At 37.1% G+C, this 144,179-nt stretch overlaps 1 long non-coding RNA gene across 1 annotated transcript; it reads right to left on the minus strand.

Moving 5' to 3' along the window:
* Positions 1-1,455: 1,455 nt before the first annotated feature.
* On the minus strand, positions 1,456-119,697 carry LOC114678234 (uncharacterized). The gene is made up of 5 exons (XR_003729523.2): positions 119,548-119,697; positions 88,893-89,012; positions 85,091-85,138; positions 3,586-3,676; positions 1,456-1,673 (listed from the first exon to the last, which is right to left on the minus strand). It is a non-coding gene; the product is annotated as an uncharacterized LOC114678234 (long non-coding RNA).
* Between the last annotated feature and the right edge of the window lie 24,482 nt (positions 119,698-144,179).

Below are 144,179 nucleotides of genomic sequence, written 5' to 3' on the forward strand. Positions count from 1 at the left end.
TTCTGGTATTGAAATTTCCTAACTAGTAATAGACTCACAAATCATGGGAGCCAAAACGTGTTCTACCCCTTTGAGTGAACAGCACACAGCAGAGATCCTAGATTGATGGAGCTCTGAATGGTCAAGAAAGGGAATTCTTGCAGATCTTCCTAAACTATAAGTTTAATAAGCCGCTTATCTCTACCTCCAAAGTCCAGTCTCACTGTGCTCCAGATTATTGATACTGTGGAAAGGATGACCAGAAATTGAGAGAAGTAAGCAGGCTTACAGTGGGAAGAAGGGCTCTGGTCCACTTACTGCTCCAGGTGCATGACAGGAAAAAGCAGAAAAGAGAACCCACCATGACCATGCCCACGACCTAATGTGGCTGGTCATCATGCTGTGTCTGACCAATCAGATAAATGACACTCTTCCCTCAAGAATAATGAGAAAGGAGGCAGGACAATGAAGCCATCCCTGGGATTGGGAGAGTAGAGTAAGCTTTCTTTCCCTCTAAAGACCCATCCCAGGTGCTAGAGTTGATGAAAGACATGAAGAGAAACAAAATATAACATTTGTCATCAGAGAGCTTAATGACTAGTAGATAAATCAGGAAGGTAATCCAGACAAATAGAAACATAATGGAAGTTTGTTCAAGATGATATGTGACCCAGAGAAGAGTATCATAAAATCTACTAGATAGGCTTTATAGTTATGTCCCCGAGCAGGTAATGTCAAAGTAAACATTCAAGGTCATCTTGAAAGATTAGGAGTTTACCAGGTGCCAAAAATTTACCTTATGCATAGAAGCAAGCTGTGCTAAAGAATCAAGATATAAAATAGCATAAGAACTCCTTATGTAACTAGAGTTCCAGATCCAGGTTGTACAGAACTGAGAGATTAGGCTGAATAAGCAACAGGAATCAGAAAATGAATGTCCTAAGAAGTCTTCTATATCATGCTAAGGAGGTTTGAGTTTTGTCCTACAGGTGATAAGGCAAGTTCGCCACTTTTAATTTATATTGGCCAGTCTTCCCCAATAGGTTTTAAGAGAGAATAATAATATTAGGAAGTAAGAGGCTTCTGAAAAAGGAAAAATAAGAAAAGTTTATTAGACTCTATTATAAAATGCCAAAAATATGATAGTACCACCTACTCACCACCTACTCCATCCATACAGCTCCTGGGATTACTGACACAGTAATTAGCAATCAAGGTTACAAGGCCAAATCAAAGTTTCTAAATTCCTATTACAGATCTGATTTCAAACACACAAAGCAGCATAAAAATGTAAAAAAAAAAAAAAAAAAAGATTCGGGCTGCACAATTGGCTAATTATTTCCTGCTATTAACAAAAACTCAGTATCAAAATAATAGTGCCAGTTTGGAAAGCACAACAAGAAAGATAAAAAATGTTGGTAATTGAAGCATCAAACCATTTAAGGTGAAAAACCAAAGGAAAATTACTTTGTGTCCTTAATTTCAATAACAATGCAACTTGATTTTTTTTATTCCAAATTGCATATATAATAATAGTCAAAGAATTATTTTCCTTTGAGATGATGGCTATGATAACCATAGGCATTCTCAAAGGCATGGTAAGAATGACTTTCAAGTCTGTGATGTTCAGAATGAATTTATCCAGTTTTCTTGAAACAATAATAAAAAGTATTGAAGACTGTGGGGCATGTACCCTGTGAGGAGGAAAAATTCAATCTATTAGCATTTGATTTGAGTGTTATTTTCTATGGCTATGTTTTGTTTTGTTATTTCTACCATATGTTTATTATATTATAAATAAATTGTCTTTAGTAAAATTTAATTAGCTGGTATTTGTAAAGCTGTCTAAAGATGGGCTTTGTATAATTGCTAAGCACTTGTTTTATTACCAAGTTTCAATATTTTCTTTGTATGCTGGCTGCATATAAGTAACATTAATTTTTAAAACTGCAATAGAAATCTCTCATTCTCCATAGCTGTGCAGAAAAAAATAAGGGTGCTGCAGAGGTGTCTGAAGCAACACTCATAAGGAGTTAATTTCTAGCTTACACAATTATGTTCAGAATTGAGATACTTATCCAGAGCATTTTAAGGCCCTGCAAAAATCATGCCCCAGTCACTGAGTCAGTGTCCTCAATATTAGCACACAGGTAAACTCAGATTTCAGAGAACAGCATTCAGGAAGAAATGCTGCACAGTGTTGAGAAGATACATAGTGTGATTGAGAACTGACCTAGGATAATCTGGTCATAGATAAAAGTAGCCACCAGAAAAATCTAAGGGGGCTAGTGTTTGCTAAGCTCCATAACTTAGCTGTCAGGTTGTAAATAAAACACACCATATATTGTTCCTAAATTCTGCTCCTCACACAGACATTTATTAGATTACTATCTATTAGCAATGCTGGCACAGAATGGGTTCATGCCACGTTGCCTACATTGGAAAAAATTCCAAATCTATGCCCTTTGGGTATTCCAACCACTTAAATTCATTTTGAAGAAGATACAGAAAAATTCCTGAGACAAGGGCTCCATCCGGCATTATGCAATCCAGAAATCCTCCCCAAACTAATAAGTAGAGGTGGAACCAGTTGGGGTATCAAGATCACAGGTCCCATCCCAGAAGAGTCCACAGAACCAGCAAGCAAGTAGTCAAATTGCATGTCTTGAATATCTTCACTTTTATAAATAAGATCCCTTTTAAAAATAAATTATGATATTTAATAAGATTAATTTTATTAATACAATAAGGTTTTATTCAGTAAAGTATCAGTTATTAATTATGTATTAATAGCAGGAATGGCAGAAGCCTGGCATTTTATCACATTGCTAGCAGACTACCCTTTGAACCTAAAGTCCTGATAGTATCACCTAATCACATCTAGAGCTAAAATGTAAATAACCGTCACACACCTACTACCACAATAACAGGAGTGAAGTGTTTTAAAGCAAATTTTAGGCATTATAGCAGGCATGCTGGGAAGCACATAGGATTTTGAACAAAGGTCCCCTTAGCAAATAGTTGCTAAGGTATTTAATGTTTCAAAAGTTATTTAACTTTTGTAGTCTCAATATATTCATCCATAAAGAAACTAAAGTAGTAATACATATTGCATAAGATTGTAATGAGAATTAATTGAATTTTTAAAAAGTGCTTTATAAATGGTAAAGCCTTACTTTAGGTTTTATAAAGGTTAAATGATCCTTAAAGGCAGCTGGAAGTACAATTGCAGGCAGAGATGAGGGATTTTCTTAGTCTTATTTTATGCCAGGTATTTCGTTAGTTGCTTTATTGAGAAGATAAAAATACATAATCCTTATAATCTTTAATGTCAAAATAGAAAACCTCTAAGTTCCATATTCCTTAATTCAGTCCTATCTAATAAAAATTATGCTTATACCAGAGATCTTAATAAGGGATCTCATTAGCAAACGTTAATGAAAAATGGTGGAATATTGTGGACTCAGATACATTGCAGGAAGCAAAATTCTGGACTGCTCACTGATAAAGACAAAATTTAGGAATGTTTAGAAGGCATTTGACCTAGAGTTATTATGAAAATACACTCTGTTTCTTGTTAGATTAAGATTTGTATCAGATTTATACCTGTTCTGTAGCTCCTCATCATAAAATATCTTGGCTTTTTTGAAGAATTTCCTTGAAGGCACATAGACTTCAAAAGCTGAAAAATCTCCTTCTATGGAAATTAACTATTAATTATAAGGTTAAACATTGTACTTGTTTTTTCATGGAAAAAGTCTATTATAATTAACAATTGTTTTCTGCCCTCCCTAGGGGAGGATTATAATTTTATAACCTACTCATGACAGAATAGACCAATGAAATGAGAATTAAAATGACCACATTCCAGCTCAAACAGAAGCTTTTTGAGCAAGTATGTAGTTTCCCTTTGTTATGAATTTGTCAATGTTTTATATATGAATGTTTCACCAGTCTGAGGCCCAAAGAAAAGACAATATGAAGAAGAGCCATAAGCACCCTATGATGTCTCCACGGCATCAGTGAGAAAAATCTTTGCTTTTGTAGAACACTGAGATTTTAGAATCATTTGTCACTGTGGCCTATCCTGACCTGTCCTTACCCATAATCTATAATTTCATTTGTATATAAAAGGTTTAAAATTCCATTGCCACTTTGTTAATCAGAAAGCATCATATTCTGTATCTGGTTTTCTTCCTTTAGGCCACATAGTGACTAAAACATTACACTGGAAAAGTAATATGATGATTTATTTTCTTCAACAGCAGCTCTACCTGCATCCAAATCAAATTGGAAGCTAGAAAAGTAGATTTCTTTTACCCTATATGAGAAAGGAGAAGAAATATCCCTGGCAGTAGGAAAGTACTAATACTTCCCAGGAAAATCCCAGGCATGCAGTAGTCACTCAATACATATTTGTGAAATAAGTGGATAAAAGGTGACACCAATGAATTCAAGGAGCAGTGACATGAAAATTGTGTTTTTTTCCCCTAAAATATTAGGCAGCTCTTGTAAAATTATTGTGTAAGAAACAGCTCCCAAAGGTTAATGATTTTTTAAAAAATAATGAATTTTCTTATTCATATGTCTGTGGATCAGAGTCTAACGGGGCTCTACTTCAAACTATAGGTTCAGTTTAGCTCTTCTCTGCATACTTCTCATTCTGAAACAGAGACTATTCACAGCATTCTCTCCTAATACCAAACAAGGGGAGCATAAGAGGGTAAACCAAATCATACAACTGTAGCTTCTGGCTGCAAACCAGTGCACATTCCATCACCCGAAGCAAGGCACATCTCCCAGCTCAGTGTCAATGAAGAGACATATTCTCTATGTACTCTACCACAAAGCACATGGCTAAGTGTCTGGACATAAAGTTCTATTATAAGGAAAGTATAAAGAGTTAGGACAAAAATACTATCTAACACATCTATCCCAAATGACTTTTTTTTCATCGAAATTTAAAAGCAACAATAAACAGCAGAAATCTCCCCTATGGTATTAGTTATATCTGTTGAGAATTCTACAATCCATCCAATTGACTGGAATCTTGACAAGCTAAGCCAGAAACCTTGAGACTAGTCCATTAAGAATTGCCTAAATTCAATAGTTGTAATCGGTTGAAATTTTGAAATTGACTAATACATGACACAGGAGTTTCTGTCGGGAATAAATAATCTTCTTAAAATAATTTAAAACTCAAGAAATATTTGGGAACTTTTAAAATATATTTTGAACAAGGCTTTGAAATCATACATATGTATTATAATTTATATATTAGTGAATGTGTATGACTTATGACTTAATGGTTAATTCTATGTGTCAACTTGGCTAAGCCATGGAATACGGATATCCAATCAAATGCCAGTCTAGATGTTCTTCTGGAGGTACTTTTTAGGTAAGACTATCACTTAAGTCAATAGCTTTTGAGTAAAGCAGGTTACTTTCCATAATGTAAATGGACCTTATCCAATCTTTTGCAGGCCTCAAGAGAAAAAGACTGAGATCCTCAGAGGAAGAGGGAACTCTGCCTCCAGGGTGTCTTTGAACTCTAGCTGCAACATTACATCTTTCTGGGGCCTGAGCCTGAGAGCCTGCCCTGCAGATTTGATACTTACCAGGCCCCCACAATCACGTGAACCAATTCCTTAAAATGAGGAATTCCTAAAGTAAGCCTTTCTCTTTGTATATTCACATATCTTATTGGTTCTATTCCTCTGGAGAGCCCTTAATAACCCAGTGGCCAACATTATTTATGAATGTCAGAAAAATTATGAAATAGAAGTTAACTACAAATGTAACAAAGTTACAGAATGGTTAATGCTTATAAAAGATTTTTCATTTTAAACATAAAGAAGTAAAGTATCCACTTTTAATTAATTGACAATCAAAAAGAAGTAGATGAAAAATGCAGACACAGCATAATCATCAATTCTACTTTCTTCATAAAATTCTTTGAATTATAGAAAAATATTTTAAATAGATTAAATACAGAATATCAATGGAATAAAATTATAGGATATCACTAATAGAACAGAAAATTTGAGGACCACCTGAAAAGTGAAATAAAAATATAATAGACTGTGACTAGAAACCAAATAATGTCACAAAGATGAGGAAAATTAGAATCTAAGTTCAAACAGTTATAAATGATTCTCAAGACTCAGAGTCAGGTTGCTCAAAAAGCCAGAGAGGATCCTAGAGAAATCACTTAAAAACAACTATATACTTTTTAAAACTTAGCATTTCTTCTTTCTTCCTAGTGTGGGCATAGGACTCAGAAAGAAGAGCAGAGCAGAGCTTCAGTCAACTTCAGATTCTGACATGAGTTACAGTGAAGGTGGAGGGTGGGGATAGGGTTGGAAAACAAAGAAAGGTGGCCCTGACAGAAAGAAAATAATCTAAAGTGCTTCAGAGCCAAGGCAAACCTCCTTATTCTGGCAACTGGTGGAAGTGCAGGGTAAGGTTCTCAGTCTTTCCATGACTATTTTCCCCAACATACATTAAAGTGAAGCTTGCCTGTTGCTCTTCCCACAAAAATAGAAATGCCACAGCCAGCCCAAGCAATTAGAAGAGAGGAATGTTGGTGACAGACAGACTTACATATCTGGAAATAAAATGCCTTTCATTGCCTTTATTAATCTACCTAGTCCTTCATTCCTAAATCAGATTGGCAGACAAGTGCCACTAGACTTTTAAAGAAAAGCAATAGGCTGGGTGTGGTGGCTCGCACCTGTAATCCCAGCACTTTGGGAGGCCAAGGTGGGTGGATCACCTGAGGTCAAGAGTTCGAGATCAGCCTGGCCTACCTGGCAAAACCCCGTCTCTACTAAAAATATAAAAATTAGCTGAGCGTGGTGGTGCATGCTAGTAGTCCCAGCTACTTGAGAGACTGAGGCAGGAGAATCGCTTGAATCCAGGAAGCGGAGGTTGCAGTGAGCTGAGATCACACTACTGCACTCCAGCCTAGGCGACAGAGCAAGACTCCATCTCAAACAAACAAACAAAAAGAATAAAAAGAAAAGCAATAAACTAAAATAGAATGATCAAGATAAACAAATAAGAAGAGTTGATTTTGGAAAAAAAAATTTCAAGGAAAACAGAAATTTTCATAATAATTTAATTAACAGCTTCAGAGAAAAACTAAATATGATTAACAATTTTCATTGCAATTGCAATGATAAATATAAAGTGTCTGTACTGTAGAATAAATTGCTAAAATAAAAAAGGCAACTAAAATTAGAAATAAAAATTAGAAGAAAGATTAAATAGAAAAAGGAAATGGCTAAATAACAAATTAAGGATCTGAAAAATAAAATAAATCCTAGTAAGTCACAATTAATAAAGAGCAACATGACAACAAAATTTAAAGTGTAAATAAATGAAGCTTCATAGAGAGCAATCCAAGATACCCATTTTCCATCTAAAGGGAGTTTCAAATGAAAGAATTCAGAAAACCAAAGAAAGGAAATAATAGAAAACCTTTCCACTGAGCTAAAAAGGACATCAAATATTATATTTAAATTGTCACTAGGTGCCAAATAACAGGAATCTTAAAAAAAATAGACATATTCTGATTTACCTAAGAACTCAAGGAATAAAGAAAAAAAATCTAAAATCCACCCTTAAAATAATCAAATTACAAAAACTTTTAAAGAGATTTGTGTTAGATTTCTCAGAGGTGCCTATATTCTAGAATGAATGGAGTAATATCTTCAATCTTTTGGAAAAAAAACCCTAGAATATACTTTTGAAACAAGAATTCTGTACTGAGCCAACATTTTGGTCAAATAGATGAGCAAATTATTACATATTAAGACATAATTGAAGAATTTCTGCAGCAAAGTGAAATATAATCAAGAAAAATAATATGTGAAATTTAAGAGAGGATGCAAAGTGAGAACTCCAATAAAAACAGTGAAGTTGTAATAAATTTTGATGTGTAATACCAATGATAATACATGAACCTAAAGTCCAAGATGATTATTACATAGAAAATTGTGCAGAGGCAGATGGAAGAGAAGTTCCCCATTAAGTAAAACTTTGCAAAGACTCTCAGATTGGATTTTGATCAGATAGAGAACACAAATGTTAATTAACCCTAGACATTGTTGAAAAAAAGATTAAGCTTCAAAATCAAAAGTAATTATTGGAAACCTAGAAATATAATGTATAATTTTTAAAAGTTGACTCAACAACATTTCAAAAACATGAATTAAATAATAACCATAGAAAAATATGAAAAGATATCCTACGATCTGCCTATACAAATATTAGGCTCAGAAATTTTACGAGCAATTTGTAGCAAACATTTAGGGTCAGATAAGGTTTCTTTTACAATATTTAAATCCCTGCCCCTAATTTCTTTGTGGTATTTAATTAACAACTTCTATGACAGTAAGAAATGAAACTATAAAGACCTAAGAGTAAATTAATGTGGAGTGAAGGGATTTCCAAGAGATTAAATGGTAGAATTCTAGAAATTGAGATCACTGCAATATGGACATAAGGGAAAGGTAGAAGTTACATATGATTCCCAATTCTAATGATAATTGTTGGATGCCATTTACTTCGAAAACACAGGAAAGGAGTGTTTTGGGTAGATAGAGGGGAGATGTTAAATTCTAGTTAAATATGATAAATACTAGAATCAAGGAGTATGACATTTGAAGGCTCTGATCATTAACATCAAATCTCATATTACCAAGGCTATTGCTAAGTTACTCCATTTGTAATGCACAGCCCTCCTGAGTAAGAAGTCAGTTAATGTGGCAGCAATAACTTTCATGTTTATTTTCACTCCTGTGCCTAGCACAGAAGGAGCTATGGTTCAACAGAGACACACTGATGTGTTACTGACTAACCTTAGATTTTACAACTCACTGTCAGAGTCATTTAATACTTGAATATTTTGTGTGTACACAGCCTAATTGGTCATGTCTGTTCTTAGAAAAGTATTTCCTTTTGCACACATACATTTTTACAGACAGATATATGCTACAAATAAATATATTCCAATACTCCACAACTGTTATAATTGAAAAAGAGACAAAATGCCAACATGTCTCAACATCATTAACTTATCAGAGTATACAAAAGATTGGAAAGTTTCTCAAGTAATATCACAAAACAAGCATAAGTATTAAAAACAAAAATGGACAGCAGAAATAATGTATTCTGCTCAAGAAGGGCTTCTTTCCAAGGAATACAAAGAGAGTTCTAAATTAAGAAAATTTATTTATATATATATATACACACACACACACACAAAATATATACAAATTATATATATAATATATATAAATTATATATATATCACTGCATTCATGAATTTTAAAAACTAATAGATGAAAAAAATTGATGTAATTAAAAAATATATACCAGCAAATAGCAGCAGAAGAAAACTTTTTTTATTTGATAATATCTGTATATCAGAATCTCCCAGCAAAACTTAAGGGTAAATAGTTTTTAAAATTACATTGAACTCAGGAACAAATTATAGATGTTAACTGTCTTAGTTCAGGATACTATAACAAGAAAACAAGAGACTGGGTGGTTTAAACAAGAAATATTTCTTTTCTCACAATTCTGGAGGATTGGATATGCATGATCAGAGTTTTGTGAGGGCCCACTTCCTTGTTTCCTCAAATGGTGGAGAAAAAGAGAAAAAAAGAAGCTCTCCTGTGTCTCTTCTTATAAGGACACTAATCTCATTCCCAAGAGCTTCAAGTTCATGACCTAATTACCCCCCAAAGGCCCCACTTTCAAATATCATTTCATGAGGAATCTGGCTTCAACTTACAAATTTTGGGGGGAACACAAACATTTAGTTTTCTAGTACCAATTATCACTGTCATTTATTATCTTTCTGGATATCCCAGACAATGAAGTAAATCAGAAAAAATAAATAAAAAGCACATATATTTGAGAAGACTAAATAAAGTATAAGGATTTACAAATGATATGCGTCTCTAAAAAAAAAAGAATCTGGGAGAACTCACTTGAAAATTTCTCAACATTAGTAACTGGCTTTTGTTATCATTGCTGGATATAAAAGATCTATACAAAAAATCAATACAAAAGATTAATGCAAGAAACCCCCACTACTTTAACTATACAACAGAAATAAACAATAAGAAAAAGTAAAGGGAAAATATCACTTGAATTAGCAATAAAAATATAAAATGTCTAGTAATGTGCCTAGCATATTTAATACACCAAAGAACATAAAAGAAGACTAAAGTAAATAGACATACAAAATTCATGAATGGAAAAAGTAAATATCATGCCACATCTATAAATGTTCTTATGTTAATAAACAAATTTACTGTTGTCCCAAACATGATACTAACCAAATTCTTAGTTAACTCTGACAAGCTAATTCTACAATTTATAAAAAAAAGAAAGAAAGGAAACGGAAAAAGAAAGAAAGAAAAGAAACGTAAATAGAGCTAGTAAATATATTTTTTGGAAAAGAGAATAAAAGAAACTTTTTAAAATCTGTACTTAACCTTTCATGTTAACAAGGAGATCCAACTATAATGTTTGAGAGCACAGTTCCCACACAAAACCATCCTCACTTTTGACATCAATTACAAGTTTACAAATGTTTCCACGACCACCCTTAAGTTTGATAATTAGCTTAAAGGACTCACAGAATTTATTTAAAGTAATTATACACACAATACAATCTATTACAGAAAAAGGATACAGATTACAGTCAGCTAAGGGGAAGAGACACACAGGCTAGAATCCGGGAAGGATCCAAAAAGGGAGCTTTCAATTGTCTTCTTTCTGTGGTGTCAGAGATGGCACTGCCTCCTCCTGGTCACCTTATATGACAATATGCACAGAGTATTGTCAACCAAGGAACCTCACCCAAGTCTTGGTGTCCAGAGTTTTTAATTGGAGCTCAATCACATACTACCTGCATGACTCACCTTAAATCTCAAGCCCTTCCTGGAAATTTGGCTAATACCTTTGGTCATCAGTTCCTCTGGAGTTTGGACTTCATGTCACAGCCCAAAGTCCCCATCATAAATCACATTGTTAGACTGTCCAGTGGCCAAAGCCCCCAAAGGCGAACAAAGACACTCCTATTAGTCATGACATTCTAGGGCCTAGAGATCTTTTACCAAAAGCCAAGGGTGAAGTTCAGATTCCTCCTTGGTAAGGATAATTTTTTACTATACAATGTAAAAGTGTGTAGCAGTTTATCCAAATAAAGAATGATGTACTAATGTTCATATAAAAGCATAGACAAAATTTCTGGGAAAACATATAGCAAGCAATAAACTGTAATATAATCAAAGCTATGAAGATACAGAGGAATATCAGAGGCAAGGAATGTAAGGAGACACTCATTTTCTGCTCTTTGTTCTTTTAAAATATTCAGGTATTCTTTAACAGTAAGAATCAGGGAAAAAGGCAGAATGGGAAGCACCAGGATTCTCTCTCCCCACCTAGACAACAATTGCACTGGTAAAATCTTTCAGATACAACCATCTGGGAACTCTGGAGAGTACTGAAGGCTTGCAACTTCCAGGGGAAGGACTGTATAGTAAATTGTGGTTAATTGTGGTCATTTTTAGCTCTTAACGTAGCAGTAGCTATACATCCCCCTCTAGGATATATTAAGAGACTAATACATTTTAAATATGGCAATTATTAGTATAAAAGTTAGTATTGTTGTAACAACAGTTTGTAAATGCACATTTTGCTTTCTGCACAATTTAAAAGACAAATGCATTTTGAAAAATTATGAGTTTACGTTTTTGAACACACAATATATAAAGATATAATTTTGTGACATCAAAAACTGAAAGGAGTGGGGAGAAAGATGTAAAGGAGCAATTTTTATATGGTATTATAGTTAAGCTGGTATAAATCCAAATTAGAATGTTATAACTTTAGGATGTTAAATGTAATCCCCATGGTAACCACAAAGAAAATAGCTGTAGAATATACACAAAAGGAAATGAGAAAGGAGTTTAAATATTTCACTACAAAAAATCAACTAAGCACAAAAGAAGACAGTAATACAAGAAATAAAGGGCAAAACAGCCATAAGGCATATAGAAAAAAAATAGCAAAATGACAGAAGTAAGTTCCTCCTTATCAGTCAGCCTTAAAAAGAATGGAACTTCTTACATATGCTACATGGATGAAATTTGAGGTTATTTTGCTAAGTAAAATAAGCCAGTCAAAAAAAAGGGGTACATGCTATATGATTTCACTTATATGAGGTCCTTAGAGTAGTCAAAATCATAAAGACAGAAACTATAATACTGGTTGCCAGGACCTGGGGGAGGGAGGAATGGGGAGTTAGTCTTTAATGGGTATAAAGTTTCATTATTGCAAGATCTGGAAATGGAAGATGGTGGTGGTTGCACAATATGACATGCTTAATGCCACTGAAATGCAAACTTAAAGCTGCTTAAAATGGTAAGTTCTATTTTATGTCTATTTTATTGCAATAAAAAATTGGAAAAAAATTAGTTAATATTTATCTTACGTGATTTGTCTTAGTGCATTTGGACTGCTATAACATGATACCTTAGACGAGGTAATATATAAACAACAGAAATTCACTGTTGACAGTTCCAGAGGCTGGGAAGTTCAAGATCAAGTTGCCAGCAGATTTGGTGTCTTGTGAGGGTTTGCTGTCTGCGTCACAGATGATGCTTTCTTGCTGTGCCCTCATATGACAGAAAGGCACCAGGGAGCTCTGTTGAGCCTCTGTTATAAGGGCACTAATCGCTTTCCTGAGGGCTCCACTGTCACTACTTAGTCATTTTCCAAACACTCCATCTCTTATTACCATGATTTGAGAGGTTAGATTTCAATATATAAATTTTAGGGAGGCACATGTGTTCAGACCATAGCATGATTTAAATAACGATTTAATGAAATCAACTTCTCCCCACTTCCACTAAATAATGTGAACAATTATCTAAACAATACTAGGTTTAAAGGGACCCAAATTATTGGGTTGCCAGAAGTACTCTTGGAGCTCAGAAACCAATACCTCAAAATATGGTATTTTGACAGACTGGACTGAAGAAGGCTTAAAGTCCCTCTGACACCCCCCTCTGCCTCTCCAACACGCATATCTCTCCCAAAGCATAGGATAAAAGGATAAAATATAGGATAAAAAGGAGAAAGAAAGGTCAAAGTTGTTTTCTGAATTTTCTCTATAACCAATGGGAACAACTGTTTTTCTCCCCTCCCTGTTGTCTAATTATCTATTGCAGAAAAACAGACCAAGAACGTAACCACATCTAAGCACACATGAGATCATGGCTGTCTCTCAGACTCATTCAAATTCCAAAGAGATCTACTTACCAGTTAATCTCTGTTCCCTGTCCATTCATTCTCCCTAGCAATCTTTATTGTCTCTCAATAAAGATTGAGAGAATCTTTATTGAGAATCCCTCTTCTCCCACCTCCCAGAACCTATTTTGCCAAGATGGGAAATAAGCTTCTGAATCTCAGTGGGTGGTTGGCTCTTCATTCTGAAGTCTCCCTCATAAACACATAAAATAAATTTATATGCCTTTTTTTTTCCTATTAATCTGCCTCATATCAGTAATCTTTGAGCTTCCAGGGGGTCAAGGGCCTTGGCTCTGCGTAGTACCATGCATTAATTTGGCCATGATGGGCTCTCCTATTTACTTTCGAGGAAGTGGAATTTAAAATGAGCTGAGTGTAACTCTCTGACTCTAAGGACATTTTTAGTGTATGTGAGACATTTTCCCCCCATTTCTTTCTCTTAATCATGATTCACAGTCAAATGTCATTCAAGAAGGGCAGACATAGGCAGAGATTGCACACTAGCCCACCCTCAAGGTCTTTTTATGAACTACTCTTCCTAACTACATTCTTTTAAGTCAATGTTTCTCAAACTGTCACCCTTGCACTGCTTCTCTTACCAGGCTGCAAAGCCACAGAGGGTGAACTCATCTACCTTAAGATCATCTTTTGTAATTCACAGTGACTCAAATTATATTCCTTGGCACCAGCTCCCCGATTTCAACTTCTGTATTCTATCTTTTTAATCTCTGTCTAGTCTCTTTGCTCTGAATTATTTCTACAGTCGTTCTTGGTTTAAGTTATTTTATTCCTTAATGTCTTAATCGTCAATTGAGGGACTAGGATAGTAACAAAATAAGTGAAGCAGACAGCTGTAAGAAAATTAGGAGTAGTGAGGACTACAAGAAGCAATAATTCTTGACCCTTTTAAAAGCATTCACAAGCAAACTTTTGTTTGTTATTTATATATCCTGTTTTGCATCATGGTGACTAAATACTTCTGTAGCTGTATTAGTCAAAATTATCCAGAAAAACAGAACCAATAGAATATATATACATATGAGATTTATAATTAGGTATTGGATCACATGATTATGGAGGCTGAGAAGCCCCACACTCTGCCATCTGCAAGCTGGAGACCCAGGAAACTGGTGGTGTAGATCCCAGTCTAAGTCTGAATGCCCAAGAACAAGGAGAACTGAGGGCAAGTGAAGGTCAAAGTATCAGTTTAAGCAGCCAGTCAAAAAGCAAATTCAGCCTTCCTTCATCTTCTTTTTCTATTCAGGCTCTTAATGGATTGGATAATACCCACCCACATTTAAAGATTCATCTACTTAGCCTACTAATTCAAATGCTAATCTCTTCTAGAAACATCCCTATAGACACACCCAGAAATAATGTTTAGCCAGATATCTCATCATTCTGTGGGCCTGTGGCAGGGGAGCCCCAGATCACCTCTCTATTAGTCTGTTTTTACACTGCCGATAAAGACATACCCAAGACTGGGAAGAAAAAGAGGTTTAATTACAGTTCCACATGGCTGGTGAATTACAGTTCACCATGTGGTGAATTCCACATTCATGTGGAATTACAGTTCCACATGGCTGGGTGAATGCCTCAGAATAATGGCAGGAGGTGAAAGGCACTTCTTGTGTGGTGGTGGTAAAAGAAAATGAGAGAGATGCAAAGCCTGATAAAACCATCAGATCTCATGAGACTTATTCACTACCATGAGAACAGTATGAGGGAAACTGCCCCCATGATTCAAATTATCTCCCACCAGGTCCCTCCCACAACACATGGGAATTGTGGGAGTACAATTCAAGATGAGATTTATGTGGGGACACAGAGTCAAACCATATCATTCTTCCACTACCCATTCCAAATCTCATGTCCTTACATTTCAAAACCAATCATGCCTTCCCAACAGTCCCTCAAAGCCTTAACTCATTTCATCATTAACTCAAAAGTTTACAGTCCAAAGTCTCATCTGAGACAAGGCAAGTCTCTTCTGCCTATGAGCCTGTAAAATCAAAAGCAAGTTAGTTACTTTCTAGATACAATGGAGGTACAGGCATTGGGTAAATACAGCCATTCCAAATGGGAGAAATTGGCCAAAACAGAGGTGTTACAGGTCCCATGCAAGTCCAAAATCCAGGGGGACAGTCAAATCTTAAGCTCCAAAATGATCTCCTCGGATGCCATGTCTCACATTCAGGTCATGTTAAGGCAAGAAGTGGGCTCCCACCGCCTTGGGAAGTTCCACCTCTGTGGCTTTGCAGAATATAGCCCTTTTTCTGGCTGCTTTCATGGGCTGGTATTGAGTATCTGTGACTTTTCCAGGCACATGGTGCAAGCTCTTGGTGGATCCACTATTCTGGAGTCTGGAAGATGGTGGCCCTCTTCTCACAGCTCCAGTAGGCAGTGCACCAGTAGAGATTCTGTGTGGGAGCTCCAACCCCAGATTTTCCTTCCTGCCCTAGCAGAGGCTCTCCATGAGACCCAAACCTGTATAGCAAACTTCTTCCTGGACATCCAGGTGATTCCATACATCATTTGAAATCTAGGGGGAGGTTCCCAAACTTCAGTTCTTGACTTCTGTGCATTCACTTTCTCAATACCACATGAAAGCTGCCAAGGCTTGGGACTTGCATCCTGTGAAGCCATGGCCCGAGCTCTACCTTGGTCTCTTTCAGCCACAGTTGGAGTGCCTGGAATGCAGGGCACCAAGTCCCTAGGCTGCACACAGCAAGGGGACCCTCAGCTCTGCCCACGAAACCACTTTTTCCTCCTGGGCCTCCAGGCCTGTGATGGAGGGGCTGCCATGAAGACCTCTGACATGCCCTGGAGACATTTTCTCCACTGCCTTGGGGATTAACATTCGACTCCTCATTACTTATGCAAGTTTATCCAGATTGCTTGAATTTCTCCTCAGAAAATGGGATTTTCTTTTCTATCACATTGTCAGTCTACAAATTTTCCAATGATCTGTTTCCCTTTTAAAGTCGAATGCCTTTAACAGCACCCAAGTCACCTTCTGAATGCTTTGCTGCTTAGAAATTTCTTCCACCAGATATCCTAAATCATCTCTCTCAAGTTCAAAGTTCCGCAAATTTCTAATGCCACTAGTCTGTTTGCTAAAACATAACAAGAGTCACCTTTACTCCAGTTCCCAAAAGTTCCTCATCTCCATCTGAGACCACTTCAGCCTGGATTTCATTGCCCATATCATTATCAGCATTTTGGTCAAAGCCATTCAACAAGTCTCTAAGAGATTCCAAATGTTCACACATTTTCCTGTCTTCTGAGTCCTCCAGACTGTTCAAACCGCTGCCTGTTACCCAGTTACAAAGTCGCTTCCACATTTTCAGGTATCAGCAATGTGCCACTCTATTGGTACCAATTTACTGAATTAGTTTGTTTTCACATTGCTGATAAAGACATACTGAAAACTGGGAAGAAAAAGAGGTTTAATTGGACTCGAGTTGCGTATGACTGGAGAAGCCTCAGAACCATGGTGGGAGGCAAAATTCACTTCATACATGGCAGTGTCAAGAGAAAAGATTTAAAAGCGGAAACACCTGATAAAACCGTCAGCTCTCGTGAGACTTATTTACTACCATGAGAAGAGTAGAGGGGAAACTGCCTGCATGATTCAAATTATCTCTCACTGTGCCCCTTCCACAATACATGGGAATTATGGGAGTACAATTCAAGATAAGATTTGAGTGGGGACACAAAGCCAAACCATATCAACCTTCAACTCCTCTTTGGCTTTGAGTGGGCTCTTCAGCTGCATCTAAAAATCAGATGGACACCAGGCAGATTAACAGGAGAAAAGAATACTAATTGTATTAGTTTTACACGTACATGAGGATCTTCACAAGACAGTGAAGTCTAAAAAAGTAGCCAAAGCAAAATGCTTCTATATTTTTTAGACAAAAATAATAAATTTAGAAGAAATGATAGGACAAAAAAAATCTGGCTAAGAGCAGTAAATTTTTAGGGAAGTCACTAGAAGATATAGGAGGTGGGGTGTAAAACTAATGGAAGATAAGGGTTACTTCGGTAAGCATACTTATTCAGGTCCATTGCAGCCCCCAATTCTCAGTCGCTGGTGATAGGGCTATTTTCTCACCCTGGTACAGGGAGGCTACCACTTTCAGATAAATTTTTATGGTTTGCTGTATGCAGGAATAGACAAGTGGGTTAGCCCTTTGTGAAACTACAATTTCTCCAATGTTTTCAACTAGAAATAGTCAGAATACAATCTGGTATATGTGGGAATGTCACATCTTTCACTCCACAGTAAGTTGACACATAAAATTATTCATAACAAATATATCCCTTGGTCTCTGCTGCTGGTACATAGGGCACTCAGCAGCAGCCACAGCCAGGCTTACCTTGGTGAGTAGAAGACCATGTTGCTGAGCCCATATATAACCTCTGTTCTTGCCACCATGGCCACTTTGTCTATGAGTCCATTAGGCAATGGCAGGAGTGAGTGGAGAAAGAAGTGGACTGGTATCCACTGAATGTGCCTTCCTAACAACTTCATTTTAAAAATTGTCCTCTTCTTAGGTCACACTGTGGTAAGCATTCATTTGACACACAGATATCTTCATGGTTTTTTTTTTTTTTGGGTTTTTTTTGGTTTTATTTTTTGTTTGTTTGTTTGTTTGTTTTGCCTATTTAGAGAGTTCTATCTGCATACCTTTCCCAAAATTTCCTTGTCATCAATTTGCCAATCATCTTCCAAGTCCCTGACCATCCAGCCATTGGCCTCACACCTGGCCATTTCTCCTTCTAAGTAAAGTGAAATCTGATGCACTACTTGGAGTTTGTACTACTGAAAAGATTAAAATTTACCACACAGCGTCCAAATTCCCTACTGGTTTATGAATTCTATGGACACGGTCTCTGTGACTTAATTCTTGTTCTTTCTGAGTCTTCTATTTGGCTGCTGAAATTACCTGCCTTAAGATGTAAATCTAATGACGTAATTCCTCTACACAAAATTTTTCCAAAGATTTAACTCTAGGTTGAAATCAAAACACTTTACCATGACATCCAATACTTTAATTATCTGACTTCTGATAGTTTTCAGCTGTATCATTTACCATTCTCATATTACACTGTGGCCCAGTTATTCTGAATTTTTTTTCATCATTTAGTGTCCTGTCCTTTATGTTGCATCTATGACTTTCATGACTTTTTTAAGGTTGTCCTTGACTTCTCTACTTTGAGTTAAGCCTCTTTAAGCCTCTTTATTGTTTCCTCAATGCCACTGGCCTGCTCCCCTTAAAGAAATTCTCACAGATTGCATTGCAATCGTGTATGTTTGCTTCTCTCTTTCACTGAAGTGTGTGCTCTTCGTGGGTGGGCTTGATGCACTTATGTCTGTAGAAATGGTATTTGGAACTTAAGAGAGAGAAATTGATGGTTTTTTTTTCCTTCTAACTTCCAAGTGAACTGCTAGTTTCAATATCCCATATCAATTGATAACACAGAGGTCAGCAACAGACCATATTCAATTCCTTCCTCTGCCATATATTATCTATATGACATTAGATAGTTTACATAACCTCAGTAAGCCTCAGTTTTCCCAGTGTCTACCTGACCTAATAACAACAATAATTTAAACAATATAATTCATTTGTACCAAGCCTAATACTTTGAAGCTGTTTAATAAATGCTAGGTGATGGTCGTGGTAATAGTAGTAGTAGAAATGCAAGTAATGTTAGTAAAACTTGAGAAGAAAAAAAAGCTAAACTGTAATTCAAGTGTACTGTATGTACAGTAACAAGGGCCTTCGAATGTTCTAACTTCTATACTAACAATCGAACCACTCTAAGTGAAAATGGGAAAAACATCAGATCATACAGTAAAGCATATTATCTTTTACTCTAGCAGCTCTCCGTATACACGTGCAAATCTTTTCTTGCCTCAAACTGAACTCATTGCATCACCCTTCTCTAATTCTCCCTAAACCCATCTTGAATTTTCTATCTACTGAAAAGCACCACCACCCATACTCTCAGCCAATCTAGTAACTTTGGAGACCCTTTTTATTCCTTCCCACCCTCAGCTCCTTTAGCCAACTAATCATCAAACTCTGTTGCTTCTATAATGCAATGGCTATCATACTAGTCTCACTGCATCATGTCTCGCCAACTCTAATTGATTTTCTAAACAGCTGCCAGAATAATCTGAACATTTCTATTCCCTTCAGCGCTTCCTATTCAGCAAACTCCTTCCCATTGCCCAAATGAGATTCATAAGACTCACAAAACTCTATTCTGGCCTAATACTCCACCATCATCCCTCACCACTTCTACCCTTACACCCTGTACTCTGTCTGGTGATAATCTGTTCCATTATTTCAATTTATCTTGCTCTTTCTCAGAATTATGTCTCCACCCAATCCATTTCCTTATCTAAAATAGGCTCCCAAAGTCTTCTTACCCTGGTCATCTATCGTTATTCCGTTTTTACCATATGTGTGGTTGATTTCCTCCAAAAAGTCTTACCTGATATGCACTATCCTCATACACACACTCCAACTAACTAAGGGAGTGTCTCCTATGGCTCGTTTAACACAGCACTTGACCTATTTCACTGTATTACAAATACCTGTTTTCTTGTCCTTCTTTCCCACTGCATTATGCTGTAAGCTTTATGAGAGCAGAAAACAGAGGTGTCTTACTTATCTCAATCCCACTGCACATAGTAGGAATTGCAGTATTTATACATGATAAAATAAATGAGTGAATGAGGAAAATTTTAAGCCTATTTTGAAGCCAATCTGAGTGAAACTGATGGGTCTCAAATTCTTTCTTCTGTAGCCCAGCTTCTGAGGTGACCCTAGAAAAATGGCTGCATTCCTGAGTTTTCATAGCTGTCTGTAGCCACTCTGTTCAAAGTTTAGCATTTCTATAAAGTTCTGTGGTGTGACGTATAGCAACTCTCTTCTGCTCAGCAGTAAGAAACTTTTTCACTTTATTTATGAGACTAGACACACTCATTCTTTCATTGAAAATGTCTTCTTCAGCTGATTGATTTTATTTTTCATAAACATTACTTTTAAAAACTCTATTTATTTGATTCTTCCTTTCTGCTCTCTGTGTTTAGAATGCCACTGGGTTTTATTACCATTACAACTGGTAAAACCTGCCAGTTATGCTGACTGGGTCAAGATCTTATTTTGCTTATTCAAACTTTTCTTTTTAACTTAATAAACAAACAAAAACTACATTTCTAGACATCAGTGATTTGTTGTATTTGAAATGATACTGTCTATTATATACAACCTTCATTCTTTGAAGAAAACTCTGGACAATCCTTGCCTCTGTCTATTATTATTTCTAATGAGAGGAATGCTTAGGTTTCAGTGGTGCAAATCAAATGCTTCCCAGAAAGTTTTGGCATCACCTACTTGTGAAGATAAATAAAAGAGCAATTCGGCATAATGCATACAACATGGGCTTTGGAAATCTGATGGCAGTGAATGAAGTTGGAGTCAAGGCTTCATTAATTCCTAGCTGTGCAAACTTTGGCATTTTAATAAACCCTCTCAGACTCACTTTTCTCATTTGTTTTTTAAAAAGTTTACAACAATACGTACAACAAGGTTGAGTGTTAATTGAGTAGTGGACATTAAGTGTTATATACATTATTATCATAGTTTATATATGTGCATTACTGTTTACAATGAAGCAACATCTGCAGCAGAGTATATAAAAACATTATACTGTTATATAATCCCAACCTGAATGATGCATGCTGATCCTGGCAATCTTGACAAATAGCTCTTTGAGGGGAGCTAACCTGGGAGCTACCTTTCCAGTTAGGGAGTCAGCATGATCTGATGTTTTTCCCATTTTCACTTAGGGTGGTTCGATTGTTAGTATAGAAGTTAGAACATTGACGGCCCTTGTTACTGTACATACACATCACAACTCTTGATCTACAGCTTTCAAGATTATATGATGTCAGGCAATATGGATTATTGCAATGTTTTCTGAACTTTATTCTTGAGCTTTAAAATGGCATATTCACCCAATGTGACCCTATCTCTAAAGGAATTTGCTTGAATGTTAAATATAAAAGCAAACTGTGGATAGAATACTGCTCGGCTTGAGCTCAATGTTTGAAATAGGCTAAAGATTTTCTAGAATTGGTACTTCTTCTCACCTACAGACTCAAATGGAAAGCAGTCTCTACCTAAGTACTACGTCCAACATTAATACTGAAAAGATGCTTCTTTAATTTTGTAAACATTAATGAAGTGGCTTCTCCGAATAGATTTCTTATTTGAATGACTAAAGATTACAGATTTTACTCAGCTAAAGAGTTGCTGATGGAAGAAAGATGTTTTCTAGTTATCTATAGGTGCTTGAGAAACCATCTAAAACTTAGGTGGCTGTGGGAGACTCGCTCTAAGGTGACCACCCATGAGTCATGCTCTTGCATAAGTGGAATCTGTGCAAATGCCCTTAAGTTCAAGTGGAATCTGTGGCTTGCTTCTAACCATCAGAATATGACAAAGGTGTTGAGATGTGTCTTGCGTGATTAGATTATGTTGTGTGGTGAAGGTGATGGCATGTCATCTTTGATTATGCTGTATTACACAAGACCCTGTCTCAGCTGATTGGAGCAAGGAGCAAACACCACGTTGTACATGGCCTATGGAGAAGGCCATGAGGCAGGGTCTGCTAATGGCCTCTAGGACCTGAGAGAGGCCTTCTGCTGACAGCCAGAAAGAAGACAGGCCATGAAGTATATAGCTGCAAGGAAATGGATTCTGCCAACAACCTGTATAAGCCTGGAAGTGGATTCTTCTCTAGACAACACTTAGATGAGATGGCAGGGTTTGTTTTGTTTTGTTTGTTGTTTTTGAGATAGAGTCTTGCTCTGTTGCCCAGGCTGGAGTGCAGTGGCATGATCTCGACTCACTGCAAGCTCTGCCTCCCAGGTTCACACCATTCTCCTGCCTCAGCCTCCTGAGTAGCTGGGACTACAGGTGCCCACTACCACACCCAGCTAATTTTTTTTTTTTTTTTGTATTTTTAGTAGAGACAGGGTTTCACCGTGTTAGCCAGAATGGTCTTGATCTCCTGACCTTGTGATCTGCCTGCCTCGGCCTCCCAAAGTGCTGGGATTACAGACGTGAGCCACTACATCCGGCCGGAGATGGCAGTTTTGTGTAACATCTTAATTACAATCTTGTGAGATCCTGAACAGCGGACCCAGTTAGGTTAAGACCTGACTTTTGACCCAGGGAACCTCTAAGATGATAAACGTGTATTGTTTTATGCTACTAAATTTGTGGTAATTTCTTATATATCATCAGAAAAATAATACAGTGGCTGAAGCAAAAATGATTTATTATTTCTGATGCTTCTTTGGGTTGACTTGGTCTCATGTGGGATCAGCTGGAATTATCACATGGTTACCTTCAGCTGGGAGCTCAGAGGAAATGTCTAAGATAGTATCACATCCCACCCACACCACCCACCAAAACAGGAAAACTGAACTTCTTACATGATGGCTCAGAACTCCAAAAGAGAGAAAAAGTGGAAGTTGTCAATTTTCATAAGGCTTAGACTCAGTACTCCCAGACCTTCCTTCTCCCTTATTTAATTAGTCTAAGCAGAGTACATGGCATCTTAGGTTCAAGAGTAGAGAAAATAGACTGCACTTCTTAGTGCTGGAGCATCATGAGCATATTTGAATGGAATTAATTGTTAATGCAATGTTTTCAGGTAATTTACCACAATAAACTGTCTGGCTTTAACAATTCACATCTATCCCACGTGCAAAAGGCACTCACTCCCACTCAAGACACAAAAGTCTTATCTAATTATGGAATTGAGTTTGAAGCCTAGTATCATGTGATCTACGTTCATATCAGATAAATCTCTTCCCATGTGGATATTGTCAATTGGAGACTTGTAATCCAAAGAAGACAAATGTATGTATACAATGGCAAGGCATATATTCCCAGAGCATGCTACTCTGGGGCAGAAAATATTCCTTGATTCTAGTCTGTTTCCTGGAAGTGCTTCTCCATGACTCTAAGCTCCATCCTCAACCTTTGGCTCTGTCCTCAGAATGATCCTTCCTTTTCGTAAGGAATGTCCTATACTTATAGCTGAGTAACTTTCTCGGCCTTCATGCTGCCCATAGAAAGCTGGGAATTTAAATATCTCTTTTCATTTTAAACTTTCTTTGTTCCAATGTAATTCAACTACCTTAAAAAACACTGAGTTTTCAAGATATCAAATTGTAATCAATACATTAGAAAAACGGCACAATCACACATCTCTTTAAGGCAGGCCTCTCTCCACTTTAAGTTGAGATTCAGGATGTCCCAAGATAATATCTTTAAAATCCCTAAAAGGCTTTTGTCTGGTTGCATTTTCTACCAAGCACTACCCTTCAATCCTTCAGTTTTTAACATTCTATACCATTAATTTGTTCTTAATGCTGAGGACACACATTATTGTCAGAGCCTCAATTTGATCTTGGAAGCCTTTTGTTCATTTGAAAAATTAAGAATGAGAAATAGTGTTCTTTTCCATTCCAGCAATACCTGGGTTGAAAACATTTCTTCTCAATTCTGCTTGAAAATTGAAAATTTTCTTCTTTAGTTCATCTGTCTTTTGCATTAGTTTCTCATAGGTAGCTTAAAAATTTCAAAAATTTGCCTAGAAACTTACCCAGCCAGATCCAGAGTTCTTTAGATACTTTTATCTGTCTTCCAAGTAACTTTAGGCAACAATCTCACAAATTTTTCTGCTGATACATGACATAATCTTCATGTATTATGAAGATTTACGCTTTCTTCACTTTTCCATAGCAATTTTTCCAGTGTCCATTTTCCTCCATTAACAATCACTTCACTTACCATTCAGGTCTCTGCCAGCTACCCAGTCACATGCCAAGTAAGGCCTTATATTTTATGTTGCAAACTCTACCCAGGTTTATCCTTTAGATCCTGAGGATCTTTATTCATATCTGGGCTTGACTGAAGTGACAGAATCCTGGACTTGGAGCTGGTTCCATAATGGGATGTCGCTTTTGGAGGAGGTATGAATGTATTTTCAGGTGAAGGGAGCTGTGAATTTTTGTGGCAGAGTACAGAGATAGACGGTCTCTAAATATGGCTGTCAACACTTCTCTCCATCCTTGTCCATGTCTGCCACTCACTCCATCAAGAAATGGAGTCTATTCCTTCTCTGCTTGAGAGTGACTTCCTTTAAATGCAGCTAGGCTACCATTCTGAGAATAAGTGTTAGGAAGACTGCATGTTCTGCTTTCTACCTTTTGGAACCGAGTCACAAGACTAATGTCTGTCAACAGGCTATTTGTACAGGCACCCTAGAGGATAAGATGACATTTTGGTCACTTCAGCCCCAGCTGACTTTCCAGTCAAATGTGTTCTCATGGCCACATGGAAAAACTACCCAAAAAAGTCCAATCAATGCATAGAACTATGAGAAACAATAAATCACGTTTTGTATCACTAAGTTTTATAGTATTTTTTTGAGGCAGCAGCAGAAACCTGAAATAGAAATCTTGATTATAAAATCACATGCAACACAAATATGTTACATCTCAGTTAAAACTGTGGTTCCCTGATACACAACTCCCACTTATTTGCCACTACTCTGACACAAAGACAGTTGCTTGTGTCCACCAAAATGTATCTGAATAATACGACAGAGTCTAGTTCTCTAATTATTTAGTGATTTCTTCAAGTATACTTGATTATGATGAGTCAGAAATATAAAAGGCTTAAGAAATAAGTTTGACCTTCACAAATACATAGGAATTGATTATTTGATATTATGTTTGTTATAAGGTAGTTCTGGGTTTCTCACAAATGCATACCAAAGGTCATGGTGACTAATATGGAACACCAACAATGTGCCTACTAGTTGCCCTTTTATTCACATAATTTACTCACATATGGAGGCTGGATTAATTTGCTTAGGAGAAATTGAAATTAAATTGCCTTTCTTGATATTTAGTTTTCCTTTTCACACTAGGATCCTAATCTCATTAGCTGAAAATACGGTGTCTGGTGTTTAGTAATAACTTAGTAAAGGTTATGTTTTAGACATAGAACTAATCAAGCTCTATACACTTTAGCTTAGGAAAATAAAAACCGCAAGCCAAAGTAAATACAAACATACTCAGATAATCATTGCTTTTTCTAGGAGGAAACTGAGTTTCAGGGAGATCAAGTATCTTGCCCAGGATTGCATAGCTTTCAGAGATGAAATTTTGAGTCCAAGTCTGTCTGTGCTAAAAGTTCATGCTTGTCTCTTCTTCTTTTCCTCTTTGTCACAGTGCCTTCTAGAAACTGAGGTACCCTGTAAAGTGTAAAACCTGGGAATTGAACATTGAACAAACACCTTTGGAAGGAATGTCCCCTGTGTTTTTTTAGTGGCCATGGTAGACTACAATGCTAGAAGGTGCTAGTCTCTTACAGAATAGGACATTGTTGCTTATTAATCAGTTACTATGGCTGCCTTCATTTTATGTACTATGAAGTTCCATTATACTTTTTCAATTCTTAATTATTCTGTGTCAATGTATTCAACTCTCAGAAAAAAAAAACATACAAAGGAGAATGAAAAAAGGCATCTAATGCAATTGCTATCTTTTACTGAGTACATACTATGTGCCCCCAATAATTATATACCTAGAAAATTCTATTTAATAATTTCTATATCTAAGGTATCACTTATTTTTGTTACTCAGGGTCTCATGGGAAGAGAGATTTTCCCTAAAAATCAGGAAAGTAACTAAGGTTGTGTGATTGCAAAAGGCTAATATAATAAAGTCATTGTACCTGGGCAGTTAATATATCTGAATATACCACCAGTAAACAATGCATGGAGAGAGCCATGGACCAGTGTTTACTAAATCTAGCCTAAGGATCTGTCAAAAAAAATCTTTCTAGTTTAAAACTTCAGAGATTCTGATTAATTAGTTGTATCAGGCATGATTTCAGCATGAGTCAAAAGAAGTAATTGAAAGAGAATATGAAGAGAGTATTGTTAAAACCAAATTAATGCAAAAAAAAGTATGATCAAGAAAATGCCATAATTTTAAATAAAGTGTCAGGCACAGCCATACTGGAACCTGAAGGAAAAGAAAAAATCATTAATAATGATCCTATTTTTGTTCAAAATTTTGATATTGTATTCAACATAGATTTTTTTTTGCATTAGTTTTAAATTTAATAAATTAGTGCATTAAAATATTACCAATCTTGATTTCTGAGATTTATGGCAAATTTTGTTCCTTTAAATTTTGTGCTTGTGGCAAGAGCCTGAGGTTCTTCATTCCACCCTGTCCCATAGAACATATGACATCAAACATGAGCCACTTAACTAACTGCTTGGCTCCAGAATTTATGCCACAACTTTACCGCTTATCAACCTCATGGCCCTCAATTTTTTTTTATTTATTTCATAATTTATCGTAAAAATCTATAATGAGAATTAAATGAAATAAACGTCATGAAACAGTACGATGTTCGACACAAAGTAAGTTCTTAACAATTATAAGTTAGTGTCTATGTCTAGAGTTCTAAATTTGTTTGATTAATTGAGGAAATAAAATTCTTCATTTTATAATATTATATACTAATAAAGTGTTTGTTAAGAATTGTAAATAGTAACAGTGGCATCAGGAAAAATATCTGTTTGAAAATCTCTGTTTGAAAACCCCTGCCTTCTAAGAAGTCTAATTCCAAAGTAGTTCTATCCAACAGTAACAGAAATAAAATGATAGGAATATTTTAAAATATATACTGTCTGATATGGTAATCACTAGCCATGTGACTTAACATGTAGCTAGCATAATCAAGGAACCAACAATTTTAATATAATTTAATTTTAATTCACTTAAATTTAAATAGCCACAAGTGGATAGTAGCTACTTTATTGGATACCACAGATACAGGTCCCCGAGAATATGAATTTCCTATTTTTCTTCCATGCAGAAAAGGAGAATCAGTGTGAAAGTACTTACTGAAAGACTTGTCACAAAAACAGGTGTCCAGTCAAGGCTGTTTCCCCTCACTCAAACTTAAAGAACTCAGCTTTACTCATCACTCCAGTTTTTGATAATTTTTCCACATACATTACATCAAAGGTTGCAGTTTTTACAGTGGTCTACAAAGTGGGAGGTGCATAACCAGGAATGGGCAAGATGATCCACTGAGGGCAGGAAGAAAATATAGTTATAGTACCTGATATTTATTTTTAATATAAACATGAGGAGGAAATTAAGGTTTATAATATTCAATGAATGGGCTAACCGTGACACCCTTACTCTTTCAATTCTTCCCCGCAAAGCAGAAGAACTCCACAAGTTGGAGATGTTGATAATGGTGTTCTCACTGGATGGCTTCAATATTGTAGCATATCATAGTTGGAATTTATGAGATGTTATCATATTGTTAATTACATTAAAAATAAAGAATTTAAAAACATCTTTTTCGGGTAAAAGTGATGTTTTAAGAATAAATTCGAGATTTTTTTCAAGATGGCTGACTAGACAATTGCGTGCTGAATACAGTATCCAAAAGGAAACATGGGAGCTCAACAGATAAGTGATGGGAAACAGCAAAAACTAGGAAGGAGAAGAAAAGCAGCTGTTTTACCAGGATAGACCAGGAATTGTGAGTGACTTCCCAGAACGAGAGAGCACGAGTAACAGTATTTCGGATCTCCACTTTCCCCCTGCAGAATTTTACAATTCAGGTCTTGGGAGAGTGCCTTGACCTCCAAAGCTCTAAATATAACTTAAGTAGTGAGAGACTGAGAAGAAATTGCTCCAGGAAGGGGACACATCCTGGGTCTCACATACTTTCTGAAGCCTAAGCAGCTACAGCAAGATGTCATTCTTGATCCTAGTTTTGAATAGACTATGCAAAGTCCTGGGAACCAGTGACAGCAGTCCTAGGAGTTAGGGAAACTTGGGCTGCTGCTTGCTGAATTAGTGCAAAAGTAGGGGGTGGGATCATGCAACCAAGACTGAGAAGCAAGCATGGTATGGGATTTAGCTACTGTTACTGGATGTTGGAACCACCCCCAAAATTGAGCAGGACAAGATACTGTGGAGGCTTGGCCTTGGGTTGGGTGAGGGATCCTATGGCAATCCTATGAGTTGTGGGCTAGGAGTGAATTGCTGCATGTGAAGGAATAGCTAGGTCAGCTGTGACAGTTAGGATTGGGAAGCAAGCCCTGCTGGGATTGAGGCATGAGAAGGATGTAAGTCCCCTACCTGCCAGTAAAGGATGTTGCTTCTGGGCTTGATCCCACCCACTATGGGAGAACATAAGTGCAGTGGCATCTGCCTCTCACCCAAGCATTCTATCAGAAGCCTTAGGCCACCATACCCCTACTTGTCGTGGATGGTGCATGCACTTGCCACTGGGGGGGGCCTGAGTGCAAGCCTGCTCAGTCAGACTCTACCCAGCTTCACCTCCATGTGGAACAGAAAACAGAATGTGGGATCCAGAGTCCTGGAGGATGCACAACCCAACTCACCACATGAAACACCTGAACACTCCTTCCAGGGTACTAGGGTTGGGCATAAACATCCTACCACTATGGCCTCTGCTGCCTCCTACCTGCAAGCACTACCTGCTGGTCTGGAGGCCAGCCTGCAAAATCCATTGCAACCACTGCCAAGCACATAGCATTTGAAACCAAGAAAAGCCTCTCAACACCACTACCACTATTGCCATACTATGCCAGCCACCCAGGGGCTTGAGATCCTGCTCATCCACCTGGTACATTGCTACTATAACTCACATTTGAGAAAGCCACCCAGAGGCACAAGAATTAGCCTGTATGGCATACTATCTGGCATACCAATCTCCAGGACAACTTCACCACAGCCTCCACAAATAACTGCACTCTATCACACTGAGGAAACTACAGATACCAATAATGCTGTTTATAGTCAAAGAAATCATACAGAAACTTCACTACTACATGCACACAGAAGCAAATTCTACCTAACCAACATTATAGTAGCATCTTCAGGAAAAAGCTTTCACCACAGTGAAAGGATATTTTAAAAGTGGAAGAAGCAATATTTACACCAGATGTGCAGAAATCAAGTTAAAGACATGGGAAACATAAAAAAGCAAGGTAATACAGTACCCTCAAAGAAACACAATAATTATCAAGCAATAAATATTAACCCAAAAGAAATTATCTAAATCCTAAAGTATTTAAAAATTGATTTTGAAAGAAGCTAAATGAGATGCAAGATAAATCCGAAAACCAATATAAAAATCTCAGAAAAATAATCCAAAATATGACTGAGAAATTCATGAAGGATATAGATATCTTAAAAAATAAAATAAGACAACAAAAAAGTCAGAAATTCTATATAACTAAAGATTTTATTGAAGGAAATACAAAACATATTCAAAAGCTTCAACAATAGGCTAGAATAAACAGAAGGAAGAATTTCAGAATTTGAATACAGGTCTTTTGAAATAATTCAATTAGATAAAAACAAAGAAGAAAGAATTAAAAGAATAAATAACGCATTTGAGATGTTTGGGACAATATAGAGTGACAGAATTTATGGATTATTTGTATCCTTGAGATTGAAAAGACATTGAATGGTTTAGAAAACCTATTTAATGAAGTAACAGATGAAAATTTCCCAAATCTAGCAAGAGATCTAGGTATCTAGATATAGAAGGCTCAATAATCTCCAGGAAAATACAATGCATAAAGGATTTTGCTATGTCACATTATAATCAGACTGTCTAAAGGCAAAGTGTAAGAGAAAATTCTGAAAACATCATAGGAAATCCATCTAGTTACAAGTAAAGGAAATCTCATCAGACTAATAGTAGATTTTTCAAAAGAAGCCTTACAGGCCAGGAAAAAATACAATACTATATTCAAAGTGCTGGAAAACAAAAAGAAAAACAAAAAAACCTGGCAGCCAAGAATTCTATATCCAGCAAAATTAACCTACATAAATGAAGGAGAAATAAAGCCTTTTCCAGACAAGCAAATGCTAAGGAAATTTGTCTCCAGTAAACCAGTCCTACAGGAATAGCTTAAGGGATTCCTTAACGTGGAAACAAAAGCACAATTTTTACCATCATGAAAACACACAAAAGTATCAGTCTCACTGGTGAATCAATTAAACAATAGAGAAAAAGAAAGGAATCAAATGGCATCACCACAGAATCCCACCAACCACAATGAAAAACAATCAGAGGAAAAGAAAAAAATATATATGAAACAACTAGAAAACAATTAACAATATGACAGAAACAAAACCTTACATATATACATTTACCTGGAACACAAATGGATTAGATGTGCCAGTTAAAAAGACAGATTGACTGAATGGGTTAAAAAACCACCCAATTATATTCTCCTTACAAGAAACTCACCTTACCAGTAAAGACACATATCAGCTGAAAGTAAGGTAATGACAAAGGATACTCCATACAAACTGAAACCAAAAGCAAGCAGGAGCTATGCTTTTACTGGGTAAAACAGACTTAAAAACAGTAACAAAGAAAAAGAAGGAAATTATATAATGATAAAGGAGTAAATTTGGCAAAAGGAAATGAAATCACAATTCTAAATACATATGTACCCAATTGTGGAGCACCCAGATTCATAAAACAAATATTACTAGACCTAAAAAGAGAGATAGAAATACAGTAATAATGAGAGCCTTCAACACCCCACTCACAGCATTAGACATATCATCTAGACAAAAAAATCAACCAAAAATGTTGAATTTAAGTTGGGCTTTACACAAAATGGACATTATAGACATTTACAGAATATTCTACCCAATGACTGCAGAATATACATTCTTTCCAACAGCACATGGAACCTTCTCCAAAACAGACTATAGATTAGGTCACAAAACAGGTCTCAGCACATTTTCTAAAAATCAAAATTATATCAAGTGTCTTCTCAGGCCATAGTGGAACCAAACTAGAAATCAATACCAAGGAAAACTTTGGACCCTATAAAAGTATGTGAATTAAGCACCATTACATTGAGTGATCACTGGGTCAGTGAAGAAATTAAGACAGGAATCAAAGTGAAAATAAAATGACAACATACCAAAATTTGTAGGAGACAACAAAAACAGTGTTAAGGAAGTTTATAGCATTAAATGCCTACCTTGAAAAAATAGAAAGACTACAAATTAATCTAATGATGTAGCTCAAGAAATTAGAAAAGCAAGAACCAATAAAATCCCAATTTATCAGAACAAGAGAAACAAAGCTCAAAGCAGAACTAAATGAAATACAGACTAAGAAAACAATGCAAAGAATCAAGGAAACAAAAAGTTGGTCCTATGAAAGAAAAACAAAATTGATAAACTGCTAGCTAAACTAACTAAGATAAGAAGAGAGAACATCCAAACAAGTTCAGAATGAAAAAGGAGACATTACAACTGATACCACAGAAATACAAAAGATTATCACAAATTATTATGAATATTTGTATGCTTACAAACTAGAAAACCTAGAGAAAATGAATAAATTCATGAGCACAAAATCTACCAAGATTGAGCCATGAAGAGATATAAAACCTGAACAGCCCAATAATGAGGAGTAGCAAGATTGAAACTGTAATAATAGTTTTTAAAAACTCCCAAGGAAAAAAATCCCAGAACCAATAAAATCACTGACAGGTACTATCAAATATACAAAGAAGAACGAATTTCAATTCTCCAGAAACTGCTCCAAAAAATCAGGAGGGAAATTTTTCTTAACTCTTTCTACAAAGCCAATATTATTCTGATACCAAAACCAGACAAAGACACAACAAAAATCAAAACTACAGACCAATATGCCTGATGAACATTGATGCAAAACTTCATAACAAAGTACCAGCAAACTGAATCCAACAGCACATCAAAAAGATAGCACACTATGATCAAATGGTATTTATCTCAGGGACATAAGAATGGTTTACATATGCAAATCAATAAATGTGCCACATCACACAAACAGAATCAAAGGCAAAATACCATGTGATCATCTTAACAGACACACAAAAAACATTTGATAAAATTCATCATTCCTTCATGATAAAAACCCTCAATATAACTGACAGAGAAGGAACATATCTCAAAATAACAAAGGCTATATAAGCTGAGGAAAGGTTGCAAGCATTTCTCCTAAGACCTGGAACAAGACAAGGATGCCCACTTTCACCATGCCTATTCAACATATTACTGGAAGTCCTAACCAGAGCAATCAGGTGAGAAAAAGAAATAAAAGACATACAAATTGGAAAAGAAGATGACAAACTGTTCTTCATTGCTGATGATATTTTCTTATATCTATAAAAACCTAGTCTCCTCCAAAAACCTCTTAGATGTGATAAATTAATTCAGTAAATTTGCCGGATACAAAGGTAAAGCACAAAAATCAGTAGCATTTCTATACACCAATAATGATGTAACTGAGCAAGAAATCAAGACGGCAATTCTACTTATAAAGCAACAACAACAAAAATAACTGAGAATAAATTTAACCAAGGAGGTGAAAGATCTCTACAATAAAAATTACAACATGCTGTTCAAAGAAATTGTAGGTGACACAAACAAATGGAAAAAAGTTTCATACTCATGAAACACAAAAATAAATATTGTTAAAAGGACCGTACTTCCCAATCTACAGATTCAATGCCATCCTTATCAAAGTACCAATGTCATTTTTCACATGTTGATCAATTGCACATAACAGAGAGCTTAGAAACAAAGTTATATATTGAAAGCCAACTGGTCCTTGACAAAGTCAACAAGAAAAGACATTAGGGAAAAGATACTGTTTTCAATAAATGGTTCTGGGAAAATTGAATTGTTATACGCAGAATAATAAAACCATAGCCCATCTCACCACATACAAAATTCAAATCAAGATGGATTAAAAACTTGAATGTAAGTCTCAAAATTATAGAAATACTAGAAGAAAACCTAGGGAAAACTCTTCTGGACATTGGTCCAGACAAAGAAGTTATGAATAAGGCCTCAAAAGCACAGGCATGATAAACAAAAATATACAAATGAGACGTAAACTACAAAACTTCTGCACAGCAAAAGAAACAATCAACAGAATAAAGAGACAACAAGCAGAATGACAGAAAATATTTGCAAACTGTGGATCTGACAGTGGACTAATATCCAGAATATATAAGGAACTCAAACAATTCCACATTAAGAAAACAAATGATCTCATTAAAAAATGGGCAAATGATATGAACAGACATTTCTCAAAAGAAGACATACAAATAGCCAAAAGGTATATAAAAATATGCTCAACATCACTAATTACTAGGGAAATGCAAATCAAAACCACAATGAGACCTTATCTTACCTGAGTCAGAATGGCTATTATTAAAAGGACAAAAAATAACAGATGTCATTGAGGAGGTGAAGAAAAGGAAACTCTCACACATTGTTGGAATGTAAATTAGTACAGTGTCATGGAAAACAGTATGGATATTTCTCAAAGAAATAAAAATAGAACTACCATGTATTTCTTCCAGCAATCCCACTACTGGATGTTTATCCAAAAGAAAAGAAATCAATATATCAAAAAGATAGCTTCACTCATATGTTTATCACAGCACTATTCATAATAGCAAAGATATAAAATCATCATAAGTATCCATCACTGGATGAATGGGTAAATACAATGTAGACTATATACACAATAGAACACTCTTCAGTCATTAAAAAAAATAAAAAAGAAAGAATGGGCTGGGAGCGGTGGCTCAAGCCTGTAATCCCAGCACTTTGGGAGGCCAAGACGGGCGGATCACGAGGTCAGGAGATCGAGACCATCCTGGCTAACACGGTGAAACCCCGTCTCTACTAAAAAATACAAAAAACTAGCTGGGCGAGGTGGCGGGCGCCTGTAGTCCCAGCTACTCGGGAGGCTGAGGCAGGAGAATGGCGTAAACCCGGGAGGCAGAGCTTGCAGTGAGCTGAGATCCGGCCACTGCACTCCAGCTGGGGTGACAGAGCAAGACTCCGTCTCAAAAAAAAAAAAAAAAGAAGAAATTATGTCCTTTGCAGCAACACAAGTGGAACTGGAAGTCATTGTTTTAAGTGAAACAGACCAGTCACAGAAAATCAAACATCACATCTTCTCACTCATAATTGGGTGGTAAAAAAATGTATACTCATAAATGTAGAGAATGGAACTGTAGACAATATAGACTCAGAAGGCAGAGCACATGGGAAGGAGGTAGATGATGAAAAATTAGTTAATGCATACAATGGGTATCCATTAGTATTATCATTTGGGTAATGTATACCCTAAAAGCCCTGACTTGACAAGTACACAGTCTATGCATGTAACAAAATTGCACATGTACCTATAAATTTGTACAAATTTTAAAAAGTTAGAAAATAATCACATTTTGAAAGAAACTCTTACTGTGAAGAGATAAAAAAAAAATAGATGCTTAGAATTGTTTCCATTCCTATGAGTATTACTGCCAAAAATGCTGTATATCATCCCTAAAAACATTCATATCTGAAGTCTATATCATCTCAGAAACATACATTTTTTTTATCTTCCTAAAATCTTTGGAGTGGTTTGAATCCTATATTTAAAATGTAAAAATGGAATATTTTGCAGTTAGGTTGATAAACAATCAATTGAATCAGAGAAGAATAAATTTTATGAGATGAAATTTAACATAAATTTGGCATAATTGGTAAATTTAAATTTTTGTGTAATGTTTTAAGTACAATCAATAATACCTTTTTACAATTTAGTTTTTTTTTCAGTTATGACAGTCAAAAATCAGGAATTTAAAAAAGAAGCCAAAATTAGACCTTTATATTGCTATGCCACAAAATGCTAAAGCAAGATTAAAAATAAAGGAGGCATATTTAATTACATTGCTTTTCCAAAAGAATAATATACGTATATATTGTTAATATTGTTTTAGCAAGAGTAAAAATGATTTTACGTTTTTTTGTTTGTTTGTTCGTTTTGAGCCTGTCACCCAGGCTGGAGTGCAGTGGCTCAATCTCGGCTCACTTCAACCTCCGCCTCCCGGATTCAAGCAATTCGCCTGCCTCAGCCTCCGGAGTAGCTGGGATTACAGGCGCGCGCCATCATGCCCGGCTAAATTTTGTATTTTTAGTAGTGACGGGTTTCACCATGTTGGCCAGGCTGACCTGGTGAACCGTCCGCCTCAGCCTCCCAAAGTGCTGGGATTACAGGGGTGAGCCACCGCGCCAGGTCAGATTTTACATTTTTAATAGCATGTTATGTCATTGTTTTAGTCTGTTTGTATATATAATACACATGGTAGTTTGCTTTAGATATAAATAAATATTCATATATTGGCAAAGTGCAATTGATTTAATGTGAGCTAAAAAAAATTGTAAATGTTTGGATGATTCATTTCCTAGTGTACTCTGTATGTCTTTACTTCCTAATTATATTTAGAAAGAGATTTGGAACATATATTTTTTAACTTCCCAATATTTGCCTTTAAAATGTTAACATCGAAAAAAATAGATGATAATAATTACTATTGCCTATTGAATGCTATGCCAGAAACTATATGGGTGCTTTGCAGTATAGTTTAAAATTCTCAGAAAGACTTTGTTTAAACCTCATGGCATATCTATAAGGCAGACAATATTATCCTTTTATGACATAGAAACAGAGTCCAAGGAGCTAAACAAGTTTTTCAAGTTTACAAAGCTAGTATGTGACAAAATTGTGATCTAAATACATTTCTTTCTGGCTCTCAGTAATAATATTTCTGATAAATAATTATAGTAATAATAATGTCTATGACTGAGTTTTTATTATATGACAGTATTCTAAGTGTTTTATCATATATGATAATCTTTATAAGGCTGGGCATGGTGGCTCATGCCTGTAATCCTAGTACTTTAGGGTGACCAAGGTAGGTGGATTGCTTGAACCCTGGAGTTCAAGAACAGCCTGGACAACATGGCAAAACCATGTCTCTACAATAAAATTTTAAAAATTAGCCAGGCATAGTGGTGAGTGCCTATAGTCCTAGCTACTTGGGAGGCTGAGGTGGGAGGATTGCTTGAGCACTGGAGGTTGAGGCTGCAGTGAGCCAAGATCGTGCCACTGCACTCAAGCCTGGGTGATAGGTCTCAAAAAAAAAAAAAAAAAATCCTCATAAGAATTCTATGAAGTAAATACTATTATAATTCTCCTATACAGAGTATAATAAGTACAGTTTAAAATATAATTGATGTTACGAGTAAAAGCTGGTAATTAGTGAAGTCAGTATTTAAATCCTGGTGTCCATGCTCTTCAGTACCCCATGCTGTCTCTTTACAATATGACATCCTTCTAACATTCACCACAATAATAGTATCATTGCTGCCTTCATCATCTTAAGACCATTTCTAGGTTTTTATACTTACACATTATGTTTCCAAATAGTTAAGATTAATAAATATCATAATGTTAGAGGTAAAAGTCAGACAAGATAAATTTGAAAGTTGAAAAATTTATCTACATAAGTTCTGGACTCCTTCACATATTTTAAGCGTAAGTATTTTGTTTACTTACATTACTTAGCTTTAGAATTGTCTGACTTCTCCCCTTCTCTGAGAATGTCTGCTGGGTAGGAATGATGTGAAGGAGAATTTGTCTCATAATTAGATGATAGTGCTTAAGATATTCACTGCAAAATCTGTAACAAAATGATGAGCCCTTGTTGAAAGCAAAATTATTAAAATGTCACTTGTGAATTTTATGTCCCAGGCTTTCTACCTTGTGGCAACCTGGAATTCAAGCCACTATCAGAATATTTTGATTTGAACACTGTAGTTTATCTATTACAAAGTGCCCTAAAAATCTACCCTATGTAGCTATTATTAGCTATTGATGGAAATGTCTTCATAGTAAATGGGATATAAGATTCAGTACCAGAAAAACATATATTCGGCTTGCCATGATGAAAATCCTTTTGTTAGGTCCTGAGGAATCCTAAGTTTAAACTGGCTTGTGCTTTTCCCCATAGTTTGTGGAAGACTCACCAGGACTATAGTTTCAATTCTATTGAAAGAAAATTTAGTCTCAATTCACTGATTATGATGCTATGTTGTATTAAGTCTCCTATTATGCTAAACCAGCTGGACACACTTGACTAACTCTAGAAGACAGTGGATGAATACGTTAGCTGTCTGGCCCAAATTCTAACTTTCCATCTGTGAGTTGGCTCCATTTTCTGATGCTCTACACAGGAGATTAATTTTTAAAAAGTTAAAAGAGTATTTATAAGGACAGTGGAAAGAGGAGCCTAGAAAATAAAGATAGAGAAAGCATTTGGAAATAAAATTGTTATTATTCACTGGGACCTTTTTTTCTTTCCCTGAGAAATAACTCAGGAGCTCTAGATAAAAGAGTTACAGGAAACAGATTTTAAATGCACTTCAATTCAATTCAACAAATATCGATCCACCACTCTCCACTTGGAGTAAATCAAAATGGAATATTTTTCTTGAGTAATAGGGTATTTTTTAACAAAGTTACAGATTTAGTAACCTTGGCTATGACCTTTCAAACAAATCTCTGAAGAGAACCAAACATTAGGCATGTCCAGCACTTTCCCCACAGGTTCTCTCTCCATCCATTTAGCTACCAATCTATAATCTTATTTATAAAGGACAATGAAACATAGATCATGAAGATAAGTATTCAAGTAGTTTGATGTTTTCTTCAAAGACAAAAATGTTTCTTGAGGAGAATTACATCATTGAGCAAAGGTAAAAATTATAACTTTAATCATATACTGAAATACTTCATGTACTTTACAAACAATATTATTTTTAATTAATACTCTGACATAGGACAATGCTCTGTCATATATTAGATAACAGAAACACTATAAATAAACTTGCTGCAGAGACCATTATGTGAAATTCTGATACAGGCAAAAGAGAATACAGATGTTCTTATTTCTAGAAATTTTCAATGTGAGCAAAAGCTTCATCACGCTTCCTTAAGATAATATTTCATAAAAATTTCAATAAGCGTCTATTGAGGACTACCTATACATCAACTGCAGCTTTTAACATTTAGCAAGAGGAGAAAATGCAAAAGCGTATGATTACAATATTATGTGGTGAGTGTGATAATAAAGGTAAGACTAGAAAAGGTGTTACCATGGCTGCCTACGGAGAGTGTGTAGGGATAGCTGTGAGACAAGTCTTCAAAGAAGAGTGGACTTAATTGTGCTTTTTAAAGAACGTACTTAGTTAATTTTTAAAATCAGATAAGAAAGAATACACCTTACTATAAGTATGTCCCTAACATTGCATTGGATATACTTATGTTAAAAATACTTGTGACGTATCTGAATTTTAAATTTAACCAGGCACTCTTTTATTTGCTACTGACCACCATACTGTTAAGTCAAGCTTAGAACTGGAATGTCATTGCTTCTACACAAATTTCATTGGCCACAAAAATCTACATGGCAGAGCCCAAAGTGTCAGGTACATTCAAGTCATGAAAAGGAGGGAATAAGTATTTTGAATAACAATCAAATCTACCATAACTTCTCAAGCCTGTAAAAAGGATCAATATAACATAAATTAGATGTTTTACATGTTTTTTTCTGGAAAAAAAAATGGTTGCTTTATTTTTCTCAATTTTGAAAAATCTGTTTTTGTGAGCAATATAAAATGGTATTATAATAAGGTTCATAGGCCATAATGCAAAGTCAGTCTCAGTGGCTTTGTTCATATCTGTTACAGAAAAAGTAACATACAAATATTTCCAAATAATATGTCAGTTAAATTTAAATACCCATTTCCTAAAGTAATAGCACTTTTAATTTGTCCATGCATAATTTTATGCCAATTTGCATTAAAACAATTCTATGTTATCTGAATGTTTCTTTTTATTATTCCTAACTACAGTGTTTCATCTCTGAGTTAGGAGATTCACTCTAAGTACAGCTCCAAACATCTTTACACATTGGAAGTTTCTTAATAGCATATTTATTCTATGGACTATTTTATAAAATCAGATTGCACTCAACCATCTCTAGTAATTCTGATCCGGTAACAGTGTTGTTGCATTCTGGATAAACGGATTATTTTCTCTTGCCCTAGTTTGGATATGATTTGTGCTTACTCAGTTCCAGCTATATCCTCTGGCATTGCATGCTTTTAAAATACAAGGTGAAGCATTATTGATATTACCTCACAGCAAAAATCATTCAGAAGCAAGTAAACAGTAAGCAAGAATACTGACAATGTAGGTGTATATCTTGACTATTTCAGTGAGGAACTCATATTGTGAGAGGTCTGCAACCTTTGGAGGCACTGTATACATTGTTTACTCATTTATTCATTATTCATTCTACAGGCATTTCTTAAGTGTCTGTAACATAGTAGACAGTATACTAAATGCTGAGATGCAGGGTGAAAAGGACAGCAATCTTCTAAAATAATATAATAAATACTTTTTATAAGACAACATATCACACACTTTGCATACACTGCTTCATGTAATCTTCATTACAAACCAGATAAATTGAAAGTTTATTAGTCATTATACTGGTTAAGAAACTGAGGCTCATGACATCAGACCCATCAATGATCATAAAATTAGAGATCATGGAACCAGATTTTAAACTCCAATTTCTTTTTTGCTCTATAAGCCAGGCTTTATATACTAATTTTACTACATGGAAAGAAAGACTTCTAGGAATATAGAAGTCAGCATTATGTAGTGTTTTAGAACACGTACTTTGGAGTCAAATAAACGCAGGTTCAATTTTTTAACTAACACAGGTGAAATCCTGGGCAAGTGACTTAAAGTTCTAATGTTAAATCTATTTACAAAGGGAGAGAAGGACAAAATAGCACTGATACCGCAGGTTTCTTTACTAGCATTATGCTTGGAACACAACACACAGACTCTAAGTACTAAGTAAATCCTTGTGGAATAAATGTAGTAAAACATATTAAGCATTTTGCACACTCCTCCTAGCACACCATCAGTACTTAACAAATATTAAATTCCTGAAACTCCCCTGACTATTGGAGCTCTGATTTCTAGGTAAGTTCCTAATTCTTTTTCAAACATAGTTTTTTTCTTATGTTACCTATTTCTCTATTCTCTAATAAAGGCAATTTTCCAACCAGTAGTGGTTAGTACTCTTGAATTAACTTATCTAAATCAATGAAAATAATAGTGAACCCCTGCTTTATTGTGTTGTATGGGAAACATTGTTATCACTGATTTCATCATATCAGATTTAATCCACACAGCGATTCCAGGAGGACACTAGGTTTCATAGAGTTTAATGAGAGACAAGAAATACGAGCTTGGTTTTACACTCTCCTTATCATAATCATCAAACTCAGCGATATTTCACAGACCTATGAGTTTTATAAAATACCTGAATCTGTTTGTGTATATACAAGATATATAAAGATAATGAAAAGTAGATGATTGGTTTGGGTCAATTTCTTGTATCTGTATAATCATTCTGAATTGCCATAGTTGTATTGTGGGCATCTGTACTAATTGTTAAGTATGCTCTGGCCTGAGAGAGTGATCAGTTTTAGAATAATTTTGTCTAGTATTCTGCTTCATCAAACCACTGCTTTATTCCCCAAGAAATCAGGCTACAGTTTGCTTAAGGAAAATATCCAGACACAGCTTTTGTAAACAGGTTGGTATGGTTTACCACCATGGGCTTGGAGGAAAGCAGAGAATAAAGCTGACATTTTTGTTTGACCAAAAGGATGCTGTGCTATCTATCAATATAGAGAGTACAGGAGGGTGAAGGTATTTTTAATTTTAAACGCATGATTTTAAATAACAGGAATCTGTCTAGGAGCTCAATTTTAAGTCAAATTAATTCCAAGATGTAATATAAGGTACAAGACAGTATAAAATGGCCTAGGACTCAGAGTAATTTGATTTGAATTCTACATCCTCCTTCTACCAGCTATGTGAAGTTGGGAATTTACTTGTAATCTCTTTTTTTCTCGTGTGTAAATAAGGATGATATTATCTCCTTTAAACGGCTGTAATAAGGTTGACACAATGTATGGAAAGTGCTCAGCACAGAGCATAGCATAGTACAGGATACCCAGCTAAAGATGTCTAGTATGCAATTTAATACATGACTCTGGAGCTCAGGGGCAAAGTTGGAGCTAGAGAAAGAGATTTGAGAGAGTCCCCACTACACAGATAATAGCATATAAAAATGACATCACATTTGACAAAGGGGTAGTTTGAAGAAGCCATTCAAATGAAAGCCTCGTTGCTAGTTATAACCTTAACGTTGAGTGTAGTTAATCATGATTTGAGTCCAGGTCCTATAACCAGAAAGAAAGTGAGAGCTCTGGAAACCCAGAATGACAAGCCAGTGATTGCGACTGTTCAATGGTGTGTCCATGCTGATTTAAAACTAAATAATCATCACTCCATTGGTGAGTCCGATGATGCTTTTATCACAGCAGGATAAATTCCTCTTGTCAAAATTGGCACCCATTATGCAAATGAAATTTGAAGGGTTCATTAGCTAAATGGTAATTGGAATAACTTGCATTAAAGAAATGATATACAAAATTTCTATCAAGCAAAATTACTTTATTTCCACAATAACCTTTAAAATGTTTCTCAGTGAATAATACATCAAAATTCTAAAATTATAGATATTTAATGGCTTCATACCTGACATTCTGTTCATGATGCATTTTTAAATTTGTTTATTTCCTGGCTATTTCTTTGGTTACTGCCTCCGGTACTAACAGGAAAGATATTGGCCATTATCTCAAGGTACAGCATTGTAATGACAGCTTATGGACATGTACAATCAACAAGGTTTGGAAGAAAATTCAAAGCTTTCCTAATCATCTCAGGTAGATCTATAAATACCTCATATGTGCTGTAATAATAACATCTATCACTGGCCTTGTTCATGCAATAAGTTTTAAAGTATTTCTTCTTCAATTTTTCTGGAAAAATGTTTGTATTGAATCGGCATTATTTTCCTAAAATGTTTGGTAGAATTTAACAGTGCAACCATCTGAGCTTTATCTGCGGAACATTTTAATTTGAAGTGAGGCAGCATATGGTTAAGTCTGGCTTTTAAAATCTAATATAACAATCTCTATCTTTAAATTGATGCATTTAGATCATTTATATTGATCTTAACTATTGACATAGTTAAGTTTAAAGCTATCATCTTGCTATTTATTTTTTATTTATTTTCTCTTGTTTCCTTTTTTGCCTTTGGTTGAGTTCACAGAATATGTTTATGATTCTATTTTATTTCTGTTACTGTCTTATTAGTTATAAATCATTTTAGTTGTTGCATTAGAATTTATAGCATTCATCTTTAACTCATTTAGTAAACCTCCAAGTGATATTATTTTACTTCATGCATAGTATGAGTCTTAGAATAGTATACTTTTAAAAATAGACTTTATTTTTTAGCAAAGTTTTATGTTCATAGCATAATTGAGCAGAAATTACAAAGATTCCCCATATACCTCCTGTCCCCATGCATGCATAGCCTTCCCCATTATCAACATCCCCCACCAGAGAGGTTCATTTGTTAGAATTGATGAACCTATATTGACACCTCATTATCACTGAAAGCCCATAGTTTACATTAAGTTTTACTCTTGGTGTTGTAAATTCTATGGGTCTGGACAATTGTATAATGACATATGTCCATTTTTATAGTATCATACAGAGTAGCCTTCCTACACTGAAAGTTCTTGGCTGGGGATGTGGCTCACACCTGTAATCCCAGCACTTTGGGAGGCTGAGGCAGGTGGAGCACCTGAGGTCAGGAGTTTGACACCAGTCTGGCCAACATGACAAAACCTCGTCTCTACTAAGAATACAAAAATTAGTCAAGCGTGGTGGCACATGCCTATAGTCTCAGCTACTTGAGAGGCTGAGGCAGGAGAATTATTTGAACCTGGGAGGGAGAAACTCGGTTGCAGTGAGCCATGATCATGCCACTGTGCTCCAGACTGGGCAACAGAGTGAGACTCTGTCTCAAAAAAATAAAAATAAATAAATTCTCTGTACTCCACTTGTTCATCCTTGTTTTCCTCAACCTCTAGACAACCATGACTTGTTTTAATGTCTCCATCATTTTCCCTCTCCTCAAATGTCATATACTTAGACTCATACAGTATGTTGCTTTTTCAAATTGTCTTCTGTCACTTAATAATATGCATATAAGTTTTCTCTCTTTTTTCATGGCTTGATAACCATTTCCTTTGAGTGATGAATAATATTTTATTATATGCACCACAATTTATTTCTCTATTCACCTATTGAAGAATATCTTTGTTGCTTCCAAGTTTGGGCAATTATGAATAAAGTTGCTATAAACATTTATATGTTAATTTTTGTGTGGATGTAAGTTTTCAGCTTCTTTGGGTAAATACCAAGGAGGGTGATTGGTGGATCATATATAGTAAGAGTATGTTTAGTTTTGTTAAAAACTGCCAGTCAAACTGTCTTTCATAGTGGCTATACCATTTTGCATTCCTACCAGCAATGAATGAGAGTTCCTGTTGCTCCATGTCCTTGTCAGCATTTGGTATACCTTTGTTTTTCCCCTGTTGACCTTAATGCCATACATTTTACCATTATATCTGTAATAAAATCTATAAGGTACTGTTATTTGTTTTGATTTTATAGGTAATATCTTTTTATTATTATACTTTAAGTTCTGGGATACATGTGCAGAATGTGTAGGTTTGTTACATAGGTATACACGTGCCATGGTGGTTTGCTGCAACCATCAACCCATCATCTACATTAAGTATTTCTCATAATATATCCCTCCCCTAGACCCCCACCCTGGACAGGCCCTGACATGTGATGTTCCCCTCCCTGTGTCCATGTGTTCTCACTGTTCAACTCCCACTCATGAGTGAGAACATGTGGTGTTTGGTCTTCTATTCCTGTGTTAGTTTGCTGAGAATGATGGTTTCCAGCTTCATCCATGTCCCTGCAAAAGACATGAATCATTCTTTTTTATGGCTATATAGTGTTCCATGGTGTATATGTGCCACATTTTCTTTATCCAGTCTATCATTGATGGCATTTGGGTTGGTTCCAAGTCTTTGCTGTTGTGAACAGTGCCACAATAAACATACGTGTGCATGTGCCTTTATAGTAGAATGAATTATAATCCTTTGGGTATACACCCAGTAATGGGATTGCTGGGTCGAATGGTATTTCTGGTTCTAGATCTTTGGGGAATCACCACACTGTCTTCCACAATGGTTGAACTAATTTACACTCCCACCAACAGTGTAAAAGTATTTCTATTTTTCCACATCCTCTACAACATCTGTTGTTTCCTGACTTTTTAATAATCACCATTCTAATTGGCGTGAGATGGTATCTCACTGTGGTTTTGATTTGCATTTCTCTAATGACCAGTGATGATGATGAGCCTTTTTCATATGTTTGGTGGCTGTATAAATGTCTTCTTTTGAGAAGTGTCTGTTCATATCCTTCACCCACTTTTTGATGGGGTTGGTTGTTTTTTTCTTGTAAATTTGTTTAAGTTCTTTGTAGATTCTGGATATCAGCCTTTTGTCAGATGCACAGATTGCAAAAATTTTCTCCCATTCTGTAGGTTGCCTGTTCACTCTGATGATAGTTTCTTTTGCTGTGTAAAAGAAGCTCTTAATATCTTTTAAAGAGGAGTAATAATAAATAATATTATATTTACCCACATGATTATCATTTCTAGACCTCTTATGAGTGAGAACATGAGGTGTTTGTGTAGAGCCATATTTCCATCTCCATTTTGTGTAGAGTCATATTTCCATCTCCATTTTATTTTGTTCTGCCTGGAAGACGTTTTATTTATTTATTTTTGTAGTGTGAATGAACTGGTAATACATTATTTAAGCTTTTGTATGTATGTCTGACAGTGAGTTTATGTTATTTAGCCTTCACTTTTGAAATATATTTGTGCTGGGTATAGAATTCTAGGTTGACAGATTATTTTTTCTTTCCATACTTTAAAGACTTAGCTATATTTTCTTCTCGTTTGTATTGTTGTCAAAAAGAAATCTGCTGTTATCCTTAAATTTGTGCTTCTGCATGAAATTCATCTTGTTTACCTTCTGGTTGGCGTTAAAATTTTTTACTTCATCACAAACATTGAGTATTTTAATCATGATGTGCCTTGTTTTAGTTTTCCTCACAGTTTTTATGTTTGGGGTTCATACAGTTTCTTGTATTCACAGATTTACTTCTCCTCCCTCTACCTTGGGGACTCTGATAATCCATATATTATGTTTCTTAAAGTTATTTCACAGCTTACTGATGTTGTTTTATTTATTTTGTCTCCTTTTTTTGCTTCAGTTTGGATACTTTCTAATTATGTCTTCAAATTCACATTTTTTTTCTTCTGCTATATCTAATATGTCTTTAATCTTCTCTAGGTTATCATCTAGTACATTTTTAATCACAGTCATTATAGTTTTAATCCTCATAATTCAGATTCTGATCTTTCTTACATCTTATGTGTCTTTTCTTAACTTTTTGAACATATAGGATATGGTTATAGTAACTAATTAAACATCTTTGTCTACTAATTCTACCATCTATTTCCATTCTGGATCCACCTCAACTTACTAATTATTCTCATTGTGAGTCATGTTTTTCTGCTTTTTCGGTATACCTGAAAATATTTGATTGGATGCTATACATTTTGAATTTTACCTTGTTGAATGGTGAATATTTTTGTATTCCCAATTTAAGCTTTGTTGTGTTTAATTTAGTAATTTAGTTTTAAGTTGTTTAATACTTGAAAACAGTTTGATTCTTTCAGGTATGGATATTACGCTTTGCTAGGTGGGTTTTCAGCAGTGCTCCCACTAGGGCTAATTATTTTTCACTCCTGAGAAAAGACCTTCTTGATTACTCCACCTAATACCCTGTAAATTAGTTTCTCCATTTAGGATGGTGGGAAGAGGCACTGCTCCCAACCCTGCATGAGTACAAAGACAGTAATCCCTTTTTTCCCTAGCCTCAAGTTGTTTCTTCACATGCACACAGATTACTCCACAAGTGAATAGTTGAGTGGTATCCTCTGCAAATCTCAAGGTTTTTTCTTTCTTTCTTTTTTTTTCTTCATGTAGCTCTCTGGTATTCTGTCATGTCACTTTGGTTTTCCTGATCTTGCTTCTCATCTTCTCAACTAAGGAAGTTGGTTGGTTTCTGCCTGAGTCTTCTCTCGGTGAGCTACAGCCTAGAAACTCTCTCAAGCTGCTAAGTTTGGGTAATTATAAGGCTTACCTCATTTGTTTCCTGTCTTTTACAGTTTATCATCTTTTGTACCTAATTCTAGTGTCTTGAAAACAAGTGTTTCATATATTTGTCTGTCTTCTTTTTTGCATTTTTCTGCATTATCTTGGCATTGAGTGAAAATCAAAATTCTGAGATTGCATCATATTATATTTTAATTTAGCTATAAATACAGCATGTGAATTCATATTTTCCCCAAAATAGCCTGTGCTCTTAACTATTATGCTATACCACAATATTACAGATGCTGCTGTGCTACTTTTAGAGAAAAAGAGAGTATCATCTTTTCTTCTACAGGGAATAGTAAAGATAAACACGGAGGTACTAAGCGGGAGGATGGAGAATTCACACCTCACTGAAGGAATAGAAAAAGTTGTCATCTGTAAGGAGAGGTGGGTGAAAGAAAAGGAATGGAAGGCCAAAGCCTAGATCTGCCACTGAAGGGAGGGAGCCAGAAATCCAATGACGGATGAACAAGAGCATTGCCAAGCAAGTGTCCTCAGCCAAGTTGTGGTTGGAGAGCACAAGCGTCTAGTAAGCCAAGCTTGATGGCTACATCTAACATTGTAGCCCAGAAGTAGGAACAGAGTAGAGAAAGCGAAATGTGAGGATAATGCAGGGCTTGCTACTGAAATGCCAAGAGATGGGTGTGTCAAAGCAAGGGTGTATATCAGCAATTGAGGTAACAGAATTCAGGTGTCTGGACTGGAAAAAAAAATCACATTCAACCATGAAAAGACTCATTTAATAATTTAAGAGAATAATATTTTAAAAATGTAAATATGATGGAAAAGAATTTTTGTCCCTAAAAAGAAGGATGGCAAGAGATGGCAAATCAGGTTAATTTTGTTTTTGGATAGTACTGAAGGAACTCAGGGACAGTATTTTATTCTGTTATTTGTGACAAATGGCCAATATGAAGTAGAAATTAAGATTAACAGAAAAAGAGGGTAATTGACCATTAGACCAAGTATCTGAAAGATAGTGAGTGCTTACAAAGAAATAATATTCTTGAGTCAAATGCTGGAGAACTCTAGTCAGGATGACACTAACAGAAGAGGGTTGATGTAGATGCATTAATATAATCTCCAGTGCTGAAGAGCTGAGGGATGATGGTCAATCAGTTCATTGTGGTTCCACGCTAATATCACTACATGTGATATTTCCAGCTCAATTATAGGTAACCATAAAGTCTTGCCTGGTAGGACTCATGGAAGGAAATTGCCCATCCTACACAAGTCTTGATGCACTGAAATTTTCTGAAAGGAGTTTCAGTCAAGGACTCAAGCCACTCCCACTTTCCCAGGTCAGCCATGCTCATGTACATATCTGCATTCTAGCCTAAGTGGCTTCATTCAAAATCTCTGCTCTGGGGGCCTTGGCTGAGGTATTTTTCTCCACTTTAACTCAGTGCTTTTCCACTCCTCCTCTCCATCCCTGGACCACTGGTCCATAAAAAAGGCAGGATCCTTTTATTCAGATCTCTTGGGCAGTAAGACAACTCTCCCCAACCACCATCCCCTTACCACCTCTTTGTTCGCATTGATCCATCTGACCCTTACCTGCTGCTGTTCCACAGAGAAAAAAAGAAATGCTGGTGAGCCAGTGCCAATGTTTGCCTCTTGATTGCTATGCCACAGTCAGTGAATAAAGGCTTGATTGTTACTTTAAGTTTGGCTCATTGTCCTGATTGACCATCTCAACACCTGGTCCTTCAATGGCCAGGGACTAAAAAATTGATCATTTTCAAACTAAAATGAAATTCCTTCAAGCTTCATATAAAACTTAAAATTATAAAGGCTTCTCTAGTTTCAGTGAATGACTGCTATATCTTCCTGGCACAAAATGTTACACATGAAGACTCTTTCCTCTGAGCTTCTGCAAAATGGACAAAAGGCCAGAAAACTAATTAGTAAGAATAATCATGGAATTCTTAATATCAATATATAATGTCACAATTATGTCAATTAAACAAAGCTTGATGCTGATTACTTAAAAACACCATGACAGAATATGTGACTGATATTAAAACTGTTCTTTGAAGATCAGATGCTTATTAATTTCCTATAATTTACAGCATTGAATTCAGTGTGTTAACTATAGCAGTCATGCAGTAAACATTTGTGATTTTCAACTAAATTAGATACTCAGGCTGGGGTATTGTTTTATTTTGTTTTGTTTTAAATTTGACCTTTCTCATTTTACACAATATTTAATCATCTATATATATTTTTGGTCAAATACTTTATGATGTGTCTACTACATTTCAGCCACTTTACTAAGCATTAAGATATAAAGACGAAAAATACTGGTACCTGTCCTCAATGAAGGATCAGTGTTTATGCAATGCTAGCTCTCTTAGGAACAGCATCATTCAGTGTTGGTAAGAATAGTTTTTATAAAACTCTACTAAAATATTAAGAGGAAAATAAACTTTTAAACATCAAATGCAATAGAGAGAAATGATGTTCAATGTTGTATAATAAAAAAACATAGATTCATTTCTTAAAGTTTCCCAGAACATGGCAGAAAAGCAAATATATCCTCCTTAGTTTTTCTGTGTTTGTACAAGATTTTCTCCACTCTATTTTTCTCCCAGCATTGAAGCCTTGCCTTTAAAACATTACCTATTTGCGGCTTTAAGAATCAAAGTAAAAGGTCCTTTCCCTCCTTTCCTTTCTCTCTCTCTTCCTTTTCCTATATCTACTTCCTTCCGTTTTACTTCTATAATCATAGAGGATTTAGAAAGCAACTACCTGGGGAGAAAAAATAAATGTTACATTTTTATCTCAATAAAAAAGGTGTATTAAGAAATTTGTTAGGTAAACCTTAGACCTAGATCTGCTTTTTTATGTGTGATGTAGCAAATTAACAACAGAAAAAGTGAAGTAAAAATATAAATTATTTAAATTCACATAGGATTTCCTCTTAGAAATGCTTAATGATTTGCTTGATTCTAATTGCAGTACAAGAATAAGATGAGTGCCCAGATCTCAAATCAAAAGCAAAATTATCTAGATTTTTAAAGAATGCATTATGTTTCTTTTCTTTTGGCATTTTGGAGCTGAAAACAAAAATAATCCCATAGACAAGTAAAAAAAAACTGACTAAAGCATTTTGAGATTGCCATGTATATATGCTTGCCATATCATATAGACAGTACTTACTTCAGAGATAATTCTTTTTTTTTAACCAAAAGAAAAATCTGTAGTTAAAATGGATACTAAGGAAGAAACAACTTTTGACCAACAGTTACTGCAGTTATCTTACAATCTAAGAAAAGAATATATTCATGTTAAATATTTTTGGGCTAAAATCTAGGTTAAATTCACAGCTCTACATTCAGGGATAATAAAAGCAAAGCCATCCTTTCTAGATAATAGAATTTGCTCATTCTTTTTTCATTCTTCCTTCCCATCCCGCTTTCCTCCCTCCTTCCCTTCCCCTCTCCCTTCCTCTCTTTCATTCTTTCTTATCTATATTTTCTCCTAGCACCCCACCAAAATGATGTTTAAGGAAAAACACATTTGAGGCAGACGTGGCTCTCAATTATTTCTTTTTAAAAAGTTTTGTCTTATTATATAAATCTTATCCCTATCACTTATATCTCATTTTTAAAATAGCACAGGCTTCAAGGATGCTGATGATCTTTGTCTTCATATTACCAGTAGTATAAAACAGAGCACAAAACACTACTCAGGAACAGAAGTTTGCCCCATGCAAAATAACCCAAATGGTGGTTCTCAAGAGCAAAGAATGCAACCGTCCAGTGGTTACCAACTTTATGCATTGTGTAACAATCCACAGGTTTGCCATATTGGAGTGTCACTTGTATTATTAATATTCTTTCAACTTAAACTATTTGCTTATTGGTTTAAATACATTTATTCTAAAGAAAAATGATATCTTAGCTCTAATTAAAGAGAAATCTTAAAATAAAATGACAAAAATAGAAATCATAATATAAAATTCTAATGATATTGTTGTGTACCTCAAATATTTAGAATGATGCCTCTCCCTTTTGTAAACATACTTGCATTAGAGAGGAGCTTAAGGTATAGGAGAATCAAGCTGAAGTATTCTCCTTGATAATACTTAGGGGGTTTCGAAGAGAAGTGAAAAGAGCTTGCCCATCGTATGATGCTCTGCCATTTAATACCATCTCAATCTACTACCTAAAACTATTATCTAAACCACAGCTAACACTTTGCGATGCACTAACTTAGTAATTTTCTTCCTGCACATACTAGCAAATGCTTGATACACAAGTGTTAAATATCTGCTGAGTTGAACTTGGACTGATTATCTCTTTAGTTTCTTTATTTGGCCAGATTACCTTTATAACCTTAATTGATGGCATCAGACTTTGTGCGTTGTCCCTAGCACAAAATAAATACTTGGTAATAACTTCTCAGTCAATATTTAGACCCATATGGACAGAACAAGCCACGCATCTCTACCATCAATCTAAATGATACGGATGAAGTTCCTATATACTTTGTGCTGTAAAGAGTCAAATGAGTTACATACTATTTATATTTTCCCACCAGTGCATTCAGTAAGATATCGAACTACAAGGTTTCACATAGAACTCAAAGAAAAAAATAATTTACATATATTGGCTATAATATCAATATTATGGAAGAAGCTAGTGCTTCTTTATTGACTTATCTGCTTGGGAAAGCTAGCTTTTTTCTCACTACAATTTCTACTTTAGACTGTGCCCTAAAATGACAATAGCATATATTTGGTGTTAAAATTCAATTTTATTCTAGTTGACTTTAAAAAATACATATATAGTCCTAATTGCATCCAGAAGCATAAAGTTGCACCATGTTTTAAAAGTAAAGAGGGTTCTGTACCGCAATAAAAATAACATGTTTGCCCTGGCATGGAGGCTCACGCCTGTAATCCCAGCACTTTGGGAGGCCAAGGCGGGTGGATCTCCTAAGGTCAAGAGATCAAGAACAGCCTGGTTAACATGGTGAAACCCCATCTCTACCAAAAGTACACAAAATTACCTGGGCATGGTGGCACACATCTTTAGTCCCAGTTACTCGGGGCTGAGACAGGAGAATCACTTGAACCTGGGAGATGGAGGTTGCAGTGAGCTGAGATTGCACCACTGCACTCCAGCCTGGGTGACAGAGCAAGACTCCATGTCAAAAAAATAAAAAAATAAAAATAACATGCTTATATATTAATACCAAGATTTAGTAAACTCAGAGAGGTTGAATATATGAAAACATGTCTTTGAGAATAATAAACATCATCCTAATTCAGAAGCATTGCAAAGCCATTGAAGACTTAACGAAAAAAGTTTAAAATTTAAAATGTGAATGCACTGTTCATATAGAATAATATCATGAAAAAAGTTGAATAAACAGTAATACAAAAGTAAGAAAAATGAAAACAATTTTAAAATGATACATACAGGTTAATATTAGGAAATATTGTGCACATATGCTTCAAGTTCTATCTAAAAGCAAGCTTTTAGATAATAATAAACCTTTTAAACCTTTTAAAACCTTTTAAACCTTTTAAAAAATAATAAAGCTAGATAGGTTAGGAGAAAGGTCTTAGAATAAATCAAACACATGTTCCTGTGTACTTCACACTTCTAAATATAAAACTTATGAATTATGAAAATAACATGCCTTGAAATTGTTATGATGACAATTTTTATGACTTCATTAGTCCAAAATTATCTAATTGTTATTCTGCCTGAATCCAGGGAGATGGATTAATCAATGATCTTTCTGGCCACTTTCAGTTCTGTAATTATACATGATAGCACAATGGTAAAGCAGAAACTGAAATGAAAACAGAACAAAATCTTAAAATTTTAAGGAAACTAACGATGTTCAAAATAAAGATATTGGTCAAGTATTAGTTCTGTGCAAATGTCTTATTGGGTTTTTAGGTTATGTTTGACTGAGTAGGCTCAAACACATTCAGGTACACCCTTCTCTCTGAGAAAGGTGATAAGTTAGTTTTATGCAGCTATCTCAGGGAAATCTTATCTTCACATGAGCTCTTATGTTTAATGGTCTCAAAAAATGGACCAGAGAATTACTCAGTGTAAAATCATAGAGTCATAAGACTGGACAGAAATCAATGTTAGGGGGCATTTTAAAGAGCTTCTCATTAAATATTTTGTCATTTACAACTCTCAGAAAAATGACCAGTCTTATTCACTTAACAAATGTTTATTGTGTGCCTCGTGTATGTCAGACATAGCTTTAGTGTCTGGAAATTTGCTTCTGCCTGACCAAATTATCTTATTTGGCACAGTTCAGTTTATTAGAAAGTCCTTTCTTATTTAATTGCTCTTGATTATGCCTTTGAAACTATATAGGCTAAATCTACTTCCTCTTTCAGAAGACATCCTCCAAGATTAAGGAAAAGTTTTCTACTTTACTAGAAAAGAGTTCAGAACAGAATATTTCTTTTTCTGTGCTCCAAAGTATTTTATATATGAATATATGTGTATATATGTATATTTTAAAATACATTAAATATATTTAAACATAATTAAATATATTAAGATACATATCTATATATTTTAGTACTATATTTAGTGCTTTAAAATGCCAATAGCAGAGTTGTTATTAAATTACATGTGGCATTTCCAAGATTCAATCTATAGGTCTCTTTCTACTTGTAGTAGTCTTTCCAGTTGACTGATATCTCCATAACCTGGATACTGTAAGTATCTCTCCTTAGACATCCTGATTGAGCTCCATGTGTGATTTTTCCATTGACTGCTAGTCATCTTAAATATCCCATAACCACTTCATAGCAAAATTTCCCAATCTCAACATTTTCTCAACAGATTTGTGCGTCCTCTATCCTGGTAAATTGAGCCACTGTCTACCCAAATTTCTAAGACTTAAGTCTCATATTTACTGTTAATTTCACCACTTCCTTATCCCTCAAATGTGGCCCCTTCTTTTGACCATGTAAGTATATTAGTTTAGGCATGCATTATTTCATATCTACATTTCTGTAAAACCACCAAATTGGCTTTTTGACTCCTGTTTTTTCTCCTCTAATTACTGCCATGCTGTTTTAAGAATATGCAATTAATGTCATTCCCCTTCTCAAATTTCTTAAAATACTATATCTTGTATAGCATATGTAGTCATATAAAAGATTTTCCCAATTTTCCCTTCTATATTTTGCACAAATTCTACTCTGTCCTAGCTCTATTCTAATTAAGAGTTCCACTTACCAACACTTGGTACAATCTATAAAGTCTTATTTATTTCTTTGTGTTAAAACCAGAGCTTTACATTATTCTTTACCCACATTCTGGATTGAACAGAAATTTCTGAAAACATTGGTAGAATTTTCAGTTTCCTTGTCACATAGGAATATTCTGAATTACTGCGAAATTTCATCATATCCATTTCCTTTCAACTTTATATCCAGTGTCTTTCACTTTAGGGATCTTACGTGTAGTCAGGAACCAAGAGTATATTAATGTCAATAGTTAGCACATATATACCAAGACAGTGTGCAAGTTCAACCCTTAGTATTTTTCCTGAAGCTATTCAACACATCATAGTCATTATACGCATACAAACCTATGCTAGAGGTGAATGGGGTTTGGAAAACATAGGAATTAAAGATAATTAGCTCTTAAAGGTATTATATTAGAAAGCAAACTTAGTGGGCAAATGGATACTCATTTTTCCTTTTATTTGTCGTATTTTGATTTCATTGTTACTTTAAATGCTTTGGTTTAAAAATTTTCAAACATTCACAAAAGTAGAGGGAATAACATTGTCTACACTGGCAATAGTGGTCTGTATATGTCCTGTGATGAGTCATTTAACCTTTGCACTACCTTTTCACCTGAGCTCTCAAGACAGAATTCTAATAACCTCCCCTCAGAACTCTTAAACATGCTATAAAAATTAAAGCTTCTGCTGGAGAAGCTAAATACAATTTAGATTTAAATACAAATACAATTTAGATTTAATGGGAGAATTGGGGCATGTAAATACAGCAATCAGAGCAAGAGAGCAGGGTGTTTACTGCATTTTATTGATGAGAACAGGGACCTAGGAATCAGACTGTGAATTATATTCCCAATTCTGTTACTTTCACTGTTACCAGGAGAAACACATTTTACCTGTCTCAGTTTATCTAACTGCAAAGAAAAACTGCTTTTATTTTCTGATGTGGTCTTCACTCAGATTTTAGATTATTAAAACTGTCTGAACGCATTTTTTAAATGTAAAAAAATACGATTTCAAAATAAATATTACATCATTCAGTAGAGTGTTGTTTATTACAACACTCAGTTTCTACAGCTGAGATGAATGAAATAAAGGCACCTGTATGAGTTGTCAGGTGGAGTATCATGTCCTAATGGTTAATGACTTAGGAGTATGAATGTTCACACTTCATAGGTCAAAGTTAAGAAACACAGTCATTTCAGAAGAAAAGATGGTGCCATGACAAGTCTACCACCTTCCACTGACCAAGACACTGTCCTCTGTGAGATTTTAGACAGGCTCTTCTGAGCCCTGTTTTCTAGTAAGCCTCATTCTTGGGCCTTGTCTTTGGCTTACTTAGTCCAGTTTTAGCAAGAATCCTTGTAAGTCACTTTAGAGCAATTTCCCTACCTTTTGAATCTGATCATCCTCAACATTTAATCAAATTCCTCATCCTCAAACCTTGGTTTCATTAAGTTGGTTTAGCAAAAATTCTCCAGAGCACTGATATCTTCTCTTAGTAATTATTTATTCACTGTCCCCTGCTCCTTGCTTCTTGGCTATAAATCCCCAGTTCTCCAGTTATCTTTGAAGTATGAAGGATTGAGCCTTTTCTCTCTCTGTATTGAGATAGTTTGGCACCTACTGAAGTAGTCCTAAATAAAGTGTTCCTTGTTGAAATAAAGTGTTCCTTATGACAGGAACACTGAATAATTTTTTTCTTTAACATGACCTACACACACACACACACACACACACACACACACGCACACACACACGGACAAGTCCCACTGTGTGAGAGGAATCAAGTGTACAGAAAGCCTAGATGCTGGGAAGCCTGTAGAAAACTGAATGAACAGGTCGGGCGCGGTGGCTCACGCCTGTAATCCCAGCACTTTGGGAGGCCGAGGCAGGCGGATCACGAGGTCAGGAGATCGAGACCATCCTGGCTAATACGGTGAAACCCCATCTCCGCTAAAAATACAAAAAATTAGCCAGGCGCAGTGGCAGGTGCCTGTAGTCCCAGCTGATGTAGTCCCAGCTACTCGGGAGGCTGAGGCAGGAGAATGGCGTGAACCCAGGAGGCGGAACCTTGCAGTGAGTGGAGATAGCGCCACTGCACTCCAGCCTGGGCGACAGAGCGAGACTCCGTCTCAAACAACAACAACAACAAAAACAAACAAACAAAACAAAAAAGGAATGAACAGAAAACTGTGGAAAAATGCCAATTAGCTATAGAAAGCTTAACAGAGTAACAGGTACTTCTCCCAGACTCCCAACCTATGTCACCGGTCAAGTCACGATTCTTTCCCCGGAACTTTTTGATTCATATTTATTCAAAATGAGGGCCTTAGAAGAGGGGATTTCTGGATGTGTCACAATTGTCATTTGTCTTTATTCTTTCCGGTGAGGCTGAATTCCCCTGATTGGCTATTATATATCAGAGAGTTTTGTTCCACCATTACCAATGATACTGCTCTGGTGTCTGTAAGGTGGTGCTGCCCCTAGACATGCACAGGGAGCCAAAATTAAATTGGAGAGTGTTCTGAGACTACTCTGTCTGGTGGAGCTGCCTCTGAACTAAACACTTTGCTCTCACTCAACTCTTGCACCTGTACCTGGCAGTCCCCTCCTTACCCTGTTTCATTATTTTATCTTCAAATTTCTGCAGCCAGGGAAGACTTACAGTCAGGTCAGTGCTTCTCTGCCCTTGCATGAGGATCGAGTTAGTAATCTACAAGCTGCTTTTCTCCACCGTGCCCTTACCTAAACTGAGAAGCCATTCCCTCTGCCTTTCTCTGAGATGTTATCAACCACTTTGCTTTGTATATTCCTCCCAGTGCCCCTCACCCCTCTTTTAATAAAAGCCCAGACCCTTCCCTTCCCTTCAGCAGAACCACATCGTTGTTTGATTAGTTTTCGATTTAGCTGTGGGATTACGGACCAAAAGAGGATTGGGAAGACATCATAGAGATTATCTAGCTCATATTCCTCCTCTGGTATCTAATCACTCCAATGTACCAGCGGCCAGTCTCTGTCTGCCTCTAAACCTCCACTTACGTGAACTGCATCTATGCCTGGGCAGCTTTTCTCATTTAGGGACAATTAGACATCCTTACACCACAGAGCTGCTATTGCTTAGACAAAGAAATAATAGAAAAGATCCAGGTTAAGATAAGTAGAAATGTATCTGATTCCCTAGTTTAACTAAATAATTATTAATAATTGTTTAAAAAAATTTTTTAAATCAACTACCTTGTACTTTAGTTTCTAATATATTAAATGGAACAAACAATGACTTTCCCCAACTGTCTCAAAAGGTTGTCAGGAAAACCTCCCACTTGAGCCTAAACTGGGACCAGTGCTAGGGTTTTTCTGAGCGTGCCTTGTGAGTTGATGGGGGACCTGCTCAAAAAATCTGTACTTGGTGATAAGTATCCAATTATGCGGAAGAAGAAAGGAGGAAAATGTAGCATAAAATTGGTTAAAGTGGGCCGGGCGCGGTGGCTCAAGCCTGTAATCCCAGCACTTTGGGAGGCCGAGACGGGTGGATCACGAGGTCAGGAGATCGAGACCATCCTGGCTAACACGGTGAAACCCCATCTCTACTAAAAAATACAAAAAACTAGCCGGGCGAGGTGGCGGGCGCCTGTAGTCCCAGCTACTCAGGAGGCTGAGGCAGGAGAATGGCGTAAACCCGGGAGGTGGAGCTTGCAGTGAGCTGAGATCCGGCCACTGCACCCCAGCCTGGGCGACAGAGCAAGACTCCGTCTCAAAAAAAAAAAAAAAAAAAAAAATTGGTTAAAGTGAAGCGTTCTGTCCACTTCCCTGGGGAACACAGCACCTCTCTGGCACAAGGGTCAGCGTGGACATTAGCACTGTCTTTTTAGCACTGTCACCATCCCTATGAGGCATTTTCAAAGTAGTTTAGAGGACAGAGAACATGAAGAAGACAAACCAGAACAGAAGAGAAAGAAAACAATGAACATCTTGAGATAACAGTACCTAACACACAGTGTTTTGAGACAAGATCAAACATCACCTCCAAGCTTTATAAAACACAAAGATGAGAGGCACTGCCAGTGTATGCACAAAAGGGGAGAAGATGCCACCATGATTGATTTTAAGGTTAATATTGCCTATTTGTATCCAGAAAAGAAAAGTTGCATTATTTTTATTAATGTGCTCTGCAAGCTAGAAAGTCCTATGCAAAATTAATGTAATACTATGCTTTTAAAATGAATAAAACCTCTAGGTATGTATTTTCTATTATAGATGCACAATTAAAAAAAAATGTTATAAACCTATCAGCTTCATGACACTAATGTGCAACTCTGAACCACTATTGAAATAAAGAGAAAACAAGGTTGCTTTACTTTTTTCCTGACCAGGCTTCTGTCTATTTTTAGACATGTGCAGGAGTGCTGTTCTTGAATAGCTAATTAAAGAGCTAAGAAGGAAAGTCAATGCGAGGGAAATTCTTTTGATTAACTTATACGCTGCATTTGTTTCCTCTGGAATAATCTGCATCATCTATAAAGCACCCACTTAGCCAAATTTTTTTTTCTTATCAAGCACCGTTTCTGAGAAAGGGTGGGGAGGGACACGCATAAAAAACATTAAGGAATCCTTCCTCTCCTCTTAAGCAAACCTCTTTTGTCACCTGGGCTCAGTTTTAGAATCTCACATACCACCTGTCTGAAAGATGAATTTCCCTTCAAGTCCAGTATGCCGAACTTTGCCCAAAGTTAAAGCAAATATGTTTTATGCATGATCTTGAAGGAAAATGAATACAGGGAGCAAAACTACATAGACAGCACCTTTCCTACTTCTGCAGACTAATTATGGTCAGCTTTGCTTGCCTCCCAGAATACCAACTCAGCTCTTGAACAAAATCTGTGGTGGGGTGTCTCTGGTACACAAACCCTTGCTTCCAGGATGGGCGTGACACCAGGCCCTGTCTTCTATATATACCAGACATTTTATGGATACTGTTAACAACAAATTGCTCAAAGGAGACTGATACATGAAAGGCACTAAACAAATATTGATGGCTGTTATTTAATTTATTTAACCCAAACCTGTACCAAGTTTGGAGTAAAACAGTGAAGGCAAAATCCCTCCCATCATGGAAATTACATGCAAAATAAATGCATAAACAAGTAAAGTTAGTATTTTTAAATAGGGTCAAATTCTATTAAAAAAATAATGTAGATTAATTGAGGTACTCCGTGAATATGAGAAGGTGCCTTACTGAGTATGAGAAAGTATGAATCATGTAAAAATCTGGGGGTAGAGCAACCCAGGCAGAGAGAAAATAGCAAATGTGAAGGCCTTGAAGAGAGAAATGAGTAACAGCAAGACAGAATAGTTGGAGAAAAGGAGGGCAGAGACAGTGAAGTCTGAGGGACAGCTGGAGTTGGCTTTGTAGGAGCTCATCAAAATTTGGGTTGTATCATCAGGGTGGGAGAAGAAACCAGTGCAAAGAGAGATTTTAGTAGGAAAAAGATATAAACTGATTTGTGTGTAGAGCTCACTCTGATAGCAATGTGAAGAATGAACAATACCAGGCAGGTCAAGATATCAAAGGGTTGTTGAATAAACAAATGAGAGGGAAGTCAATATAAGTTGTTATGAGAGGTGTTTTTTTTTTTTTTTTTCCCCACCAATTTTTAGTACAATTGCAAGGAATATGGTCCTGTGCAACTTTTTTTGAGATTCCTTTCTAAAGAAATCTGTTGCTAAGGAGGTTGCTAAGGAGACTGAGCAAAGCCTGGAAGATAAGTGACTTAAGTATTTTATGCAGACTAATTTAAATACCAGAGAGGTGGAGCCAAGAGTAGTTTAATCCCCCAAAGGAGAAAAATGCATGAGTTCGAAAAGGTCAGTGAAGGAGTTTGCAAGTCTATGTGTGAGTGTATGTGTCTATGTGTATGTATATGTTTCAACCAGAAAAATGATTGGTGGCATGCCTCAGGGGACTAACCAAAGAATTTGTTTAGAAAAAACATGTAATTCTTGATTCAAGAAAGTTAGAACTAGCTAAGATACCACTGGCTGATATAAAAAAGCCAGTAAAAATAGGAAGATTGACCTCATTTGGGGAAAAGAGCACAAAGAAAGAACAGAAAGGACTGTTGCTCACTGAAGATGGTTTAGTGTAGTGTAGCACACCTAGGCTTTAAAATCAGATAAAAATTGAGCAGCCATTTAAAGGTCATGAATCCTAAAGTTCTTTGAATCTTCATGACCTTTGTTATTCTTAATTGTAAAATAATGAAAGAGAAATGCACCTTTCTTTTCGTTGCTGAGAAAGTTTAGTGATGTGGTTTGGCTCTGTGTCCCCATCCAAATTTCATCTTGAATTGTAATCCCCAAAATTCCCATATATTGAGGGCAGGACCTGGTAGAAGGTGATTGGATAATGGAAGTCACTTACCCCATGCCATTCTCATGATAGTGAATGAGTTCTCATGAGATCTGATGGTTTTAAAAGGGGTTCTTCCCCCTTTTGCTTTTTTCACACACTCTCTCTCTCTCTCGCCTGCCACCATGTAAGACATGCCTCTTCCACTTCCACCATGGCTGTAAGTTTCCTGAGGCCTCCCCAGCCCTGCCGAACTGTGAATTCATTAAACCTCTTTTTTTAATATGTTAACCAGTCTTGGGTATGTCTTTATAGCAGTGTTAAAATGGACTAATACAGTTAGTCATCCACTCCCAAAGTTATTCTGTCTTTCCTAGCCAGGACTCTGTGAGACAACCACCCACTTGGGACCTATATCTCTCAGGGCCTTTCTGACTTGGTCTCTCCTTTCTCCCCACCACCTCCCTTGCTTTGAAGTTTGGTCTTGTGAGTTATTCTGGCTAATGGAAGAAGAAGAACTCATTTTCTAGATGGCTGTTAAGACGGAGTTGTGCTACTATATACACTTTAGGTGACAAAAGACCCACAAGATGCAGGAAGCCTGGGTTCTAGAATCATCACAGTTAATAAAGCATATCATTTAACAGAATCAAAGACTGGGTAGTTAAATGTATGGGATAAACTTTTATTGTGTTAAGCTACTAAAATTAATTTATAGCAGTTTATATTACTACAACCAATGCGTGTGCTAATTGTGAACATTGCAAATGACGTATAGTCTCACCCTGGCAATGACTATTTCATAAATTAAATGCCAATCAGTGTTAGTTTTGATACCTTGGACAAGTTATTCAACCTCTCTGAGTCTCAATTCACTCACATATATACTATGTCTTCCCCAAATATTTTCTTCTCCACTCAACATCCCCAATTTTGTCCTTCATTTTTCAAGTTAGATCTTTATCATCCTTGTATTTTCTAAAAGCCCTCAGATTGATAAATGCTCCTCTTAAAGTAGAGCACTCAGAATTAAGGGCATTACCATAGACAGGTCTAATACAAGAGTGCCATATCTTTGCCTGTTTTGAATATTAGACATCTATTGTAGCTAAAGATTACAAGGACATAGGTGAAACCAGTGTCACTTTACTTATTAAGATAGTAATTAGGTACTGTGTATAAGTGAGCCTATGTCTTTATTCTATATTGATGCAATCATATTCTAAGACCTGAGTTTGAATTTCATCATATTTGTTTTAACTTGTTTTATGATGGGTGTGACACATCAAATTAATTATTCTTCTCAACATTGTTTTATTTCTATATCTGATAAGCATGACCCCTATATCTTTTTCTAAACCATTATGAAAATGCTGAACTGAAAGGGTCACTTCCATCATATTCTCTTCTAAAAGATGGTTTTAAATATCCTAATAAATATCCAAGTTTTTAAACCCATATTTTTCAAGCATCAATCTTTATAGTCAGGAGGTGATTTTTAATACATTGGTTAATTTCTACTTTTTATATTCCTAGACTATTTGAATCTCTTGAAATTTTACTTATTCACAACTAACCCAATACTGAGGGCCTATTTTCTCAAGAAGCAGATGCACTTAACAAACATTGAACACAGCAGTTCTCAATGGAACAGTATCACTTTCAAAGAGGTGTTTTTGAATTTTAGGTATGTTTTGGTTGTCACAATGATTAGGGATCGTCTAGGTGATGAACAGGGTTGCTATCCATCCTGCAATGCCCAGGCCTATCCTATATATCAGAGAACTGTTCTATATCTGGAAACTATCAAATATCCTGTGGGAGATTTATGTTGATGAATAAACTCTATATAACTGACCCTAGATTCTAGCTCTCTACATAGTTACAAATAAAGATAAATATAAACATATTTTGTTCCATTTTAATTACAAAGAACTTTTCAGAAATGTCATAATGTTAATTAATGAAAAAAGTAATTTCACTGTGAATTAACATTTCATTTCTTAATGAAATTAAATCTTTCATTTTATTTCTTCACAGAAGCATGTTGATTGTGAATATTGCGAAAGATGTATAGTCTCACCCTGGCAATGACTATTTGATAAATTAAATGACAATCAGTATTAGTTTTGATACCTTGGACAAGTTATTCAACCTCTCTGAGTCTCAATTCACTCACATATATACTATGTCTTCCCTAAATATTTTCTTCTCCACTCAACATCCCCAGTTCTGTCCTCCATTTTTCAAGTAGATCTTTATCATCTTTGTATTTTCTAAAAGCCTTCAGGTTGATAAAAGCATGCAGTAAGTCACAATCTCATGAAATTTAACTTGTAAATATAGCACTGCCTGTTATTCTACATAATTTTTATTGTATTCACACTGAGTCTATTTATATATACATTGAGTCTATGTATTAGCCCATATTTCATTAACAAAGACTTTTTAAATGGCAACAATATTCAGATGAGTGTTTTCTGTTTTCTTTTAAAACTAAATATATTTTTATAAGTAGGTGCAAGTACTTTATCTTATTATGCCTTCTAGTGCACTCATGCCTGATCTTTTATGTAATGAAATTCATATTATTTTATTATATATTAGTTGCTTATTATTCCTTCTTTTTATTAGAATTAAGACATACCCACATTAATCATGTAGGTAAGTAAGCTGCCATAACAAAATACCATAGTCTGTGTGGTATAACAACAGAAGCTTGTTTTCTAACAGTTCCCGGAGGCTTAGTATCTGAGATCAAAGTGCCAGCATTGTCCAGTTCTGGTGAGGGCTGTCTTCCTGACTGCCAACTTCTCATTGTGTTCTTATATGGCAGAGAGAAAGAGAGAGAGAGAGAGAGGAGAAAAAAGAGAGAGGAGAAGGAGATCTCTTTTTCTTATAAGGTCAAAGTTCTATCACATTAGGGCCACACCTTATAAGCTCATTTAACATAATTACTTCCTGAAGGCCCTATCTCCCAATACAGTCACATTGGCAGTTAGGGTTGCACCATATGAATATTGGGAGAATTTAGCCCATCACAGTAGGTTATATTATATCTTAATTTCAGGGTGGTAAATAGAATATATCAAATTATTGTTAATAAAAAGGGAAGAACTTGGGTCTGACGGGGTTAATAAATATCAATTTAATATCTTTCATTTATTAAGGATTTCTGTGGCCTATTAATGGAGATTAAAGAATAGGAAATAGCTTCTGCCTTAAGGAGCAAAAGCTTGCATTAGAAACAGATAGGTAATAAATGTAGTGATAGACATATAAAGAAGGTACTAAAGATACACAGAAAACAAGCACCTAATTCAGTCTGTGAATACAGCAGATAATGCCATAACCCCTTGTCACTCACCATTCCTGCACATGCTGACAGGATCTTACTGCAAGCGCTTGTGATTCTTTGCCTGTGGACTTTCTGTGACCATAGGAACATGTTAACCCCAAGCCCAAGGCAGGCTGGAAGTGCCACCCAGGTATTGGCCCATCTCCTCCCAAGAGCAGTTTTCAACCAAAGATGGAGGACAGTTGGTGCATACATATGTAGACTTCCTCACCCCTCAGATAGAATATCTGAGGCATTTTCTTTGTAATGTCTCCAGTGTCCCCAGCATGACTGAGCTCTACCCAGTTGCCCACCGTGGCAATCTGCTTATTAATGCATTGACTTCCTTATTTTCTGTGTATCATTTTTCTACTTCTTTTCCTACATACCTTGGATTCACCTCCTATGTAAACTACTTGAAATCAAGTCCTGGTTTCAGAGCGCTTCTGGGTAGGCCAAATCTAAGACAGATTGTGGAATTTATTGGCATGTTTGCTGTAAGATTCGCTCTCCTCTCCTTGCTGCTTTGCTTTGTATCTCAGGGAACGACATCCCCTGAGCTCCCTTGCCAACTGACCTGTAACTAGTTTAGGCAATGGAAGTCACTGGTGGAAGAATGAAGGGCCGGAAGAGAAACCAGAATATTTACATGTCTCTCACTCTGTATGGTGGAATTTCTAGCAGTTGCTGTGTTTTTTTGATTTACCTCCCAAGGGAAAACCCATTTCTTTGTAGTCTCAGGTCCCACCAGACAGCTCATACCATGGTTCTAGCTCTTTCAGGACAATTCCAGCTTCCAGAATCAGAAAAACCACCTGTTTCTTGTTTCCCTACAGTGTGGTGTATACGAAAAAATTTAAACACTTCTGTGTTGTTGAAATATTCAGTGTTAGCTGATGAGTGACAGGACGGGCCAAAAGGTAGGAAGCACGTAAATGAAAGAGGACCTCAGACACATATTGAGGAGCATGGAATTTATCCTGTTAAGTAAAATTTATTGAATTCAAATACTATCTTTTATGTTTCCTTTTTAAGATAACCCATCATAGTGTTAAATTATTCAACACAATCTGAATCCTTATTTCTAAATTACAAGAAAGTTTCTCCATTTATTTTAGAAGCATTTCCTTTTTGGGCAACAAAAATCTTCTCTCCCTTGGGATTTAAAGATTTCACAGAAGGCATGATTCATATCTATGGAATCTAAGCCCAAAAAGGCAAAGAAATATGCAAGAGGATAACACTAGAGTGTAATGTAATGACCATCAGACTCAGTATTAGATGTGAATTCTATACTCTCTCCTCTCATTTTGGGATGGTGATGACAAAAACAAACAAATCAATTAAGTTAGAACAAAAGCCACTGGAGATCACACCAACATCCAGATAACCAGCAGCCCTCAAAATGCTTCTTGACTCTTGCTACTTTAGAGAAACTGCAGACCAAAATTTAGATATATGTGGGGCCAGACACTACACTAAATGTATTACTACATCTTACCCTTTCAATAAATACAAAATCTAAAGTTGTGACCAAACACTGTACAAAAATAAATTGCATCAGAACAATTGAGGAAATTATAAAGTAATTGTTTTTCCTCCTGGTTTCTTCTCCCCAACACTAAAAAAAGGATACTTCATGAAATGGTGGCCAAAACCTAAACTGATAAAGCATAGAATACTAAAGACCAGAAGCTGAATACATGCACATAGCAGCAATTTCATATGCCCTCATGTTTTCAGAGGTCTGATGAATTTATTGCAAGGGATGTTAAACTGACTGAAGCTTAATTCGTTTTAATCAAGATATATTTAAAATAAAACAAAAATCTCTAAAACCACAGTTGTTCTTTTATTCCTAAGCCCTGTCCACATGATGAAATTTCGGCAGAAGTCATGATTAGAAAGATGCTAAATCAAAGCAACTTTGGAAAAAACTGCGTTTGATTGATGTGGACATGGTAGTGGTAAGCGTGGTTCAGGCATTTCCATAGAAGATTCAAGTGCTTTCAAGTCTTCACATTCCAGTGCACCCTAAACCTCCTTAGTTACCAAAAAAAAAAGTGCTTTTCTTTGTAGGAGATTGGCAATTTCCCTGGTATTGCAGCATGACATTTTCCCAGATAGGCTGTCAAAAACTAGGGCATTGAGCTGCATGCTTTGCCAAGTAGTTTCCCTTCTGATTTATAAAACCAAGTGATATTTTATCCTTCTTTACTGGATTCATTCGAATGTAACATAAACACATATCTACAGGCTTTCATCAAAATGATACAAAATCGAGAAACTCAAAGGATGCTTATTATTTTGCCTCTACCCTAAACAAAGACTTTGCTAATGAAGGCAGATTTTTGTTTTACTCTTCCAGTCTGTCCTCAAAGTATCTCTTGTTGGAAATCTCTCTGTCAATAATTTTTAAAATATAATATGCATAAATATCATCTAGGAAACATGTTAAATACAGAAACCCCATAAATTACTGAGACTGCATAAACAAGGATTCTAATCTGGGGTTAGGCCTAGAAAGCTGCACTTGCAACAAGAACACCAGGTATTACTGATGCAGGTAGTTTGGAGATAGTGCTTTAAGAAACACAGTTACAGATATTTGAGAAATGGTATAGTATAGTTGACTTCTGGGAATGCAACCTTTTCACATTTTCAAGAGTGAGCCATTCTAGAACATGTGGCCAAAGTATGGTAGTTCTCAACCTGGCATGTGCAGCAGAATCCCCTGTGTGGCGTGTAAAGAGTATGTATTATTGGGCTCCTCATCTGATCCCTAGCCCAGAAGGCTTGTAAGTCAGGGTCAGAGTCAGCTTGAGGCATGCAGGTTTTTAGAAAGTTCATCAACTGTTCCTATGAACAGTCATGACTGAGAATCACTGGAAAGAATTAAAGACAACAAGCTGTTATAAGCATTAAATAACAACAGAATATTGAATAACCCTCCACCAGGATGGGGATCCAAGATGAAGTACATTGGCTGGGACATATTAGATGATTAGTCTTTGTCTAATGATTACTTGATTTCCATTCCTTTGCCAAAGTTAACTACAGAAGGAAGATGGACACAGTGGATTGAAATACAGCTGTGTACGGTACTATACTTATACATTTACATTATTAGAACAATCTTATGAAGAGTCACTATCCCCATTTTAAGAATGAGAAAAAAATGGAGGTTCATAGTGGTTAGATAACTTTCCAAGATCACACATTTCACTCACTTTCTACTCTGTCTCAATATGTATACCCCTCACTAGTTAGGCTAGAAAGTATATGCAATGCCAGGAAAAAGGATAAAGTCCCAGTCTAGCAGAAACATTCAAAGAAAAGTATTGAGAACTAATTTCTTCAACTTAAAAATAATTAAGTTGAAAATCTCCCCAATCATCAGGGTGTAGATTTGGAGAACGCTTTAGAGAACATCTGTGTGGCGATCATTTCTGATAACCAAGAGACTTGCAAACACATGTGGTCTGGTTGACTCTGGCCTGAATTTGTAAGTCTAAAGACTTAGGTTTCCAATATTTAATTAATTTTGGCAAATCTCTTAAATTTCCAATGATTTGTTTATCTCTGTAAAACAGAAATCTATCTCAAAGAGATGTGAAGTGATGAAGTTGAATAATGTCACCAAGAAAGAGATTAGTATAATATATGTCCTCAATAAATGTTAGTTCATTCTCTCCACTCTGCTAATAAGAAAAATGTGAAAAGAAACTCTACCCAGAGTGAGCTCTAAGAACTAGGAGCAGAGCCTGGCTCCTCTCCCACTGTTGTTTTTTTCCTACTCAAAAGAGAATACACAATCCTGGGAATGTAAATATTTGGTCTCACAAGCCTCAGACGTATCTCTCTGCTCATCTAATCTACAGCATTTCTGAAATAGGATAAAATATTCAAAGCTTATCAGTCACTCCTTCTCCTAATTCTACCCCTTGAATCACTGCATCCCTCAGGTAAACTGAAAGGGTCAGCTCAGGCCTTTCACAGACCAATTCCTTATAGTGACCTTTCTCCCTCAGGGAGTAATAATTCAGCAGCTAATGCCAGGCAGCCATTTTCTGTCCTGGGTTTTGTGTCGTATTTTCTGGCTGAGCAAACGGCACCATCTTCTGCATTGGAGTTTGGCAGACGTTGGCCCCCTCTGACTTTCCTCCTCTTCTCAAAAGAAAAAGAAGTTAAAACCTAGTTTGATTTTTTAAATCATAATCATGAAGTTATTTCTAGTTCTTTTCTTTCAGTGAGTAATTACATTTTTTATTAATTCCAGTAACTATTTTCTGTGATATTTCATTATATAACTTCCTAGCTTCATAAGAAATTATCAGTTTTTAGCCATATAGAACTACTTGAGGGACATGATGTTACACAGATCCCATGCATGTTGTAATTTGGAAGTATCTAAGATTCTAAAACTAAAGTATAGTGGCTGAAACTCAAACAGTCAAAGATATAGGTCAAGACTTCTAAATACCACATTATTAAACAGTCTCATTGCTTTCTGGGTGATAGCAGTTTAGCCATCATATTTATAACTTTCATTAAATTAAAATCCAATAAGCTTTCCAATCAATCAAAATGAAAGTATCGATTTCCTGTGTCATGTAGCTTGTGTCTGACAGACCTGGCTATATATCCTGGCTTTAGTTATGATCTTTAAAATGTTTTTAAAAAAGCACTAAATTATCCTGAGTCTCAATGTCCCTCAGATGGAAAAAACTGAAATACTGACCCTTCCTTAAAGTGATATTGTGAGGACAACATTAGATAATATGGTGGAGTCATATCCTAGGCATATTTATTTTTCTTATGTGATTTCAAAAGTATATATACTTGGCAGAGAGAGAGAGAGAGAATTTTAAATAATGTCTGTGGTATTACCTGACAATCTCTCAATAAGTAAACGTCCTAGAGCAAGAACAAGAATCTGTAATATTTATTGAAATAAACTCAGTTGCCATTTGCCTTACACATTTTGTGCATATCACTACACAGGGTATTATTAGAGAGTTTTAAAAGTATATTTTTCCTAACCTGGCCCTTAATAAAAACGAAGCATGGCAGGGCACGGTGGCTCACGCCTATAATCCCAGCACTTTGGTAGGCTGAGGCAGGCAGATCACGAGGTCAGGAGATCAAGACCATCCTGACCAACATGGTGAAACCCCATCTTTACTGAAATACAAAGAAGTAGCCGGGTGTGGTGGTGCATGCCTGTAGTCCCAGCTACTCGGGAGGCTGAGGCAAGGGAGTCACCTGAACCCAGGAAGTGGAGACTGCAGTGAGCCGAGATCGCGCCACTGCCCTCTAGCCTGGTAACAGAGTGAGACTCCATCTCCAAAAAAAACAAAACAAAAACAAAACAAACAAAACAAACAAAAAACAAGCTCCTGTTCAATTCAAAAAGCAACGATCTGTTTCAATAATAAAGAAAAAGCACTTGTTGTATTGGTCTTACTATGAGATTTTGTGACTATCTCTAACATAATGACATGAGACTTTTTACTTTCCCTGGATAATCAGGTAGCATTTGTGGTTGTGAGGAATAGAAAAACAACTCAAACTATCCTACACAATAACAAAAATCTATTAGTTCCTAGTCTTGGGTTAGGAGTGACTTGGGACTCAAACAATATTCTTGAGACCCAGGTCTTATTCACCATTTTATAGCTCAGGATTTTCTTCTTGGTCCTCATAAAGGACTTGACTTGAAGCTGTGGAAAAAAGGAAATGACCTTTTCTTATACCTCAAGCCAAAACCCAGAAATTATGTCTCAACTGGTTTTGCTGGAGTCATGTGACATCCTTGAATCAATAACTGTAGCTGAGGATGAATGACATGGAATTCATTGACTGATATGAGTCAATCAGGGCCCATCCTAAAGCTGTGATGGACCAATCTCATCCAAATTCCACATGGCTAGGAAGTGAGCCTATGCCTTTCCAGGCAACTTGATGCTCGGGAAAGTAATCACCATATGTGCTGACTTTAGAATCTAATCCTCACATAAAATGTGATTCCATAGGAACCTGTGTTGAGCATACATATGATAATATCTTGTCTGCTCCCTTGTCTTTGCTGTAGCTGGATTTCTTATCTTATGTGAGGCCCAGAGGAGGATACAAAGAATAGTTTAAAAAAAGTAAAAAATAAACCGAGCTGCCCTCAAGGATTGATCTTCATAAAAGAAACAGAACAATTTGTGAGAATATAAAATTACGTGCTAAATTAAGTGGTGCAGATATTGAAACATCTTCAATTTCTGGCTTTGTCATACATTATGAATAAAATATTCAATTTCACTGTCTTAAATTTCATAGGAATGTTTTTAAACGTTGGTGGGTTTCACAGTGCAATTGCAAAATCAGATTGGAAAAGATATAAAATAGCACAAATTTTAGAGATAAAGACCTAAGGTTAAGCTGACTCATTTAAACTCTCAGATTATTATAGTAGACATTATAAATATCTACTTCTATGGAATATGGGGTAGGATTAAAAGAGAAGATGCATACAGCATACTGCCAAGCTCAAAACATATAATAAATAACCATTATTGTTATTACCATGATCTGTCCCTGGCAGTTTGATTTGGCATTCATATAGTCTCTTTCATAAAGTCAATAAAGATCATATAAATAATAGTTTGACAATCACGATGAACCAGAGTTCTGGTACACACATACACACACACACACACACACACACACACACACACATTCTACTTCTCCGCAGCGTTGGTTGCAGACCTCACAGCTTGTGGATTAACATGCTGGGAGTTGCAGCCTGCGAAGTCAACATGCAAGCAGAGGAAGGAGGATTGTTACCCCATGGCATTCTGCTTCGTGTTTCCTTGGCCACACACATAATTTGTATGAGTAGGTATTATCAACCCCTTAAATCAAGTGTGACTCATTTCCTCCCCAATATATGAATCAAAAGAGAACAGAACATGACCAGACCCCCCAAGAACTAGTTGGGCAATGCCATTCTTCCAAAATTTAAGGAAATTCATGTTAAATATTCAAGTGAATTGTAGGGAAGAAATTCTGCTTGAAGGAGTCACTCTGTCATTCTTTCAGAAACGGTTATGGAAGCTGCTAGTGGCCAAAATTGAGAAAAAATTTAAATACTGAAGTAAAACAAGTCAATCAAAAGGGAAAAACCAAATGTAACCTGCAGGTCTCTTTCCTTATGAAGGGTCCTCCTGTCAACTCAGTTGTTCACAGATGTGATTTGCTTTCTTAGCAGTGTCTTCTCCTAGCATTTTTATGTCTGAATGTGATTTCTTTCTCTGCAAGCATTCCCAAAATAGACTCTCCTCTTCAATGTGTGCATGTACTTGTGGGGGTAGAGAGAGAAAGAGATGGAGAGAGTGAAAAGTAAATGGAGGCAGATGAGGGAAGGTCGCCCCCACAATTCTTCAGGCATACAAGGGTACACCAGGCTCACTAAATCCTGAGATGCCCATGCTTGTCTATCCACTTCTGGCCATTCCTCTATGAGTCATGGCCAGAATCTCCACCCTCTCTGCAGGCAAGTAGGAGACTGTTTTGGCTAGAATCAAATAGACACAGTCACTGCTGCAAAGTACAACACCTACTATGAGTTCTTTTGTGCTTGCTATCCCCAGAACAGCTCTTGAAATTTTATCAATTTGTTCACAGAGGGAGGAGATGTATCATCAAGAAAACACATGGGATCTTGACAAATGTCTTTCTCGGTTGCGTGTCAGTGCTGAAAGAGCCATCCTTTTTAAAGTGTTTGCTTTTCTTTCTTTCCTATTTTTAAATATTTAAAGGTGCTCATCTGTACCTTCTCCTGGGCATTTTCCTTCTCATTTCCCTTCTATTTTAAGTAAATGTATTCTTCTGGAGGTTGGTATTACTCATGGAACAGTATTTGCAAAGGTGAGTTTCACTGGAGTTAACCATACCCCACTTAGCCCAGGGCCAGTTTGAACATGGGTCAAAGAGTCTGTGGGTGCCTCTGGATAGGAAACAAGAACATATCAAATGACTTATGAAGAGATTTCCTTGAGACAACTTTCTCCCCATCACTAATGTCTGTATCAGCTGCTGATTTTGAATTAGATTTCACTCAAAATGTTCCACCTAATGGGAGTGGGGAAAGGGATTGGGCAGCCAAAAGTATTTGAATGATTCTGCTACAGCCACCAAACTGTGCTAGGTGTTTACCAAGAAACTATCTCAAAAACTTCCTGGCAGTTCTCCTTACGCGCTCACTCTTCTTTCCAGCCAGTTCTTCTTTGCTCAGTCTGTCCTTTCTCCCTGCATTTCTGTTCTTTCTCAATTTCTATTCATTCTTTATGCCCTTCTCAGTACCATCTCCTCTCTGAAACTTTTCCCTACCCTGTCACAGTCCATGGCAGAATGAATTGTTTCTTCCTATGAATTCCCATAGCTTTGTCCACATAGGTCCATCACAAAAACTTATCACACTATACCATAATCATCGTTTTATTTGCCTGTCGATCTCCCTGGAATCATTACTGGGATTTTCAAGGGCATTTATTTACTTATTCATTTGATACATCACTTATAACTTGTATAATCTCTGGCACACAAGTGCTAAATACATATTAAGTTTGAACTGCCTTTGGAGGCTTTGCTTTATTACTTTGGATGTAGCCACATTATGTCTGAAATAAAAGAGCCTGCAACAAAAAATTCAGTGCTCTGCAACCTGCCTTCTCATACCATCAGTTGAATCTCTGCTGTTGCCATCCATCCCACCACCATTAAAACATTTCCTGGAATTTCCTACCTGATCATTCTTCCAATCCATCACTCCTTTGAGCAAAACACCAACAAATGCATTGTGTCTAACCATTTTATTTTCCAAATTATAAAATGCACACCATATCACTGAGCAATGTATCAACTTGTGTTGGGAAGAAAGGCTTTTTTTTTCCTAATGAGCAACAATCATAGAACAGCTAGAGTAGGGTCTATATATGGCTTTCTTCAGAAACTCTTGCTGGCAATCAGTTAGTCCTCCGTATGTAGTTACATTTACTAAGACTTTTGATTTATTCTTTGAAGCAAATATTTAGAACAAGTCTTGAAGGTGAATGTTTCTCTTTTTTACTTCCCATCCCTGCATGTGAAGTAGCAAGGGTATGAAATAGTTCAAATGTCTGTCCCACTGACAATGCCTCTGTGACATCACTATTTCAGCCAGAGTTCTTTAGTTTGCAAAGAACAAAGGCCCATAAATCTAGTTCAATTAACCTGGAACCTGTGGTATTATAAGGCTGCTCAGTAGGTTCTCATACCGATCCAAGAATAGGAATTGAGTACAGCTGACCCCATGGGGACTAACTGGGAATTGTACTCCTCCTCTCTGCCCATCTAAATCATTCCATTTCTCTTTACTGATTATCTTCCTATTTACCAATAGTTCATAGAGCTCATATTGCCATCCTCTGTGCCTTAACTCTACTTAAACTTTGTGTGCCATTGTAAACTGGCAACTTTTTCTGGGTCCCTAAGTAAAAACTCCCAAGACAGAGAGAGAGAGAGATGACGAGAGAATGATAGGAATGGTTCTGATTGTCCCATATCATCTTTTTGAGCCACACAAGTACACAAGTCATATATCTATAGCCTCTCTTTCACTTTGGTTTATGTGTCTACCATTTTCTTGACTAAGCCAGGGCCGAAATGATGGGATCAATGTTAAATAAAGCATAGGTATTTAGGGCAATTGATTCTGTTTCATAAAGGATGAAACATGTCTAGTAGAAAAGGCAATTCAGAATATCTTCCCTCTAACAGTTCTTAAGCCTGTGCTCTATTTCCAGAGCCAAGCTGTCTCTTGGTAGGCCTTTAAAAAAGATAAAAGTTTCAATTCAAGGTATTTTACAGAGAAATATATGACTAAAATTAATTAATTAATTAACAATCGAAATGAGTGAAAAGTTAGAATTTGTCTATGTACTATCACTTCTAATGAAAAATATTTCTGCCGGGCATGGTGGCTCATACCTGTAATCCCAGCACTTTGGGAGGCCAAGGCAGGTGGATCACTTGAGGCCAGGAGTTCAAGACCGACCTGGCCAACATGGCAAAATCCCATCTCTGCTAAAAATACAATAATTAGTCAGGTGTGGTGGCAGGCGCCTGTCATCCCAGCTACTTGGGAGGCTGAGACACGAGAATTGCTTGAACCAGGAGGCAGAGGTTGCAGTGAGCCCAGATTGCACCACTGCACTCCAATCTGGGCAACAGAGTGAGATTTTGTCTCGAAAAAAAAAAAAAATCTATTTGAGTTTCACTTTGTACCTGTTCAGGGAGTTTTAACACACATTTGTTAGTTTTAGTGGGCACAGAATGATCTCTGGAATCCAAAGGAGTAGGTTTCACTCCATTTTTACTATTATTCACTGTAAAGCTTTGGCAGAACTTTCTGATCATTTAAAACTTTCCTTATTTGTAAAATTGGAATATGAATAATAATTGTTCATTAAAAATTATTATGTATTAACTATTATGCTATAAGATTTACATATGCTACCTTATTTAATCTTCATAAATATCATAGTAGCTTAACCCCAGTCTATACAAAGAGAAGATAATAATAATTGCATTTATCCCAAGCATCTACTGAAGGGCTCTTTATGCTTGAGGGAGATACTACTACCTTCATCTAACAGATTAGGTGGCTGAGGAACTAAGCGGGTAATTGTCTGCCCAAGCACACACAGCTCATAAGTGACAGAATAAATTCCTATTCCAATCTCTTTCCAAAGCTTCTGTTCTTAACCAGAATACATCACTATCCTAAAATAACCTGCTGCTGCACTTCCTCACATTTGTTGAGCAGAACCAGTGAGACTGTAAAAGTGAAAATGTTTGGATGCAGTAAGTGTCTATATTAGGGATGAGACATGTATGGCATCTGTGTCACCAATCCCTCTCTGTCCACTGACGGCACTGCTAATTGCAGGGGTCAACAAACTCCGGCCCAGTAGTGGGCCAAAGCCTGCAGACTGTTTTTGTAAAGGAAGGTTTTTTGGGACACAGCCACACCATTTCATTTATGTATTGTCTTGGCTGCTTTTGGACCAAAAACAGCAAAATCGAGCAGTTGCAACAGAGATCATATGGCTTGCAAAGCCTAAAATATTTACTATCTGGCCCTATACAGAAAAAGTTTGCCAACCTCTGGATTAGAGCATAATTATCTGGTAACTAAGACACAGTTTCAGATTTGTTATCAACAAATCTGGAGCAATTTTGCTCCTGGTACCCACTACCGGTTGACTGAAATTGACAAGGAAATAAACCTATTGAATATTCCTGTGATCTAAAAATGTTTATTATTACTACTAAATCAAATAGAGAAATGAATGGAATCATTGATAAATCAATGGACTCAAGTAAGGTAATAGGAATACCTAGTCACATTTGGAAATTCAGATTTCCTTTTGCCTGGATTTCTCCTTCTAAACCTTGAAGTGAAAAGACAGTGGGAATCACTCAAAGTGTTTCTGACTCAGGGGCAGAAAAGGGGCAGAGGGGGGAGAATACTGGCAAACCACATTCTTATCCCATTGTTTCTGGAGATCTTATCCTATGTGGCCTTAGCAGGCTTCCATATCACAGTATGACTAACTGCCACCTAAATGAACGAAATCTGATTCACCACATACTTGAATACGGGAGGAAAAATGTGGATGAAAAAGAGCTATCTGAAAACCTTCAGGAGAAAGTAGAGTATAGAGAGTGAAGGGGGTGGAGTGGGCTGTGTTGCCTATTCTGGTACATTCAGAAATTCTATTCCAAGTCAATTTTAAATTTCAGTATCTTGTTCTTAAATGCCAGGCACAAAATGGCCACAGCACAGCTATCTTAACCTTGGGGGGGACAACTTCTTTAAACGTATGCCTTCAGCCATGTACAGAGTGAGCTGAAGGGCCACAGTGCAGCCTATGTAGAACAATGTCTAGTAGCTTATCCGAAAGGAATATTGTGCATGCAGTTTTCCAAGACACCCACTCCTCAGAGCTAATGCCAGTGAGTTAATCAACTACTTTTCTGCCTGCACAACTGTGATACCTAAAGCTGCTAGGAACATCATTTTTAGACATTCGTAGGAGGGATTCTTTTTTGTAATTCTACATTTCTTTAACTCCTACCACATGTCTAGGCTTGCCTTCCAGAGACACACATTGCTACCTTTTCAGAGCACTTTTTTTTTTTTTTTTTTTTTTAAATCATGGACTAAGGAGCCCTCCTACAGCTGATTGCAGTAAATGCTAAAACAGCAAACAATTTCACTGGAAGGACATAAAATGACCTGCATGCAGGTCCTGTTAGGCGCCCTAGAATGAAGCCTATCATGCTCCTTTCCTTCAAACCTCCTTTTGCTCTTGCCTCCCCAGGAACCTTGACTCCCCACAAGCACCCAAACTAAAACAAAAGGGGTAGTCAGCTCTTGACACCCTTTGATTGAATGTATGCTATATGCCAAAGCCTAGAACAATGGTAGTAAACAAGGAAGGAATTCAGTGATCAAGAATACAATATTCTGACGGCTTAGTGAGATAGATAAATAAAACATTCAAAAGAATGGATCATGTGCTGATAGAGGCAAAGAATCATACAGAGAAGAAGGGATGTCAGGGAAGGCTTCCAAGAATAAGATATATTTAAATTGAAGTATAAAAACATGAACAAGACTTAGCCAAGAAAAGACAGTGGGGAAAAAAACTGTTCCAGGCCCAAGGAACAGCATATACAAAGACCTGGAAAAGACAGAAAGCATTTTGCAACTGCAGGAACACAGGTAGGATTAGTTATGAGATTAGGCACATAAGCTTGGTGGTCAGAATGATCTAGATCTGGATCTCAAGTCTGTGACTTTGAGCAAGTTATGTAACCTTTCTATGGCTCATACTTTTCATCTGTAAAGTAGAGACCATAACAGTACTTTTTCTGTGGAGTTACTGTAAGGATTAAACACACATAATTCAAGTGGCAAAAAAATTAGGTCAGCTTATTATATTACTATTGTATTATATTTTATTATTTATATTATTGTTACCATTATTTTTAATATCAAAAAGCTTACTTTTAAACTTTTTAATACCAACTTTTAAAAAATCTCAACTGAGAAGAAAAAACTACCCACTCTCCTGGAATTTTATAAAAATTAAATAAAGCAATGCTTGTCTCAAAGTAAAAATAAAAAATAGGTAAGTATTAGGAATGCTTTCGGCTACAAAGAAAGGAAGACCTTCTGGCAGAATCAATATAGAAACAAAAAATGGGGGTATTTTTCTTACATAAAAATAAACAGAGATAGGTGCTTGCTGGTATTGATTTAGAAGGTTGATGTTGTTTGGGCTGACATTCTGAAATTTTCTTGAAATTTCCATTCTTATTCCTTCTTTAAGGGCAGAAAGGTATGATATATTTTCTCACCCATTATAAGGATCATGGCCTACATACCTTCTACATGAAAGATGGGTTAACAAGAGAAAAGCATAACAAACTTAATCAAAGCTTTATGTGACATGGGAGCCTTCAGAAACGAACACCCAAAGACCCAGGGACAGCTATCTATTTTTATGCTTACGTTCAATGAAGAATAAACGGCTGTATAGAAATGTGATTGGACAAAGGGTATAATATAATGATAATAGACTAGTAAGGGAGGGGAGACCCAGTAAGGCTTGCCTGTTCAGATTGTTCTTGGTTTCTGTGTAGCATTCTTTCCTCCCAGGTATGGGGCAAGAGCCCTCTGAAATCAGAGTCTTCAAGAGAAAAATTAAAAGAATGACTTTCTAGGTTTTATGGCTTGCTTTGGAGGAGAAATTTGGTTGGTGTGTTGCTCCTCTGCCATTAAACCAGACTCCCAGTCTCAAGAATAGATCAGTCCAGTTAAACAGTTAACAGTTGTATCTCATTTCAGGAGGCAATGTTATAGGTGAGCTTTCACCAACGTTAGGCTTTTATGTAGTGTAAGCAATCAAGTATTTAATGCATTTTTATAGAAACAAAGTAAAAACAAAGGTTAGTAGAACAAACTAAACTCAATTTTTGAGTCCAGAGGGCACCCGGTCAAGATTTCTAGATGTTAGTCTCAGAGTAGCTGCAGCTGAAGTAAGGGCAGGCAGTGGTAATTTGAACAAATTTTCCTGGTTTACTGTTTGCATGGGGTGGCCCAGTGAACTTCCTGAATAGTCCATACAGCAACAGGCGTGAAGGTTTTTCATATACAAGTTGTTGTGGTAATTTCTCTGAAGTCTATATAAAGTGATCCAGCTTCAGTTTGCTAGGCTTCAGGAAAAGAACAGTTTTTTGTTTTTGTATTTTTTTCAATGATTCCAAGCCAGAAAGTGGGAGAAAAATTAGTGTTAATTATTTGAAGACTTGCAGCCAGAAATGGGAGGAAACTAGAAAATTCAAGAATGCAGTCCAGATTTTAGGTAACTGACAAACCTTCAGAAACAATGAGCTAGAATCTAATAACAGGTACACTATAATTTTCTTCTGAAACAGAATTTTTTCGTACAGTCACTCCCATTTCTACCAAAAATAAATCAGAGTAAGACTGATTTGTTTGCAAAATTGGTTTAGTTTCATTAAACTTGACCTGCTTGTTTTAAAAAGTGCAGCAAGAATAGTGATTGACCAATAAGCTCTCTTTACATTTGCTTTGCTGGTGCTTCTTATAAGAAATCTCATTGAGGAAGCCAAAGTCAAGAACTCACCATCAAAATTAACCTGTAGGACCTATAAATTTGGATAAATTTATTTCTGCTTGAGGTCCCCAAAATATCCTGAGGTTTCTTGGTCTGTTAGGAAGTGAAATTCTTTACCTACTTGAAGGGTAACTGTGTGGACCATATATTTAAGGTAGCAAGCTAGTTTTTCCAACGAGTTCTTTACTGGCTCTCTAAAATCAACCCTAGTTTCTTAAAGTTGTCTGATCACAAATGAAAATAAGGCATTCCAACAAAGTTTTGGTAAGAAGACCAATATTTCTATTTGTATCCTGTTATAAGGATAACAGATTTGTATTGAATTTATGCAAATAACTATATCGCCATAAAAATAAGAATAATCAGGCCAGGTGCAGTGGCTCACGCCTGTAATCCCAGCACTTCAAAAGGACAAGGTGGGCAGATCACTTGAAGCCAGGCAAAATCCCACCTCTACTAAAAGTACAAAAATTAGCCAGGTGTGGTGGCAGGTGCCTGTAATCCCAGCTACTTGGGAAGTTGAGGCACGAGAATCACTGGAACCCAGGAGGCAGAGGTTGTAGTAGGCCAAGATAATGCACTGAACTCCAGCCTGGGCAACAGAGAGTGAGACTCTGTCTCAAAAAAAGAAAAAAAAAGAAAAAAGAGTAAGAATACTCATAAATAATATTTTTAAATTCTGAAGGAATCAGACAAGGGAAAAATATAAATTTTTGTATTTTTGGTCATAAAATTATAGTTTACCAAATGACTGTAAGCTATAGATATTTTAAACAAAAATAAATTTCTTAAATCTGAATAACAAAACTTGTATTAAAACAACAAAATTTCAAAGAAAATGCCATAAAAACATTTTTTTTCTTTTTTGAGACAGGGTCTCACCTTGTCAGCCAGGCTGCAGTGGCACGATCCCAGTTCACTGCAACTTTCACCTGCTGGGTTCAAGGGATTCTCGTGCCTCAGTCACTCGAGTAGCTGTGATTACAGGTGCATGTCACCACACCTGACTAATTTTTGTATTTTTCATAGAGATAGGTTTTCACCATGTTGGTCAGGCTGGTCTTGGACTCCTGGCCTCAAACGACCCGTCTGCATCAGCCTCCCAAAGTGCTGGGATTACAGGCATGAGCCACTGTGCCCTGCCAAAAACATTCTTATCAGTTAATTTAGTTCCATGTAATTAATTATTGTTCTGTTTGATTTTGGTTAGCAGTTTCATGAAGCCATCAGTTTCTTCATTAGAGTACTGAAAATTCTTACCCAGTCCAATTCTCTAAGTTATCAGAAACCTATATTCAAGAGTACTTTAGAGTCTTTTTCATGAATCTTCCTGAAGAAGCAAGTTTGGACTGTAGCTGACTAAAAGTGCTTTTAGAGAAGAAGGAAAACAATAACCATCTATGAATGACAAAGAATGACCATGTATAAAATCACGTGAGAGACTTGATTATAAAAATGATGCAACTTACAAAAAATTTTGGTTATTTCTGTGGTATACAATATTTTAAAATAATAATCAAAATTACGACTAACAGATTTCTAGGAATCCTATATAATTTTTGGGACACTCTATCAAAAATATACTTAGATGTTGTTGATATTAACATATATATAAGTTTAAAAGGTTTAGCAACACTTATCATATTATTTGACAGTGCATCCCATATAATTTAACATATCAGATAAGACTTATTAGTTTAATATCTCTTTTTTATAAAGTAAGAGACACATCCTTTTAGCTTTCCAGGGACCCAATTGAAAAATTCCAAAGTTAATTCAAAGTCAAACAGAGTTAATTTAGAATTTGACTTTGGGAAGTTTGTCAAAAATGTCAAATGGTTTAAAACATGTGATTAAATATGAGCTTGGCTATCTATTCAAAAAGACAATAACATATTTTAAAGGCAAATGCAAGAGGTTACATATTGTGAACAACAACCTAGCTCTTTTAATACTGAGAAGACTCACTTTTTACTAATAAAAATAAAAATAATCAAGGCCTGGTGTGGTGACTCATGCCTCTAATTCCAACATTTTGGGAGGCTGAGGTGTGCAAATCACTTGATCCCAGGAGTTCAAGACTAGCCTGGGCAACATGGTAAAACTCCATTTCTACAAAAACTACAAAAAATTAGTCGGACATGGTGGCATGCACTTGTGGTCCCACGTTGGGACTTGGAGGCTGAGATGAAAGGATTAATTAAGCCCAGAAGGCGGAGGTTGCAGTGAGCTGAGATCACACCACTGCACCCCAGGCTGGGTGACAAAGTGAAATCCTGCCTCAAAAAAAAAAACAAAAAAATTATCAAAGACCTGATAACATAAAGATAAAACATAAGAAATTATCTCTTTTTTTTTTTTTTTTTTTTTTGAGACAAAGTTTTGCTCTTGCTGACCAGGCTGGAGTGCAATGGGGAGATCTCGGCTCACCACAACCTCCACCTCCAGGTTCAAGTGATTCTCCTGCCTCACCCTCCCGAGTAGCTGGGATTACAGGCATGCGCCACCACATCCAGCTAATTTTGTATTTTTAGGAGAGACAGGGTTTCTCCATGTTGGTCAGGCTGGTGTCAAACTCCTGACCTCAGGTGATCCGCCCACCTGGACCTCCCAAAGTGCTGGGATTACAGGCGTGAGCCACCATGCCCGGCCTAGAAATTATCTTGATAAAACACAAAATATTTGTTTCCTAACAAGTTATTTAAAAGGAGAAAAAACTTCACATTCTCAGACCAATACTCCAAGAAACTTCATGATTTTAAACTAAGAAAAAGAAATTCTAGTTAGATCAGTGTAAAATAGTTAACTTTAAGAAAACCTTGGCCGGGCGCGGTGGCTCAAGCCTGTAATCCCAGCACTTTGGGAGGCCATGACGGGCGGATCACGAGGTCAGGAGATCGAGACCATCCTGGCTAACACAATGAAACCCCTTCTCCACTAAAAATACAAAAAAATTAGCCGGGCGTGGTGGCGGCGCCTGTAGTCCCAGCTACTCGGGAGGCTGAGGCAGGAGAATGGCGGGAACCCGGGAGGCGGAGCTTGCAGTGAGCCGAGATCGCGCCACTGCACTCCAGCCTGGGCGACAGAGCGAGACTCCGCCTCAAAAAAAAAAAAAAAAAAAAAGAAAACCTTATATATAAATTTATCCAATCTCAGTCATCTTTGGTAACACAAGGTAAAATTTTTACAAACCTTTCATAACTTTTTGTTATATTCATAAGTTTAAAAAAAATATTTTTGTGCCTTTCTTTATCAAAAACATCTTATTTTCCTCAGAGTTGGTTCTCTATACAGTCATATCTCATTTTGTTGCTCTTCATTTTATTGTGCTTTGCAGATATTGCATTTGTAAATAAATTGACAGTTTGTGGCACCTCTAAGTTGAGTGAGTCTATTTGCATCATTTTTTCAATAGCATGTGCTCACTTTGTTTTTGTTAGCATTTTTTTTAGCAATGAAGTATTTTTGAACTAAGGTATGTACAATTTTTTTTTCAACATAATGCTATTGAACACTTAATGGACTACAGTAGAGTATAAACATGACTTTTATATGCACTAGTGATACGATTCCGATGACAGGAGGAACACCAGCGTCCTTAGTCTCATACCGATTTTGATAAAATGACACAGATGCACATGGAGTGGTTTTAAGGAGCGGGAAGTTTAATAGACAAGAAAGAAGGAAGAAAATCGCCCATACAGAGACAGTGGGAGGGGGGCTCCCAAGCCAAGAGAGGAAACTTCCGTGTGCAGCAGCAAAGTGGCTGCTTGTATGAGGAGGCTGGAGGAGGTGGTGTCTGATTTGCATAGGGCTCAGGGGCTGCTTCAACCAGGCAGGTTATTCACATTCACGGAGCTGTGAAAAACTTAGCCCTCCCATCCTAGTCTTTCAACATGCAAATGCAGGGCACCCTGACATCCTACACACGTCGGGATATGTGGGGGCAGCCATGTTGCCTGGCACATGTTGGGGCAAGGAAGAAGATGGCAGGAATTGCCATGTTTTGGTGGACCCAGTTTCTAAGGGGCTCATTTGCATATCAAAGCTTGCTGACCAGAACATTAAGAACCAGGGCTTTCCTGCTAGGCAAAAAATGTTTCTGGAGCTGCTTAAAAGAAACAAAAACTTCCCAAAGACCCCCTTTCCTCTTTGTTTGCTTAAAATAATTTCTTAATAACTCCTATTACCCTGGGAAATCAAAAGTATGTATGACTCACTTTATTGCAATGATCTGGAAACAAACCTGCAACATCTCCAAGGTATGCCTGTAATTTCTAGTAGCTTAATAACATATTTTAATTATAATCTTTAACTCTAGTAACCTTAATTTCTAATGAAAACTAGCAAGTATTGTAAATGGGCTTACATCAGCATTTACCATTTTATAATTTCCAGAAAGATGTTTCCTCAATTTTTCATGCTTATTACCAGGCTCAGATATATGTAGCTCTCTATGCCATATAAAAACAGGATGCTAAAATATTTAAACCTAAACTTATTCTTAGTACTTAATGTTTCAGTATTTTACCTTACTGAGGCATGTAGTAAGTACATATTACTTAATCGCACATTAAGGTTTTAAGTTACTAAAAAAGATTTTTGAAGCTATTCTTAAGGAGACATATGTTATAAAGCATAATTATATTGAAAATTTTACTTATAGACTTTTATCTCACATTCATCTAATTCATTCGTCTTTAAGAATTATGCTTGAACTGTTTATGAAAATTTTACGACACATTAAATAATGCTAACCATTATCTTATCTTTTTTGCTGACAAATCAGAGAAGTATCAAAAAATCACAGACACAAAGAAACTAAAAAGTTAAACATGTTCTTTCCTCTTATTTATTTATTTTTTGCAACTGACATGCATTAAGCAATTAATTCATTTTTTACTGTGCATTCTGCTTTTAGGCTAGATTTCTAGTTTTATAACCTTAAACATCTAACAGAGACAATATAAACCTGTCTGTACAGAAAACCCAGGCAAAAATGTATGTCTGTATTAGATGTAATGATATAAACATACAGACAGAAGCATATTTTACAGTTTCTATTCTATAACTTTTAGCCACATGCCAGGTTCGATAATTTAAAGCTCACTAGCTGGATCTGTAAATTGGGTTAGGTAAGGTTATCTACTGAGATGGCTACAGCTTTTTATCAATTCTTCTGGAGAAGGCTTTTAAAATTTTTCATTTGACCAGTTTCCAAATAGTTTTTTTTTCCCTCTTTTCTATGAAAGTCATCTCCCTGAAGTTTGTATTGCAAAAGGTAACTATCAAGTTCTAGAGAAAAGTGTAGAAAATTTACATATCAAAGGCACAGAGAAAGCCTACTATCAGAGACCAATCTTATGGAGGCTACAAACTAGATTGTAAGCTGGTGACTGAGGAGTCATCTTACAGCTGTTTGAATGTCTCCAAAGACCCATCTGAGTGGACGAGTTATCCATTTCTGTTACAACTGAATGTGTTACATTTTTCTCTAATTTTGTCTGAGTTATCACTGGAGAGTGTTTATAGACATTCTCTAGTGAGAGAGATGGGCTTATCAAGATAGCCACTCTATGGTAGAGCCCTGACTGGGAGGATAATTAGGCTCAGGCATGTCCATTAAGTGAGACACAGAGGAAGATTCAAAATGAATGCTGAGGTAACTTAAAATTATGGGAATTTACTACAGGATTTTACAAGGACATACACAGATGGACCTAGGAGAAGGTTTAGGAGCCTAACAAAAGTCTGGCCACAAAAACCAGAGTCCTTCTAAGAAAGGGTTTTAGAGGAGCCAGTTTAAGAAGATTTTAAGTCCCCTTCCCCACCCCCCTAAAAAACCAATGATATTCTACATTTTCCTCAGCAAAAAATCATGCCAGCAAGAAAGAAAACAGAAGGACTGAGCATATAGTTAGCAGGGATTCAACAAGAGGAGTTTCAGTCAACTAAGTCCCCATGGAAGAAGCAATATCCAATAGCAAGAACAGAGAGGCCTTAAAAAAAAGTAAAGCTTAAATACCAGCTTTCAATTAATCAGACTTCTGACCACAGAGCTCTTTGAAGAAAAAAAAACTTTTCGAATCTTTTATTTTCAGATTTCAGCCAGAACAAACAGCTACTGCTTGAACTACTTGTGGCTTTTTTTTTTTTTTTATGCTTTTAAACTGAGGCCCCTACCAAGTGACTCAGAACCAAAATCAGTAAGTCTTTTATGACTTAACCAAGGATGAAAGAGATGTCCTGAAAAGAGGGTGCAAAAAGATGTAGTCCTCCCAAGATCCAGAATCATCCCCCAAAGATAGTCGAAAGAAAGAAAGACTTTTGTTGCCACAGAACTAAGCAATGAAGGCTGAGACCAAAAGAAAAACAAACAAACAAACAAACAAACAAACACGCCCCTTACGAATTGAAACCTCTAATAAGACAAATTCCCCCGAGAGCTGGCACGACATGCAAAAAAACATTCAGGCTCTCAGTCTATTTGGACTGGCTGCCTGATGTAAACTGATACTTGCACCCTCCAGCTGGCGGAGACCGGAGAGAATATTCTCACTGATCATAAAACCAAATCTTCAGGACACAGAACAAGACAAACGGGAAAGAAATGGCTGTCTCTGGAAAGGAAAAGACCAATAACAAATATGTATTTCCAAACCAAATTTACACAAAAGACACAATCTAAACAAATGATTTCTTCCTGCTAATCTGAATTTGGGAAGGAAGGGATAAACAGAAATGCTTACCTTCCATTCTTAACTGGGCACTACAGGCAGAGATCCAGGAGAGGTGACCTTAGCTAAAAAAAAAAAAAAAAGTGTTCTGTTGCTGCTGTGGTTGATTTTTTGTCAGTTGTCCCAAGCTCTGCTGTGAGTCAGGTGTTTCAAGGACCCCACATTGGGTACCAGAAACTGTAGGGGCAGGAGAGGGGTGTGATAACTTGATGTTGTAGGAGGATCAAACGTAGCACCTACTCACCCATCGTAAGTGCTGCGTTTGATCCTCCTATAATAAAAGATAGGTTAGCAAGAGAAAAGCATGACAAATTTGTTTAATCAAAGTTTTATGTGACACAGGAGCCTTCAGAAATGAAGACCAAAAGACCCAAGGAAAACTATTTTTTTTTTTTTTTTTTTTTTTTTTTCTGAAATAGAGTTTCTCTCCTGTTGCCCAGGCTGGAGTGCAGTGGCGCGATCTCAGCTCACTGCAACCTCTGCCTCCCAGGTTTAAGCGATTCTCCTGCCTCAGCCTCCCGAGTTGCTGGGATTACAGGCATGGGCCACCACGCCCGGTTAATTTTGTATTTTTAATGGAGACAAAGTTTCTCCATGTTAGTCAGGCTGGTCTCGAACTCCCGACCTCAGGTGATCCACCCGTCTCTGCCTCCCAAAGTGCTGGGATTACAAGCGTGAGCCACTGAGCCCGGCGAAAACTGTCTATTTTTATGCTTAGGTTTGATAAAGAGCGGACATCCATGTTGAAATGCGATTAGACGAAAAAAGGTGATTGAGTGGTAGAAGACTGAGAGGAAAACCTAGTAAGTCCTGTCTAGATTCTTCTGGGTTTCTGTAGAATTCCTTTTTTCCAGATATGGGTCAGGACCCCTCTGAAATGAGGTTCTTTAAGGGAGAAGAGAAAAGAGTGACCTTTCTAAGCTTTATGGCTTGCTTTGGGGAAAGGGTTCTAGTGTCTATGACCCATCACCTTGGGCAAGAGAATTCTACGACTCGCTTCAGGAGAGAAAGAGAGTAGGAGAAGGTCAGAGAGAGATTTCGCTTTTTTTTTTTTTTTTTTTTTTTTTTTTTTTTTTTGAGACAGAGTCTTGCTCTGTCTCCCAGGCTGGAGCGCAGTGGCATTGGCTCACTGCAAGCTCCACCTCCCGGGTTCACGCCACTCCTGCCTCAGCCTCCCGAGTAGCTGGGACTACAGGCGCCCATCACCAAGCCTGGCTAATTTTTTGTATTTTTAGTAGAGACGGGGTTTCACCGTGTTAGCCAGGATGGTCTCGATCTCCTGATCTTGTGATCTGCCCGCCTCGGCCTCCCAAAGTGCTGGGATTACAGGTGTGAGCCACCACACCCAGCCACGATTTTGCTTTTAAAGCCTTCCCATCTCCTTTAGTTCTAAGTACTCAGCATGCCAAAGTGCCATACTTTGGGATATCATTTTCCTAGCCCCAAAACTTGGGTCACATATGGTAGCTTCAGCTCCTGACATTAGATCCACATTCAAGGAAAGAAAAATGAGACAGGGATGATACCAGGCAGATGTGTCCCCTTTTAATAGGAAAGCAAAACCTTCCCCAAACATTTAGGAGACTTCCATCTACCACATGTTAAGCACAGCTGCACACAGAACCAAGCAATGAAGGACACAGAACCAAGCAATGAAGCTGTGTGGCTACTGTTGGCTCAAGGGAAACTGAAATATGAGCGTCTATCTGGGCACATTGCTCCCCAATCTGGAGTTTTGTCAGCAAAGAAGGAGTGAATGAATATTAAGTAAGCAATCAACAATATCTGCCACAGTATTATTTACTGAATCTTCCATGTGCCAAGTTCTGCACTGAAATCTTTATATAAATTATTTCATTTACTCCTCACGTTTAATACAATAAGGCTTTTTGAAATTAGTAATGATTTTAAAAAATAGATAAGGAGATAGTGGCACAAAAAGAAAATGTAAGTTACACACACACACACTCATAGAACCTCTGAAAAATTCACTTATACCTATGAGCTATTGTTGTGACTAGAATATAGCATGTGAGATCACATGCTTTACCCTTCCTCTGAAATTTCACCCCACAACTGTGGCACTCAACATTTTACAAGCGCTTGTGTTAAACACTATACCTATCTAAAACATTGCCCGACTCCCCACCTCCACTGGGCTTCTTGGGTTAGAGATTATAACTTACATTTCTTAATGTTCTCCTCTCCATCAATGACTATCTCTTAGTCAACCAAAAAGAGAATGCTGCTAATCAAGTAAAAGCAGCTCGAGTGTGTTTTTAAATTCAAAAGGCCTGACGTCCTGCTTTCCTAGCATAGGGTCTGCTTTTTAGCAGCTTCAGCTGTACTGGAGCAAAAAGGAACCGTAGGCAGGGGATTCATGGCTGGAGACAGACTTCACAGATACCCTCTATTCTCAGCTAATTAGCATCTTCAACTCCTCTCTTGCCCATCTCCTTAGGTTCCTCTCATTGTTGCTTTGAGAGTTTAAAATCAGAAGAATACTGTATTTCCTATTATAAACAGCCTAATAGGAACACATGACTTCAATGTCTTGGCCTAAGGCCTATGAGGCTTGAAATGTGTATCATCACCAAACATCAATAATTTAAGATCTATTTCAGTATAGAATACTGCGAGTATATCATGCTATGCTGTAAATATAACACATTTATAACTCCAACTCTTACAGCCCTAAGCATGTGCCTAGACCTAATACAGATCCAGCAGTGTGTCCACTGAAAAAAATCAGTATCTCTGTGTCTCTGTTTGTCATCAATTATGCTTGAGAATAATTTAAGCTCAGTCAGTGTCACAGAGTCGATACTATTTATTTGCTGAAAGTTACTTTAAAAAAATCCATTTCTACAGAGGTCCATCGGCATTGCCACTTTGCATTGGAATATGTGGTCAAGCAATTAGTACCAGTTCTCAGTTGGTGTCCTTGTCTTAATGACCCATAAATATAGAGAACTTCTTTAGTGAGGAGGCTCCAGGAAGAATTCTGCTCTTGGATAGTAACTTGACAATCAAACCTGAGAATTATTAGGAAAGAGAATAGCCAAAGCAGAAAGGAAATGGGACAGGTTTGTATTGTAATTAAAATACAAGAATTGAATACATGTGGATTTGAATCCTAATACATATGTACTAGCTGTGTGAATTGGGGAAAGCTACTTAATCTCTTGAGTCTCATAGTTTTCATATGTAAACACGAAGGATGTGATACAAATATCTGACAGAAGAGAATTTAAGTTAATATACGCAGTACCTGTTTAGGCACCACAATTAGGCGTTCTATAAATGACACTATTATTTACATGAGACACACAGGGTAAAAGAATTAACGGAGCATATTGTTTATCATAGGAATCTGATCCCAGAGGGGCCAGTAGAACCAAGGAAAGGCTTTTCTTACTAAAGATGCTTTCCTCCAAGCTCGCTTTATCTTATGCCTTGCTATTCTGCCTCCTTAGCTAGAGTGGCTATTCTGAAATATCCATGTGCTGGCTCCATACTATCCTACGGATAGCTGTCTGTCACAGCCCTCATGCCCACTAGCTCTGTGAAACTTTTGGTTCCAAGGTAAAAGATAACAATTCCAGCCATGAATTTTTTTTTTTTTTCTGCCCTGTCGGTGAAATGGATCAGAGGGATCAGCTGCGTGCCTCTCCCACGTTGACAAACAAGACCGGCACATTGCCTGTTTGAAGGAGATTAGCATATTTGAAGGAGTCAGAGCCTCTCAGGTCTGCTTTTAAGAAAACAAAGTGTTTTCTACCATTATAGGTAGCCCGTGAACAAACAGTCTTACCTGCTAACAATGCAGGTTGAATAGATTGGCTCTAAGCTGGGGTAGAGGTGTTTTCCGTGATCCTCATAAGTTTGTGGGTGTTTTCTGTGACCCTCATAAGTTTGTAGGTGAGACAGACTCCTGTAACAAAAGACAGATTAACAGGAGAAAAACAAGTAGGTTTACAAATACATGCAGTGGACTTCACATAGAAGAAACTTCAATGAAAGGTGACTCAAAGCACTGCCTTAAAACCGTGGCTTATATAGGACCTTCAACAAGGAACAATAACTTTTAGAGGAGTAACAGGACAAAAGAAAGCAGAGGTGGGAAACTGTGGGAAGGTGAATTTATGAAAATAAACTAATAGAGCAAGGCTTGTTTGCATATTCCTCTGGTGCCATCTCTGAGCTGATAAGAACTGTGTCCAGTAAAAGAGAATTTCTATCCTATCTTTAGGCAGAAAAGGAGGATAGAGAGAGCTTCTCTCTCTTTGCTGCTTCTTAATTGCCTTTAGTTAAAAAATTAGAGGTTACTTTCTCTATGTTAAAGAGATATATTCTGGGGTGACATATTCTAGTTTCCTTCACTGGGACTGAAGCCCCTAATTCAGTCCCTGGTACAATGGGACTGAATAGAACAAGGTGAAACTGTCTGATGAAATAAGATCATGCTGTATTCTGTTTCATTGGCCTATGTGTCTGTTTTTGTACCAATACAAGGCTGTTTTGGTTACTGTAGCCATGTAGTGTAGTTTGAAGTTGGGTACTATGATGCCTCCAGCTTTGTTCTTTTCGCTTAGGATTACCTTGGCTATTCAGCCTCTTTATTGATTCTATATGAATTTTAAAATAGTTTTCTCTAGTTCTTTGAAGAATGTCAATAGTAGTTTAATAGAAATAGCATTGAATCTATAAATTGTTTTGGGCAGTATGGCCATTTTCCTGATACTGCTTCTTCCTATCCATGATCATGGAATGTTTTTCCATTTGTTTTTGCCACCTCTGATTTCTTTGAGCAGTGGTTTGTTGTTCTCCTTGGAGACATCTTTCACCTGCTTAGTTATCTGTATTCCTAGGTATTTTATTTGTGGGAATTGTGAATGGGAGTTCATTCCAGATTTGGCTCTCAGCTTGACTGTTATTTGTGTTCTATTGTGAAGACACATGCATGTGTATGTTCACTGCAGCACTACTCATAATAGCAAAGACATGGAGTCAACCTGAGTGTCCATCAATAATAGACCTGGTAAAGATAATGTGATACATAGACACTATGGAACACTATGCAGCCATGAAAAAGAATGAGATCATGTCCTTTGCAGGGACATGGATGGAGCTAGAGGCCATTATCCTTAGCAAACCAACACAAGAACGGAAAACCAAATACCCCATGTTCTCACTTATAAGTGGGAGCTAAATGATGAGAACACATGGACACACAGACAGAAACAACACACACTGGGGCCTTTTAGAGGGTGGAGGGTGGGAAAAGGGAGAGGATCAGGAAAAATAACTAATGGTTACTAGGGCTAATACCTGGGTAATGAAATAATCTGTACAACAAACCCCCATGACACAAGCTTACCTATGTAACAAACCTGCACTTGTACCCCTGAACCTTAAAAGTTTTCTTAAAAAAAAAAAGATCCTTCATGGATATAAAACAACAACTCAAATTTTACTGTCAAGCAGAATACTGTTCAGCCTAATGATTTTTTGTTTCAAACTCTCCTCCTAGGCTGTTTGAAATAGATTATACATTTTCTCTGTGGTGATCTCAACCTATATCAATTCAAAATATGATATGGTTTGTCTTAGTTTTTCTTGTTAGAGGATACATCTGCATGCTGACTTCTTTCACCAAATAGCTACTGCATGACACAAGTGTGTAAGATCTATCAGTGCATTTCATTAGGAGTAAAAGCTCACAGATGGGATTCAGTAAAGTGATTTTTAAATCTAAAGTGTTCAACTCTCGAACTCACCTGGCACTATGGAGAAGATGAGAGGGAAGGAGGAGGAAGAGTTTCCATTTCTGTAGAAAAATGATAAATAGCCAGCTAGGAAGTCATAACCCTGACAAGTATTGAAGCACAGTGGATGTTTATCTTTGAAAGAAAAACCAATTTTATTTGTTTTACATAATAATGGATTCAGAGAAGTTTCCAAAACAGAAAAATTAGTTAACCGATCAAGGCTTAGTTCTGAATCTTTTGATAGGCTGAGTATACACAGAACGGAAGCTGACTCTAGATGTCCTATACACTTTCCAAGGAATGTCTCAATATGCCAATTTTCTTTCATTGTGAAAGAAAAGAAAACAAAACAGGCCACCATTTTCTCAGAGCAAATGGAAAGTATTATCTCTTTTCTGCAAACGAATAGGCCAGCATTAAATACTTTCCTTTACATAATAAAGTAAAAATTTTTTAAAAATCCTTTATTTCCCTGTGTTATAAGGAAAATTGTATTTTTCCTCACAATTGAGCAACACTCCAACAACAACCAAAAAAGCCATCCACTGAGATTAAAGATCGTTCCAGACATCTAATTTCTCAGGACATAGATTTTCTACAGCCAAAAATTAGATGAACTCCGGATCAGGAAGAAAGCTTTCCAAAGCCCCGTCTTTAGCTGAATTGACTTGCGCAGCATGACATATTGGGATGATCCAATAATTTTAAAGTAACAAATCCTCTCTTAAAGAGAAGGTAACCTCTGATATCATTAGAGACCCCAGTGTTCCTCTGGTTGTTACACTCTTTTCTTTTATTCTTATCTGTAATCTCGTAACCAGTGGGAAGTCAGGAGAACAAAGACATCTCAGACACTGTATATCAATCAAGGAATCAGCTGTACTACAATGACAACTCAGCTGGTGGCTTTGAAAGTTTATACCATGAGCCAGCATAAAATGTAATCATTTCAGAAATGAGAGCATATTATGGGATAGAAAGCTTTTCTTTAGAGTCTGAGAAGATCAGCAGGAAAATATTTTATCGACATGGTATTGATTATGGTAACATAGATAAAAATCTTCAACCATTTCAAAAATTGTTTTAATAAACAATTTAGGAAAAATGATGGCTTTATATAACATTTCCATGGGGGGCATAGTCTTAAAGGGTGATTGTGAAATTTAGAACAAAGAGCAGCAGGAATTTTCCTCTGACAGCATTTGTACATCTTTTCTAGTATAAGACCTGACTAGCACTACAGAACCGAAATATCACTGCAAAAGAAACACATTTTTTTAAGACTAAAAAGACTTTTAAAAATAAACATTCTCTTTTTTCATTCTTGACAATCCATTGAGACCATTTCTCTCTCTGTTATTGGCCTCACCCAGTACGTGAGTATTATGGCTTTCTAAAGTTCTAGAATCAAGCTTGTTGGAGTTCACTGAGATTAGCACTGATCTTTTGACACTAGCTGGCCATCTGTTGGAGAAAAGCATTCTTAAGTGAGCTACGTGCCAAGTACAAAGGCAGAAAGTTGATTACATTTTCTTACTCTCCCAAGCTCCAGTTCCCTTCTATTATGCAAGAAGTTCCGGTACTCCAGCACATTCTTGCTTGTGAAGCTTTGAGGTTCTTATCGCTCAGCATAATGTAGAAACTAAGATGGTTTATTTAAATTTTTGCCTGTTTTGTCCATTCTCTGAAGCAGAAAGCTTTTTTCCCAATATCTCCCTTCTAGGTCTATTTCAATCATTGCCGTTGTCCACATTAATGACATCGTTTACCCTTACCAAACATTAATTACATGGTATGTGCTGTGCTAAATACTTTCCATACATAATTTTATTTAATCCTAACAACCATCTTGTGAGGAAGGCAATATCACTACATTATGTAAAATAGAATTTAGGCTTGCCTAAGATCATCCTGTTAACAAGTCACAGAGCTGAAATATGAACCTAGTTTTCCTGAACTCAAAGCCCATCTGTCAAGTTTTATACTACACCATTTACCAAAGCTGAGCTTAAACCCTTCTTGCAACTTTAATCCATTCCCTTATTAGAGTTTTGCACTGTAGTGTCCAAAATCTCTCATGCAATACCAGGAAAAGGAAAGCTCTGGTCCACTTTTGGCTTACAAGACTGGGGAGAGCTAGTAATTGCGACAATCTAAAAATCATTTTATAAACAAAAGCATATTGAAAACCTCACTCCCACACTATGTTCCAACTGTACTAAACCACTTGTTATGCTAACTGGGTCCTGCTTTACACTTGCTTGCCTATTTGCCTATAATTTCCTTTTTAAAATTTGCAAAATGTCCAGCCTTTCCTTATTTTAATACTTAATGTGCATTTTCAACAGCATATTTATTATCAGGGTCACTGAGATTTGCTCCCTCCAAAGCCCTCTGAAAAACGTAGGCTTCTTGCATATGTTAACAACCTGCGTGGGGTTTTTTTGTCTCTACGTTTAATGCTGAAGTCTGTTTCTTTGGGACAATTCAAACTCTGATTCATAGCCATGTGAACTACCCCTCTGCTTTCTGCTGCAAACAGGAGAAAGTGCTGCAAATAAAAAATTCTTTAAAGTCTGTCTTATAGTGTGAGCTTAAAACACTTTCCTTTCTACTTACACTATCTTCCCCCTCAAATGAATAAAGATGTAAACACCATCACAATTTCTATGTTATATGCTCTCATTATTTAACTATGTTATACTGCACTTCAGGCTGGGCATGGTGGCTCATGCCTGGAATCCCAACACTTTGAGAGGCCAACGTGGGACCCAGGAGCTTGAGACCAACCTGAATAACACAGGGAAATCCCATCTCTAAAAATAACAATAAAAAAATTAGCCAAGAGTGACAGTGCACACTTGTGGTCCCAGCTACTCAGGAGTGAGGAGGATCACCTGACCCTTGGGAGTAGGGCCGAGGCTACAGAGAGCCATGATTGAGCCACTGCACTCCAGCCTAGGTGACAGAGTGAGACTCTCTCTTTCTCTGTGTGTGTGATACATAAACACACACACCTACACACATATATACATACATATATATACACACACACATATACTGCACTTCCAAATCAAAAAATAATTTTATTGACTCATAACTCTTAAATTTGAAGAGGATTCCAAATTGTCTTCCATCTTTTTGCACAGAATTACAAGAGATATTTTGGACATCATGTGAAGCTTTGAACAGAGAAATAAAAATGAGTGCTGGCACTTTTCTACATAGATGTCTATACCTTTGGGACTCCGTTGTCTCCTTACTCCTAGGTAGTTAGGGGGTTGCTTATAGGTTATTGAGGAGAATTTCTGAGTGTCTTCATTATGCAGATTTCAATAATAACAACTGGTGGGGGGGAAAAAAGAAAGAAAAGCCAAGATTCCTCTATTCAAGAAACTGATGTATTTTTGCTACAGATATTCTGATCATATCAGTGATGGAAGATAACACTGAGGACTTGCAAGGCAAGAGGCTCTGTGTTACCTAGTGATTTTCTCACTTAACTTTCATGATAACCCTATGGAGAGAAATAATTATTAGCTTTTGTTCAAATTTGAGTTAACAGGCACAGAAAGTTTAAACCAGTGAAAGTACAACATCCGGTCGGTCTGAAGCCCATGCTCTTCACACTAGACTATCCTAGAACTTCAGAAATGTTACTGAAATAAACCTCTCCTGCTTCCAAACAAACACAAGAAAAGTTCATCAGAAGAGAACGTAATGAGAAAGGCAGGACCCTACACTAAACAAAATACCATTTTCTTAAGAGCATCGATTGACTTCATCTAATTTATTCATTCAAAAAGCATGTGTTGTGCTTACTTAACATGTGCCAGGAACTATTCTAGGTGGTAATCTATCAGTGGGTAAAACAGACAAAAAATCCTCACCTTCCCGTGTTGGAATTAGACAATGATAATAAGTATGCAAGCTAGATAATAATGGGCTGAGAGAGCAGAAGAAGAAAAGCAGAGTACCGAATCCCAGGGTGGGAGGGTTGTTCGAGAGGTTAGGGGAACAGGGAAAAATCTGAATGAAGACTGAGAAGGTATGGTCAGGGAAGTAGGAGGAAAACCAGTAGAGTTTAGTGTCCTAGAAGCCAAGTGAAAAGTGGTTTTTAAGGAAGAAAGAGTAATCAACTGTATCACATGCGGTGTGCTATCCTTGCTGTGTGTCATTTTGGAAGAGCTGTGTTGGTAAAAACCCAGGTGGAGTAGGCTCAAGAGGAAAAGGAAGAGACAAATTGGAGGCAGCTAGGGTTACTATAACAAAATATCACAGACTTCTGGGTTAAAACAGCAGAAATATATTTCCTCACCATTGTGGAGGCTGAAAGTCCAAAGATCAAGGTGTTGGCAGGTCTGGTTTCTCCTGAGGCCTTTCTCCTTGGCTTGCAGAGGGCTGCCTTCTCATGGTATCCTCATGTGGTCTTTCCTCTGTGCCCATCCCCCTAGTGTCTCTCTGTGCATTCAAATTTCCTCTTCTTTAAGGACACTAGTCACACTGGATTAGGGCCTCCCCTAATGGCCTCGCTTTAACTTAATCAAGGCCCTGTCTCCAAATGTAGTCACATTCTGTGGTACTAGGGAGTCAGGGACTCCATGTAGGAATTTAGAGGGGATACACAGTTCAGCACAAAACACAGCACATACAGACAACTTTTTAAATCAGATGAGCAGAGCAGGGGGTCAGAAAACTGGGATGGTATTGAGTGCAGTCAATAAAGAGATTTCTATTTATTTTATTTTATTATTATATATATTTTTTGAGACGGAGTCTTGCTCTGTCACCCAGGCTGGAGTGCAGTCTCAGCTCACTGCAACCTCTACCTCCTGTGTTAAAGCAATTCTCCTACCTCAGCCTACCTCCCGAGTAGCTGTGGTTACAGGTGCCTGATACCATGCCCAGCTGATTTTTGTATTTTCAGTAGAGACGGCGTTTCACCATGTTGGCCAGGCTGGTCTTGACCTCCTGACCTCATGATCCGCCTGCCTCAGCCACACCAAAGTGGTGGCGTGAGTCGCCACACCTGGCCTGTTCCTTTTTTAAATGAAAGAAATGACTGCATTATGTTGTGTACTGCTGCAGTTGATCTGGTAAGGTGGAACAATTAGTGTCACAAAAGAGGATGTTATATGTAACACAATTATATATTCTGCTTAGTTTGCTTCATACATTCCTGCATAAGTTATGCTTTTAGGAACTTTCTCCAGAATATATTTTTCCAAATTCTACTTTCAAAGAATGTCAACGGGATAGAGTTCTGGTTTCACAAATATTTGGAAAATAGAACTATTCACTGTGTTAGAAATGGCTAATGACAGTTGTTGGCAATAAATGATTATCACCACAGGGGGCTACTTGTCTCTTTGTGCATTTGGATAAGGAAAGGCTGACTTGGAGACCCTTGGAGGCTATGGAAACACTCCCCACTGAGGCATAAGACTCATGGGGAATGAGGTGATTACAGAGTGGGCTGACTGACAGTGGGTTGCCCACCAGCCTCGAAGGAATGGGAATGTGCTTGCAACTAGATATTCCGCAGAAGCATTGCACTCTCTAGTCCCACGGTGTTTCCCTACTTTTGGGACCCAGAGTTTAACGTAAAAATGGGATCCCTGATTTTGAGGGACCTGTTTTCTACCTTCCACCTGTGCCTGCTTTTCACATTTAAATTTTTAGCACTATAAACTGCATACTTTCTTTCTCCTCATTAAAGGGCTCCACCTGGAAGCCAATAATGTAATTAAGATACAAGCTAAGTTAAAAAGCCAAAATACAACTTTCTGACGTTTATCTGGCTATTATGAAACTCTTTGTAAAATAAATTTACATCTATAAGCAAAAATCTCCATTTGTGAGAGCATCTCCCTCTGCGCACCTAAACCTCTACAAACTTTTAGGATGGAGAAGAAAATGGCTTAAAGTTTACATAACAAACCTTACCTTTGTTTATATCTAAGTTCCGTGCCTTTGTCCTGGGTTCTGCATCTTTCAAAGTATTTACCTTCTAAGTTTTTCACTAAAAACAAGGGTAACAGTTAACACTGTAACTAATGTATATAATCAAAAGCACTAGACATGAGATAAACAATTCTATATACAACGTGTATAAGAAAAGCAGGATGTGTTTTTGATTTAAAAAGATTATAAGAAGACATGATAATGATGTGATTTTTGTTAAAGGAAAAATATTTTTGCCTAAGTTAGAGGCTTTAAGGATTGTTTTAAATCAAATAACCAAAAAGAATGATAAATAAAACAATGTACAGAAAGCTGAAAAAGGAGAAGGGAAAATATTGTAAAGCATTATGAAAGGTTTATAGTAATCTTACCTTGTGTATTAGTTCATTTTTATACTGCTATAAAGAACTACCTGAAACTGGGTAATTTATAAAGGAAAAAGGTTTAATTGACTCACAGTTCAGCATGGCTAGGGAGGCCTCAGCAAACTGACAATCATGGCAGACGGTGAAAGGGAAGCAAGGCATCTTGTTCACAGGCAGCCGGAAGAAGTGCTGAGCGAAGCAGGAAGTGCCCCTTATAAAACAACCATATTACCTTGTGTTCAAACTGACTCAATGTATTTGTTTATTAGGTTTTATTACAATTAACTTTAGAATGAGTGAATAAAATTATTTTTTGATTGGGAAGTGTAGTATATGTGTGTGTGTATATATATGTATGTATATATGTGTGTATGTGTTTGTGTTTAGGTATCACACACACACAGAGATAGAGGGAGAGAGAGAGAAACAGAGAGAGAGAAAGAGAGAGAGAGAGTCTCACTCTGTCACCTAGGCTGGAGTGCAGTGGCTCAATCATGGCTCTCTGTAGCCTTGGCCCTCCCCGCAAGGGTCAGGTGATCCTCCTAACTCTGCCTCCTGAGTAGCTGGGACCACTAGTGTGCACCATCACTCCTGGCTAATTTTTTAATTGTTATTTTTAGAAATGGGATCTCCCTATGTTATTCAGGTTGGTCTCAAGCTCCTGGGTCCCGTCTTGGCCTCCCAAAGTGTTGGGATTCCAGGCGTGAGCTACCATGCCCAGCCTGAAATGCAGTATAACATAGTTAAATAATGAGAGCATATAACATAGACATTGTGATGATGTTTATATCTTTATTCATTTGAGGAGGAAGATAGTGTAAGTAGAAAGGAAGCTGTTTTAAGCTCACACTATAAGACGGACTTTAAAGAATTTTTTATTTGCAGCACTTTCTCCTGTTTGCAGCAGAAAGCAGAGGGGTAGTTTACATGGCTATGAATCAGAGAGTTTGAAGTGTCCCAAAGAAACAGACTTCAGCATTAAACGTAGAGACCAAAAAAAAAACCCCAACACAGGTTGTTAACATATGCAAGATGCCTATGTTTTTCAGAGGGCTTTGGAGGGAGCAAATCTCAGTGACCCTGATAATAAATATGCTGTTGAAAATGCACATTAGGTATTAAAACAAGGAAAGGCTAGACATTTTGCAAATTTTACCTTAATGTAAACGTGAAATTTGGGTTTCTCTTTGGAAAGAGATTTCCATATAATAATAAGAAGAAATAAAATATTTTTGTTTACTTTTTGAGTAAGCAACAAACAAAAAGAGGGAAAGAGGAAGAGATAGATTCAGTTTGCCTTCTGAGGTATTTTGATTGCTTGGGAAACTAAGTCTTCTCTCTATAAAAGAGTAAAGGATTTTGCTTTGCTTTTTGAAATCTTTGAATTATCACATTGGCTAAATGAATGATTTATTTTATAGTGACCTGTGAAACTATTTTGTGATATCAAGTTTTTAGACCTTTGATATTTGACAAACTTTCCAAAATTGTATTTCAAATTATAAATTTAATCTTTTTTACGTCAAATTAACAGTTTGGATATTAGGGCCCCTGAAAGTCCAAGAGAGATATAATCAGCCTATTAAAATTATACAAGAAGCAGTGCCAAATATAAAACGATGTTTAACTTTCTGTGGGTTATGTTTATAAAAACATGTTATTAACATGTGTCCCACAGTTGCATGAAATTCCTAAAACTCTGATGTCTTACTGTATGTTAGGATTAATAATTATGATTATTATGATAAATTCTTGTGTGTCACAGAAATAACCAAACTTCCTTGTCAATTTTGTCTTTAATTATAATTGTTCTAAGACTAATGTCATTCAAAGCAATTATTGTTTTACTTTGATTCTTCTCAAAAAATAGATTATAGTCAAAAATTTGCTTTTTTAAAGAAAATCGTAGAAAGGACTCTGACAAGTTGAGTACAGGTTTTTGATAATTTTGGAGATTATACCTTTGGGCTTGGAAAAAATCTTCCAAGACTTTTACTAAAAAGCTGATCTGTTCATGAGGATTCCTAATCCAATATTAAGCAGAACAACAGTTAATTACCTGAGATTGAAATAATAGAGAACTAAACTTTTATTTTAAAATGTGAAGCATACTGATTCTTTTTATGTTTTATTTTCCAGAGTGATGAACTTTTTTCTTTTGGGCTGCTTAGAACTTACAACAAATTGGGCAAAATATACTTACTCTTGTAAGGAAAATTTAAAGCATATCTTTTTCTCTCCATCTGATTTCTCTAGAATAAAAGATTTTTGAGTATTTTTTTCAACTTTGACTTTAGATTCAGGGGTTACATGTGCATGTTTCTTACCTGAGTAACCCTGAGGTTTGGGGTATACATGATCCCATCACCCAGGTATGAATATTCTTAATTTACGGCATTAGAATTACTTGAATAAGCTCAATAAGTATTTGTTCTCTTTTACAGCAGGACACAATACAAAACACTGGTTATTTTACCAAGGCTTTGACTGAAATGTCATATTTTCCAGGTATTACCAGACTACTTTTAAGAATTAAGGTTGACTTTAGAGAGCCGAGAAAAGGATCCTTGAAAAGACTGCTCTGATACTTCCTTTATATAATATAATTTCTTTACAAAATTCCTGTAGTAAGTAAAGAATACCACTTTCTGACAGGCCCAGGAACACCAAGTTATTTTAGAACCTCAAAAAGAGAGGAATTTACCCATTTCATACAGGTATCTGCAGGCATAGATAAATTTTTGGCTTGGATCAAGAGGCTTTTAAAAGTCTAACTTAAAATTATTTGTGAAAAAAAGTCCAGCAAAGCCAATTTTAAAAGAGTCTATACAGCCAATAGCTATTATTTACATACACTACTATAAAAATAATCACACCAAGTATAATAAGACTAAAATAAATTTTGCAAATAAGTTGTTCCTATTGTGACTTGTATTTGGTAGAAATGGGAAGCAGGAGAGGGAAAATTATGTTTCCAAAGAAAACTGTAGAGGGGTGGGGTTAAGATAGCCAACTAGAAGCAGCAGAAGTTGGAGGCTCCTACCCAGAAGAACCAAAACGGCATGTGAATCCTGCACTGGCAACCAAGGTGATGTGGTTTGGCTGTGTCCCCACCCAAATCTCATCTTGAATTGTAACTCCCACAATTCCCATGTGTTGTAAGAGGGACCTGGTGGGAGATAATTGACTCATGGGGGTGGGTCTTTCCTGTGCTATTCTCATGATAATGAATAAGTCTCACAAGATATGATGGTTTTAACAATGGGAGTTTCCCTGCACAAGCTCTCTTCTCCTGTCTGTCCCCATATGAGACATGCCTTTCACCTTCCACCGTGATTGTGAGGCCTCCCCAGCCAGGTGGAACTGTGAGTCCAATAAACATCTTTGTTTGGTAAATTGCCCAGTCTTGGATATGTCTGTATTAGTAGCATGAAAATGGACTGATACAGTAAATTGGTACCAGTAGAGTGGGGCACCGCTGGAAAGATACCCAAAAATGTGGCAGCAACTTTGGAACAGGGTAACAGCCAGGAGTTGGAACAGTTTGGAGAGTTCAGAAGAAGACAGGAAAATGTGGGAAACTGGAAATTTCTAGATACTTGTTGAATGGCTTTTCACAAAATGCTGATAGCAATATGGACAATAAAATTAAGGCTGAAGTGGTCTCAGATGGAAAGGAGAAACTCATTGAAACCTGGAACAAAGATGATTCTTGTTATGTTTTAGCAAAGAGACTGGCAGCATTTTGCTCCTGCCTTAGAGATTTATGGAACTTTGAACTTGAGAGAGATGATTTAGGGTATCTGACAGAAGAAATTTCTAAGCAGCAAAGTATTTAAGAAGTGACAAGTGTTGTTAAAGACATTCAGTTTTATAAAGGAAGCAGAGCATAAAAATTCAGAACATTTGCAGCATGACAATGCAATAGAAAAGAAAATCCCATTTTCTGAGGAGAAATCCAAGCTGGCTGCAGAAATTTGCATAAGTAATGAGGAGCCGAATATTAATCCCCAAGACAATTGGGTAAATGTCTCCAGGGCATGGCAGAGGCCTTCCTGGCAGCCCCTCCCAGAGGCTAGGAGGAAACAGTGGTTTCATATGCCAGGCCCAGGGTCCCCATGCTGTGTGCGGCCTAGGGACTAGGTGCCCTGCATTCCGGTCACTCCAGCCATGGCTTAAAGGGGCCAATGGAGAGCTTGGGCCATGGCTTCAGAGACTGCAAACCCCAAGCCTTGGCAATTTCCATGTGGTGTTGATCATGCAAGTACACAGAAGTCAAGAATTGAGTTTTGGGAACTTCTGCCTTCTGAAGACTTATGGGAAACTCTTGGATGCCCAGGCAGAAGTTTGCTGCAGGAGCAGGGCTCTCATGGAGAACCTCTTCTAAGACAGTGTGGAAGGAAAACTTGGAGTTGAAGCCCCCACACAGAGTCCCTACTGGGGCACCACCTAGTGGAGGCATGAGAAGAGGGCCACTATCCTCCAGACCCCAGAATGGTAGATTCACCAACAATTTGTACCATGCACCTGGAAAAGCCACCGACACGACACTCAATGCCAGCCCATGAAAGCAGCCAGGAGGGAAGCTGTACCTTGCAAAGCCAAAGGGTCAGAGCTACCCAAGACCATGGGAACCCACCTCTTGCATCAGCGTGACCTGGATGCAAGACATGGAGTCAAAAGAGATCATTTTGCAGCCTTAAGATTTTATGGCCCTGCTGGATTTCAGACTTGCATGGGACCTGTAGCCTCTTTGTTTTGGCCAATTTCTCCCATTTAGAATGTCTGTATTTACCCAGTGCCTGTAACCCCATTGTATCTAGGAAGTTACTAACCTGCTTTTGATTTTACAGGCTCATAGATGGAAGTAACTTGCCTTGTCTTGGATGAGACTTTGGACTATGAACTTTTGAGTTAATGCTGAAATGAGTTAAGACTTTGGGAGAGTGTTGGGAAGGCATTACTGGATTTGAAATGTGAGGACACGAGGAGTCAGGGGTGGAATGATACAGTTTGGCTGTGTCCCCACCCAAATCCCATTCCCATAATTCTCACATGTGAAAAAACCTACTGGGAGGTAAATTGAGTCATGGAGGTGGGTCTTTTCCTTGCTGTTCTTGTAATAGTGAATAAGTCTCATATGATCTAATGGTTTTAAAAATGGGAGTTTCCCTCCACAAGCTCTCTTCTCTCATCTACTTCCATGTGAGATGTACATTTCACCTTCTACCATGATTGTGAGGCCTCCCCAGGCACGTAAAACTGTGAGTCCAATAAACCTCTCTCTCTGTTTTTTGTTGTTGTTGTTGTTGTTAATTGCCCAGTCTTGGGTATGTCTTCATCAGCAGCATGAAAATGGACTAATAAACAAGGTATCCAGGTTGTATCATCAGAACTGACTAGGCAGTTGGCATGACCCTCAGAGAGCAAGGAAAAGCAGGGTGGTGCATTGACCCACTGAGAGCCACATGGGGCAGGGGAATCCCCACCCCCAGCCAAGGAAGGGGGTGAATGAGCATGCTACCCAGCCTGGGAAACAGTGCTTTTTCCATGGAACTGTGCAACTCCAGGTCCTTGGGCCCCAACCACAGACCCATGCAGGTTCTCATCAGCTCCTCGGCTGGAGTTTGCCTAAGACCACCAAGTTTCTAAAGAGAGGGGCAGCTGTCATTACTGCTGCTGCCTGCTGTCTAAGCCATCTAAGCTCCCTGGAGGAAGAGTGGCAGTCATCATCACAGCTGCCTAAGACAACTGAGCTCCCCGAAGAAGGGGTGGCCAGCATCACTGCAGCTGCCAACTGCCTAAGAAAACTAAGTTCCCCAGGAGAAAGATGGCCGCCATCATGGTGGCTGCTAACTGCCTAAAACACTGAACTCCCGGGGAGAAGGGCAACAACAATCACTATAGCTCCAAGCCGCATTTTTCCCCTGCTGGAGCTGGGAAGATTAGATGGCTTGGTCCCAGTCAGTATTCCCCACAGCACAGCACACCAGCTGTAGCAGACCATGGCCAGACTGCATCTTTAGGCTGGACCCCGACCATCCTTCCTCACTGGGCTGGGCCTCCCTGCAGTAACTCCAGCAACTCCAGCCCGGTGCTTAGGGACAGAACTCTGATCTCCTGAGTCTGAACCCCTAAGGGGTGGGGTGGTCATAGTCTCCATGGACCAGTAAGCTTAGCCTTTTGCCTTGCTAGCTCTGAGGAATCCAAGCAGCCCAGATGAGTGACTTTCCCCCAGCACAACACACCCCCTCCACCAACAGATAGCCAAAATGTTTGTTAAACAGGTCTTGATTCCCATGCTCCTCAACTGGGTGAGACCACCCCCAACAGGGGTGACCAGACACCCTACACAGGAGCATTCCTAGTCGCATCAGGTCAGTGACCCTTGAGGTCAGAGATCCCAGAGGAAGGAGCAGGCACCCATCTTTGCTTTACTCCAGCCTCCTTGTGTGACATCCCCAGGTACGGGAGTGCCCCAGATGAATAGGGCCTGAAGTGAATCCCCAGAAAACTTCAGCAGCCCTACAGAAGAGGAACCTGACTATCGAAACTAAAGCAAACAATCAGAAAGCCTCAACAGCATCAACAAAAAGTCCCACAAAAACCTCATCAAAGCAGCCTCAAAGATCAAAACTAGACAAACTCATGCAGATAAAAAGAATCAATGAAAAAACACTGACAACTCACAAGGATAGAGGACCTCTTCTCCTCCAAATGATCACAACATCTCTCCAGCAAAAGAACAAAATTTGACAGAGAAGGAAATGGATGAACTGACAGAAGTAGGCTTCAGAAGGTGGGTAATAACAAACTTGGCTGAGGTAAAGGAGCATGTTCTAACCCAATGCAAAGAAGCTAAGAACCATGATGCAAGGTTACTGGAGCTGCTTACTAACATAACCAGTTTAGAGAGGAACATAAATGACCTGAAAAATACAGCATGAAAACTTCATGATGCATACATAAGTATCAATAGCTGAATCAATCAAGTGGAATAAAGAATATCAGAGGTTGAAGACTATCTCATTGAAATAAGGTAGGGAGACAAGAATAGAGGAAAAAAAATGAAACAGAATGAATGAAACATCCGAGAACTATGGGACTCTGTAAAATGACCAAACCTATGACTGATTGGAGTAGCTGAAAGAGATGAGGAGAATGAAACCAAGTTGGAAAACACACTTCAGCATACCATCCAGGAGAAATTCCCCAACCTAGCAATACAGGCCAACATTCAAATTCAAGAAATACAGAGAACCCCAGTTAGATACTCCAGAAGAAGATCAACCCCAAGACACATAATCATTAGATTCTCTAAGGTCAAAATGAAGGAAAAAATGTTAAGAGCATCCAGAGAGAAAGGCCAGGTCACCTACAAAGGGAAGCCCATCAGACTAACAGCGGAACTCTCAGTAGAAACCCTACAAGCCAGAAGAGATTGGGGGCCAATATTCAGCATTCTTAAAGAAAAGAATTTTCAACCCAGAATTTCATATCCAGCCAAACTGAGCTTCATAAACAAAGGAGAAATAAAATCCTTTCCAGACAAGCAAATGCTGAGGGATTTCATCACCACCAGGCCTGCCTTTCAAGAGCTCCTGAAGAAAGCATTAAACATAGAAAGGAAAAACTAGTACCAGCCACTGCAAAAACACACTGAAATACAAATAGCAATGACGCTATGAAGAAACCGTATCAACTAGTGTGCCAAATAACCAGATAGAATCATGATGACAGAATCAAATTCACACATAAAAATATTAAATTCAAATGTAAATGGGCTAAGTGCCCCAATTAAAAGACACAGACTGGCTAAATGAGTAAAATGTCAAGACTCATGAGTGTGCTGTATTCAAGAGACCCATCTCAAAGACACACATACACTCAAATTAAAGGGATGGAGGAAAATGTAATAAGCAAATGGAAAACAGAAAAATGCAGGGGTTGCAATCCTTACCTCTGACAAAACAGACTTTAAACCAACAAAGATCAAAAAAGACAAAGAAGGGCATTACATAATGGTAAAGTGTTCAAATAAACAAGAAGAGCTAACTATACTAAATATATATGCACCCATTACAAGAGCACCCAGATCCATAAAACAAGTTCATAGAGACCTACAAAGATACTTAGACTGACATACAATAATAGTGGAAAACTTTAACACCCCACTGTCAATATTAAACAGATCATTGAGAAGGAAAATTAACAAGGATATTTAGGACCTGAACTCAGATCTGCATTAAGTGGACCTGATAGATAACTAGAGAACTCTCCACCCCAAAACAACAGAATATACATTCTTCTCATACTTACTCTAAAATCAATCACATAATTGGATGTAAAACACTCCTCAGCAAATACAAAAACTACTGAAATCATAACAGTTTTTCAGACGACAGCACAATTGAATTAGGACTCAAGATTAAGAAATTCACTCAGAACCACACAATTACATGGAAATTGAATAACATGCTCTTGAATAAATCCTGGGTAAATAATGAAATTAAGGCAGAAATCAAGAAGTTCTGTGAAAGGAATAAGAACAAAGCAACAATGTACCAGAATCTCTGGGATGCAGCTAAAGCAGTGTTAAGAAGGAAATTTATAGTACTAAATGCCCACATCAGAAGGCTCAAAAGATCTCAAATCAACATTCTAACATTGAAACTAAAACATCTAGAGAAGCAAGAGCAAACAAATCTAAAAACTAGCAGAAGACAAAAAATAACTAAGAGTGAAATGAAGGAGATAGAGACATAAAGAATCCTTCAAAAAAATCAATGAATCTGGGAGCTGTTTTTTTGGGGGAAAAAAAGTAATAAAATAGATAGACTACTAGATAGACTAAGAAGAAAAGAGAGAAAAATTAAATAGACACAATAAAAAATGATAAAAGGGATATCACCACTGACCTCACAGAAATACAAAATACTGTCAGAGAATACTATAAACACCTCTATGCAAATGAACCAGAAAATTTACCAGAAATGGATAAATTCCTGGACAAATGGATACATTTCTGTTATTCAGTTTATTCCTTGAATAGATCAATAACAAGTTCTGAAATTAAGGCAGTAATAAATAGCTGACCAGCCAATAAAGGCCCAGGACCAGACAGATTAACAGCCTAATTCTACCGAATTATAAAGAGGAGCAGGTACCATTTTTTTCTGAAACAATGCCAAATGGGTGAAAAGGAAGTACTTCTCCCTAACTCATTTTCTGAGGCCAGCATCATCCTGATACCAAATCCTCAATAAAACACTGGCAAACTGAATCCAGCAGCACATCAGAAAGCTTATCCACCACGATCAATGTGGCTTTATTGCCAGAATGCAAGGCTGGTTCAGCATACACAAATCAATAAGCAAAATTCATCACAGAAGCAGAACCAATGACAAAAAACCACATGATTATCTCAATAGATGCAGACAAAGCCTTCGATAAAATTTAACATCCCTTCATGTTAAAAACTCTCAATAAACTAGTTATTGATGGAACATATCTCAAAATAGTAAGAACCATTCATGACAAACCCACAGCCAATATCATACTGAATGGGCAAAAACGGGAAGCATTCCCTTTGAAAACCAGCACAAGACAAGGATGCCCTCTCTCAACACTCATATGAAATATAGTATTGGCCGGGTGCGGTGGCTCAAGCCTGTAATCCCAGCACTTTGGGAGGCCGAGGCGGGTGGATCACGAGGTCAGGAGATCGAGACCATCCTGGCTAACATGGTGAAACCCCGTCTCTACTAAAAATACAAAAAAAAACTAGCCGGGCGTGGTGGCGGGCGCCTGTAGTCCCAGCTACTCGGAGGCTGAGGCGGGAGAATGGCGTGAACCCGGGAGGTAGAGCTTGCAGTGAGCCGAGATCGCGCCACTGCACTCCAGCCTGGGCGACAGAGCGAGACTCCGTCTCAAAGAAATAAAGGATATTCAAATAGGAAGAGAGGAAGTCAAACTGTCTCTGTTTGCAAACAACATTATCCTATATCTAGGAAACCCCATCATCTCAGCCCAAAATCTCCTTAAACTGATAAGCAACTTCAGCAAAGTCTCAGAACACAAAATCAGTGTGACAAAATTAAAAACATTTCTATACACCAACAATAGACAAACAGAGAGACAAGTAATGAATGAACTCCCATTCACAATTGCTACAAAGAGAATAAAATGCCTGGGAATACAGCTAACAAGGGACACGAAGGACCTCTTCAAGGAGAAATATAAACCACTGCTCAAGGAAATAAGAGAGGACACAAACAAATGGAAAAACATTCCATGCCCATGGATAGGAAGAACCAATATAAAAATGGCCATCCTGCCCAAAGTAATTCATGGATTCCATGTTATTCCCATTAAACTACCATTGACATTCTTCACAGAATTAAAAAAACAAACAAACAAAAAACAACTATTTTAAAATTCACATGAAACTGGCCAGGCATGGTGGTTCATGCCTGTAATCCCAACACTTTGCGAGGTTGAGGTGGGTGGATCATCTGAGGTGAGAAGTTTGAGACCAGCCTGGCCAATATAGTAAACCCCATCTCTACTAAAAGTGCAAAAATCAGCTGGGTGCAGTGGCATGCACCTGTAATCCCAGCTACTCAGGAGGGTTAGGCAGGAGAGTCAGGAGAGTCACTTGAACCGAGGAGGTGGAGGTTTCAGTGAGCCAAGATTGTCCCACTGTACTCCAGCCTAGGTGACAAAGTGAGACTCCATCTCAAAATAAATAAACAAAATAAAATAAAATAAAATAAAATTTACATGAAACCAAAAAACCCATATAGCCAAGACAATCCTAAGCAAAAAGAATGCAGTTCAGCTGGAGGCATCATGCTACCCAACTTCAAACTATACTACAATGCTAAAGTATCCAAAACATCATGGTACTGGTACCAAAACAGACACATAGACCAATGGAACAGAATAGAGATCTCAGAAATAAGTCCACACTTCTACAACCATCTGATGTTTGACAAATCTGACAGAAAAAATCAATGGGGAAAGTATTCCCTATTTAATAAGTGGTACTGGGAAAACTGACTAGCCATATGCAGAAAACTGAAACTGGACTCCTTCATTAGATTTTATATAAAAATTAACTTAGGATGAATTAAAGACTTAAATGTAAAATACAAAACCATAAAAACCCTAGAAGAAAATCTAGGCAATACAATTCAAGACATAAGCATGGGCAAAGATTTTATGATGAAATTGCCAAAAGCAATTGCAACAAAAGCAAAAATTGATAAATGGGATCCAATTAAACTAAAGAGCTTCTGTACAGCAAAAAAAAAAAAAAAAAAAAAAAAAAAAACTATCGTCAGTATGAACCAGCAGCCTACAGAATGGGAGAAAATTTTTGCAATCTACCCATCTGACAAATGACTAATATCCAGAATTTACAGGAAACTTAAAAACATTTACAAGAAAAAAACAAACAACTCCATCAAAAATTGGGCAAAGGACATGAACAGACCACTTCTCAAAAGACGACATTTATGGGGCCAACAAACTTGAAAAAAAGCTCGACATCACTTATCATTAGAGAAATGCAAATCAAAACCACAATGACATACCATCTCATGCCAGTAAGAATGGAAATTATTAAAAAGTCAGGAAACAACAGATGCTGGCGAGGCTTTGGAGAAATAGGAATGCTTTTACATTGATGGTGGGAAAGTAAATTAGTTAAACCACTGTGGAAGACAGTGTGGCAATTCCTCAAGGATCTAGAATCAGAAATCTCATTTGACCCAGAAATCCCATTACTGGGTATATACCCAAAGGAATATAAATCATTCTATTATAAAGATACATTCACATGTATGTTTATTACAGCACTATTCACAATAGCAAAGACATGGAATCAACCAAAATGTCCATCACTAATAGACTGGATAAAGAAAATGTGGTACATATACACCATGGTATTCTATGCAACCATAAAAAGGAATGAGATCATGATTTTTGCAAGGACACGGATGAAGCTAGAAGCCATCATCCTCCACAAGCTAACACAGGAAAAGAAAGCCAAACATTGCATGTTTTCACTCACAAGTGGGCGCTGAACAATGAGAACACATGGGCACAGGGAGGGGAACAACATAATACACACCAGGGCCTGTTGTGGGGCAAGATGGAGGGAAAGCATCAGGATAAATAGCTAAGGCATGTGGGCCTTAATACCTAGGTGATGGGTTGATAGGTCCAGCAAACCACCATGGCATACGTTTACATATTTAACAAACCTGCACATTCTGCATATGTATCCTGGAACTTAATAAAATAAAAATAAAATAAAATAAAAAACTATAGTATACTTGTTATTAAATTCTAGCCTCTCCCATTGTTTTTCAGTTTTTATTATTTACTTACAATTTAGAATGAATGCTGAATTCTTTCCTGACTACAAGTCTCCAAATTAAGATTTTTATATTTTTATTCTGTTTTTCTCACTTGGACTTAATGAAATTGCCACTGCCATTTTCCTAAGGCCCTGCAAACTTAAACTCATACTTTGAAATACAGGTGAGAAAAACTTGTCAGATTGCCACTGCCTTCTTTCACTTTAACTGAAGATGCTTTGAGTCTAACATCTGGACACTTCAACTGGCTGCCCTCCAGACTCTAAGGACATGGGTTCTTAGACTGCTCTCAACATTAATCTTCATTTTCTTCTTTTGAAAACCCATCTTCAATGTCATATCCTTAAATGAGACACAGCTGTTTAATGAGACTGGCCCATTCCCAGAAATGGGAGAATGGTTGAATCGGATCCTTTTCCACTCAGCTATTAACTCAGTTTTTCCCTCCACAGCTACCAACTCAGCTTTTAGTGGGTGAAACCTTTCTGAAGATTCCTTTGTCTGCCTAAATTCCAGACCCACCAGAGAGAACAATTTATCTCGCCCCCTCCACATAGTAGCAGAAAAGAGGACCAAGAATATAACCACATCTAAACAGACCCTTTGCAAAATAATGGCTATCTCTAAGAATCATTTAATTCCAAAGAAACCTATCAAGAATTTGTTTCCTGATCTAATCATTCCCCCAAGTAATCATTTATTGCCCCTCAATAGAATTCCTCTTCTCCCTCCTCCCATAATCTGTTTTACCAGAATCTAAGCCCACCTTTTTTCTATAATCTCAAGATGGTATGTAAGTGTAGGTACCTTATTGTGGGGAGGTCTTCATTCTGAAGGTTCTCATGTATAAATGTTAAATAAATTTGTACGCCCTTTTTCCCATTAATTAATGTGCCTCATGTCGATTTTTCAGTGAGTCTTTAAGGGAGCAAAGAACTTGGCCCTCACAACATCAAGATTCTGTTTCCCAGAAGGGACAATACCGGTAAGCAGCCATCATATCAGAATTTTGTTACTTTAATAAGGTATTTTTTTTCTCAACTGGTCTAGTAAAGACAAGTTATTTACTCTGAGGACTAAACGCTGATTATTTAATCTTGCCCAAATTCTTATCTAAAGGGTCTAGGGAGTCATGCCCTACAAATCATAAATCCTCATTAGATGGGTTATATTTAACCATGTATATTGTGACTTACTTTCCAGCCTGACTCTGGCATAACATTACAAGACAAGCAATAAGATCAAAATATTTAACCCCAAAACATGGTTTTTTGTTTTGTTTGTTTTGTTTTGTTTTTTCCATATTCTGAAATGACCCTGCAAAGCTATTCTTGGTGGGGGAAAATTTGCATCTGTAAAGAATCTCTATTAATACAGCTAGATCTTTTTCTTCCAGACCCTCCCAATCCTAAAGAGATTAACTAAGATCTGAATAGGAAATATTTGTCATCTATTGTCTCTAACGGAAGCCGCTATAAGACTTCAAAAGAACTTTGGTTTCCATAGTCTTTATCTTAACCTGAGCATTCCCTTTCTATCAAACCCAGGTCTTGGGACAAACTCAACCAATTTGTCAATCAGAAAATGTTTAAATTTACCTATAGCCTGGGAGCCCTCACTTTGAGTTGTCCCACGTTTCTGGACCAAATCAATGTATTTCTTAAATGTTTGATTGATGTATCATGCTTCTCTGAAATGTATAAAACCAAGCTGCACCCCAACCACCTTGGGCACATGTTCTCAGGACCTCCTGATGGCTATGTCACAGGCCATGGCCACTCATATTTGGTTCAGAATACATCTCTTTAAATATTTTAGAGTTCATCGCTTTTCATCAACAACTCCTAACACCCAGCTGAAATCACCTTACAGAGAAAAGACTTTTGAAGGACATGAAGAAAAAGGGGGCATGTGGGATGTTAAGTGCCAGATGAAATTTAAACAACTAAAATATAGGTGAGGCCAAAAGAGCATGAGGGTAAACAAGAACAGTAAAAGAAAAAAAGGAGGAAACCAAAACAAACTTGCAAATTTTGAAAACTTGCTGAGGATTCAAATAACTTTAACCCTGTAATTTGGTTGGATTGCTTTAAAATATGCTTTAAAAATATTACCACTGTCAGAGACTAGAATATGCCACTTCAAAATATGACTGTAAGAGACCAGAATATGCCACCCCAAAATATGACTGTAGGAGGCCAGAATATGCCACCTCAAATATGCCTCTTTGGCATAAGGATTACTTTGAGCTGATTATTTTGAGAAACAGCAGACACAGGAAAAGCTCTAAAAACAGAGTAGAAGTTACCCTTTTATAAGGAAAATTTACATTTATAAAGAAAATCTCCATTTGTAATGGTGTCTCCTTCTCTGTACCAGGAAAATCAGGATGACTGTAAATCACAAGAGAGTCTCGTCTATGGAGAAAGTACTGACTTTCATCTACATAGCAAAACTTATTATTGTCTAATGTGCTTTTCTTGGTCTCCTCCCTGTAATTGACTTTGCCAACACCCTTCTTCCTTTGGTTTAGCTAAAGGTGATATTTAGCCTGAATCTAAGCCACCACTCTGAATTACACATTGCTCTGGGTGTCTCCCATGTATGTATGAAATACAAATATTAATAAACTTGTTTGTTTTGCTCCTGTCAATTTGTCTTTTATTACAAGGACCCTAGCCAAGAACTTATCATGGTAGAGATAAAATTATTTTTTCCTTACATAATTTATATTTTAATATGTACCACTAGCTGGCTGCAGGATCAATTTCTTCCAGTTTCCACACTAAATTCCCCGTCTGCATGGGGAAAAAAAATTGTTTTAAAGTTCAGTATTAATTTTCTCATTGTGTTGTTGTAGGAGTTATTAAGAAATTATTTTAGGCAGATAGACAGGAAAACGGCGACTTGGAAAGTTTTTATTTCCTTGAAAGCAGCTTCAGAAACATTTCTTGTCTTGCAGGAAAGCCCAGGGTCTTAGAGCTGGGCAGGCAACCTTTGATATACAAATACAGGCCATTAGAAATTGGGTTCACCCAAACCTGCAAATTCCTGCCGTCTTCTTCCTTGCCCCCACCTATCCCCACGCGTGTAGAACATCATGGTGCCCTGCATTTGCATATTAAAAGCTAGGGTGAGAGGGCCGTTTTTTTGTTTTTTTGTTTTTTGTTTTTTGTTTTTTTTTTTGCGGGCTATGTGAGTGACGTGCCTGGTCAAACCAATCCCCTGAGTCCTATGCAAATCAGACACCACCTCCTCCCCTCTCCTCCTACAAGCAGCCACTTTTCTGCTGCACAAGGGATTTCCTCTCTTGGCTTTGGAGCCCCCCTCCCTGTGTCTCTGTATGAGGGAGCTTCTTCCTTCTTACTTCTTACTTGCCTATTAAACTCTCTGCTCCGTAAAACACTCCACGTGTGTCCGTGTCATTTTATCTAACTCCACTGGAGACAAAGAACCCTGATGATCCTCCACTCATCGGACCCCTATCAGTGTGTACTCTATTTTGAACTCAAATTACAAACACACTGCTTCTTTTTTAAAAGCAAATTACATAAGACATTAGAAGTCAGTTCATGAGTTCACCAGTCTCTCAACCTTTATGAGACTTCCCACCTTTGGAGTATGAACGCCCCTCACCATGTAACTGCCCAATGCGTTCAGCTTGCCCACTGGCCAACTGAGTAATAGAGAAAGAGTAATTCATGCAGAGCCAGCTGTGTGGGAGACTGGGGTTTTATTATTACTCAAATCAGTCTCCTCGAGCATTTGGGAATCAGAGTTTTTAAGGACAACTTGGTGAGTTGGGGGAGCCAGTGAGCCGGGAGTGCTGATTGGTCAGGTAGGAGGTGAAATCATAGGGAACTGAAGCTGTTCTCTTGCACTGAGTCAGTTCCTGGGTGGGGGGCCACAAGATCAGATGTGCCAGTTTACCCATCTGGGTGGTGCCAGCTGATCCATCAAGTGCAGGAAAATATCTCAAGCACTGACCTTAGGAACAGTTTAGGGAGGGTCAGAATCTTCTATCTTCCAGGTGCATGACTTCTAAACCATAATTTCTAATCTTGTGGCTAATCTGTTAGTCCTACAAAGGCATTCTAGTCCCTGGGCAAGAAGGAGACTTGTTTTAGGAAAGGGTTGTTACTGTCTTTGTTTTAAACTATAAACTAAGTTCCTCCCAAAGTTAGCCAGTCTATGCCCAGGAAATAACAAGGACAGCTTAAAGGTTAGAAGTAAGATGGAGTCAGTTAGTTTAGATCTCTTTCACTGTCTCAGTCCTAATTTTGCAAAGGTGGTTGCACCCAGTTGAAATTAAAGGTCTTCTACTTCAAAGTACTTGAGTCTCTTTTCTGAACTTCTCACTTTGATTGACATTTTGTGCTTGAAAATCCCAAATAACTAGTAGAAGTAAACTATCTATAAACAAATGAAAGACTGATCTTGGATCAAGCAATAGATGAAAGAGATAAGCTGTAAAACTGGAATGGCTTACAAAGAGAAGGCAAGCATTTATGATCAGAGAACGTTGTGACACTATAAGAAGTTAATGAGAACTCCTTAAAAGATGTAAAAATAACTGTCCCTACAAACCAAGGAAGATAAGACGCCTAAGCAGGTGGCAAAGATTCTTTATTCTTACTTAATTCTCCATTTAGGTAATATGCTGAGTGGAGGATTTTGCCACATGTCCATCTGTACAAGGATTATTAAAGGGATATATCAGTTAAAAGAAAAAACAAAGGCTGTACTTGAGCTCTCTATCTCACACTGTAAAAATTAAAACTTTATAAAATTTAATCTTTTTAAAAAGGGAGCCAGCCTGTGAGAGGAATGAAAGCACAGCCACCTTTTCCTTTTATTTTAGTTCATCTTATTTTTATTTTATTTTTATTTTTTGTAATTTAACAGCAAGATGGGCAGCTGGACTTAATGAGCAATGGAAGCTCATCTCTAGCAACAAAAATTCCCTCTTCCTTCCAGATTAAAATTGAGAGACCTGAAGCTTTTGCTATTTAATCGAATTGTTGGTTTCGTGGAGATAATCAATGTTGTCAATAAGAAGTATCTAACACATGGCCATGACAGAGTAAACAATACATAAGGGAGTAAATTACATTTCACTCGAAATGCTCAGATTCTGCTATTGCACTTTTGTTTTTTATCTTGTAAAACTGTTTGTGTATACTGCTGGCAGAGTACAAATCATGATAAATCTTTCTCTATTAAATACACCTAGAGTTCCAGGACTTTGCATTTTCCTATCTGGAAATAGACTCCCTGGTTCCCCCTCCTTTCTCTTACCCCCTCCCCCATCTTGAATGCAATATCTTACCACCCTAGCATTTAACACTTCTGAAAGATGAATTATACCAGTATCTCCTTCAGTCAGCAAAAATATCCAGGCTATGTAACTAGAGAAACACGCAGCTTTTACAAATGCCTGTCATCATATTTAGCACAAAGAGGTAACAATCTTCTTAAATAATACCTTTACATTTCTCTTTCTGTGACCTATGGACTTGAGGTGTAAGTAGTTTGCAGCTGAAGACTGTTAATTATCATCCTTGGCAATCATTTGCATTTATATAGCACCTTTTATAGGAGCAAATCAAATCATTAAAGCTATTATACTAATGAATGCAAGGCGGTAAGTGTCATTACTTCCATGTATGTGGTGATTCAGTGAGGGTCTCAGAGGAGCCAAGAGAGGAGCCAGTTAAGTTCAGGTCACCCAGGTACCTTCCCAGACTCAAATGGTTCCCATGGAGCTCAAGGACCTTGAGAAAAGTTCTCCCAAACTGATGAGGTCATTTCTGAGCCTAATATAATAAGAAAATTATTTTCTAAAATTGTGGAGAGGCTCTGATTTTACATTTGTGACAGATAAACCCTGTGTATCAACCTGCATCTGGAGGAGTCCAGCAGTCTTTTCTTGTAAATATATATCTTCATCAAAAAATCCACCAATTCCATCAGAGGTGTGTTGTTCCTGATACTGAGGGACGAGACATTTTGCTTAATCATGCCCATCAAATTGAGTCTTTGAAAGGTTTTAGAACTGTAGGCTCTCAAGATTAAAACTGACGTTGAGATTATCTGCTTTGATCCCTTCTGAATTTCCTCTATGGCAGTCTACCAAGAGGTCCACTAGCTTATATTTAATTCCAGATATACAGCCAAACAATCACTAATGAGAGAAATTCTGGGCGATAAGACAGGTAAGAGAAAAAAGTCTCTTATTTATTCAGCAGCTTTTAATCGATACTTATAAAACTTTACATAATACCTTGCCAGTGCCACAGCCTGAGGATACAGCAAAAAACAAGAGAAATACAGTTCCTACGCTCAGGAACCTTTGCCAAATCCCTCTTTACCATGCTGTTAGGATTCCAAAACAGGTTGAGGAAGAATGGCATCTGCCTTCCCTGAGCACTACGCCTGAGAGGCTGTAAAAGTCTGTTGGACTATCTTTTTACTTCTGCTCAGCCTTGTGCTTGCCTATGATAAACTGTTTCTGAATTCAGTAATTATTTTGGGGGCTGTTTATAAATACCGTGTGTAACAGAATTTTCTCCTTTCTTATAGGAAGAATACTGGTTCACATATTTTTCCCATTGCCCCGAGCATGGTGCCACCAGCAGACAGATTTTCTCAAAGTCAAAAATTGAAGCCTTGAAGTAACTAATAGCAAAGAAACATAACAACATTTACATTCTCAGTCTAGTAAATTTTTTGTTTCTGTTCTTTTCTTTCTTTCTTCTTATTGGGTTGGAGGTTGGTGGGAGTGGGTCAGACTATTGGATCTCCAACTAACCTTGGGAATTGGAATGAGATAATGCACACTCCCACACCAACATTTTTATTACACCCTTCCCCAGGCATTTCTTGGAGGCTCAGTGGCATTTCCCAAGCAATCGAAAACAATTGAATGATTATTGTTCTGGTCCTGTGCTACTTTACTAACTGTCACATTAAGATGACAGATGCTTTCTTATTTATCCCAGGGCAATTTCTTTCTAACAACTCAATAGAATTGTCTGAAAGATGAGATGGCAAGGTCACAAGGACAGGTGGAGAGGCTGGCTATTCAGGTAGGGTCTAATGGAGTCTCCAGGACTCAGGGTTTGGTCTTGCCAGACCTCAGATCACAATACTACAAATATGGCATCTTGGCATGTTGAGCATCTTAAGCAGAAGGAAATCAAGAAATCCACAGTAGCAGCAAGGTTGTCACTCTGACCTTCTGCCTTTATGTCCTGAAGCAGGTCATAAAAGAAGTCTCTGACTATCTCTGCTGAAAGTAAGTCAGAGACCCTCGTTCCAGAGGGTCTTTACTCTTCATCTAGAAACCAAGAAGAATCTGAAAAAACAGGCCTTGGTAAGTTCCCTCCAGCTTATTATAATTAGATCCTACTCTTTGTCTTACAATCACACTTCTGCACGACTATCCATAAAAATAGGGTTTTCCATGGATCTTTGGGTCTTTATTTCTGAATGCTTCTATGTTGTATAAAACTACTAAATAAAGTTATGTATTTTTCTAATTAATCTGCCTTTTGTTATAGAGGTGTCAGCCATGAACCTTGCAATGGGTGAGGAGAAAAATATATTATTTCTTTCTCTCCTACAGTCTTCAACTTTAAATAATTGTATTATTTATTTATTTTTTATTTTTTATTTTTTGGCATAGCCAGAGTTCACTGGGGCCTTGGGACTAACCTTGTTAGCCATTTCATAAGACATCAAAATATAAGTCGAATTTCTAAGCAGTAATTTTCAAAGGGAAATACAGCTTTTGCTGGTTAGAATACTTATGTCTAAGATTTTAAGTGACCTATTTGCTAGTGTCAGTGTGAACTGAAAGATAAATATTAGTCAAAGGACTTGACTATAAAAACACATGTAATATACTAAGAATAAAATAGAACAGAGCTAATGGAGTGAACTATAGAGTTAGAAATCAGCAGTTTAAATCTCAGCATCACCAGTTGCTAACTATGAAATTAATTACTTTGCATCTCAATTGGTTTATCAGCAAAATTAGTGTAAGAACAGTTCCTAATTCGCGTGTTGTGAGAAACAAATGAACACAGAACACAGCTCTGAGTAAGCATTCAATATATATTTGATATGTTTCTGAAATCACAGTAAAAAGATTTGCACAATCTAAAACCATATTTCATCCAAAGTCTGATGAACTCTCTGAGATCACACTGGAATTTACTGCACTGATACTTCATAACTGCAGTTTACCACATTCACATTCTTCTCCTTTGGGTAGCTTTATCTAAGTTTTCCCAGAGTCTTACCATTTCTCACCATACCCCAGGCAAACTTTTCATTATTCTAAGACTCAGGATTTTTCTTTTCTTTTTTTTTTTTTTTTTTTTGAGACAGAGTCTCGCTCTGTCACCCAGGCTGGAGTGCAGTGGCCGCATCTCTGCTCACTGCAAGCTCCGCCTCCCGGATTTACACCATTCTCCTGCCTCAGCCTCCCAAGAAGCTGGGACTACAGGCGCCCGCCACCTCGCCCGGCTAGTTTGGTTTTTTTGTTTGTTTTGTTTTGTTTTGTTTTGTTTTTTAGTAGAGACAGGGTTTTACTGTGTTAGCCAGGACAGTCTCTCTCGATCTCCTGACCTCGTGATCCACCCGTCTCGGCCTCCCAAAGTGCTGGGATTACAGGCCTGAGCCATCGCACCCGGCCAGCATTTTTCTTAAGCCTCCTCCTGGTGATGACTCTTGTCTTCATTATTGGTTTGAGATGTTGTCAAGTTTTCTTCACCATGTATTTCCAAACCACCACTTAGAGTGAGACTTTTCTTAGAGATGGACAGTCTATTGATTAATGAGTGATTTCTACTAGGTTCAATTTAAAGCTAGATTTAAAGAGAGCACTTGGGTATGTAAAACCCCTATGTGTTTATTAGAACTAGAATGTTCTAGAGCTGGGCTCTCCAATAAGATAGTCACTTATTCCACTTGGCTGCTGAACATTAATCCATATTGAGAGTGTTGTAAGTGTAAAATGCACCCCAGGTTTCAGACTTTAGTAAAAGAACAAAATGTAAACAATATCGTAAATAAATGTTAGTATTAATTACATGTTAAAATAGACTATTGTTGATTTTTTGGGTTAAACAAATACATAAATGATCAACTTCACTTGTTCCTTTTTACTTTTTATTTATTCTTATTTGTTTATTTATTTATGTTTTGGTGGGGAAAGGAGTCTTGCTCTGTCACTAGGCTGGAGTGCAGTGGCAGGATCTTGGCTCACTGCATCCTCTGACTCCCTGGTTCAAGCGATTCTCCTGCCTCAGCCTTCCGAGTAGCTGGGATTATAGGCATGTGCCACCATGCTCAGCTAATTTTTGTATTTTTATTAGAGACAGGGTTTCACCATGTTGGCCAGGCTGGTCTCAAACTCCTGACCTTGTGATCTGCCTGCTTTGGCCTCCCAAAGTGCTGGAATTACAGGCGTGAGCCACCATGCCTGGCCCCTTTTTACTTTTTAAATGTTGATTATTAGAAAATTTACAACTACATATGTGACTCACGTTATGTTTCTATGGGACAAAACTAGTTTAGCAAGATAAATGAATTTCTACAAGGTGTTTAATATAACTTTCCTTAATTGAACATTTAATATGCACACTAGAACCTAGCATTTTTACTTTTAGGAGTAATTCTGATATAATCAAAACAAATGAACAATGATGTTTATCATAATACTATTTTGCAAACAACCTAAAATATTCATCCACAAGGAAATGATAGGCTACGTTAGTATACATCCACCCTAAGGAATGCCTTGCAGCCCTTTAAACTGAACATATCAATTACTATTTCTTTTAGTTAGCAACCACTGCTTTCACTGCCCAGCTTCCATTCCCCCAAACCCCAATTTCTTCAGAAAAATTACCCTAATTTTCTCTGGAAAATCATTCATTCATATTCTCAGTCTTTACTCTCTGAGCTGGTCCTACCTTTAAGATGAAGAAGGCAGGTAATCCAAGTTTGGCCAATTTGTGTCTTTATCCTCCAGCCTCGGTAATTGGTTCAAGAGTGGGCACTTGCTTGAAGTCAGTTCAGAGCAAATTTGGACTTTTAAAGAACTGGACTTGAAGGTAAGAAGATCATTATAAGCCTGTTGATATTTGTAGCCAGTTGTCCTCTTCTCAGTGACTACCCATATGTGAAGTCAGTCCAATTGTTACAATGTTACCAATGTACCACAATGTAGCAGTCTTTCATTGTGATGTGTCACCTGGAGTTCTTTGTCTCACAACAAAGAGAATTAAGGAATGTAGACACGAAGGGTGAGGTTTGAGTGAAAGTTCACTAAGTGAAAGAAGAAAGCTCTCTGCAACAGAAAAGGGGACCAAACGGGTTGCTGTTTTTATAGTGGAATGCAAAGACTTTTGTAAGAAACTGATGAGGGCTGGATGTCTAATTTGCATAAGGCACAAATTTTTGGTAGCTCCATCCCCATCACCCTAGTGCATATGTGGGCCCTTAGCTTGAGTTACTCCATACTGCTTTGTTCCCCTTACTGCACATGTGTTAGAGGATGGAATTTTTCATTGTAGGCATGCCTGGGCAAGTCACCTGTGTAGCCTTTCTTATCTGTGCTGCAGTAGGCATGTCTTAGGCAAGCCCTGCTGTGTAAGTTCTCTTATCTGTGCTTATAGCTTGATTTTTCAGGCTGTTCTTTTGTTTGAAATAATTCAACCAAGGGCCCACCCAAACTGTCTGCTTGACCATTTTCTTCTGTTCTCCTCTCTCACAATCAAAGCTAATCTTTGGACTTTCAAAGAACTGAATCTGAAGGTGGCAGGATCAAATATTACACTATTGTTATTTGTAGCCAAGTTGTCTCCTTTATAGTGACCAAAAAAGCTCATGCCCTCTTGGAATCAACAGGTTAAGGTAATGTAGAATACTTTAGAGTAAGTAAAATAGACTAATAAAATAGAGGCAGGGTGAGGAGGGGCCTACTTTATCTAAGATTGTCAGAGTAGACATTTCTAAGAAGATGGTATTTGAGCTGAGAACTGAATGAAAAAAAGAAACAAACAAACAAACAAAAAAACCAAATATGCGAAGACCAGGGAAAATGTGGATGATCACAGGCAAAATTTCTAAGGAAGGAAGAGCCTAGACATGACTGAGTATTGAAAGGAAGTCTACTGGGATAGGGAACCAGGAAAAAACATTAAGAGAATAAATTATAAAGACAGGTTACATCCAGATTATGTAAGGCCTTGCAGATTTTACGTTTGAAATTTATTCTGTTTGCAGTGCAAAGCCATTGGAAAACTTTAAGCAGAAACGTGATGTCCACAAAGCTTAGAGAAAAATATTTTGTTTTTTGCTCTTATAATAGCTTTTCCATAGTCAAGTATCTTAAGCTCAGTATAAGGAAAAAATAAAGGTATGTTTATAAGTATCTTTCAGAGTAGTCCTATTTGTGAGGTTTCTAACATGTCATGATTCTTCTTCTTCTTATTATTATTATTATCATTATTATTATCATCATTATTGAGACAGAATCTCACTCTGTCACCCAGGCTGGAGGGCAGTGGTGTGATTCAGCTCACTGCAACCTCTGCCTCCTGGGTTCAAGTGATTCTCATGCCTCAGTCTCCCGAGTAGCTGGGATTACAGGCAAGTGCCATCATGCCCTGCTAATTTTTGTATTTTTAGTAAAGATGAGATTTCACCATGTTGCCCAGACTAGTCTTGAACTCCTGACCTCAGGTGATCCGCCTGCCTCAGCCTCCCAGAGTGCTGGGATTATAGGCATGAGCTACTGCACCAGGCCTATTATTAATTTTTAAAACATGATAATTATGCCAATTGCTGCTTAAATGTGATATTGCATAAAGCAGAGCTATAGTATTTCTCCAGCCTAGTTCCCATTAAATCTGAGCAGTGTTCTGGAGGTGAGAACAACAGAAATAAGGGAGTTGGGAATCAAAAGGCTGGTGAGTGTTCTGGAGGAGAGCAACTAAGACAACCACGCAAATGAATAGTCTCAGAGGCTCTGTTGCAGAAATCAAGTGAGGTCTAAAAGAAAAACTGGCAACAAGATAAAGCTTTAAGTGACACTTCACATTTGGTATTGATTTTTTTGCTCCTGGGTATAACTAACGCCCTATTCTTGACCACATCTATAGAAAACTAACAAAACATGTTTTTTGTTCATTAAGCAGATATGTGAATGCCATTCGCTTTTTACTAATGGCTAAAAACACTTAGTTTACCAAACCTATCCACTTAGGCTTAGGTAATGGATATTGAAAACAAACTAAAATTGAAATCCCAGAGAGCTTTCTGAAAAAATGTGAGTTACTTTTCAGCAAGTAACTTAGTCTCAGGTTTCCCATGGTAAGCACATTCTATGATCTTTAGGGTTGGCCAGTTGTTTTTGTTTTTTTGTTTGTTTGTTTGTTTTTCTTTTTCTTTCTTTCTTTTTTTTTTTTTTTTTGAGACAAAATCTCGCTCTGTCACCCAGGCTGAGTGCTCGGCTCACTACAACTTCTGCCCCCTGGGTTCAAGTGATTCTTCTGCTTCACCTTCCTTAGTAGCTGGGATTACAGGCGCCCATCATCACTCCTAGCTAATTTTTTGCATTTTTAGTAGAGACGAGGTTTCACTATGTTGGCCAGGCTGTTCTAAAATTCCTGACCTCTTAAGGGAGTGGTCATTTTTTAAACCTTCTTCCATATGCAGTGCCCCATCACTAGTACCTAGAACTGCATCCTGCCCCCTACATCAAGCAAAACTTATGCCTATCTTTTCATCACTATCAGTGAATATGACTAAATAGTGGTGCTAAACATACCTGTGGTTATATATATTTTCTCATGAAACTTAAGCTTTTTTATTGAACAAACATTTATTGAGCACTTATTTATAAAGTGCTACTTAGAAGAAATACTATGAAAAACACAAGCAAGGTCTCTGTTCAAGGAACTCAAACAATCATTAAAGCACAGTGGGATAAGTGATATAATGAACATATCCATAAGATATTACAGAAACATAGAAAAGTTATATGGGGGTACTTCCTGAAGATGATGATGCTTGAACTCATCCTTGAAAGAGACATAAGAAATAACCACAATAAGAAGCAATGAGGGGCACTCCAGGGAGATGCAGGAGAAAACATGAAGTATGAGACAATATATTGTTAATCTGATTGTGTAATTCAAGCATCTAACAATAGGTGGGAACAGGAAAGCACATTTAGGCCTCTTAAGTCCCTAAAATCAGTAAATAAAGTCTACAGGTAATATGCTGATGAAGAAAACATAAAACAAAAATAGAAACCAATAAAATCAAAAGCTTAAGGAATTTAATAGACTATCCAGTTAAATAAAATGACATCCATTCTATTTCTAGTGTGTTCCAATATTTATTTTTAGATATTTACTTTTTGGGTTAATCCACAAGTTTAAAAATATTACAGTCTTCTTTATTTCAATGCTATTTTGAGGCAGTCTTATAAATATACAAATCAATCACTAAATAACAAGGTAAGAAAAAGTAAAGGGGATGGGGGATAAATCATACATCATATTTACACAGTACATTTATGCTATAAAGCCTGTGGTTCCATAGGTCTCTAGCTATCCCTTCAAGGAAACTTCCTATGAGCACAGTAGCTGGAAAAGATCTTCCAGTTACCACATCTTTGGATCCTCTACAGTTTAGTGTTTTCCCCAAGGCCATGCTCACTCTGAGTAGCCCAAAGCTAATGACTGAACTTGGCAGGGGTATTATAGCTGGGCCATTTCTGCTAACAGGAGACTTCTTTGATAGTTAATCTTCACTTTGTAGCTCCCCCTTGTCTGGGTTGAGACTTCTCCAGAAGTACATTGTAGCATAAAACTTGTACTAACCAATCATTCTTCCTTCCCTCTCCTCTTTCCCAGGTTTCAGACCTGCATCATCGTCTCAAGAATCTCTCTGCCTACTCTTTCACTTTCTCACCTTTATGTTTACAGGCATTGCTTCCAATACATCTCTTGCATGGCTAATTCTATTTTGTCCTCTGTTTCTTGGAGAACTGTGATATAAAATTCTTATACTTCCTAGAAATGTTGGGCAAAGTAGGCTTTAAAATATCTAAAGGCATTGAAAAGTTATCAGACAAAATTTTGAGAGCTAGGATTTGGGGTGTGGGGGGCAAGAGGAAGACCAAAGAGATGAGCTTGGCAATTAGTACTACATTCCCTGTTGAGGAATTTGCTAACTCCGAAAGTCTTTTTGGAAAGTTTGAGAATGTGGGCAGAGAATTTGGCAGACAGAAAGAGCTGAGAGAACCAAAACTGGAGTTCAGGACCCACCAAGCAGGAAGGGTTCTGGCACATGCATAGGTTTCTGCTGGGACTTTAAAGGACTAAGCATAGGAATAAGGGTGAAAGCTAAGAGAAGGATTAAGTTTCAGCTTCAAATTATCTTAGACCTTTATTGTATTAAGATGATCTGGTGTTGCTATTGTCCCCGATAGATACATGCCAGAAACAAAATTAAAATAATTTTTGCAGAGTGAAAACATCTAGAGTCTCAAATTATGCTTACTATTTTTACATTTAGTGTCATTCAATAAAAGCCCCAAACATACAAAAAGATTTAATCAAAAAAACAAGAAAAAGAGCAAATAAAATCTCCACCAGAGATATAGATAAGTGAATTTTCAAATCCACTCTAAAATTGTGATTAATATGTTCAAGTAATTAAAATGCAAGGTGGACAATTTAGGCAGAGGACTGGAAACTGTATCAATTAGAAATCCTAGCACTGAAAAATATAATAACAAGGTAATATATATAAAATAAATATATATATATCTTCATTATTATATATTTAACAAAATATAATACAATGTAATATAAAATATAAAAATGTAATAAAGTAAAATTCAATCATTGGCGTTAACAAATTAGACACATATAAAGTAAAAATTGGTAAACTGGAAGATGGTTCAAAAAATAAATATAGACTAAATCATTGAGAGGCAAGATGACAGAAAATTTAAAAAGGAATAGAGAAATATCTACTATTTTAATAAAAATTATTAAACAAGTAATTGGAGTACTAGGAGCAAAAGGGAAACAGACTGGGCCAGGACAATATTTGAACCTAATCGTCATTCACCAACATATATGGATATTTATCTTAAGTGTAGATAAGTTGGAATGCTCAATCATCTTCACGACATTCTCATTTTTTGGTGATACTCAGACTGTAGCATCCATAGGAGTTGCTGTACAAGGTGACGACACAAGTATATGCTAAGAGGTTCTTCAGCACTTATTTTGATAATATAAGTTTGCCTCTTAAAGTTGCTGTCAGAATCTAACTGTAATTTAAATATGGTTTCAATGTATACTTACAAAAATCTTCAGGTTATTTTTATGCAGCTGTAACAAAACCAGCATTTAAAAATAGGTGGCCTAAAAAATAAGGCCTCAACTCCTTGCCATGATGTTTAAGACCCTACATTAGCAAGTCCTAACTGCTAAGCTTCATCTACTCACATTCTTTCAATAATTTTATGTTTGAATTTACTCAGATTTTTATAAAACTTCAAAACTACATTCTGGTTTTACAAAAGAAAAAAAAAATCCTAGCTTGTTTTCATATTTTTCAAGTTTAAAATGTTATTTAACCAGAAGCACCTGATGTAATTTCTCAGTATATACAATTGTTATGGGACAACTGAAACCAAAATAAAGAATATAGAGTATTTGAAAAATCTGAATGATAATGTTTACTTAATTTTTAGATACACATTATTTTTAGATATACATTGAATAGTGAATACATTCAATGCATACCTAAAACTTAAATATATATTGCCAGCCCCTCATAGAATGTTTTAAAACATAAGAAAAATAACCTCAATCAATTTTCAGAAGTAAAACTCGTAAGGCGACAGTGCAATAACACTATAAAATTAATAGTATTCACGCTCACTGTAACAAACAAATAAACCATGGTTTTAAAAATTGCCAAAGTATTAGCAAATAATTAGTTTATATTATTAGCTTTCACCATAGACCACAATGAATTTTGATGCCTTAGAGAATAAAATGTAAATTATAGAGTTGTAAAAATGAACATAGCAAATACGATTTGGGTAACCTTAGCTTATGGAATGACTTTCTTATGATAAAGGTAATGAGATAAACTATACTGAAAAGATTTTAGGGGAGAGGCCAACGTGGCTGACTAGAAGCAGCTAGTGTGCATCACTCTCATGGAAAGAAAGAGTAGCAAGTAATTACTATATCTTCAACTGGAACATTCAACTGGAACACACTGGGATTCATCAAGGAAACAACTTGACCTATGGAGAACAGAGAGGAGCGAGACAGGACAACTTCCCACTCGGGTGTGGCATGGAGCCAGGGGAGACTTTTCTACCTTGGGGAAATGATGAGTAATTGAGTCCCTAGGGACAGACACTTCTGTCATGGACCTTTGCAACCGTACGCTCAGGCGATCCTCTTGTAAGCTCACCCCTCTGGAACCTCCAGACTGACACAGAGAGCTATGTGGAGTCTGGACAGAGCCTCTGCTCAGACACACAGGGAGTCCCAGGAGCCTTGAATCCCCAGGCATCCTAGCATTAGCAGTTGCAGCTCCAGGAGTGGGAAAGTCAGACTCTCTTGCACACCTTCAGGAAAGGGGCCAAATCTGGGGGCTGAGCAGCAGACTGCAGGCCTCACCTCCCCTGCATCTCACAGGATAAGTAAGACCCTCTGGCCTGAGTCTCCAGCCAACTCTGTCTGGGCTCTTGGGCTGGTAGCAGCTCTCTATTTCCTTGGGATGGAGCTCCCAGAAAGAGAGACTGGTTGCCATTTTTGCTATCTCGCGGCCCTTGCCACCATAGCCTTCAGGCTCCAGTGGTGATTAAGGAGTGGCACAGATCTCCAGCACAGCACAACCATCACACAAGAAAGTGGCCAGACTACTTTTTACATGGGTGCCTAATCCCACTTCTCATGGAATGAGACCCCCCTCAATCTGGAACTCCAGTCACCACCCACTGGGCATCTTGGGCTGGTAGCAGCTCTGTACTTGTGTAGGACAGAGCTCCCAGAGGGAGAGACTGACCTCTGCTTTTGCTGTCTTGCAGCCTTCACTAGTACAGCCTTCAATCTCTGGAGATCAAGCAGTGATAGGGAGTTACATGGATCTCCAGCACAGCATAGCCATTCCAGGGAAAAGTATCTGGACTGTTCTTCACATGGGTTGCCATCTCTGCTTCTGCCGGCTGGACCTCCCGATCTGGACTCCATCACAGCTACCCTGCTCTCAGCTGACCACATTAGTCAGAAGCAGCTCTGCAGTTCTCTGAGGAGGAAATCCTGGTGACAATCCACCACCACTCTGCCATTGCAGTAGCAATGGTATCACCCTAACACCCTTGGGCAGGGGAAAGAACAAAGGGTCTAGTTGCTGTGCTGCCACCTGCAGCATACTGCAGCCACTGTAAAATAGGAGTCCAGTCTCTCTTTCTTGTGAGCCCCCACTCTCTACTCTTCACCAGGCAGGGCCCCCAGCTTGGGACTGGAGAATAGCCATCCCACACACCCCTGAGCCTACTGACTATTAGTGGCTCTGTACTTCCTTGGGGAGGGGCTCCCAAATGCAACTGATAGCCCATCTGCCACTGCCACACAGTTTAGCCTCTGCTGCCTTCAGTCTGGGGAAGAAACAAAGAGCCTGAGGGTTTCACTGGAGCTTCCAGCATGCCACTGTCACTATATGGAGAGGAGCCCAGTCTCTCATCTTTGTGGGCCTTCAATCCTCTTGCTCTTTACCAAGTAGAGCCCTCAGCATGGGCTAGCAGAGAATCTGCACCACTCCCTGGACATTCCCAGTAGGAGCAGCTCTGCATCTCTCTAAGGTGGAGCTCCCAGAGGCAACCAAAAGCACCACTGCCACTGCCACTGCAGTGCTACTCCCCTTGCTACCCCCAGACTGGGGAAGGAGCAAAGGCCCTGAGTGTTTTAACCTGCAGCTTTAACTCTAGAAAGTTGCAGTTGCTCTAAGGAGAAGGCCAGTTGGCCTTGACCAGGTTCCACCCACCCCCTCAATTCATCACCAGACAGGGACTTCCTGTCTTGGCCCACAACATAGCTGACCCATCCCGGGCTGATGACACTAATTGATAGTGGTTCCACATCTCTTCGGGATGGAATCTCAAGAGACAAGTGAAAGACCCTCTGCCACAACCATGGCTAAGGTCCTTTCCCCTGCTGCCTCCAAGCTGGGAAGGGAACATAAAGCCTGCTTCCAAATGATCTTATGGTAAATAGCGAAATTAAGGCAGAACTCAAGACATTCTTTGAAACTAATGAGAATATATAATATACCAGAATATCTGGGATACAGCTAAGACAGTGTTAAGAGGGAAGTTCATAGCACTAAACACCCACATCAAAAAGTTAGAAAGCTCTAAAATTAATAATCTAACATCACTACTAGAAGAACTAGAAAGCAAGAACAAACCAACACCAAAGTTAGCAGAAGAAAAGAAATAACCAAAATCAGAGATGAATTGCAGGAGATTGAGATGCAAAAACCCCTATAAAGATCAACAAATTCAGGAGTTTCTTATTTGAAAACATTAATCAAATACATGGACTGCGAGCTAGACTAATTAAAAGAAAAGAGAGAAAAGATCCAAATCAACACAATTAAAAATGACAAAGGGGATATTGCCACTGACCTCACAGAAAATACAAAACAAAACAAAACAAAACAAAAAACCCAGAGACCATTATGAATACCTCTCTGCATGTAAACTAGAAAATCTAGAAGAAATGGATAAATTCCACCCATACAGTCTCCCAAGTTTGAACCAGGAAGAAATTGAATTTCTGAACAGACCAATAAAGAGTTCTAAAATTGAATCAATAATAGAAATCTTACCAACCAAAAAGCTCAGGACCGGAAGAATTTACAGCTGAATTCTACCACAAGTATACAGAAGAGCTGGTACCATTTCTACTGAAACTATTCCAAAAAATTGAAAAGGAGGGGCTCCTCTCTAACTCATTATATGAGGCCGGAATCATCCTGACACTAAAACCTGGCAGAGACATGCACACACACAAACATACACACACACATAGAGAAATTCAGGCCAATATTCTTGACGAACATAGATGCAAAAAGCCTCAAAAATACTAGCAAACCAAATCCAGCAGCACATCAAAAAGCTAATCCACCATGATCAAGTAGGCTTCATCCCCAGGAGGTTGGCCCAACATATGCAAATAAATAAATGTGATTCATGACATAAACAGAACTAAAAACAAAACCACAAGATTATATCAATAGATGCAGAAAAGGCTTTGGATAAAATTCAACATTCCTTCATGTTAACAGCCCTCAATAAACTAGGCATTGAAAGAACATACTTCAAAATAATAAGAGCCATCTATAACAAAACCACAGCCAACATTATACTGAATGGAAGAAAGCTGGAAGCATTCCTCTCCAAAACTCTAACAAGAGAAAGATGCTCTCCTTCACCACTCCTAGTCAACATAGTACTGGAAGTCCTGACCAGAGCAATCAGGCAAGAGAAACAAATACAAAGCATCTAAACAGAAAGAGAGGAAGTCAAACTATCCCTGTTTGCAGACAGCATGATTCTATATCTAGAAAACCTCATAATCTCTTCCCAAAGGCTCTTTAATCTGATAAACAACTTCAGCAAAATTTCAGGTTACAAAATCAGCTTATAAAAAATCAGTAGCATTTCTATACAACAACTGTCAGGACCCCACCTTTCTCCTACCTAGCACTTCTCTGCCCCACTCTGATATCACTACCAATGACATTCTTTACAGAACTAGAAAAAAAAAATTAAAATTCTTATGGAACCAAAAAAGAGCTTGAAGAGCCAAGGAAATTCTAAGCAAATAGTACAAAGCTGGAGACATCAGGCTACCTGACGTCAAACTATACTACAGGGCTACAGTAACCAATATAGCATAGTACTGGTACAAAACCAGACACGTAGGCCAATGGAGCAGAATAGGGAACCCAGAAATAAGGCCACACACTGATGACCATCAGATCTTTGACAAAGCAGACAAAAACCAGCAATGGGAAAAGGACTGCCTATTCAATAAATGATGCTAGAATAACTGGCTAGTCATACACAGAAGATAGAAACTAGACCCCTACCTGAAACCACAAACAAAAATTAACTCAAGATGAACTAAAGACTTAAATGTAAAATGAAAAGCTATAAAACCCTGAAAGATAACCTAGGAAATACCATTCTGGACACAGGACTTGACAAGGCTTTTATGGCAAAGTTGACAAAACCAATTGCAACAAAACAAAAAATTGACAAACGGGATACAATTAAACTAAAAAGCTTCTGCAGAGCAAAAGAAACTATCAACAGAGTGAACAAACCACAGAATAGGAGAAAATATTTTCACACCATGCATTCAACAAAGTTCTAATATCCAGAATCTATAAGGAACTTAAACAAATTTATAAGCAAAATCAAACAACCCTGTTAAAAAGTGGACAAAGGACATGAACAGACACTTTTCAGAAGATGATATACATGCAGTATATACAAGCCTATAAAAATGCTCAATGTTACTAATTATTAGAGAATTGCAAATCAAAACCACAGGGAGATACCATCTCACATTTTTCAGAATGGCTATTAGTAAAGAATAAAAAAATAACAGATGCTGCTGAGGTTACAAAGAAAAGGGAACGCTTGTACCCTGTTGGTGGGACTGTAAATTGGTTCGGCCATTGTGAAAAGTAGTGTGGCAATTCCTCACATAACTTATAACTGAGCTGCCATTTGATCCAGTAATACTTTTATTAGATATATATCCAAAAGAATATAAATTTTTCTACTATAAAGACACATGAGCACAGATGTTCATTGTGGCACTATTCGCAGTAGCAAAGACATGAAATCAACCTTAGTGTCCATCAGTGGTAGACTGGATAAAATAAAATGTGGTACTGTGGTACATTTACACCATCGAATACTATCCAGTCATAAGAAAGAGTGAGATCATGTCCTTTGCAGGAACATGGATGGAGCGGAGGCCATTATCTAACACAGGAACAGAAAACTAAATACCACAAACTCTCACTTATAAGGCAGTGCTAAATGATGAGATCACATCGACACCACATAGAGGGGAACAACACACACTGGGGCCTGTTCGAGGGTGGAGGGTGGCAGGAAGGGGAGGATCAGAAAAATTACCTGTTGGGTACTATGCTTATTACATGTGCGATGAAATAATCTGTATACCAAACCCCAATGACAAGCAGTTTACCTATATAACAAATCTGCACATATACCTTTGAACCCAAAATAAAAGTTAAAAAAAGTTTTCAAAAAATAGGTAATCTAATATTTTTTAATATCAAAAATATCATAATATTTAAAGGAAAACTGAGAGACATATTCACACCAAATTTTACAGAATAATAGATTAATGTTATTTTATACATATTTCTAGACAATTGTTAAGGGACTCTAATGTTTTTGTTTCTCTAATAGTGCATATCTGTTTCTTTTACCGCTGTGTTTTTATTGCCTTTAATCATACTTAAGCCTGTTTTCTCAACTATCAAAGTTCTGCTTGTTGTAAAGGTAAAATGCACACAATTAAATATGTCTCCTCAGTAAAACAGCTCCATTATGAGATGACTCAGATGGGAAAATGAACTAGCTTCTGACCTGTACATGCTATTTTTAATCTAGATAGTCTTATTTTATACAGTCTAAATCAATATAAATCATGTAAAAGGTCTCATCTCTTGAATGAGCATCATTTTCTGATCAAAATATATTTTCTGTCTCTATGAGAACTAGCATTTCATCTTGAGAATAAAATTTTGATACAGTCTAGCATAATCATAAAAATAACAGTTATAAATATGAACACACTTAGAAATGAATATCATTAGAAAGTGAATAAAGTATAGTTGTTAAAAGGGGAAAATTCCAGGACTATTCACCTAGGTTTGTATATGTTTAATATAATAAATACATTGGTTAAATTAAATCCATACATCCCCGTATGGATTTAACCCATATATATGGATATTTATTTATTTACATATTTACATAATAAATATAGGTTGGTGCAAAAATGATTATGTTTTTTGCCATTACTTTGCATAATTTCCAATTGCAATTACTTTTGCACCGACATGTATGTATACACACACACACATGCACACACATATACATATGTGTGTGTATATATATATGTATAAAATTTGGAATTGTACCTACTTAGAGGTATTATTATTATTTGGGTAAAATTAGCTAAGTAGCTTTGCTCAGAGAAATTTAAAAGCATATGTATTTTATTATTTACAGACACCCAATAATTATATAAAGAAATACGTGAAATTTATCCATAAAGACATTAAACAAAAATATAATGAATTACCTTAATTTACTCATAAATTATCAAATCTAAAACTAATGCTCACTGTTACAAAGTATGTTAAGATAAACATGCTAATATATTGTTGATGTTAGCACAAAGAGAAAAGTTTTTCAGAGAGTAATTTTCCAAGAAGTCTTAAAAATATCCATACCCTTTGGTCTGTGTATTCTCAGAATGTACACTACAGAAATGATAAAAAATTCTGACCAAAATGTACAAGCATGTCAATCAAACCATAACTTATAATATTAAGAACAGAAATAATCTGACATTTCCAATAGCCCTCTAAAATAATAAAATAAATTACAGTCTATCTCTATGTTAGACAACTATATAGCATTAAAAATTGCATTCTCAAAAAGTCTTAATGTCATGGGAAGCTAAAATTATAAAGTTAATTGAAACTAATTATAAACAATAGCGTTAACTCAGCATAATTTTGACTAACACATTTAATGTCAAGAATGTTTTTAGACTAAGTTTTATTTGTACTTGAAATTTTTTTCAAAATTTTCATATTTCTCATTTGGAAATTTATTTTTATTTTTATTTACTTTTATTTATTGTCTCTCTTTTCGCTTTCTCTTTAGTCTTTAGGGACAGAGAGTTAAATTAATCTTATTTCTTAGTTCATTGCATATTATTATTGTCAATGAATTTTATTTTATTTTACCTCAACCTCATTTCACATATGTACATGTGTAAAATCTTAGGAACACATGTATTGTTACACTTTTTTTTTTCTTTTTTTTTTGAGATGGAGTCTCACTCTGTCACCCAGGCTGGAGTGCAGTGCCGGGATCTCAACTCACTGCAACCTCTGCCCCCTGGGTTCAAGCGATCCTCCTGCGTCAGCCTCCTGAGTAGCTGGTATTATAGGCGCACGCCACCGCGCCTGGCTAATTTTTGTATTTTTAATAGAGATGATGTTTCACCAAGTTGGTCTCAAACTCCTGACCTCGTGATCCACCCACCTTGGCCTCCCAAAGGGCTGGGATTACAGGCATGAGCCACTGCGCCCAGCCTATTTTGCTTTTGTAATGCAACAAAATACAAATTTGTAAGTAAAAACGTAGTCTATTTTTAATATATTTTATTTATTTTATTCTTTAATTTTTGTGGGTCCAAGCAGGTGTATATATTTATGGGGTACATGAGATATATTGAAACAGGCATGCAATGTGAAATAAGCACACCATGGAGAATGGGGTGTCCATCCCCTCAAGCATATTCCACTCTTCAAGTTATTTTAAAATATACAATTTAGTTATTAGTGACTATAGCCACTGTATTGTGCTATCCAATAGTAGGCCTTATTTATTCTTTCTTTGTTTTTTTTTGTACCTATAACCAACTTCACCTCCCCTACATTCCCCACTAACCTTCCCAGCTCTGGTAACCATCCTTCTACTCTCTGTGTCCATAAATTCAAATGTTTTGGTGTTTAGATCTCACACATAAGTGAGAACATGTGATGTTTGTCTTTCTGCACCTGGCTTATTTCACTTAACATAATCATCTTCAGTTCCATCCATGTTGTTGAAAATGACTAGATCTCACACCTCATTATGGCTGAATAATACTCCTTTTTGTATACATACCACATTTTTCTTATCCATTCATCTGTTGATGGACACTTAGGTTGAACCATCTTTGCATCCCCACGATAAATCCCACTTGGTCATGATAAATGACCTTTCTAATGTATTGTTGAATTGAGTTTGCTAGTATTTTGTTGAGAATTTTTGCATCTATATTCATCAGAGATAGTGGCTTGTAGTTTTCTTTCTTTCTTTTTTTTTTAATGTATCTTTGTCTGGTTTTCATGTCAGGGTAATATTGGCCTGGTAGAATGAGTTTGGAAGTATTTCCTCCTCTATTTTTTGGAATAGTGTCAGAAAGATTGGTATTAGTGCTTTTTTAAATGTTTGGTAGAATTCTATCATGAAGAAATCAGGTAACAGACTTTTCTTTACTGGAACTCTTTATCATGGCTTTGATCTTGTTACTTGCTATTTGATCTATTCAGGATTTGGACTTAATGGTGCAGTCTTGGTAGATTGTATGTAGCTAGGAATTTGTCCATTTATTCTAGATTTTCCAATTTTTTGGCATATAGTAGCTCATAGTAGCCACTAACGAACCTTTGAATTTCTATGGTATCAGTTTTAATATCTCCCTTTTCATTTATGATTTTGTTTATTTGGATCGTCTCTCTTTTTTTCTTAGTCTGGCTAATGGCTTCTCAATTTTGTTTAACTTTTCAACAAACAGCTTTTTGTTTCATTGATCTTTTGCATTGCTTTTTTCATTTCAATTGTATTTATTTCCACTCTGATCTTTATTATTTCTTTTCTGCTACTAATTTTGGATTTGGCTTGCTTTTGCTTTTCTTTTCTTTTTCTTTTTTTTTTTTTTTTTTTTTTTTGTTTTGCAGAGTCTCGCTGTGTCACCCAGGCTGGAGCGCAGTGGGACCATCTCGACTCACTGCAACTTCTGCCTCCCAGGTTCAACCGATTCTCCTGCCTCAGCCTCCTGAGTAGCTGGGATTACAGGTGCATGCCACCATGCCCAGCTAATTTTTGTATTTTTAGTAGAAACAGGGTTTCACCATGTTGGTCAGGCTGGTCTTGAACTCTTGACCTCGTGATCCACTCACCGTGACCTCCCAAAGTGCTGGGATTACACATGTGAGCCACCACACCTGGCTGGTTTTCTAGTTCATAAAGATGCATCATTAGACTGTTCATTTGAAACATTTTTTTTTCTTGAGGTAGGCAGTTATAGCTATAAATTTTTCTCTTAGTACTGCTTTTTCTGTATCCCTTAGGTTTTGGTGTGTTGTGTTTCCATTACCATATGTTTCACGATTTTTTTTCAGTTTCATTCCTAATTTCTTCATTGATCCACTAGTCATTCAGGAGCATATTGGTTAATCTCCATGTATTTGTATAGTTTCCAACATTCCTCCTGTAATTAATTTCTAGTTTTATTCCATTGTGGTCAGAGAAAATGCTTGATATTATTTCAAATTTTTGAAAGTTTTAAGACTTGTTTTCTCATCTAACACATGGTCTATCCTTGAGAGTAATTCATGTGCTGTGGAAAAGAATATGTATTCTGCAGCATGGATGAAATGTTCTGTAAACATCTATTAGATCCACTTGGTCTACACTACAGATTAAGTCTGATGTTTCTTTATTAATTTTCTGTCTGGGAGATTTATCCAATGCTGAAAGTGGGGTATTAAAATCTCCAGCTATTATTGTGTGGGGACCTATTTTTCTCTTTAGCTCTAATAATATTTCTTTTATATATCTGGGTGCTCCCATGTTGACTGTATATATATTTAAAATTGTTATGTCCTCTTGGTGAATTGACCTCTTTATCATTATATAGTGACCTTCTTTGTCTCTTCTCATAGCTTTTGTCTTGAAATCTGTTTTGTCTGATGTAAGTATAGTGACTCCTGCTCTTTTGTTTGGTTTCCACTATCATGGACTATCTTTTTCCATCCCTCTATTTTCAGTCTGTGTATCTTTAAAGGTGAAGTATGTTTCTTACAGGCAACAGATCAATGGGTTTTGTTTTTTCATCCATTCAGCTAGTCTCTGTCTCAACTGGAGAGTTTAGTCCATTTACATTCAATGTTATTATCGATAAGTATGAACTTACTCCTGCCATTTTGTTATTTGTTTTCTGGTCTTCTCTTTCTTTTTTTCTTTCCTTCTTGTCTTCCTCTAGTGAAGATTATTTTATCTGGTGATATGATTTAGTTTCTTATTTTTTATTTTTTGTGTATTCATTGTATGAATTTTCATTTGAGATTATAATAAGGCTTGCAAATACTATCTTATAATCCGTTATTTTAACCAGATAACAACTTAATGCTGTTTGCATAAACAAAGAAAAAGAAAACTAATAAAAAACTCTATGCCTTAACTTTGTCCCCCAATTTTTTAACTTTTCATTGTTTCTACTCATATCTTATTGCAGTGATAATGTTTTAAAAAGTTGTTGTAGTTATTGTTGATTGATTCCTCATTTAGTCTTTCTACTTAGGATAAGAGTAGTTTACACATCACAGTTACAGCGTGTTATAATATTCTGTGTTCCTTTGTACTTACTATTACCAGTGATTTTTGTACCTTCAGGTGATTATTTATGGCTCATAAATGTCCTTTTCTTTATGATTGAAGTACTCCCTTCAGCATTTCTTATAGGGCAGGTCTGGTATTAATGAAACCCATCAACTTTCATTTGTCTGGGAAAGTCTTTATTTCACCCTTCATGTTTGAATGATATTTTCAATGGATATACTATTCTAGGGTAAAAGGTTTTTTTTGTTTCTTTTTCCTTCAGTACTTTAAATATATCATGCCACTCTCTCCTGGCCTGTAAGGTTTCCACTGACAAATCTGCTGCCAGATATATTGGAGTTTCATTATATGTTATTATTTTTTTTTTTCTCATGCTGCTTTTAGGATTCTTTCTTTATCCTTGACGTTTGGGAGTTTTATTATAAAATGTCTCCAGATAGTCTTCTTTTGGTTAAATCTGTTTGGTGTTCTATAGCCTTCTTGTACTTGGATATTGATATCTTTCTCTAGGTTTGGGAAGTTCTCTACTTTTACCCCTTTGAATAAACTTTGTACCACTATCTCTTTCTCTACCTCCTCTTTAAGGCCAATGACTCTTAGATTTGCCCCCTTGAGACTATCTTCTAGATCTTCTAGGCATCCTGCATTGTTTTTTATTCTTTTTTTCCTTTTGTCTCCTCTGTGCATTTTCAAATAGCTATCTTCAAACTCACTAGTTCTTTATTCTGCTTGATCAATTATGCTATTAAAGGATTCTGATGCATTCTTCAAAATGCCAGTTTCTTTTTTCTCATCCAGGATTTCTGCTTAATTCTTTTAAATTCTTTCAATTTCTTTGTCAAATATATCTCATAAGATTCTGAATTCCCTCTTTATGTTATCTTGATTTTTTTTTGAGTTTCTTCAACACAGCTATTTTGAATTATCTGTCTGAAAGGTCACATATCTGTGTTTCTTCAGGACTAGTCCTTGGTGCCTTATTTAGTTCATTTGGTGAAGTCATGTTTTCCTAGATGGTGTGAATGCTAGTAGATGTTATTCAGTGTCTGGACATTGAAGAGTTAGGTATTTATTGTAGTCTTCACTGTCTGGGCTTATTTGTAGCCATCTTTCTTGGGAAAGCTTTTCAGATATTTGAAAGGACTTGGGTGTTGTTATGTAAGCAGTGTCTGCTTTAAGGGTCACCCCAAGCCAGTAACCCTGTAGTTCTTGCAGACTTGTAGGGGTACCACCTTGATAGTCTTGGGCAATGTCCAGGAGAATTCTCTGGATTACCATGCAAAGACTCATGTTTTCTTCCCTTACATCCTCCCAAACAGACAGCATCTATCTTTCTGTCCTAAACCTGGGGGTGCAATGACATAAGCACCCCTGTGGCCACCACTACTATGACTGCACTGGGTCAAACCTGAAGCCAGCATGGCACTGGGCCTCACCCAAGGCAGGTTATAACCACTTTCTGGCTACTGCCTATGTTCGTTCAAGGGCCTGGGACTCTATAATCAGCCAGTGGCCAAGACAGCCAGGCCTGTATACTTCCCTTGAGGGTAGCAAAGGCCCCCAGGCTCTGGGTGGATCCAGAAGTTTCATCTGGTAGTCAAGGACATCAAAGGTTTTTGAAGTCTACCTGGTGTTCTATTTTACTGAAGCTAAGCTGGGACTCAAACCACAAGATGCAGTTCTTGCCACTCTTCCTTCCCCTTTTCAGAAGCAGAGGAGCCTTACCCCATAGCCACTGCCACTCTAGGCCACGAGGAGTAGTGCCAGGCTACCACAAATGTTTCCTTAAGGCTCAAGGTCTCTTAAGTCATCTTGTGGTGAATGTTTCCTGGCCTAGCACTCACGCTTCAGGGCAGTGGGCTCCCCACTGGTCCAGAAAGGATCCAGAAATGCTACCCAAGAGTCAAATCCTGGAATCAGAGACCTCAAGAGCCCACTTGCCGTTCTCTCCTTCTGTGGCCATATTGGTACTTAAGATGCAAGACAAAGTCCCCTTTACTTTTCCATCCACTTTTCTAAAGCAGGAGGATTTTTGCCCTGTAGCCACCATAGCTGGTAATGTGTCGAGTCTCAACTGAAGCCAGCAGGGCTCACCCAGGACCCCTGATGTAGTACCTGGGTATTATTGCTGGTTTTTCAGGGCCCAGGGGCTCTTTAGTTAGCAGGTAATGGATACTGCCAGGACTGGATCCTTTCATTCGAGGTAGTGGGTTCCCTTCTGGCCCAGAGTGTGTCTAGAAGTGTCATCTGGGAGCCAGGGCCTGAAACACGGGCCTCATGACTCTTACCAGTGCCCTATGCTACTATAAATGAGCTGGTATCCTAGAAGTAAGATAAAGTCCTCCCCACTTTTCCCTCTCCTCTCCTGAAGAGGAAGGAAGAGGTCTTTTTTGGAACTGCATGCAGTGCAGCCTGGGGTTAGGGGAGGGGTGAGGCCAGCACTCTCTTTTCTGCCCCAACTTTTCTCTTAGTATGTTCCATTCCCCACTCCCCTAGTCCACCATCTCTGGGCCTAGTTCAGCACTGAAACTCACCTAAGCATTGCAGTCCTTATGGCCTAGACTGCCTTTCATGTTTACTTGGAAACAAAGAGTACTGTAGCCCTTAGTGGTAAGATTTGTAGGCACTCAAGTTTGTACCACTAGGATTGGCAATTTCCCTTGGCTGGAGCTGGTTTAAATGCTACCTTCATGGGCAGACATCAGCTGAGTTTGGTCCAGTTTTTCTTCCTGCTCTAACAGGATAGCACTGAATTCAGTGCCTTACAATTGCTGTATTCTCCTGGACCCACAGATGCTCTCCATATCTTGTCACCACAGCTAGGGAGTTGGGGAGAGGTGGTGTTGGTGATTAAGGACTGTTTTTTCTATCTCTTCAGTGCCTCTTTCAATGACATAAAGTTCAAACCAGGCTCTTCAGTGCTCAACTGATTTTTTTGTTCTTATGATGATGTCTTTTTTATGTAGATAATTTTTACTTGATGTCCTTGCAGGGGTATGATTGGTGGAGTTTTCTATTTCACCATCTTGCTTTGCTTCCTCAGTTTATTTTTCTATATCTCAAACTATAGTGGAAAGATTTTAATAAAGTAAATTGAAAAAGTACATTTTTCAGACTCAAGGATCAGGGTTTATGCCATTTTCTTTCTAGTTGTATACTGTATTAGGGTTCTCGAGATGGACAGAACTAAGATTTTATATATATATATAAGTAGTATTAGCTCACACTATCACATGGTCGCACAGTAGACCATCTGCAAGCTGAGGAGCAAGGAAGCCAGTCCAAGTCCCAAAACTGAAGAACTTGGAGTCCAATATTCAAGGGCAGGAAGCATCCAGCATGGGAGAAAAATGTAGGCTGGGAAGCTAAGCCAATCTAACTTGTTCAAGTTTTTCTGCCTGCTTTATATCCTGGCTGCGCTAGCAGCAGATGGTGCCCACCCAGACTAAGGGTGGGTCTACCTTTTTCAGCCCAGGGACTCAAATGTTAATCTCCTTTGGCAACACCCTCACAGACACGCCCAGGATCAATACTTGCATTCTTCAATCCAATTGAGTTGACACTCAGTATTAGCCATCATAACTAACTTGGCCAAATCACTCGACTTCTCTGAACCTGGGTTTTCATATTTGTTAATCATGCCTGTAGTCCTGAGGCCTGAGATGGAAGATTGCTTGAGGCCAGAAGTTTGAGACTGGCCTGGGAAACATAGTAAGACACCATCTGTAAAAACAAAAATTCAAAAATTAGCTGGGTATGGTGGTGCATACCTGTAGTCCCAGCTACTTGGGAGGCTAAGTTGAGAGGATTACTTCTGCCAAGGAGTTCAAGGCTGAGGTGAGCTGTAATCACACCACAGTACTCCAGCTTGAGTCACAGAGTGAGAGTCTGCCTCTAAAATAGAAACAAAGAAACAAATAAATAAAAGAAATAGGAATCATAACACCTATATCACAGAATACTTGTATTGATCAAATGAAGTGCAGATATTAAGCATCTACTACAATGACTGTCAGTCACATTATGAGTACTCAGTAGGGATTTTTAAAAATGAAATTTAATTCCATATATACAATACAGAACTTGATGAAATAACCTGGGTTTCCTAGGTTACTTTGAAGATGATTGTTCTTTCTTTACATTCCACAATTTTAATAAAATGCTTTATAGAGAATCAAGATTTATTATCAGTCAAGGCAAATAAAAACAGAAGCAGTTTGCTTCAAACAACAACTACATTTTATTTCTTTGAGCTAATGGCATTCATATACACCTGAATGTTTTCTTTATGAGCTGGAATCAAAGAACTACATTCTCCTGAATCAGCTGTCAATTTAGTGCAGAAGATATTAATAAATATTTTCATGATGTCATGCCTATCTTGAAACAAACATATTCCACCCCCATTCTATTCTTCTGCCTTTTTTAAAATTAAAGATAGATCTTCATTCGTGGAAGAGTCAAAAATTTCTCAAGAAATATTATGTATTTAATATTTAATTGCATTATCTTCTGAGTATGCAAAAATTTTCCATGGTATGTAACATTTTTTGAATAAGCATCTTGATTACTAATATCAGTGGGTCGCCTCTGTGTACATGGGAACACTAATTCCTCACTCACATATTGTAAGTGAAAGAGAAGAAAGCCTTCAGCTATTCCAAATTATTATACAGTTGAGGCATGACATTAATAATTTATTTTTATATGACAATTGCTATTCTTTTTTAAAAGGGGATTTTCCTGAAAAGAATATCACATTGAATTCTTAACAATTGTGCTTATACTTTTCAGCTTGTTACCCAAAATTCATAAGCAGCCTGAGATAAGTGTCCTGGATGCCCCATAGTCAGGGAAGCAGACAAGATAAAGGATACCCAACAGGCAGATCATGAGAGAAGGCAGGCATGAGATGTCAAGGAAATATTTGCTTAAGCGTCAGTTTTGTGGGGCTACACAGCATCTTCATCCTTGCCATGACTGAACCTTATGATTTAGAATGTATTACGTTTATCTAGAGTTACTTCCTTTACATAAAAGTCTGGTTTATAAAAAAAAGTATAAGGGAGTCATCAGTTTTTGTCCTGCAGTGTGGTTTCAGGATTCTACAGCCACCAATCATATTTTTTTCCATTTCTCTCAGTGTGTTCCAATCTTTTTTAACAATCAAGAATGAGTTCAGGTCTATGTTGTTTATAAAGCTTTACCTTGTCATGTGACCCATAGGGATTCCATGATGCTTTGAAACACTAATTTGACACTGATCTGTGGGACAATATCAAAGATCTAAATTCATGTTACTGGAAGATCAAAATTAGAACAGTGTGTAGTGCAGAAAAAAAATTTGAAGCAATAATGGATGAAAACTTCCCAAATTTGGTAAAAAATAAATTTATAAATTAAAGATTATAATAATTTAAATTTGTTATTGACACCTAATATTTTACATATTTATGGAGTACATGCGCTATTTTGTTGCATGCATATAATATGTAATGATTGAGTCAGGGTATTTGGGATATCCATCACCCTGAGTATTTATTATTTCTATGTGTTGTGAACATTTCACGTTCTATCTTGTAGCTACTTTGAAATATACAATACATTGTTGCTAATTATGGTCACCCTACTCAGCTATCAAACAATAGAACTTACACCTTGTATCTAACTGCATGCTTGTGCCCATTAGCCAACCTCTCTTCATTTCTTTCTCCCACCCACACATTCTTCCTAACCTCAGGTATCTATCGTTCTACTCTATAGTTCATGCGATCAAATTTTTTAGCTCTCAATTTGAGTAAGTGTATGTAAAATTTGTCTCTCTGGGTGGGTCTGGCTTATTTCACTTAACATAATCTCTAGTTTCATCCATGTAGCTAAAAATAAGATAATTTAATCTTTTGATGGCCAAATAGTATATATACCCCATTTATCTATTCATCATTGATGGACACTCAGGTTGATCCTATTTCTGTGCTATTTTGTAGAGTGCCATGTGCTGTAATGAATACGCAACTACAGGTATCCCTTTGCTATACTGATTTCTTTTCCTTTGGATGAATACCCAGCAGTGAGGTTGCAGGATCATATAATAGTTCCATTTTTAATTTATTGAGAAATCTCCATAATGTTTTCCATAGTGGTTGCACTAACGTACATTCCCACCAACAGTGTATAATTTTTCCTTTTTCTCCATGTCCCTTTTCCTTTTCTCCATGTCCTCACCAGCATGTTATTTTTTGTGTTTTTAATACAGCCATTTTATCTGGGTAAGGTGATATCTCATTGACGTATTGATTTGCATTTTTCTGATTTTAGTCATAGTGAGCATTTTTCTTCATATACCTGTTGGCCATTTGTACATCTTCTTTTGAGAAATGTTTATTCATATCCTCTGGCCACTTTTAATAGAATTATTTGTTTTATTTTGTTCTCTGTTGAGTTGTTTGAGTTCCTTGTCTATTCTGAATATTAACCCCTTGTCAGATGAATAGTTGGCAAATATTTTCTCCCATTCAACAAGATGTATCTTTACCCTATTGATTGCTTGCTGTGCAGAACCTTTTGAGTTTAATATAGTTACAATTTGTCTATTTTTGTTTTTGTTGCCTGTGCTTTTGAGGTCTTTCCCATAAAATGTTTGCCTAGACCAATGTCCTGAAGTGTTTTTCCCTATGTATTCTTCTAACAGTTTTATAGTTTGGGGTCTTACATTTTAGTTGTTAACCTGTCCTGAATTGATTTTTGTATATGGTGAGAGATAGGCTTTCAAGTTTTATTTTTCTGCATGTGGATATTCATTTTTCACATCATGAATTATTAAAGAGGGTGACCTTTCCCCAGTGTAAGTTCTTGATGCCTTTGTCAAAAATCAGTTGTCTGTAAATACTTATTTCTGGGTTCTCTGTTTTATTTCATTGGTCTATGTGTTCATTTCCATACCAATAGCATGCTGTTTTGGTTACTATATGCAATATATTTTGAAGTCAGGTAATGTTATACCTTTAGCTTGGATGATTTTGCTCAGGATTGCTTTGGCTATTTGAACTCTCTCTTGATTTCATACAAATTTTATGATTGTTTTTCTCTAATTCTGTGAAAAATGACATTATTTTTCCTTTGAGAACTTTGAATATATCATCCCATTTTCTCCTGGTCTGTAAGTCTGGTGAGATATCCACTGTTAAACTGATGGGGGTTCCTTTATAGGTGACTAGACACTTTTTTTTGCTGTTTTCAAAATGTTCTCTTTGTCTTTGACTTTTTATTGGATACAATGTGTTCTAAAACAGATTTTTTTGTATTATATTCATTTGGAGATCTTTTAAGCCTCCTGAATCTGGATATCTAAATCTCTCACTAGACTTGGGCGATTTTCACCTATTATTTAATTACATAGGTCTTCTAACCCTTTCATTATCTCTTTGCCTTTTAGGACACCAAGAATCTGAATATTTTGTCACTTTGTGATGTCCTATGTATCATCAAGACTTTGCTCATTCATTTTTATTCTTTCTTCTTTATGAATGCCTGATTGGATTATTTCAATAGACCTATTTTCAAGTTCTATGGCTCTCTTTTTTTGTTTGATATAGTGTATTGTCAAAGATGCTGAATGTATTTTGTATTTTATTCAATGAATTCTTTAGTTCCAGAATTTCTGGAGTTTTTCCTTTTGTATGATATCTATCTCTTTGATAAATTTCTCCTTCATATTCTGAATTGCTTTTATGATTTATTTGCTTTGTTTTTCAGAATTATCTTTTATCTCGCTGAGCTTCTATATAATGCATATTTTGAATTCTTTTTCTGGGATCTTATGAATTTCTTTTTGATTGGGATCTGTTGCTGGAAAATTATTGTGCTCCTTTGGAGACATCATATTTCCTTGTTTTTTCATGTTTCCTGTGTTTTTACATTGATATATGTGCTTCTGGTGTAATTGTTGCTTCTTTCAGTTTTCAAATTTGCTTTCACTGAGAAGGACATTTTTCTGAAAATGTATCTGTAATGTTGGTTGGATAAAACATTTTG

The sequence above is a fragment of the Macaca mulatta genome, chromosome 1, assembly GCF_049350105.2.
Source record: "Macaca mulatta isolate MMU2019108-1 chromosome 1, T2T-MMU8v2.0, whole genome shotgun sequence".
Classification (NCBI taxonomy): domain Eukaryota; kingdom Metazoa; phylum Chordata; class Mammalia; order Primates; family Cercopithecidae; genus Macaca; species Macaca mulatta.